Source organism: Megalobrama amblycephala, linkage group LG16 (assembly GCF_018812025.1).
Source record: "Megalobrama amblycephala isolate DHTTF-2021 linkage group LG16, ASM1881202v1, whole genome shotgun sequence".
Taxonomy (NCBI): Eukaryota; Metazoa; Chordata; class Actinopteri; order Cypriniformes; family Xenocyprididae; genus Megalobrama; species Megalobrama amblycephala.
The window spans coordinates 43,808,866-43,933,865 of record NC_063059.1 but is presented as its reverse complement, the minus strand read 5'-3'; the positions used below and the strand labels follow the sequence as shown (position 1 = coordinate 43,933,865).

At 37.0% G+C, this 125,000-nt stretch overlaps 7 protein-coding genes and 1 long non-coding RNA gene across 20 annotated transcripts in view; 3 read left to right on the top strand and 5 right to left on the bottom strand.

Moving 5' to 3' along the window:
• The window catches only part of paf1 (PAF1 homolog, Paf1/RNA polymerase II complex component), a 9,455-nt gene extending 8,762 nt beyond the window's left edge, over nt 1-693 (bottom strand). Inside the window, exons 1-3 of one of the 2 annotated variants that reach the window (XM_048161274.1) lie at nt 446-693; nt 307-333; nt 1-39 (exon numbers count right to left, since the gene is read on the bottom strand). The exon at nt 1-39 is cut by the window's left edge and continues 54 nt beyond it. In XM_048161274.1, the coding sequence (XP_048017231.1) occupies nt 1-39; nt 307-333; nt 446-492 (113 nt within the window). In that variant the 5' untranslated portion in view covers nt 493-693. Of the gene's footprint in view, nt 40-306; nt 337-445 lie in introns of both variants that reach the window. The other variant, XM_048161273.1, reaches the window with a different exon arrangement.
• A 1,602-nt stretch (nt 694-2,295) lies between these two features.
• On the bottom strand, nt 2,296-11,861 carry LOC125249092. Its single transcript, XR_007180495.1, has 4 exons — nt 11,633-11,861; nt 5,524-5,659; nt 2,869-2,913; nt 2,296-2,669 (listed from the first exon to the last, which is right to left on the bottom strand). It is a non-coding gene; the product is annotated as an uncharacterized LOC125249092 (long non-coding RNA).
• Nucleotides 11,862-12,502: 641 nt separating this feature from the next.
• socs9 (suppressor of cytokine signaling 9) lies at nt 12,503-20,416 on the top strand. 4 transcript variants are annotated; one of them, XR_007180490.1, is made up of 3 exons: nt 12,503-12,701; nt 15,060-16,848; nt 20,165-20,416. XR_007180490.1 is itself a non-coding variant. In XM_048161275.1 (2 exons), exon 2 carries the CDS (start codon nt 15,229-15,231, stop codon nt 16,711-16,713), a length of 1,485 nt encoding a protein of 494 aa, XP_048017232.1. In that variant the 5' UTR covers nt 12,503-12,701; nt 15,060-15,228; the 3' UTR covers nt 16,714-20,416. The 4 variants fall into 4 exon arrangements, 2 of the variants coding, with proteins under 2 accessions (XP_048017232.1, XP_048017233.1); XR_007180489.1 differs by having other exon boundaries at nt 19,137-20,416; XM_048161275.1 differs by having other exon boundaries at nt 15,060-20,416.
• A 267-nt stretch (nt 20,417-20,683) lies between these two features.
• Nucleotides 20,684-41,266, top strand: LOC125249070 (centrosomal protein of 164 kDa-like). The gene is given in 30 exon segments (XM_048161259.1): nt 20,684-20,876; nt 21,254-21,382; nt 24,425-24,536; nt 24,613-24,853; nt 25,730-25,840; nt 25,949-26,014; nt 26,110-26,187; nt 31,141-31,242; nt 31,407-32,462; nt 33,602-33,658; nt 33,767-33,829; nt 33,952-34,019; nt 34,619-35,014; nt 35,119-35,205; nt 35,304-35,487; nt 35,557-35,631; nt 36,079-36,201; nt 36,281-36,424; nt 36,524-36,607; nt 36,727-36,795; nt 36,882-37,078; nt 37,745-37,912; nt 38,181-38,355; nt 38,448-38,555; nt 38,935-39,031; nt 39,838-39,863; nt 39,865-40,075; nt 40,149-40,194; nt 40,283-40,387; nt 40,990-41,266. Coding segments are annotated over 29 exon segments (4,428 nt in total). The 5' UTR covers nt 20,684-20,876; nt 21,254-21,300; the 3' UTR covers nt 41,087-41,266.
• Nucleotides 41,267-48,327: 7,061 nt separating this feature from the next.
• Nucleotides 48,328-89,486, top strand: LOC125248296. Its single transcript, XM_048160015.1, has 23 exons — nt 48,328-48,368; nt 50,905-51,001; nt 51,268-51,381; nt 51,468-51,581; nt 62,876-62,971; nt 63,177-64,904; nt 65,974-66,063; nt 66,914-67,084; nt 68,413-68,586; nt 70,759-70,932; nt 75,789-75,982; nt 76,190-76,271; nt 76,755-77,040; nt 77,470-77,479; nt 77,778-77,874; nt 78,198-78,311; nt 79,081-79,200; nt 79,756-81,483; nt 82,345-82,434; nt 84,156-84,326; nt 86,748-86,921; nt 88,533-88,706; nt 89,054-89,486. Exons 3-23 carry the CDS (start codon nt 51,314-51,316, stop codon nt 89,064-89,066), a joined length of 5,868 nt encoding a protein of 1,955 aa, XP_048015972.1. The 5' UTR covers nt 48,328-48,368; nt 50,905-51,001; nt 51,268-51,313; the 3' UTR covers nt 89,067-89,486.
• A 1,049-nt stretch (nt 89,487-90,535) lies between these two features.
• Nucleotides 90,536-102,892, bottom strand: LOC125249083 (protein FAM133-like). 8 transcript variants are annotated; one of them, XM_048161279.1, is made up of 13 exons: nt 102,730-102,889; nt 100,996-101,060; nt 97,720-97,830; nt 97,531-97,647; nt 97,086-97,181; nt 94,978-95,046; nt 94,022-94,096; nt 93,767-93,868; nt 93,220-93,336; nt 92,797-92,826; nt 92,465-92,521; nt 92,279-92,389; nt 90,536-91,882 (listed from the first exon to the last, which is right to left on the bottom strand). In XM_048161279.1, exons 1-13 carry the CDS (start codon nt 102,773-102,775, stop codon nt 91,610-91,612), a joined length of 1,269 nt encoding a protein of 422 aa, XP_048017236.1. In that variant the 5' UTR covers nt 102,776-102,889; the 3' UTR covers nt 90,536-91,609. The 8 variants fall into 8 exon arrangements, with proteins under 8 accessions (XP_048017236.1, XP_048017237.1, XP_048017238.1 ...); XM_048161280.1 differs by having other exon boundaries at nt 94,978-95,043; XM_048161281.1 differs by having other exon boundaries at nt 97,720-97,821; nt 102,730-102,886.
• Nucleotides 102,893-103,508: 616 nt separating this feature from the next.
• Nucleotides 103,509-107,777, bottom strand: LOC125249082. 2 transcript variants are annotated; one of them, XM_048161278.1, is made up of 4 exons: nt 107,667-107,777; nt 107,328-107,554; nt 106,177-106,224; nt 103,509-106,086 (listed from the first exon to the last, which is right to left on the bottom strand). In XM_048161278.1, exon 4 carries the CDS (start codon nt 105,965-105,967, stop codon nt 104,534-104,536), a length of 1,434 nt encoding a protein of 477 aa, XP_048017235.1. In that variant the 5' UTR covers nt 105,968-106,086; nt 106,177-106,224; nt 107,328-107,554; nt 107,667-107,777; the 3' UTR covers nt 103,509-104,533. The 2 variants fall into 2 exon arrangements, with proteins under 2 accessions (XP_048017235.1, XP_048017234.1); XM_048161277.1 differs by having other exon boundaries at nt 107,662-107,769.
• Nucleotides 107,778-115,325: 7,548 nt separating this feature from the next.
• On the bottom strand, nt 115,326-116,791 carry LOC125249086 (NAD(P)(+)--arginine ADP-ribosyltransferase 2-like). Its single transcript, XM_048161288.1, has 2 exons — nt 116,372-116,791; nt 115,326-116,295 (listed from the first exon to the last, which is right to left on the bottom strand). Exons 1-2 carry the CDS (start codon nt 116,420-116,422, stop codon nt 115,426-115,428), a joined length of 921 nt encoding a protein of 306 aa, XP_048017245.1. The 5' UTR covers nt 116,423-116,791; the 3' UTR covers nt 115,326-115,425.
• Nucleotides 116,792-125,000: the final 8,209 nt, after the last annotated feature.

The window sequence follows — 125,000 nt, the reverse complement described above, 5'->3', positions numbered from 1 at the left end:
AGACTGTTTCCATATTTCACTCTGCACACAACTCCAGACCTGCAGCACACCACACACACATCATCACACGGAACGACTGTCATTGGTCAGTCAGACAGATGGTCCCGCCCCCAGTCTCACGTGATTGGCTGACATGTTGATTCAGTTCAGTTCAATAATAGTGTCATTATTCAGCGTCCAATAGTGTCAGCGCATCCTATCCACCCTAAATAGTGTTCAGAACCTTGAGTACTATTTAGGGTGGATAGCGTGAGAAATTATCAGTGACTTTTTCCATCAGAAACACAACATCTTCATCATCCTCACCTCTCTGGGACGCTTCTGTGTGCTGAACTTCTGCAGAAACACACATAATGACACATACATCATATAAGTATGGATTTCTACATCCAGTGTTTATGTTAGCATAGTGTTTAACAGGTTAGTGATCGCAGATCTCGCTCACCGGTGTCCGTCCTCGCGCTGCGCCTGCGTCTGTATAGTAGGAGCCATAGAGGAGAAAATAAACGCCTTTCCTCCACACAAACAAAAAACAAAGAGTTTAAAGCAGCTTATCGACAGAAACAACAGCAACGCGCGCGCCTGCGTGCGTGTGAGTGACTGACTTCCGCCCCGCAGTTACTGCAGCAGGACCCCGCGCGAGAGGAGCTGCTGCCCCGCTCACCGCCTGAATCAAACTGACCGCTTCACGGTCAAACTACTCAAATGCTGTATATGTTTCAATGCATTCATTGGCGTATATAGTGATATATATCACTATTTATTTATGTCGTGTAGATCAACAGAGGTGTTTGTTTTAATAGTGAGCATTCGTGTGAACTTAGATGACTGCTGCTTTTGGAATATTGCTTCTCAAGAATGGAGGCACAAACCTGCTAATTAATAATAATAATAATGATAATAATAATAATAATAATAATAATAATAATAATCCTGCAAAATAATAATAATAATAATAATTCTGCAAAATAATAATAATAACAATAATATTATCAATATAAAACAAAATTAAAATATTTTAAAAATAATTTATTATAATAATTATTTTATATTCAAACTGTTAAACAATAATAATACAAAATAATAATTAATTTTTATAGCATTTTTTATTTTATATTCAAATTGAAATATAAAGTATTAGTATTATTTTATATTAAAATGGTTAAATAAAATAATATCATAATTCAATTTTATATAGTATTCTTTAGTAATAATTTGTTAACATTATTATTCTATATTCAAATTGTTGAATAATAGTCATTATTATCATTATTATTAACAACTGAAATATAAAATATTAGCATTATTTTTATAATCAAATGGTTAAATAAAATAATAATAAATGCATTTTTATATAGTATTAATATTTTTATTCAAATATTTATATACATTATTTTATTATTAACAATTTAAATATAGAATATTACCACTTTATTTAAATTGAATAATACAAAATAATTAAAAAAATATTAATTATATGAAATACTACATAACATTTTTTATTTTATATTGAACTTGTAAAATATAATACAAAATATTTTTAATGTTATTATCGTTTATTCAAATTGTTAAATAAATTATCATTATTATTTAATAATTGAAATATAAAATATTAGTATTATTTGTATACTCATAGTTAAATAAAATAATAATAATAAATGCATTTTTATAGTATTCTTTAATATTTTATTATCATTATTTTATTCAAATAGCTAAATACATTAATATTGTATTATTAACAATTTAAATATAGATTATTTTATATTTAAATTGAATACAAAATAATTATTTTTTATATAGTATTTTATATTTTTAATAATTTATTATTTTATATTTAACTTGTAAAAAAATACAAAATTATTTTTATTATTAAAATTATTATATTTTTAATATGTTATCATTATTGTATATTCAAATTGTTAAATAATAAATTATTATTTAACAATTTAAATATAAAATGTTAGTTTTATTTTTATAATCAAATGGTTAAATAATAACAAAAACAAGTAAATAAACTAGAGAGAACAACATAATAATAGGAAAACTAATAATTTAATAAATGACTTGACAAAACAAATACAATATAATATAATGTGTAATTAAATTCATCAGTTCTTGCATATGATGTTTGTTTGTAATTCATTATTCATGAACACACATGATTTAACAACAAACAAGTTTAATAAATTCTGTGACAAACTGTTGTTACATTATTGTGATGAAAGAGAATATATAATAATAATGATCGGAGTGTGTGAAGCATCTTTCTACTTAGAAACAAACCTCAGAGAAAACTCAGTGTAAAACTGCTTTATTATCAGGCAAAAAAGGACAAATTGATACAAAAATAGAAAACGAATAATTAGAAGAGTTTTATCATCTTGAGACGTTAATATAAAGTGAAGTTCCTCTAGTGTAAAAGATTAAATCAGCTCCAGGAAAGCAGATCACGGTTGATCATGTGCAGAAATCTCTAAGCTTTCATTGGTTATTATTCTCACTCCAGACTCTGAGTTCAGCTCTCTCTCTCTCTTCAGCTGGATCCTCCGAGACATGACATCACCGGTGACCTCTGACCCTTCCCGTCCATCACCCACGTCCTCTAAACACGGCACTCCCACGCCATGACATCACTTCCTCACGTCTGCATATGCGCAGAAAGATCGATTCTGCCGTAGGAGAAAAACACAACTATAAAACTGATTTTGCAAAGAAAATGCAACAAGTTACATGTGTTACTATAGAAACAACAGTAAATTAGGCATTAATACAAATCACTAACCATATTTAGTATACATAATTACATGTGGTTCATTAATATTCCTCAGTCCTTACACTGAGAGAAGAGCGTATTAATATGAAACTGACCTGCTCAACACATAGAGGAACTGATCCGGATCATCTGCAAACTCCCTGAAAACACAACGACAGTCGTCATCATCATCAGTGTTCCCCACAGGATGCAGTCAGACACTGGTGTTGGATATTATATTACAGTATGTGTTGTATATACTAACAGTTAAAAGCATCAATCTGGAGCTCCAAGTTCAGTGTTCAAACTGGATTAAACCTTACATTACATTCACACTACTGTTTTTAGGAAGCCAAACTATTTGACTATAATAATAGTAATAATGATAATAATAATAATTCATTTTTATTTAGTATTCTTTAATGTTTTTAATGTTCATTATTATTATTATTATTATTATTATATATTCAAACTGTTAAATAACAATAATAATACAAAATAATATTTTTATAATATTTAATATTTTTAATAATTTGTTATCATTATTAATTTATTCAAATTGTTAAATCATTATTACTATTAGTATTATTAGTATTAGTATTATTTTATATCCAAATTGTTAAATAATAATAATAATAATAATAATAATAATAATAATACATTTTATATAGTACTCCTTAATAATTTTAAATAATAATGTATTAAATATTATTAATAATATTAAATAATATTATTACATATTTTAAAAAAAATATTATTATTTTATTTTATATTTAAACGCAAAAAAATTTAATCACATTCAAGTTTTTCCTTGTTTTCTTTTTTTTAATCATATACATTTATAACACTATGCATTGTGTAATATTAGTCTGGCAGTGAGTGACATCTTTCCCAGTAATCGATCTCTTCCGGACAGTCTCAGAAACGCTGTCAGGGATTTCTGTTGTTTGTTTTTGGAGCAAATGGGAACAGAAAAATGATTTCTGCGTCATCTCACGTTCATCACTATAGAGGTTTACACAACTATACAGGGAGTGCAGAATTATTAGGCAAGTTGATTTTCTGATCATATTTTTTTCCCAAGCACATTTTACCAATTCCAATCCACATCAATCTTAATAACTACTATTAATATTGTTTTTAATCATTTATAAGTGATATATAATTGTTCATGAAGGCTGGAAATGAAAAATGCCTTATATTCAGGTGTGCAGAATTATTAGGCAAGTTTTCTTTTACAGGCAAAATGAGCCAAAAAAGAGATTTAACTCAGACTGAAAAGTCAAAAATTATTAAATACTCATGAGAAGGACGCAATACTAATGCAATACTAGAAATTGCACAGTTAAAGCATGACCAAGGGACAGCAAAATGCTCATTGGGTCAGCGGGGTCAGACAAAAACAGGTGGAAAAGAAAAGACACGTTAACTGCAAAATAATTAAGAATTAAGGTGAAGAATTAAGTGTGAAACCATCAGGAACCCTTTAGTCTCCAGCGCCACCATTTTCCAGAGCTGCAACCCACCTGGAGTCTCCAGAAGTGCAAGGTGTTAGGATCTCAGAGACTTAGGTTAGCTAAAGAATCCTAAAAAATGACCCGCACTTGATAAGAATCACAAGCTGAAGTGTTATAAAATACATGAAGACTGGGTTTTAATAGGGCTTATAGACAGACAGCTTGAGAATGACTCCTGATGGACCAGCACCACATCCTCTTGTACCACTGTTTGAAGAATTTATCCAGAATCTGGCAGTAAGGTGTTTGAGTTCACTTTTAGTCCATCTCTTATCCTGAAATGTCTGTCTTGCAGAGATGGACTAAAAATGATCTTCCAAAACTTACTGCCAGATTCTGGAAGATAAATTCTTCAAACAGTGGTACAAGAGGATGTGGTGCTGGTCCTTCAGGAGTCACTCTCAAGCTGTCTGTTTATAAGGCCTATAAAAACCCAGTCTTCATGTATTTTATAACACTTCAGCTTGTGATTCTTATCAAGTGCGGGTCATTTTTTAGGATTCTTTAGCTAACCTAAGTCTCTGAGATCCTGAGACCTTGCACTTCTGGAGACTCCAGGTAGGTTGCAGTTCTGGAAAATGGTGGCGCTGGAGACTAAAGGGTTCCTGATGGTTTCACACATAATTCTTAATTATTTTGCAGTTAACGTGTCTTTTCTTTTCCACCTGTTTTTGTCTGACCCCGCTGACCCAATGAGCATTTTGCTGTCCCTTGGTCATGCTTTAACTTTGCAATTTCTAGTATTGCATTAGTATTGCGTCCTTCTCATGAGTATTTAATAATTTTTGACTTTTCAGTCTGAGTTAAATCTCTTTTTTGGCTCATTTTGCCTGTAAAAGAAAACTTGCCTAATAATTCTGCACACCTGAATATAAGGCATTTTTCATTTCCAGCCTTCATGAACAATTATATATCACTTATAAATGATTAAAAACAATATTAATAGTAGTTATTAAGATTGATGTGGATTGGAATTGGTAAAATGTGCTTGGGAAAAAAATATGATCAGAAAATCAACTTGCCTAATAATTCTGCACTCCCTGTAATGACGTCTGCTTCTGACAACCTGGAAATGTGTTGTTGTTGTTATTATTATTATTATTATTATTGTCTTTAAGACAGTAATATATGACTATTGTAACACAACTGCTCTAATATTATTATTTCATAATAAGCTGGAGCTTTTATTCCTGCAGTGTTTCAGTGCTCTGGGCCTGATCATGGTGAGTTGAAGCAGTGCTGGACTGAGCTCACCCTGAACCCCAGTGATAGAAGACTCTGTCCTGATAGTACAGGCACAGGAAGAGCCACACGCTGATGGTCTCCAGCCAGAAGATCACAAAGAGGAACCAGATAGAAGAGAGCAGCAGCTCACACACCATCCTGAGACCTGCAGAGGAGAACAGTCATCATCATCATCATCATCATCGATCATCATCATCATCATCATCATCGATCATCATCATCATCATCATCATCATCATCATCATCATCATCATCATCATCATCACTATCATCATCACCATCACCAAAGTCCACATTTATATGAAAAAGTCCAAAATATGAAAAAAGTCAAAATTATTACAGACATACAAAGTTACAATTTTAATATGAAAAAGTAAAACAGTCAAAATTGAGACAGACATACTAGGTTGAAAGTATATGAATCCCCCCCACAACAAAATGACAAAATGTCATTTTGATAACAGACACACTAAGTTGAATGTATAGTATACAAACAGTAAAAGAAATAAAACAAATAAAAAATAAAAAATGACAGATATACTCAGTTGAAATTGACATGAAAAAGTCCAAAAAACTTACGAAAAGTCAAAATTGAGACAAAGTCCGAACTTATTTAAAAAAAAAAAAAAGTCAAAAAGTCAAAATTGTGATAAAGTCCGAAATTTTATGAAAAAGTAAAAAAAAAAAAAAATGACGAAAAGTCAAAATTATGACAAAAAGTCAATATTATGACAGACATACTCAGTTGAAATTGATATGAAAAAGTCCCCAAAAAAGACGAAAAGTCAAAATTGAGACAGACATACTCAGTTGAAATTGATATGAAAAAGTCCCAAAAAAAGACGAAAAGTCAAAATTGAGACAGACATACTCAGTTGAAATTGATATGAAAAAGTCCCAAAAAAAGACGAAAAGTCAAAATTGAGACAGACATACTCAGTTGAAATTGATATGAAAAAGTCAAAAAAATTGTCGAAAAGACATACTCAAAATTGAAAAAGTGAAAAAGTCCAAAATTATATGAAAAAGTCCAAAAAATTGACGAAAAGTCAAAATTGAGACAGACATACTCAGTTGAAATTGATATGAAAAAGTCAAAAAAATTGTCGAAAAGTCAAAATTGTGAAAAAGTCCAAAATTATATGAAAAAGTCCAAAAAATTGACGAAAAGTCAAAATTGAGACAGACATACTCAGTTGAAATTGACATGAAAAAGTCCAAAAAATTGGCGAAAAGTCAAAATTGAGACAGACATACTCAGTTGAAATTGATATGAAAAAGTCAAAAAAATTGTCGAAAAGTCAAAATTGTGAAAAAGTCCAAAATTATATGAAAAAGTCCAAAAAATTGACGAAGTCAAAATTGAGACAGACATACTCAGTTGAAATTGACATGAAAAAGTCCAAAAAATTGGCGAAAAGTCAAAATTGAGACAGACATACTCAGTTGAAATTGATATGAAAAAGTCAAAAAAATTGTCGAAAAGTCAAAATTGTGAAAAAGTCCAAAATTATATGAAAAAGTCCAAAAAATTGACGAAGTCAAAATTGAGACAGACATACTCAGTTGAAATTGACATGAAAAAGTCCAAAAAATTGGCGAAAAGTCAAAATTGAGACAGACATACTCAGTTGAAATTGATATGAAAAAGTCAAAAAAATTGTCGAAAAGTCAAAATTGTGAAAAAGTCCAAAAAATTGACGAAGTCAAAATTGTGAAAAAGTCCAAAATTATATGAAAAAGTCCCAAAAAAAGACGAAAAGTCAAAATTGAGACAGACATACTCAGTTGAAATCAACATGAAAAAGTAAAAAAAATTGGCGAAAAGTAAAAATTGAGACGACATACTCAGTTGAAATTAACATGAAAAAGTAAAAAAATCTGACGAAAAGTCAAAATTGAGACGAGATACTCAGTTGAAATTGACATGAAAAAGTCCAAAAAATTTATGAAGTCAAAATTGAGACAAAGTCCGAACTTATTAAAAAAAAAAAAAAAAAAAAAATTCAAAATTGTGACAAAGTCCGAAATTTTATGAAAAAGTAAAAAAAAAAAAATGACGAAAAGTCAAAATTATGACAAAAAGTCAATATTATGACAGACATACTAAGTTGAAATCTTGACATGAAAAAGTCTTAAAAAAATGACAAATTCCAAATTGGAATGTAAAAAAAACAAAGTATTAAAGGGTTGATACCAAGAAAGAGTAGGAAACCTCTCTGATGCTCTTCGACAGATCGACTCTTGCTTCACCTAAACCCACTGGAGTTATGCCACCTCTTCCCACCACAGCAAACCTGCCAATTTGGTCTGCATCATGGCAGGTTCTTTCACCGCTGTTCGAGAAAGTTTCAAGTTTAACACTTTACTGTTCAACTGTCTACGACTATTATCAGCTCTGGTCAAGTGGGTTCAACGTCATGACTTTCATATCAGCTCTGTGCAAAACTGGTTTAGTTCTAATACACCTTGCTCGGGTGTCTGGAAGATTTTGACGCTGGACCCGAGCAGCAGCCGCTCCAGCATCCGTGGAGAAGAAGCCGGTCGGACACCATTTTAAAAACGAAAGAAGCCGCTATAACACATGCTGTGTTCATATCGATCAACTTACCTGGATCCCTACCTGTTCTACTCACCTGTTGAGAATCCTGTCGCCCTTCCTCCTCCATCGTCTATATTCTTCAGCTCTGATCCTACGACCATCCTTCAGCCTGTCTCCATCACGCGCCAGCAAAGACACAAAGACTGTTACTGAGACGCTGTTCATTCAAGTGTCCATTCAGTGAAGGCTTACCTGCTGATCCTGCTTGCTCTCTTCCTCCTGAAAGTAAACCATCGGTGTATCTGAGTTACCCGAGTTGTCTCCTTCTGTACACATGACACCATGTAATGCTTCACAAATCACTTTTCAAACCATACAATGCAAATGCAAAAATAAAAGATTGAAAAAAGACGTTCATTTTTCATTTTTTTCATATACTGCATCAATAGATAGTTTTGTTAAAATATGACTTTAGAAACAATCGTTTGCTAAATAAAATCTTTTTTTTTCCCATTTTTTTGGTCTTGTCATTTGAATATTTATATGAAAAAGTCCAAAAAAAGACGAAAAGTCAAAATTGAGACAGACATACTCAGTTGAAATTGATATGAAAAAGTCCCAAAAAAAGACGAAAAGTCAAAATTGAGACAGACATACTCAGTTGAAATTGATATGAAAAAGTCCAAAAAATTGACGAAGTCAAAATTGTGAAAAAGTCCAAAATTATATTGACGAAAAGTCAAAATTGACAAAAAGTCAAAAATATGAAAAAGTCCAAAAAAAGACGAAAAGTCAAAATTGAGACAGACATACTCAGTTGAAATTGATATGAAAAAGTCCAAAAAAAGACGAAAAGTCAAAATTGAGACAGACATACTCAGTTGAAATTAACATGAAAAAGTCCAAAAAATTGTAGAAAAGTCAAAATTGTGAAAAAGTCCAAAATTATATGAAAAAGTCCAAAAAAAGACAAAAAGTCAAAATTGAGACAGACATACTCAGTTGAAATTAACATGAAAAAGTCTAAAAAATCTGACGAAAAGTCAAAATTGAGACAGACATACTCAGTTGAAATTAAAGGTTCCCTAGATTATGTTTTTAAAAGATGTAATATAAGTCTAAGGTGTCCCCTGAATGTGTCTGTGAAGTTTCAGCTCAAAATACCCCATAGATTTTTTTTAATTAATTTTTTTAACTGCCTATTTTGGGGCATCATTATAAACGCGCCGATTTTATGCTGCGGCCCCTTTAAATCCTGTGCTCTCTGACCACAGAGCTCGCGCTTGCCTTAAACAGTGCCTTAACAAAGTTTACACAGCTAATATAACCCTCAAAATGGATCTTTACTTCTGATTCTGAATGAATTTGAGGCTGTGCTCCGTGGCTAACGGCTAATGCTACACTGTTGGAGAGATTTATAAAGAATGAAGTTGTGTTTATGAATTATACAGACTGCAAGTGTTTAAAAATGAAAATAGCGACGGCTCTTGTCTCCGTGAATACAGTAATAACCGATGGTAACTTTAACCACATTTAACAGTACATTAGCAACATGCTAATGAAACATTTAGAAAGACAATTCACAAATATCACTAAAAAATATCATGTTATCATGGATCATGTCAGTTATTATTGCTCCATCTGCCATTTTTCGCTGTTGTTCTTGCTTACTTACCTAGTCTGATGATTTGGTTGTGCACATCCAGACGTTAATACTGGCTGCCCTTGTCTAATGCCTTTTATAATGTTGGAAACGTGGGCTGGCATATGCAAATATTGGGGGCGTACACCCCGACTGTTACGTAACAGTTGGTGTTATGTTGAGATTCGCCTGTTCTTCGGAGGTCTTTTAAACAAATGAGATTTATATAAGAAGGAGGAAACAATGGAGTTTGAGACTCACTGTATGTCATTTCCATGTACTGAACTCTTGTTATTCAACTATGCCAAGATAAATTCAATTTTTCATTCGAGGGCACCTTTAAAGGTCCCGTTTTTCGTGTTTTTTTGAAGCTTTGATTGTGTTTATAGTGTGCAATAGGGGTGTGACGAGACCGGTATCTCAAGAGACGAGACGAGACGAGACTCGAGATTGAGTTCACGAGACGAGACAAGATGGCGAAATACATGACTAGAAAAATATTCTGCAGGTGTATTTGAAATGTTTTAACTAATCATCTTGTAATGAATGTCATTTCAGTTCTACTTTCTGAGACTGAATTATCATCTGCAGTAAAAGACAACAATACTCAAGTACTGTAAAAGGTTTTGCTACTAACTGAACTGACTGACTTCTCTTCTGTATGATTTCAGTCTCTTCAGATCTTACTGTACATGATTTGTACTGTATTCATCGGGGAGCCGCTGTCAAATGCGGGGAATTGAAATCACGTTTGAATGCACGCTCGCGTTTACTTTCACTTTCAACGGTCGCGCGTAACTCTGTAAATATGGAGCGGTGGCGACCGTTATCCGACTGAATTAAATGTTTTTTTTTTTAATTTAAATACAAAGCAAAACGACAGTGGAGGCATAATGTAAACGTAGCGGTGGCATATTCTTTCCTAATCATCCTAACACTCTGTCATGGCAACATCGCGAGACTACTTTTCGTCACAGTTTAGTCTCGCGAGATCTCGTGCCACGAGATCTCATCACACCCCTAGTAAACGTCTCCATTTTTTGACTTGTCGTCATTGTTTGGGACTAAGTCCGAAAAGATTACTAAGATTATGATATGAAAGAGCCCCCCCCCCCCCCCCAAAAAAAATAAGACAAAATGCCATTTTTATAACAGACATACAAAGTTGAAATTTTGATATGAAAAAGTCCAAAAAATGAGAACAAAAATCAACAATGTCCAACAGCGTTTTTGAAAAACTACTTACCCCACCTTTAATAAAGAGACAAAACCTGCTCTGAACCTTTTCACTGGCATTTGTTTTCATAGTTAGACAGAGATCCTGATGTATCATTATAGGATTGTCTAGCAATATATCGATTATAACAGAATCGCTGTATCATGATATTATCGGTATCGTGAGCCATGTATCGTATCGTATCGTATCGTGAGGTACCCTGTGATTCCCACCCCTATAATAGTTACTCGCATTCTCCTCCAAAAGTAGCATCATATTTAACCAATTAAATATAAATTATCATCATCACCGATCATTATTATCATCATCATGCTTTGGTGAATTGTAATTATGACATTTAAAAAAGAAAAAAACAAACAAATTCTGACATAATTATGACAGTCATAATTATGACGACATACTAAGTCATGAAAAGAAAATGACAAAATTACGACATTAAAAAGTCGAAATTATGACACAAGAAAATCAAATAGAAGATGTAAAATCATAATTATGACATACTAAGTCATTAATAGTTAGAAATTATGACTTTGAGTGTCATTGTTTCCACTTTTTCATGTCATAATTATGATTCGCAAAAGCACTTTTTTATGTTGCGGAAATGGGATTCAATAGATCAGACTTACAGTGTCACAAATACAAGCACTAATCATTTTAATAAATACTGATCAATTCATAAAGTTATTAAAAGACTGACCTGTTTGTGGACTGAATCCTGCTCGTGAATCAACAGACTGTCAGCCAGTAAATCTGAAATCAGCTGAAATCTCTGATGATCGAGACACACACACGAACTTTACATGTAATGTCGGGATCGATTAATTAATTAAACACATTTAACAGTGAAATGCTGGAACTGTTTACAGTTAATCTGATCTCGCTGAAGCGCAACTTCCGGTCATGTTCGGCTGCGCTCGTGTTTCAGACTAAAAGTCCTCATGAACCGCATAAAGCCAAAGCAGTTTGAGATGAAGAATTGTTTCGGATATTTGTTTTGTATTTCAAAATCAAATAAAGATGTTCATGAAGTAAAATAATTTAAATTATGACACTAATAAACACAACACTAAATGTTAATAATTTAACCCCGATCGGCTGAAGAGATGCTAAAACGTAAAAAGGTACAGAAAATCTATTTAACAAAAAACTATTTAATTCGGAGATGTTTATTATTTAATACCAGCCAAATACCAATAATTAAACCTGATCTTTAGACATAATCGTTCTAAAAATAAATAAATAAAATAAATAAATAAATAAATAAAAATCCCCTAGTCTTGTAAAACTGTGAAAAGCGTCCATTGCTATAATAATAATAATAATAATAATAATTAGTAATATTAATATTGTCACTAAGACAGTAGCTAACGTTACTAATAACCACACTATGAAATAAAAAAATAAGATTTCAAAAAAGTATTAAATATTTTATAATGATAATTAATTTTTATAGAAAAATAAACTTATTTTTTAATTTCATTTTCTATAAAATAAATTTAATAGTTTTAATAATTTTCTAACGATTTTTATAGAAAAGTCTGCCGGAAGTTTCTCTGCCGTGCACAGGAAGTGATGTCACCGATACAGCAGCTCAGGGGTTGTGTGAGTTAGCGCAAGTTAAAGCGACTTTATTGATTAAAGTTTATTTATTAAAGTGATTTTATCCATCACAGATCGTTTATTAAAGCGTTATTTACAGTTCAGAAGTGACGCGGTGTCATTGGAAGCACCGACGCGCGTTCACGACACCTTTCGTCAGGATTCAGGTTCGTCTTTCTGACTTAAATTGATTATTTTCTCTTGTAAAACAGTGCACATTTTTTAACATGTTACCATAGTAATACTACAGTATTCTTACAAGGTACTGTGACTAGCATGTAAATGATATGTAACATAAAAATAGTGTTATTCAGTAGTAGTTTACCGTAAAGTGTCTCTCATATTGTTCACTGTGAGTCTCACAGATGCTCGTTCTCAATCTGTCGAATTCATGTAATGTTGATGAACTTTCATATAGTTTTTTGCAAAGATGTTCTTAAAAAGTTATTTGATGTTAATGAATTAGTTGATTTTAGAGTGGTTGATGATATTAAATTATTAGGAGTGTTTAATCCAATGTTATTTTAGTATTATGTTTTTTTTATTGTTATTCTATATTAATATTTTAAATTAGCTTTTATATGTTCAGTTTTCTTTTTAATTTTGTTTAAGTAGTAGCTAGTTGAACTTTTTGAATATAGAATGTTGAACTTTTTTTCAATAGAATGATTATTTATATATATATATATATATATATATATATATATATATATATATATATTAGGGCCGTCAAGTAAGTATTTTATTTTTTTTTGTCTGATTAATTACACAATATGGCGATTAATTAATCGCAAATTCATCACACATCAAATATAAAAAAAAGTATTTTTTTTTATTCAACATAGAATTATTACACAAACAACGACCATGAGCAAATGATGACAGTATTTCCATTATTGGGTGAATTATACCTTTAATTTATCATAGACTGTAAAAAAAGATGGACGCCGTGACGGCGCTTCCTTCCATTGTAATGAACTGAATGTAAAACGTACGACGATGGGCGTTGACATGTTACGCAAAAACATCATTTTGGAGCCTGGGTATGCGCAGAAGGAATCGTCAGTAGAGCCGGAGGCGGAGTCGCGGTATCAAACTTCCGCCCAGACGACTGCGTCATCATTGATGTATTTTAAATTATACACAATTTAAAATTCTACCTATAACATAATAAGCTATTCTGTTTCTAGAGCAATAATATTTTTGAAACAGCAAATTCAGTAGATAAACTCAATTATAGAAACAACTCTAAAATGTCAGAAACGGTCCTGCCATTTTAAATAAAGTTAAACTAACGTTACAGGAAATCAATTGCTGTAGACAGTGCTCTGTAATTAATTAGAGTAGGCTATCATTAGTTTTGTCCTGCTAATTATTATCTTATACCCATAAAAATAATTAGTAACTGCCAGATAACGATCACCTGCTTTTTCCCGTCATGGCTAACGTTAGGCGTGTTATCTTAACTAATAACATTTATTAATTAGCTTATGAAGCCCACATTTAACGTTACCGAGAAAAGTTCAGTGATCCGTCAGATCCTGTAGGTTGGTTAGTACAGTTTACTGCTGAACAACTCATTTTGTTGGTATGAAATAACACAGAAATTGAAAATTAATAGTTAGTTGTATATCTTTGATCTCCCTTCGAACCTCCAACAGTCCTCAGAGAAGCTGTCAATCACAACTGTCAATCATGACGACGCCCCATTTCTATAGCATCAAATTGCTAGCTAAAATCAAACTTATCACAAAAAAGAACAAATATCAGCGTGATAACAACTACCTTAAATTGCCAAAACCATCTTTCGGAAAATCTTATTTGAAGCGTAATTTATTTATTTATTTTGACTCAAGTCCTGTTCGTTTGCATGGAAAGGGTGAGGTTTATGACCTGTACTGCATCCAGCCACCAGGGGGCGATCAAAGAGACTGCAGCTTCACTTTTTAGGACATATGAGGCACACCCGGTTTTTATCAATATGGAAATATGAAGTAATTTTTTTAAATTAAATGATACTGTAAATAAGAAACAAACTGCCAGTAGGTGGCGGTAAATTTCTTAATGATTATGTCATTGAGTCAATTCATTCGTTTGATTCGTTCAAACAGCTGATTTGTTCAGGAATGAAGTAAATGGCTCTCTTTATGAATGGGTCTTTCAATTACTGATTCGCCTGATTCGTTCAAAACGCAGTTTTAATTCAGAGACATCGCTCTGTGTTGCTCAGAGACTCACAATCGTTAATCACCAATCAACTTTATGAAATGTAAGACGAACTACACAGGTCTCGTCTGGGCCGGGTTGGGTGCGTTAAATGCTTTTATCGTTTTAAAGCATTATTTTTTCCCATAATTAATTAAGTTAATGCATTAAATCGACAGCTCTAATTTATATATAACGAATATTATCCAAAACAGGAGTGTGTTCAGGATGTGTCAGATTTATGAATGTTGTTTGTAAAAGTCATCTTGTTTTGTCTCAATAGGGGGAAACTGATTTATCTCACTCTGTTTTCTCCAAAGATCCAAAACATGGTCTGGATGTGATCGTTGTGTCACTAGTTACTGGATGGACTTAAAATCAGCCGAATGCTAATTTATCAAAAGGACATTCAGCAAATGTGAAATGACTCGCATCTGACGGCCGTTTGTCTCTCACTTGTCACTGAAAGACTAAAAATAGAAAGGCATCATGTCTCTGCCTGAGGAAGCAGGGGATCGTGGGAAAGAGCGAGAGCGCGGAGCCCGTCCGAAAGTGCGTCAGAGCCGTTCTGAAGAGAGAAGAGACGGAGGGAGGAGAAAGCCCGGGAGAGGGAAAAAGAAAAGCCACCCGTCGCATGACCTGACCTCCGCACGGCCTGTGAGCGACGGCTTCGAGTACGGCGATCTGCTGAACGAGTCCAGCGAGGGTGGTTCGTCCTCTCCGGTGAGGGAGCACAGGAGACGGCAGGTCCTGGGATCATCTGGATCCCTGCTATCTGAAAGAGTTTCCGCCAAACTATCTCTCGGTTCGCCCGACCTCAGCAGCGACTCAGACAGCAAGTCATCCGGAAGTAGCCGAACGCTTCGGCAGAAGATCCAGGACGCAGTGGGCCAGTGTTTCCCCATCAAGACCCACAGCCAAGGCCTGTCACACTCGCCCTCCTCCTCACGCCGCAAGATCCACATCAGCGAGCTCATGCTGGACAGTTGCCCGTTCCCCGCCGGCTCCGATCTGGCTCAGAAGTGGTACCTCATTAAGCAGCACACGGCTCCCATTTCTCAAGCGCCCGTCCTGGATTCCGTCGCTCCTGCTGCACTTGTGACGCCGGTGGAGGATGAGGAGGACCGCTTACGGGAAAGACGAAGGATAAGCATCGAGCAAGGAGTTGAGCCGCCTCCCAATGCCCAGATCCACACGTTCGAGGTGACGGCCCAAATCAACCCTCTCTACAAACTGGGACCCAAGCTAGCTCACGGGATGAATGAGTTAGCCGGAGACGAGCGTGCAACGCTGCACCAGCTTCTCCTGCAGAGTTGTTTGGACACCTTGGATGAGGTTGCGGCGTCAACCGCGGCGTCTGATTTCGACTTGGACGCCGGCGCTGCCGCGTCTCCATCCTCCCAAGTCCAAATGGACAGTCCCAAATCGCAAGACATACAGCATCGGATTCACACTCAAATCGACTACATCCACTGCCTGGTGCCCGACCTGCTGCAGATCATCAACCTGCCCTGCTACTGGGGTGTTATGGACCGCTACCAAGCGGAGACGCTTCTGGAAGGCAAACCCGAAGGCACGTTCCTGCTGCGCGACTCGGCGCAAGAAGACTACCTCTTCTCCGTCAGCTTCCGACGCTACGGCCGCTCGCTGCATGCACGCATCGAGCAGTGGAACCACAACTTCAGCTTCGACGTGCACGACCCCAGCGTTTTCCACGCACCTACCGTCACCGGCCTGCTGGAGCACTACAAGGATCCCAACTCCTGCATGTTCTTCGAGCCGCTGTTGTCCAACCCCATCCACCGGACGCAGCCCTTCAGCTTGCAGCACATCTGCCGCGCCGCCATCAGCAGCTGCACCACTTACGACGGGATCAACGCGCTGCCGCTGCCCAACGCGCTGAAGGAGCACCTGAAGGAGTACCACTACAAGCAGCGTGTGCGCATACGCAGACTGGACACGTGGTGGGAGTGACGGGGCGGGTGACGCTCGTCTGTCTCAGGTACGGAGGCGGGAAACAAGACCAGAAGTGCCACTACTCTGCGTTCCACGACAACTTCGCCGGTTCTTATCGCTGCACTCTCAACTACAGAGGACTGGTGTGAAGACGTGAGTGCCTTTCTGATGCTACTAATTTTTTGAGGTTTAAAATGCTGTTAGCTTATTGTCATGATGTTGGCATGCCGTCACAGGGTTCACTGCATCAGCACTGGAGTTATTAACTGATTAACACTGCACTGAAGCTGCAAGAGTTTGTTATTTTTTAATATTTCTCCTTTTTATCAAGACAAGTGTCCCTTTTGGGAGTTAAGGCACATTCACACCAAGAATGACAACTATAACGATGACTATAAACAATGACTATAAAGTTGACAACAACAGTATAAGGATGACTATAACATTAGCTGGGTTTCCATTCAAACTTGGAAGCGAATCTTATCAAAGTTCGCAAAAAAAGACAAATGCGAATTAAGTGCGTTTCCAACAAGTTGTTCGAGCGGATGACGGAGGTAATGGTAACCCAACAGTGAATAAAACACTGTGACCGAGCATTCGTGAAGGGTTCATCTAAACACTTATGAATAAGAATACAATAAACGAGAGCTGTCTGATCTCTTCTCGACTTTATTAAGCATCACACACATTTGAGAGTACAAGCCCGAAAAACCCGCGACACTCCAGTAGAAAAGCGCGCATGACCCTTGCCTATCCACGGCAAACCCCGAGAGGGAAAATGCATTGCTTACAACACCATCAGCGAAAACAGACGATTACGATTAGTCATGTGGGATTAATGTTCGCCACGTCAGAATTTATTCGGTTAATGCGTTTCCATCTCTCTTTATTTGCATTAACTCTTTTTCATCAAAAACCTCCTCAAACTTTATTTTTGTTTGAAATTTGCCATTTCCATCACTTGTTTCTGATGCGATACTTCAAAATGAGCATAAAACAATATAATGTTGACTATAACGATGACTATAATGATATAATGTTGACGAATGATGTAATGATGACTATAACATTGGCTAACGATATAACAGTGACTATAATTATATAACGTTGACTATAATGATATATAAAGTTGACTAACGATATAACAATGACTATAATGTTGACTGTAACAATGTCTAATGATATAACAATATAACGATGTAACGTTGACTATAATGATGACTATAACGACATGACAATGACTATAACAATGACTATAACGATATAATGTTGACTAATGATATAACAATGACTATAACGATATGATGTTGACTATAACCATATAACGTTGACTAACAATATAACAATGACTATAATGTTGACTGTAACGATGTCAAACGATAAAACAATGACTATAAAGATATCAACAATGATTATAACGATATAACATTGACTAATAATATAATGATGACTGTAAAGATGACTAACGATATAACGACTATAACGATGTAGCGTTGACCGTAACGATATAACGTTGATTAACGAGATATCGATGACCGTAACATTGACTGTAACGATATAATGTTGACTAACGATATATCGATGACTGTAATGATATAATCTTGACTAACGATACATCGATGACTGTAAGGTTGACTGAAATGATGACTAACGATATAACTATAACGGTATAGTGTTGACTAACGATACATCGATGACTGTAACATTGACTGTAACAATATAACGTTGACTAACGATACATCGATGACTGTAACGTTGACTGTAACGATGACTAGTGATATAATGACTATAACGATATAGTGTTGACTGTAACGATGACTATACTGACATAATGACTATAACGATATAACAATTATGATATAACGATGACTATAACAATGTAACTCAAAATAACATTGACTATAACAATAATAAAAACAATGACAATAACGTTGACAATAACAATATAATGGTAACTAAAACTTTGACTATTACGATGACTGTAACATTATTATAACGTTAACTACAAGCATTACTATAGTGATAACTATAATGACAACTAGCATCCACATCCACACCAATGGACGACAGTGTTCTGTTTATTATAATAACGCTGCAGTTTTGTCATCTGCCACTTTAAGTGCTGTAAATTCGGATGGATTCTGATTGGCTGTCAATGTTTTTATCGTTCATCAGCTGGAAATAAATCACTCTGAAAGTGATTCCTTCGATATCGTTCCTCCGTTATAGTTGGTGTGAACTTTGAAATTCTCTTAGATTTGGAGCGATTACTAAAACTTTATAGTTATTATCGGTATAGTTATCGTTCTTCAATGCACAAGGTTTGTTTGTTTCTGTGGTGAGTGAAACTATACTGCAGTGTGTGGTATTTGAAAAACATTTCAGTTTTACAGAGGCATATTGAACTGTTTCTTGCCTTCGTAACATCAGTACTTTTGTAGAGTCACTCATCCAGACAAGTTCAAGCGGGCCAGGAGAACCGGTCTCGCAGCACACAGGTAGTTCAAGCCACTGCATGCTAAAGCCAACAGTGCACTGGAGTAAAGTTACACTGGAAAACTGGTGCTAATATTCATCTGGATTGGCTTCTAATGCTGTACTAGATCAGATTGAATGGAGTATAATACAGGTAACGGACCATCTCAGTATAATCTCTGTGTACTCTCGCTTGCATGTTTGACTCAACAAATGCTCATTTATTCACAGCACACTTATCAAAGACAGATAGGCATTTGCCCTGTGATGTTTAATCCAAGAACGGATAACTGTACCAATTCTTGAGCTCGTAGGCTAGTAGAATAGACCAAATCCACAGTTCTGCTTCTCTTAGATTACAGGCTCAATGTTTTCACTCTCATTGGATCTCAGCATATTTCATTTAGTGTTGAGTATTCAGATATGAGTCTGCACACATGACGTTAAAGGAGAAGAGCATCTCTGTAGTGTTTTATTTGATTTGAGAAATGACATAATTCTTTTCAATTTTCCATCTGGATGCCATTCATTCATTCCACTCCATTGCTTCTTGTTATTAATGTTCATTCACGGCCAATACATATGAATGTAAATCACCCAAGGCATGTTTTAGTGGTTTATTTTATATTTTATATGATCATTGTCGACCATGTTTTGTAACCTCAAACATTCTTAACTGTGTGTCTATTAAAAACTCTTCTAAAACTCCATTAAAATGATGTTCAATGCTGTTAGAAGAAGAGAACATTGAGTTTCAAATCAAAGGGGCCAACTTCATTTATCTGGATACAATAAACGACAAAATCAGCATCTTTTTTTTGCATCCATGTGCTGCAGTGTTATTGAGATGATTGAATAACATTAAACAACCATTTAATTTATAATGTTAATGAGCTGTTTCTGTAGGGATTTTTTTTTTACATGTAGATGTGTCTTGCTGGTCAAGTCTGGATTGATGTAAAAACAGTCAGTGCGTTTTGCTTTGTGTCGACAGTTTACCGTGATTTCCAGAGGACCATCATGAATGTCACAAACTTTTGTTCTTAAAGCAGCTTGCCTCTCTTTCTCTCTCTCTCTTTTTTTTTTTTTTTACACTGATATTTATTTATTTTCTATTTAAGGCTTGCCTAATATGCTTAACATTTTTCACATGTATTTCTGATATATTAAAGCCATGTGTGAATAATTTTATTGGTGTGTATGGTGTAACAAAAGCACATATTAATAAACTATGTTGTATCTTTTATGGCTCTCTAGTGTTATTTTTGCCTTTTCTGTTTACCTGAAATCATATTTATATATTAATGCACACACACACACACACACACACACACACACACACACACACACACACACACACACACACACACACACACACACACACACACACACACACACACACACACACATACATATATATATACATATGAGAATAATGATCGCATACAAATGCTACATTTATACATTTGTTTGGTGCTTTAATAATATGTATCGTTGTTGAGGGCTTTTATTTTGAAGCGCGGCTGCCGCGGCCGCCATGTTCCTGTCTGGTTGCTGTGATGGAGACGAGGCGCTTCGGATTTTAAACTTTCTGTTTTGAATTTTAGAAATCATCTGAAATCCTCAATATCTCAATATTGTGATCTCTACAATCACAAGATGCTTTAAAAACACTGCAGAACTGAAGGTGAAGGTTTAGAGAACAGGTGAGGATTAAACTAATCGCGTTAAATGATCAATAATTATTAGATGTTTAGCATAGACGACACTCGCTTTCACAGAGTATTTACTGATAATCTAATCTTGGATTGTTTTATTTAGTCGTTTAATGTACTCTGTTAGCGTACTATGTATTTTTGTTGGATATAGAGTGTAACTAAAGCCCTGTTTGTATCTGCGTTTATATATTTATTTAGAAAGAGCAGCGATTCAACCGTTTTTCTGTGGTAAACACAAATACTTCCGTGTCGTGTTTATTTACTAAACAGTAATTTAAATTTTAAGTAGTCTTAAATGTTATTTGAGCAACTTGCTGTGTTTTCTAAAGTTTTAATTTGGAGTAATTTAGTGAGATTAATTAAAGGCCTGTGACCGCCCCAGTGCGCGCGCTCCTGTCACGCCGCCGTCACCATGGCGACCACGGGGCTGCGCATCGGAGATCAGCTGGTCCTGGAGGAAGACTATGATGAAAACTACATCCCATCTGAGCAAGGTTATTATAACACATCATCATTAATAACTGTCATTAGAATGAATATATCTATCTAAACACACAGAAGAATCAGATTAATACTAAACGCATTAATGCTTTTATGAGAAACTGTTATAAATTAGATGATTTTTCAGGCATTGATTGAATGTTTTGATTACTGTACAAAATACTGCATCTCTTCTGTCAGTCTTTGCATTGTGACATTATTATCATGACAATTAAACACAAATGTTCATCAGACAAATATTCTCATGATTCTGATATGAAAGAAAATATACTTGGCTAGTTTTTAAATTATACGATATTATATATTGTTAGTCAGCTTTTATCGTTATAGTCAATGTTATATCATTAAAGTCATCCTTATAGTCAGTTATATTGTTATAGTCATCATTATAGTCAATATTTTATCGTTATATTCATCATTATAATCATTGTTATATTGTAATACTCATCGTTATAGTCAACATTTTATCGTTATAATCACTGTAATATCGTAATACTTATTTTTATATCATTAGTCAGTGTTACATCGTAATGGTCATTGGTATACTTAAATCAACGTTATGTCGTTAGTCATCGTTACAGTCAGTGTTATAGTCATCGTTATACCGTTAGTCAACGTTATATCGTTATTGTCATTGTTATAGTCAGCATTATTTTGTCAAAGTCATCGTTATAGTCAACATTATATCATTAGTTATAGGTATAGTCAACGTTATATCATTATATTCATTGTTATATCTTTAGTCATCGTTATACCGTTAGTCAACGTCATATTGTTATAGTCATTGTTACAGTTAATGTTATACTCATCGTTATATCTTTAGTCAGCTTTTATTGCTATAAAGTCATCTTTATAGTCAGTTATATCATTATAGTCATCATTATAGTCAACATTATATCGTCATTGCTATATCATTAGTCAATGTTATATCGATATATACATATTGTTATAGTCAACATTTTATCGTTATATTCATCGTTATAACCATTTTTATATTGTTATCATTAGTCAACATTATATAGTAATAGTCATTGTTATATTATACTTAGATCACTAGTCAACGTTATATCATTAGTCATCGTTATTGTTATGTAGTTATTGTCATCGTTATATTGTTAGTCAACATTATATCGTTATAGTCATTGTTATATCATTAGTCATTGTTACAGTCAGCGTTATAGTCATCGTTATACTGCTAGTCAATGTCATATTGTTATAGTCAGTTATATTGTTATATTGTTATACTAATCGTTATAGTAATGTTATATTGTTATAGTCATTGTTATATTGTTATACTTATCATTAAATATTGTTAGCCATTGTTATAGTCAACGTTATATCGTTATAGTCATCGTTAACGTTATACTCATCATTATATTGTTAGTCAACGTTTTATCGTTATTGTCATTGTTATAGTAAGTGTTATTTTGTTAGTCATTGTATCAACGTTATTTGTTAGTCATTGTTTATTATCATTGTTACAGTCAGCGTTAACATTATATTGTTATATTGTTATAGTCATTGTTATATTGTTATACTTATCGTTAAATATTGTTAGTCATCGTTATAGTCAACGTTAACGTTATACTCATCATTATATTGTTAGTCAACATTTTATCGTTATTGTCATTGTTATAGTCAGCGTTATTTTGTTAGTCATTGTTATCAACGTTATATTGTTATAGTCATTGTTATATTTTTATACTAATGGTTATAGTAACGTTATATTGTTATACTTATCGTTAACTATTGTTAGTCATCATTATAGTCAACGTTATATCATTAGTCATAGATATGGTCAATGTTATATCATTATAGTCATTGTTATATCGTTATACTCATCAATATAGTCAACATTTTATCGTTATATTCATCGTTATAATGATTGTTATATTGTTATACTCATTTTTATATCATTAGTCAACATTATATCGTTAGTCATTGTTATAGTTATTGTTATATAGTTATTCTCATCGTTATATTGTTAGTCAACATTATATCATTATAGTCAACGTTATAGTCATTATAGTCATTGTTATATCGTTAGTCATTGTTACAGTCTGCGTTATAGTCATCGTTATACCGTTAGTCAACGTTATATTGTTATAGTCAATGTTATATTCAACGTTACAGACATGGTCAACATTTCTCATTGTTTAGTTTAACTTTATGTACTAAAATAACAAAACCTGAAATGAAAATTAATAAAAACTATATACACATTTAAAAAAAGAAATGACAAAATTGTAAAAGTACAAGTACAAAAAAAAAAGTACTAAAACTTTACCTTAAATTAAAATGCAATTCAAAATATTAATAAAAAATCTATAAATGTATATCAGTAATAATAAAATAACATCATCCTCTCTGAGCAAAATTAATTTAAATTAAAATCTGCCTAAAGAACATACAACAAATACTAGAGTAAAATACCTAACAATTCACAAAAATATATATTGTAATTTTTTCATATGTGCACTACTTGGAATGTTCTTAATCGTCATGAAAATAATGTCATCAATGTCCTAAAATTGCCTAAAAATTTTCTTTTTGTAAAATACAGTTTCTTATTTCTTTCTTTTAACTTTTAAATGTGACTCACGCATGTTCTTGATCTTGACAGGCGCACTCTTAACATTTAATATTGAATATTAATGTATTTATTCATTAGAATTAAAGTTTAAAGGCCCATTCACACCAAGAATGATAACTATAACGTTAACTAAATTAGCGTTTACGCCAGTGGACGATATTGTTCTGTTTATTATAAGAGCTGCAGTTTTGTCGTCTCTTTAAATGCTCACGCTCTTAAAGCAGGATGGATTCTGATTGGCTGTCAGCGTTTTTACCGTTTATCAGCTGAAAAAAAAATCCTTATGAAAGTGATTCCAACTATATTGTTTCTCTGTGTCGTTACTGTTATAGTTGTGTTGTGGACTCTGATATCATCTTACATTCAGTCAATAATGATGTGCACCGATAAATCATTTATATTAAATATGTATTAAGGTTTGTTTGGTTTGATTTCATGTCAGAAATCCATGAGTACGCCGTAGAGATCGGCATCGACCCGCAGCGGGAGCCGGAGCTGCTGTGGTTGGCCAGAGAGGGGATGGTGGCGCCGCTGCCGGCCGAGTGGAAGCCATGGTAAAACACGCTTCTATTACAACACACACTGGTTAACATGGGGACAGGAAGTGAGTGAGTCTGTGTGTGTGTTCAGTCAGGACGTCACCGGTGAAGTGTACTACTTCAACTTCTCCACGGGTCAGTCCACGTGGGATCATCCCTGTGACGATCACTACCGCCAACTAGTGGTGCTGGAGCGAGAGCGCACACAACACACCAGAACCGCTCCGGCCGTGGCCACCGCTGCTGTGGGGAAAGACAAAGAGAAGAAGAAGAAGAAAGACAAGAAGAAGAAGGAGAAGAAGAAAGACCCAGAGGGAGTCAGAGCTCCAGGGGTGAGTTTATTTCAGAACAACGTCCCATGACACTTTAAAGGAGCAGACAGAAGCTTAGGGTCTGTGAGATTCATCAGTGCTTATTTGATCAAAAATACAATAAAAACTGAAATATTATTACGATTTAAAATAACTGTTTTCTATGTGAATAAATAGTAAACTGTAATTTATTCCAGTGATCAAAGCTGAATTTTCAGCATCATTACTCCAGGCCTCAGTGTCACATGATCCTTCTGTTACGACCCTGTCTTTTCCTTCGTCACCTGGTGGTGGCAGTGTGGCGTTTGGATGTGACGTAAATGTCCAATTGGATAATTCATGGGCGGAGAGTATAAATAGCCGGCTGATCTACTCAACAGTACTTCCTCTGGTAGAACCGGTTTCTCCAGAGAAGTCGTTTGCTCCAACCTGCTTCCATTTTTGTTCTTCCCAACATTTCCTACCCACTGGATTCTTATTTTCTTTTGGTTTATTTATTCCCCTAGACATTGTGCTATTTTGTTTGGAACAGATAATTTTGTAATAAACAACATGGCAATTCAAGGAACTCATTTGTGTGTGATCCTCTTTATGTTACGGTCAAGAACGAGCTGGCCGTGACATAAATTGGGGGCTCGTCCGGGATCCTTTGGAGTGGGAAATGTTGGTGAGTATTTAACTATTTTTGTGAATGGTCACCTTTTTGAATGAGAACTCTGGTTAGGAAGAGTGTATCCAGTTGGGTTGTGTATACAATCCTTCCGACGGAACACTGGTTGTTGTTTTGTTTATTATTTTGTCTTTTTTATTTTTGAGGATTATCCTGGGTGGAGATATAAATCTCTGTTGGGGGTACGCTTTCGGAAATCATTCTAATATGCTCTGTGTGTGTGTCAGGTGTTGGCTCCTCTCGCTCCTCTCCGGGGTCTGTCTGAAGCTCCTGTCGCTCCTCTCAGAGGGTCTCTGGGCATCCCATCTGGACTCCAGCCACTCAAAACCTCTCTAGGGGTAAAACAACTTTAACCTCTCATTTGTGCTTCATTAAAGGGGCTTCTGAATATGTTTTAGTTCTGATTTATGAATATTAAATGTGTTTTTGTCACTGCTGTGGATCAGTCTGCCGTGTCGAGCTCCACTGCTGTCAGGAGTGCTGAGGAAGACGAGGAGATCTCAGAGGAAGAGGTGAATTTGAAACACATACTCTCCTGAAGGCTACTACATAATGATGATGTTCAGAAGGCTAGATGGAATCTGTGTGTGTGTGTGTGTGTGTTTAGAGGCCGCGAGATTCATCCGGACTGCTGAAGAACCTCCATCTGGATCTGGATGCTTTGGGAGCGGGACTTCAGTATGAGGTGAACACCATAAACGCATTACATCCTGCTGGAGAAGAGGATATGTAAACACACAAGGCCCCGATATACTCACAGCAAAGTTGTTCTTCGTTCTTCGTTTAGGGGTAAAACGAAGTACAAAATACGTGAGCAGCGATGTACTTTTATCGAACATCTGACGCCGCCCACACTGCTGAGAGCGACGTTTAGATGTAAATATGTGCTGTGTGCTTTCCTCTCACTCTCCAGGGCTTGACAATAAGGACTGCCCGATGGCCCGGTTCCAGTGTGAACGACGCTCGGGACAGCAGACGGAACGGTCATTTGCCCGATCGGGCCAGTGCTGTAGGGTGTGCGCTATATATCGTCTATATGATATCGTAATTGTTGATTTAACGATCTGATATTATTGAGTATGTCCCTCACTTTGCAAAAAACAAACAAAAACACTCATTGAGTGCACGCATGCTCTACGTAGTCATGACGTAGTCTAGTAGGTTAGACTAGTGTGCGTTCATATTTAGAGTGTGCGCTTTCACTGCGTGATTTAGCCTATTAAAATGCATTTAGAATGACCCAGAATTCAAGATAAGGGGCAAAAATGCCCCTGTATATATTTCATATATGTATAATTTAATATAGTTAACCAATATTACACAAAGAGCGCCGTTTTTCTCCAAATATTAGCATGATTACAAATGTGATATTGATTTTATTCAGCATACAGTTTAATGAACAAGAACTTATTATCAAGTGACTTACATTTTAGACACCAAATCGCTTGTTTCGCTGTATTTCGCCAACGAAAATAGTTCCAAAGTCCACAGAATTGTTTTGCATCTCTGAGAAACACTTTGTGAATGAATCAGCCGCTTGAATGAATCGGTTGAATCTCAATGATTCGCTAAATTAACAGTGATTCGCTGCCACCTAACTGGCGGGTTTAATTTCACATTTAAAGTGTCTTCATTTTTTTAAATAATTTCAAGTAACAGTATTTAACGTTTTATATTTTCAACATTAAAAACATTTTTATGCATCTGTAACTGCTCTTGACTGATTAACTTTAATAAAGTTTAATCTATTCTATAGTTATATAGTTATACATTAGATTACAATTTCTGTATCTGAAAATCTTGCTTAAATCTACATGAAAAACCTTGAAAAGCCCCATTTATTTAATTTATATGTTTGTTCTGTTGTATTTATTTATGCTATTACTCGTAATTTGATTATTTGTTACTATTTTATTACTTACTGTTTATTTGTCTAACAATTTTTAAAATATAAGTGAGTTAATCTAATAGCTTTTGGTGTCATATACCTATTTATTGAGGTTAAATGTAACAAAGACAATAACTATGCTTATTTTATAGGCCCATTTTCTTGTCTTTTACTTTTATTAATTTTTTGTTGCGGGGCAAGTAAAAATTTGAAGAAAAATATGGAGTCAAATTAATGCCTTAAAGTTTTGCACAAAAATAAAGTTTTGCAAAACAAAAAAAAGAATTGAGCAATAAAAAAATGTTTTGCAAACAAAAATAAAGAATTGCAAAGGAAAAATAAAGTATTGAGCAGAAAAAAATTAGTTTTGCAAGCAAAAATAATAAATTGCAAAATAAAATAACGTAGTGCAAAAATAAAAATATAATCAATTACAAAAATCAATGACAGCTGTAATCCTATTTTATCTTTGCCACATATTTTTCATGCTCAAACCTACTAAATCATTTGCAACGCTCATTTTATTCTGCGTTTCAGTCAAGCGTGCGCTCACGATACCGGCTTTCTTTTGCGCTGCACTTTTCTGTGCGGATCTCTTTATGGCACTGGTTTGACGTGGGGGTGGAGTCAAGAAACGGGGGCACGCCCCCGCGAAACACGTCATCGGCAGGAGATGCAGATCGGAACAGAACAGATCAAGCATAGAGACAGAGCGCATTTATTATAATCTGAAAACCACGCCCACCGGGGGAAAAACAATCCAACCGTCTCCATTGACTTTGTATTGCGTGAGGCTGCCTTCTTGTCTTTTCTGACTCATTACAAAAAACAGAACAATGCCTAAAAGCTGCTGTGTGACAAGGTGTACAGCTAACAAGCTAAAAAACCCAGAAATAAGTTTTTATAAGCTGTCGACCCCAAAAAACGAATGTTTAAGGACACAAAAGTGGATACAGGCAGTGAGACAGAGCGCAACGGGTCATATTACTATAAGAAATGCATTGGAGGGGGTCGTAATTGGCGACAACATATGCTAAACAAACCAACAAAAACAAACCATTCATTATTTTTAACCATGTCAAAGAATTATTTCACCTGTCGCTGATTACGTTCCCCTCCAATGCATTTCGCGGGGGCGTGCCCCCGTTTCTTGACTCCACCCCCACGTCAAACCAGTGCCATAAAGAGATCCGCACAGAAAAGTGCAGCGCAAAAGAAAGCCGGTATCGTGAGCGCACGCTTGACTGAAACGCAGAATAAAATGAGCGTTGCAAATGATTTAGTAGGTTTGAGCATGAAAAATATGTGGCAAAGATAAAATAGGATTACAGCTGTCATTGATTTTTGTAATTGATTATATTTTTATTTTTGCACTACTTTATTTTATTTTGCAATTTATTATTTTTGTTTGCAAAACTTATTTTTTTCTGCTCAATACTTTATTTTTCCTTTGCAATTCTTTATTTTTGTTTGCAAAACATTTTTTTATTGCTCAATTCTTTTTTGTGTTTTGCAAAACTTTATTTTTGTGCAAAACTTTAAGGCATTAATTTGACTCCATAGAAAAAATCCTTAGCGTTGAGCTCTGCAGTAGCAAAATAAATGCAACAAAAATGATAAAACAGAAAGCATTTTGTTACAGAAAGCATAAGAAAAGCATCTGATCATAAAAATATGGGTATGTTGGCACAAGCTCTGCAAATTGGCACTCCAGTAAAGTCACTTCACATTTATTTATATTGCATTTTATTCAATAGATTGCTTTTTGACAGTATCAAACATGAAAAACTATCAGTGCCTCATTTCATCAGAAGCACAACTTCATTTTCTACTATAAAGCAGCTATCCAGTGTGTTCATGTTTTCACCCGTGGAGATCTTACCTTGAAGGACTTGTAACGAATGTAGCGGTTCGTACAGTTATTAATCAATTTATGGATGAAATATGAATATAATAATTCATAAGGTTATGAATAAATTATGATTCATATATCGACCCAACGGGGAATTAAACATATATTGTGAATCAATTACAACGAATTATAATCAATTACGTATATGATTAGTTCTGGTTTAGTAATTATTTAGAGAAACTGTTCGTTTGTCCAGCAAACTAAGTCCCTCACAGAATATTATAAACAGAGTTATTTTCTGGCCATGAAAATAACTAAAGCATAAAGCGATCGAAAAACGTTAAAGTGACTTGGTTTTCAGCTGAAAGAACAAACAGAACAATCGAGCGTGAATAACGTTTTAATAAATGCAAACTACGAATACAGAGGTTATACATCTAAATATATATACAAGAATACACACCTATGTACAAGAGTGGAAGTAGAGAAGGAAAGAGAGAAGGCAAGTAGCAAACTCACAACCAGTCCTAGGCCAGTACGGAAATCAGTTTCATCATCTAAGATTGAGAAACGGCAGTATACTTGCATTGGTTGCGTGTGTCGAATTTCAGGTTAGCGCTGGTGCAGTTCGTTGGCTTCCTCCGTTCCGCGGGAAGGTTCGAACTGAGGACTTGAGAGTGAGTTTCGCTGGAAGATGGCGGTCCCGAAGCTGAGCGCGATGGCAGCGCGTGGTCACCGGAGATGTCCGGGAAAAACGTGCACGAGAGGCTCGTGAGACAATCGGGGAGAGCCGGGAGAGAGAGCCGGAATTGTGCGTCTTTGCTTTTATGACAGATAAGCCGACACACCTCCTTGAGGTGGGGTAGCCAATAACATGGGTGCAAAGTTGGCGGGAAAGCTTTTCCTTTGCTTGGCCTCACGACTTAATCTGCATGATTTATGACTATCAGTTCAGATCTCCAAATGGAGTGTGTTCTTCACAGTATCATTAAACACATAGAAAAATGCATTTGTCAGCGGTGTGACATATCTCAGTAAATAGCTCGTGTCCGGAGCTTTACGGAGAGACCAAACTCGACAGATCATAAAGGCATAGACAAGAAGTTATGGTTTACAGACAGAATTCCACTATTAAAATGCACACTAGCACAAATACACTCATTTAAACACTAGGAAACATGCATAGGCCCTAAAATATATGAAATATATATTTCAGCATAGTGGTAGTTTACAAATACAGTTCAAAATGTATGATTGTGTGTTTCTGTGTGTGTCTGTGTGTGTGTTTTTGTGTGTCCCTGTGCGTGTGGGGTGTTGGAATGTGGATCTGGTCAGTCTCTGGGGGGGGGTGCTCCTTTTGAAGTCACCAAAGAGAGGAAGTTGGACTTTACTGTTTACCATCGCTTGTCCACAAAAGTGTCAAGTGGGCTCATCTTATGGCAGACTATTCAGAGTCAAGATGGTTTTACAACCCAGTCCAGCATGCTAAAAGCGTTCTGAACATTCCCAAGTTTATTGATTATCCTGATACGTGTGCATATGCTACAGACTCAACAGACGAAATGAGTCAGAGAAGAGTTCTGAGTGAAAGAAGGTGGCGCCTCAGTGCACACCTCCTATTACGTTATCGTTACAGACCAAAAGTGTTTTGCAGCTTTAGTGAACTTTTCCTGAGAATTCGCTTTGGCAAGCCATTTCAAACTCCCAAAATGAACTTTGTTTTGCCCTGATTTTGTTCAAAATTACGTCACATCAATTCGTTCATCGATTTCATTTGAAGTATATCGGGGCCTTTAAGGTTAGGTTATAGTATTTATAGCTAGCTGTATATAAAAACAATAAAAGTTTATGCAAAGTCCCAATTTAGATAAGTAAATGTGTGTGTGTGTGTGTTTCAGGACAGTGAGGTCAGTGGGACGGTTCCTCCTGAAGAAAGAACAGAACCTGAACTACAGGATTTGGCCTTATCGAGGGATCACAGTCCAGAACCGCCTTCAGAGGTACCTGTCTGTCTCTCTGTGTGTCTGTCTCTGTCTGCTCCTCTTCTGCAGTGTTTATCTGTGTGTCTTTGTTAAAATACGTCTTTTTGTTTGAGGGGTTTGCATGTGACCTCACAGCCCGTCTGTCTGTCTGTCTGTCTCTAACTCCATCCCTCCACTGCAAGGACTCGTTGCGTGGACGTCACCTCCCCTCCACAGCCGCTTCATGCCCTCTGACCTCAAACGCTGCTGCAGAAGACGAGCTGATGACTGAAGGCAAGAGTGACGGTGTGCAGGAGGAGAAACAGTCTGATGAAGAGGAAAACAAACTGATCAGAGACGAAGAGAAGAGCGATGAGATCGATGAGCAGATCGAGCGATTCAGCAGTCCCGAAGAGGAGCAGAGGAACCATACGGAGGAGAGAACGGAAGAACGGAGAGATCAGACGGAGAGTGAAGATGATGGAGACAAGCAACGGGATGAAACACAGAGAGAGGAGAAAGACAATGAAGTAGAGAGAAGTGTTTCCTGTGAGGAGGAGGAGAGGCTTTCTGAACACAATGAAAGAGAGGAAGATGAACACGAGAAAGATCAGATGGAGAGTAAAGGTGATGGAAAGATGACTGGAAGAGAAGAACAGATGCAGGAGGAGGACGAGATCAACAATGAAGAGGCAGAGAGAAGCGTTTCCCATATGGAGGAGGAAGAGAGGCTTTCTGAACACAGTGAAAGAGAGAAAGATGAATGCGAGGAAGATCAGATGGAGAGTAAAGGTGATGGAAAGACGTCTGGAAGAGAAGAACAGAGGCAGGAGGAAGAGGAAGAGATAAACACTGAAGAAGAGGTAGAGAGAAGCGTTTCCCATATGGAAGAGGAAGAGAGGCTTTCCGTACACAATGAAAAAGAGGAAGATGAACACGAGAAAGAACAGATGGAGAGTAAAGGTGATGGAAAGACGTCTGGAAGAGAAGAACAGAGGCAGGAGGAAGAAGAGATCAACAGTGAAGAAGAGGCAGAGAGAAGCGTTTCCCATATGGAGAGGCTTTCAGAACGCAGGGAAACAGAGGAAGATGAACATGAGGAAGAGCAGAAAGAGAGTGAAGAGATCAGCAAAGAGCCGACGGACGCTCAGAGCGACAGAGACAGCGAGGAGATCGAACGCTTTCAGAACGACAGCCTTCAAATAACACACGTTAAAACAGGGAAGTTTATGCCTCAGTGGAATCGAGTGTGCAGTGAGGTAGGACTGAGTGCCCCGCCCCTGCACACAAACCCCGCCCATCTCATATGCCCCACCCCTGCACATAAGCCCCGCCTGTCTGATATACCTCACCCCCTGCCTGTGTTTATGCCCTTCACTAGTTATACTGCAATTACAATTTCATATATAATGCTGAGATTGTGGTTTTAAAAATAATATTTTGAATATTGAAATGTTTTTTTAAAAATGAAATGATACATTAAATATAATTTCTAAAACCGCCAGTCACAGTTTTATTGAGTGAGTCATTGAATTATTCACTCAACCAATTCGTTCAGACAGCTGATTCATTCATGAACAAAACAAGCAACTGTCTTTATGAATGGATCACTCATTCATTAATTCATTCAAAAACGCTGATTCATTCAGCAACAAAACACTACTATGTGTTTGGAGAAGCTCAACAAATCACAATATTAATTATCACATTTCATGCTGATATTGGAGAAAAATATCACTAATATAATTCATACAGGTGCATTTTTGCCCCTAAATATTGACTATTCGGTCTCATTCTTATGGCAGTTTACTAATATACATCACAGTGAAAGCGAGCGCTATCAAGATTTTGTGTTTTTGTTTTTGCAAAGCGAGTGACATACTCGATATCGCACATCCCCAATTTTTTTCAAAGCTTTAATTTATTCAGTGTTTTTTTTTGTTCAGTGATTCGTTCGTTCATTCTGTAGTGTTGTTCAGTGTTTGTTTTCATTCATTCAATTGATTCATTCATTCAGTGATTTGTTTGTTCATTCTGTAGTGTTATTCAGTGTTTGTGTTTGTGTCTTCATTTGTTCATTCATTGATTTGTTTGTTCAGTGATTTGTTCAGTCATTCTGTAGCGTGTCGCTGCAGAGAGGAGGCATGTCTCAACAGTCATGTGACATCACACTAAGGCTCATGGGAGGAGAAAAGCACCCATGAGGAGCAGATTTTGATGCGTGTCTGATCTCATTAGTCAGGAGCCAATCAGAGCTCCTCTCTGCAGTTGAGCTGAAACTCCCAGCATCCTCCTCTCCCACATACGCTCACTGCTGTGTGTGTGTGTGTGTGTGTGTGTTATCAGTGTGTTATTGCTGCTGTACAAGTGTGTGATGTCATATCCTGTGCCGTGACAGGAATCTGAGGCCGGTGAAGAAGCGGCGGCGTCGCTCTCATCCGCTGATAATGTGCAGGTATGACATCATCAACACATAAACAATCATTTATTTACATTTATGCATTTATTAAACATGTCTGGGCTGTATGCGTCTCATAATTTCACTCTTCATGTGTTTCCTCAGGCTGGTTTCCACTCCAAACTCTCAGAGAATGTGTTTGATCTGCTGGATCTGACGCCTGCAGTGGTACACACACACACACACACACACACACACACACACACACACACACACACACACACAAATACACACACACCTCTACAGGTTTAAAGGCTCATTCTGTCTCTCTGTCTGTCTGTGTGTCTCAGGACAGGAAGGAAGTGGAGGGAGAGGGAGATGTGGACAGCTGTGTGGATGTCTCTGTATCTGCAGACAGGTGATGATGATGATGATGATGATGCGACTCATGAGTGAAATATTCATTCAGTGTGTATTTCTCTTAGGTGCACATTGTTTCTGAGCCAAACGAACCCTCACGCGTTCAGAATTACTAAACACAGCAATATACACATGACAAATCCAAACATTATCCTGAATGTCTGTGGAAACAATGTACTGAAATGCATCTGTGCGTTTACATTGTGCGATCAGTGCGTCGAGAACACACATACATGGTTTGTTTGCACATCAATATAAGGGACTTGCGCATGCTTACTGTGCGACTCCTGAATCGTCTTTACCGTGATTACAATTCGCCTTCATTAAAACTTTACTAGTGAGACGCTGGTTTGCTTTATCCAGCCGAGAAACGTTTGCGCATCACCTGGCCATACAGTGGTGTTTCGTTCAGTCTGTATTTCACAATGCGTGCGGGCTCGCGCTCTTCAGAAACAAATATGACAGAGGTCGTGTTTTAAAGAGAAACACACTCTGAAATGAATGATTCACTGAAAACTGAATCTGTTTTCTCTGCCATCTCTGATCACCCTGGATTTCTTTACATTCATTTACTGGGTAATGTGTGTCTCGTCTCAGACGTCTGCTTGAAAACGTGACGTCAGCTCAGACGCCGCAGTCACGTTCCAACGCCTCCACGCCTGCAGATGACATCAGCAGGACATCACATGACCAGAGACCGCCCACCGCCCGTGGCCGAACCGACACCAGTTATCAGGAGAGAACACAGAGAGAGGAGGAGAAGAGACGAGAGGAGGAGAAGAGACGAGAAGCTCAGGAAGATGAAGAACGGCGTAAGCGTGATGAAGAGGAGAGGAAAAGACTGGAGGAAGATGCAGAGAGGCAGATGGAGGAGGAGAGGAGCAGACTGATGGAGCGGACACAGAGGAGACTGCAGCTGCTCAGAGAAGCTCTGATGAAGGATGAGGAAGACGAGGAGCGCCGGATGAAGGAGGAAAGTGCTGAGCAGTTGAGGTCAGCGCCAATGAATCACGAGCAGTTTTTGCATTAAAACTTTTCATGTTTACATACTCACGTTCAAATGACACAGATCGCGTCACATCATGTGTGTGTTTCAGGGTTTTGAAGGAGAAGATACTTAAAAACAGACGAGACGAGGAGGAGCGATTGAACAATGACACGCACACACGACTACAACAGCTCAGGTACACACGCACACAATATCAACATCAGCACACTCTCTCAGACACACACACACACACACACACTATATCAACCGTATGTATGTCTCGTGTGTGTACAGGGCTGAGAATGAGGTGAAACTCCAGGAGCTGCGCTCAGAGCTGGAGGAAGAGCGGGAGAGAGCGGAGACTCAGAGGAAGCGGGATCTCGAGCGCCTGAGGGAGGAGTCAGAGGAGGAGCTCCAGGCTGAGAGGAGGCGGCTACAAGAGAAGAAGGAGGAGCAGCTATCCTCCATCAGAATACAGGTGTGTGTGTGTGTGTTTGTGTGTGTTTGTGTGTGTCTGTGTGTTTAACGCTCTGTTGTGTTTTGTCAGGCTAAACTCAGTGACTCACAGCAGAATTTAAGGAGTCCACGACCAGAACAACCTTTAGCCGAGTACCAGAGAGAGGTACAACACACACACACACTCACACACACACACACTCTCTCTCTCTCTCTCTCTCTCTCTCTCTCTCTCTCTCACACACACACACTTTTTTTATGTGGTTACGGATGTATTTTGTCATAACTGGATCTTCCAGTGAAGCGTCAGTCTTCTCTCTGGTGACATATGTAGATTTCTCTAATCATTTAGTGTGCTTAAACTCCACCCCTCATTTGCATACACATCTGAGAGCCACGCCCACATCTAATCAACAACTGGTCCACAGAACGAAGTCCCGCCCTACATTTATTCTTTATTTGATAATCTGTTACACCCTGAGATGTCACGAGACAGAATCTGCTTCTACCTCGGTTTCATCCTGAATTTAATTGTGCAGCAGTAGCTGGAGTGTGTTAATGTGTGTGTGTGTGTGTGTGTGTGTGTGTGTGTGTGTGTGTGTTTGTGTGTCAGCTCACAGATGTGCTGCAGGAAGTCCGTGAAGAAGTTGAGAGGGATCACAGGAGGAAACTAGAACAACTGAAAGAGGAACATCGACATGAACTAGAGAACCTCAGAGAAACACACCTGGAGCAGGTACAACACACACACACACACACCACACTTGTGTTATTATTGAAGTGTGTCATCTCATCAGGTGTGTGTGTGTGTGTAGGAGAGCAGGGAGAGGGAGCGTCTGCTGAACTCTTTTCAGGAGGAAAGAGACACTCTGAGCTCTAAACACACAACACAACTACACAAACTACAGCACACACTGGACACACAGCTGCAGGAGATGCGCAGGACACACTCACTGAAGGTCAGCACAACACACACACACAAACGGCACAGAGAAACAATAAAAGCACTAGATATGTTTCCATACACTCATTTTTATCCACTGTGTGTGTGTGTGTAGGAGGCAGCGTTACAGGAGTGGATGGAGAAGCTGGAGATACAAACCAAAGAACTTCAAACTCAAGAGGCTGAACTTCAGTCAAAGGTACAGAACAGTGTTTTTATTCATTATATTAGTTTTTGTCTCATTTACTTCACATGAAATTAATTGTTCATCTCAGTTTTACAAGAATGCTAACAGTGCTGTTTATTGATGATCATCAGGCGTCAGAATTGAAGAAGAGGAGGCAGCAGCTGTATGAGGAAGAGGAGGATATTCAGAGAGGATTAGAGGTGTGTGTGTGTTTGTGAGTGTGTGTGACAGTCCTGTCTGATACAGTCAGGAGTGTGTATAAATGTGTGTATGTGTGTTTGTGCAGTCTCTCCCTCGGCTGCTAAAGGAGCGGGATGATCTCCATGAGGAGCTGCAACGGATGAGAGCAGATCTTCAGAGAGAGAGACAGGAGAGAGAGAGACAGAGAGAAGAGAACAGCAGGATGATGGAGGAGAGACAGCAGCTGGAGACGAGAGTCACACTCCTGCAGGACAGATGTGAGCAGCTCAGCTCCAGAGTCAGGTAACACACTCTCACACACACACACACACACACACGTAAACACAAACTTTTATATGCGATTAATCGCAAATTAATTGATTTGTCAGCACTTGTCTAAACATAAATATAAATGAAAAACTTGCCATTGAGTAATCCTCTGCTGCCATCTAGTGGCTGTTGTCGAAAATACATGTTATTTTAATTTTAAAAGTGTTTGTTTTCCAGTAGATGGCAGCAATCTTCCATTAAACGATGGCACATTTTTCATGTTATTCACTGTTAATGAAGTTGAGAAATGTTGCTATTTTATGTAAATGTATATATTTAAATTATTATAAATTGAGGCAAATAGAAAAGTACAATATTTACCCCAAAACTGCACAACCTTACTGTAAAAACATTCAAGTGAATGATATCACATTTTAAAATACATTATTATGTTGCAACACATTTTTCTGTCTGGTTACATAAGCTAGTTTGACAGGAATTTTGTTGCCCTATGTGTAATAGCAACCAACATAGCATCATATATGTAATATTAGTCTATTTTATTATATGCATAATATTATCGGTAAAACCCTGATCGTGCATTCCTGTTCTTTTTTTATGCTGGTGCCTAAAATTGCCTAAAAACACCAATCGGCGACAAAAATGTAGAAATAACCTGGTGATTATGTTTGTGTGCAGTGAACTGGAGCAGAGGAGCAGAACTGAGAGGGATCACCAGCAGGATGGAGCAGAAGACCAGCAGAAGAAGAGCAAGAGAAAGACTGAGAATGGCCTGCGTTTGGAGGATCTAGAACCATCGGTGCTGCGGTCAGGAGACGACAGCGATGCCAGTGTAGACGAGTATGTGTGAGTCCTATAGTGAGCTGCCTATCTAGTGCTCCTGATGCCTTTTGGACAAATTCTGAAGCAGGATGCACAACGTCAAAACATTTGAAGAAAATTGAAACGTGCATAGATGAATTATCCAAATAAGATGCATTTAGAAAATAGGGTGAATTTTCATTTATTGTCGAGTTTAAATGGTTGTAACTGACGCAGGTGACTATTACGAATGCTAAAAAGCATGACAGCTCACTGGAGTTTGAGTGTATGTTACTCTCTCTCTCTCTCTCAGTGTGAGGCGGTATATGTGGAATGAGAGCGTGTCTCTCCTCAGGGCTCGGCAGTTTCTGGAGCGGCAGAGCGTTCACGTGTCAGACAGACAGGCGGCGCTGCGGGCGGCTCACAGCAGTCTGAAGGACCCCGTGCCCGGGAGCTCGTCACAGCAGCTCTACCACAATCTGCAGCAGGTGAGTGTGTGTTCAGAGACAGAGGCCTGCGTCTGCATCATTATTACCTTCAGAGAAGCCCATAAAGTGTGTGTGTGTGTGTGTGTGTGTAGGAGGTGAGGGATCTAGCCGAGCTCAGGGAGACGCTTCACAAGGGTCAATCGCTACTGAAAGAAAAAGAGGAAAAACTCAACCAGCTCGAAACATCACTGACTGAAGAGGTACACACACACACACACACACACACACACACACACACACACACACACACACACACACACACACACACACACACACTCTGACTGCTCTTCAAATGTCCTCAGATGTCATGTTCCACGTGTTTTGTTACTTGTGAACACAAATGTAAAGACAAGCCTATACGCACGTCATTTTTTTCCCCCCAAATAGTTACTACAGTCAAACCTGAAAATGGAGAAAGACATTTTGTTACAAAAAACACCTAAAAATTCAATAAACCTCAGGTTGTGGTGAAGAATTGTGAGTTTGTGTGTATCTGCTGATAGTTTTCTCTGATGAAATGGTGAAATTGCTGCTGAAGTGACTCTGAGAGGCTCATATGGGTGTGTGTGTGTGCGCCAGGTGTCATGTGAGGACGCTGAGAGGTCAGCTGATCGGAAAGTGACGTTTGATGTGACCGAGTCAGAGATGAGCAGCATCTACAGCCCGGAGGGAACAGGTGACACACACACATATACACACGCAATTCACTCACACACACACACACACACACAAAAGTGCCCCTATTATGCTTTTTTCAGATATGACCTTTCACGTAGTGTGTAATAAAGCTGTTTGTGAATGTAAAAGTTCTGCAAAGTTTTAAAAGTCAAAGTTCAGATAAATGTAGTTTTTGTCTCCCAAAAGAAAGAATCGATTCTGAACTGCTGAAACGAGTCGTCAGTAATTCCAGTCTCACTTCCTGCTTGAACCTACGTAGGTTTGTAACTAATTTGCATAATGCCAGCCTTTGGTTTTCATGGGATGCCAGCAAACAGCGTCTCTTTGCCCCGCCCTCTATCACTGTAGTTGTATCTGAGACTGGAAGAGTTTGGTTTGTGTTGTTCATGTCGAGAAGACGCTGTTTTCTGCTGCCAAATCAAAACCACTTTGATGAGATTGATACGGTAAGAACGGACGCCATCATTACTGTTCGTATCACTGTGAATCAAGAGCTGAGATTCAGATATGATAATGAGCATTTGGTTTCCGACCAATCACAACAGACTGGGCCATCTGGGCAATCAGAGCAGAGCAACTCTCAGAAAGGCGGAGTTTATAGAGACTGAATCCTTGATTGAACCCGTTTCAGACACTGAGAGAAAAGATCTGAAAATTAAAGTGTTTTTGACCTTAATTCATGTAAACCTGTTGTAGGAGAAATCAAAACCAAATTAGCAACCTATAAAATAGCATTATGGGGCACTTTAAGACACGAGAGCTTGTGTTCATGCAGTGATTCACGAGTGTCTGATCGTCTGTCAGTTCCAGTGAAGGTGCAGCAGTTGGCCTGACTCTCTGCAGCTGATCTCGGGTCAGCTGAACTCTGTGTTAGGAGCTTTAGGTTCCCTGACCCACAAACAGGCTCCGCCCACTCTGACCACACCTCTACCACCCTGTCCCTCGTGGGCGTGGTCTGTAAATCCCTCCCCTTCGCTGTCCAACGGACTCGCACACAGACCCACAGACTCTCTGCAGAACCGCTGGTCGGGACTGAGCACAGGTGAGACTCACACACACACACACACACTCGTCATCACCTGCTTGGCATCTGAACATCATCTCTGTTTCCACAGAAACCAGCAGAGCTCACATGACCTACTCAGGATACACACCACCAAGGTGAGCACACACACTCACACACACACACACACCAGTCTTCGACAATCATATATTCAGTGGCTGTTACCTCGTGTGTGTGTCTGTGCAGTCTGTCAAGTCTGCGTCCATCAGCAGAGGTCGAAGGTCAGCGGCTGCAGGGGCTGATTGAAGGAAACAAACGCTGGCTGGAGGCTCAACGGAAAAACCGCAACATGTATCCTTACAGGGCCTGATGGTTGCTTTTTCTCAAGGAAAATGTGTTACTTGTTTCTGAAGAATAATAATAATAATAATAAGTTTATTTTATATAGCACCTTTCTACAAACAAAGGGTCACTGTACAGTGTTATAACACAAATTACAATAGACAGGTAAACAATACAAAGACATCAAAGGCATCATTTAATCAGAGGTCAGAGAAGCAAGAAACAAAAAGATAAGTTTTAAGGTGGGTTTTGAAATCATGTATTGATGAAAGGTCTCAAATGTGCTTCAGAATGGAGCTCCAGAGTGAGGGGGCAGAGATGCGAAATGCCCGACCACCGAATGATGCGAGTTTGTGACGTGGGATCAACAACATACCAGTATCAGAGGATCTTAATGTGCGCATAGGAGAGTAGGTTTGAATGAGAGCAGAAATATACTGGGGGGCAAGACCATGAAGTGCTTTGAATATGATGAGGAGTATTTTGTATTGAAGAAGTTCAGGTGGTTTGAGGGGTTGAAATCGCCAACTTTCTCCTCTGAACACACACATACTCGAGTGTATTTCTCATGCTCTGTGTCTCATGCTGTTTTCCTGAAGCGTCACACACAGTCCTCTGTTCCCGAACCTCAGAAGCGTGTCCAGCAGCGGTGGGTTAGTTCAGCTCAGCCTCGACGACAACAACCAGATTAAAGTCCATCATTACTGAAGCAGCTGAATAAACACCTGCAGGAGATTCTAGAGCAGCTCATGTGTTCCTCAGGACAGCTGAAGATCATGAGCAGTTATATGAACTGTGAGGACGTTTGTCTACATTTTTATTTGTATAGCTATGTGCAGATCTCATTTGTACAATATTTTTGTAAACAATTAAATGAATTTAATTCTTGATGCAGGTGTGAGTTTCTTCATTTTTATGTTTTGTGATTTGGGTGGTTGATATTGGCTAATTAACTGTTAATTTGTCCTGCCAGACTATTTGAGTTGGTAGTTGTTTCTTAATCTGTAAGCAACTAAACATACAATGCCTTTCACATGCTTCAAATGTAAGAAATCCACTTCTTGAATCTTAATGCCTTTTAACAGCTCATCAAAATGAATAAAAGTTAATTTCTTTACAAAAAAAAAAAATAAATAAATCTTACCAACCCCAAACTTTTGAACATTAATGTATATTCTGAAAGACTATAAAATTAATATTGACAAAATTTTCCAAATCTACTATTAGCACTGGGGTTAATATGAACAATGACACAAAGCTTCACGGGAAAGTCATTTGAAACTCTTAATACTGTTTTAGAATCAAAATAGTCTTTGATATAAACAGGATTATCTAACAAAACCAGTCTATGAACTACTAGTTAGGGAATGTGTCTCATATGGGTGGTCCTGCTTTACTACAAATGTTAAAATGCCTCACATGATGAGGCATTTTTGTCCAAAAGCAGCTGTGCAGGTGCATCTCTGATCATTCCTGTAGGTTGAGTGATTTATCTAGTTCACAGATGCAGCTTTAACACTATAAATGATCCTTTGCAGAATTCATGAGTACATGACACTGAAAAAGCTGTCATTATGTGATGAATATCCAGTGTATAAAACTAATTCAGCTGGATGAAAGTGCCTTCCAAATACTTACATGTTAAAAAGCCAACTGCAATCTGATGTGCATAGTGCATTTAAAAAATATATTGCTCAATGTTAGCTGATGCACACAGAAAATTTAGATAAACAAAAAATTGGTATGTACAGCATCTTTCTAGCATGAATTATAAAATTGTTAACATGTTACTAGCAGGTTTCTATCATGAATTAACACATTGGTAGCATGGTTTAACATGTTGCTGCCAATATATTGTAATATGTTTCTAATGTGATTTAACAAGTTGCTAGCATGAATTGGCATATTGTAATTGCATTTTAGCACTTCCGGTTTATCATCCTTAAGTCAGTGGAGTTTTTTATGTGTTAAATGCCTGAAATATGGTCTGTGGTGAACACAAGTTCATGATATTTTCATGTTTTATTCTACAACATAAAATACATAAGTAAAACCCCCTTGTGATTGCTTTTAAAGCTTTTATGACATGCTCTACAGTTTTGAGCTACAGGAATGACATTTAGAGCCTTAGATCTGGTGATTTTATATCTGGTGATTGTGTTTAGGCTTTAAAATTAATAAAACTTGTGAAGATTTATGATGAGCAAAATTTGTTGGACACAGAGCTTATTTTCAGCAACAAACCAAAAGCCAATGGAAAATTCCTATTGGGAGTTGTGAAGGGAACCAGAGTCCTGGTAGCAGGTTGGCCTACAAAAATACATCATCACCACAACACCCGCAATAAGTCCAATAAAACATGGTAAAACAAGCTGGTTTCCAATGTGTTTCTCTGAGGATGTCCCATCATGCTGAGAAACCCCCAGATTCACCTTCAGTCTTCGGTGAGGTGTTCTCTGCATCCTTTTCACTAGCTTATGGTGTTATTACTTTTTATTACTTTTTTTTCTTTTCTTTTTTTTTTTGGTGCTCTGATTCCAGAGGAAAAAAAACTTTCACAATCCATTTCAGATGCTTCTGTTTACCTTAATGTACCACAGATTTGATCTGTCTGCAAAACATTAATCTCTCATGTTTCCCCAAAGACAGTATACAGAACATTCATATGCAAACCTGAATCTTTAAACTGTATGGGCAGACAGATGATTTGCATAGAATTATGTCTCCTTTGTTTGAACACAGAGTAGCAGTGATTATTGACTGTTTTGAGATTTTCACAGAGAAACCATCCAATCTGAAAGCGCATGCTTGAATCTACAGTTCCCATCTACAGTTTAAGAATACATTTTGTGCTACATCAACCATTAGGTTACGGCTTATGTTTAATACTGTGGCCTGTTATATGTATGTACTTATATATTTACTTTTTTTTAGTTTTGACAGTGTATTTAACTTCATATTATAAATACAGTTAACATTCGATAACACACTTTTTTTTCTATTTGCATAATAGGAATGACAGTTTAGCTGTCATTTGGAATTACAAAAGAATATTGCCTCAATGAAAAAAGGGAATCTTTCTAATTAAAGTGGTACCAACCAGCAGGAGTAGGTCAAATGTGCCACCACAAATTAACACTATACCACTATACCAATACCAGTCAGGTATTTCATAAAATTTTTAATTAGAGAATCAATTAAGAGAAAATGCCACAAACCATTACAAAGTGACACTTACCATTGTGAAATGAATTATGAAAATGGGCACCAACCATTCAAGAAGTGTGCTGGGCCTTGACAATGGCTCTTATACTAGGTGTGTAGATACTGCAGAAACTGGATATTACAATGTGGCTACAAGCTACAGCAAGTCAAATCTTTTTACAATGCATTTGGGTATCTGCAGAAAGAATGCATGTTCACATTGTTAAAAATGCATTCATCTAATTACATAATTCCATAAAATTACTTGTGAAATTTTAAAACCATAGATGAGAACTACTTACCACATATTAAATTATATCTATATTTTAAATGAATTTGTGGTTATTGTAGAGTAATCCCCACAGTTAAATCAATGATAGCATATAAAATGTGTAAACCTTTTTCAGTAAGCAATGAAAGAAAGGAGGCTCAACAAAAAAAGTTTTTTTTCTTTTAATAGATAGATGCATTATCATACTTCAAGTCAGTAAAACTTCACAATTTAACATTTAAAAAAAAAATCAAGTGATTGATCGATCATGTCTAAATATTTATTCAAATGCAAAACTTAAAAATAAGTAATCGGTTAGGACCAGAAGCGATACATGGATCGTATCGGAGTGGGTAAACCATGGCATTACAAATGAATTTTTTTTTTCTGGACAAACTATTTGCCTCTTCGCATTAGAATCTATAAACCTTTTCTCCATTTAACCTTAAATGCAGCACTAATTGTAATATAAATAAAATATTTTCTGTAAAATACAGAACATTTAATTAAAAATAGTTACACCTAAGGTGTAAAGACACATTGACCACCAAGGAATATGAAATGTGACCCATAAGTAAGGAATACCTGAGGGTTAAATACAAGAAAAACATATTAATGTTGCCTCTCCATCACTCTAGAATAAAATGATAATGTAGCTAAATGTCGTCAACAGAATGATTAATGCACCATATGTTTACCAAAAAAAATTCTGCAATTATAGTGAAGCTGTCATCTATTTTGCTTAAGCCCATTCAGATATATTGACAGGACAGCGCTGGTTTGTGTGGAAGAACGTTTGTTTCGTATCAAAGCAGGGTTGGAAGTTTATTTAGGATTTTGAGCAATTACATTAGTCTAGCTATACTCAACTCACCTGTCAGTCAGGTGTCACAACATACAGCTACATGGTCCGCGAGATCACGACACAGTGTCAGTGTTTCGCGACAATATCAGTGGCACATACCACTATCCACTGGCAGGTGTCACACCTTTTAAGTGACACGTGCCAATGAAGACCGGAAGTGCCACCGGATGTGCCATTGCATCAGATGCCATGCCACTTGATGTTAATACCCCCTCTCCTCATATGGTATTGCTCTCATCAAAAGCCACGTTTATGACAGTGTTAAGGTCAGGTTTCATCTTGTCAATATCAGAATGATCTGTGATGATCGTATCGGATCTGTGTTGATATAAACTCACTGCATCTGTCCTGTTTACACACATTCCCTTATCCAGTCATAATAGTGTTTGCATTATTACATTATTTGCCTTGCAGAATTATTTTTCAACTTTGTAATATCTCAGAAATTCTATAAAACTCATCTGTGATCCTCCTCCTACAATGAAAAGTGATTCATAATAGCATATAAAAACAATAAAACAGAGCTAAACATGACTGAAAGAGTGTGATGTGAGACAACAGAACACATCACATTAAAACATCAGGATCGATTCATTATTTAATGTGTCCCAATAATTTCTGTCCTTTCCTCTCAATGACTTGTGACCATTCCAGTAATTCAATTAAAATTGGTCCAAAGTGCAATAAAGTTATCAGTGCAGGAAAAATAAAGCAACCATTCAACTGTTAAAAAGTTTGCAATGTTTTTTACAGTATGTTTTAAATTATTTATCAAACTTAAGAGAGAAAAACAAATTTGAAATCACAAAAGCATATAAAAAACATAATAAATTACACAGCTAAAAACAAACTGAAAAAGAGCAGAATAAATTCAAGAATGGTCAAATAAAAAAATTAAAAAATTCAAGACCAATAGAATGAACAAATGAGTGAGCAAATTGAAGAATAAACAAAAACAGAAAAAATAAGAACAAACAAAAACAAATAATGAATAAAAGACAAAAAACAAACAAAGCGACTTGAGTGCTTGTGAACAACAACAAAACTAATGTACTACTTCATTCACAAAATATTAACCTCCAACGCACATTTCACGAGCATAACCTGATATTGCTGAGTTCAACATGTTCCTGGTCAACATTTTTGTTGATCCTGGAACAACATTCAAATCAACCAATCAGATTTGAGGGACAAGTTTACAGAATATGTCAAGATTAGGCTTAAAATCATGAATTGGTGCTTCTACATCAGTGTTATTCATCTATCATTTCCCTCTGATTTTTGGGATAACTTATGGGTAGGATTAGGTTTAAGGGTAGGAATATAGTTAAGACTAAATTTTCAGACTAGAATGTTGTTCCAGGATCAACAAAATATGTTGACCCAGGAAAGCATCTAACTCAGCCATAGGCATAATTTATGGGTGGGATGGGTGGGACATGTCCCCACCACTTTTTGAAAGGGTCGATATTGTCCCCACCACTTTTTGAAACATCTCGCGGCATCTCGACGATCGGACCGTGTAATGTGAGCACATAAATCGTGAGCTTTCCGTCACATGCGATTTACTCATACAGTGTGAGTTGATACCTTGCTGAAATCGCACAGCAATCGTACAGTGTATGCCCGCCTTTAGAGAGCAGAGAGCTCCGTATGCTTTTGAATCGCTCTCGATGTGCTTTGATATAGCCTACACAGTCTGTGTAGCAACAGGTCTTTTATGAATGGTCCGCTGAATCATTCATTTCACTAATTTCTTTCAAAACACAGATTCAGAAATGGAACACTGCTGTGTGCTGCTGCAAGTGTATTGTGCGGAGACGAGCATTTCTGCTTTGTGCTTACATTTTCATTGGCAAAATTGAAAATAGACAATAAAATATTAACTTCTTATTTACTGAAGTGTTGTATAAAATCAGTATTGCATTTGCACTCGTTATATATAGGATATGGGACAAAAACAGTTATCGTGTGATAACTCATATATCTAAATATGAGACAACTCAAACATGCCATTTTTGCTCGCATATCTTTAATTTTATGGACTTTCTGATTGCATTCTATAGGCTTCATCGCTGTCACGATCACCGCCTGCTCCTGTCAGTTCCCGGACTACGCTTCCCACAATCCTCCCTGTCAGTCATATGTTCACTCCACACCAATCACCTGTTGCCACATACAGCTTAGCACACTACACTGATCACCACACCCAGCTGCAGCTCATTACCAGGACTATAAAGGACTTTCACACACTACCTCACAGCAAAGTCTTGTTAACTGTTGTTGCAATTCCGAGCGTTCCCCTGTGTTTACTGTCTGCCTGTTTGTTGTTACCGTTCTTGCCTGTTCCCTGGTTATTGACCCGTTGCTGCCTGTCCTGACCCTTGCTTTGTATACCGACCTGTGAGTGATATCTGCCAGCCCTGACCTCTGCCTGTACCTGGATTACGATTTTGTCTACCCTCTGCTGTACCTGTTTGCTCCTGTTTGACCCTGCTTGTACGACCACGCTTACCTTTAATAAAACGCTGCATTTGGATCCCCTGCCTGAGTCTCCCTTCATAACAATCGCGCAGTGAGTTGTTGCCCATATTTGTCATCAGTCAACTGTATGAAAAGTCAGATGAACATAGTTGTGGGGTGGGGCAAGCATGTTAATTGCGTTAAATATTTTAACGCGTTATTTTTTACAGTAACTAATTAATCTAATTAATGTGTTAAATCGACAGCCCTAGTAATCATATACGGGTCAGTAAGCACTTTGGTGTCACTGTAACAGCAGGGCAGCTGCTGAACTGCCTTACCGTTTTGTTGCAATCACACAAACACAGATACACTACAATCTATTTTACATGATACCAATTAGGATATGCAGGATTCTCCAGCACTTTCTGTTGTGAAGCATCTAAAATCAGGGTTTAGAGTAAGACATCAATCATGTTTGAGATCTAAAGCAATTTGCTACAAACACACACATTTTTTTTTAATAAACACACACAAAACCCACTCTGCATCCATACCACACACCCACACTATTATAATTGCATAATTTAGCCAATTGACTCTATAATACAGCAAAAGTAGAAAACTGGAAAAAAGTGAATATTTGATTCATAGGCCAAAAAATGCCACCATCTGGTAAAAAAAAAAAAGTAAATATTTTCATTTTGAAGCCTTACTAACAGAATGAAAGCCTAATAACAAAGCATTGTTATAGAGTTAAATGGCCCTGGGATTTAAAATTGCAGAGTAGGTATGCGGCGGAGCGACACGTGCAGCCCCGCCCAGTTCTGCAGGGTGCAGCCAGGTATACTTGGACCTGTTCCCTCTCTCTGTCTGTGCGCATACACAAGTGTGGTGGGGCACGTTGAGAGTGTGTGGGAGTGTTTTCAGACTATTCTATTTTACTTTTTTAATTTAATAAAATTAGATAATCTAATTTTAAGTAAGGGATTATTGTCTCATTTTGAGGAATTTGAGTCACTCATGTGGTGTCATGGTGTGAAACTGGTAAGAGTCTCAAAGTCCCTTTCAATATAATTTGTTTATCTGTAGTCTGTGGTATAGAAGAGTCAAAGTCCATTTCAATGTAATCTCTGTATCAAGGCCTATAGTCTTTGGAAGAGTGCTGTTTAGTGGCAGGTGAAGTGGTGAGTTTTGATTCTGTTTTGTTGGCTTCTAGAATGAATAATGCTATAGTAATATTTTTGATCACTGTGGAATTGGTAGAGTGTGGTTTAGAGAAATATGATGCTTTTTAAAGCTAAGAGAGAGACTTTGTCATAAGTGCCACCTTTCATAAAGGATGATTTCTTAGTAAATATGCTGTCTTGCTATGGAAAATCGGATTCATGTGTAGTTTCCTTTAGGATTCCTTTTTATGCATAAATGGTACTAAGGATAACGCTGAGCTTGATGTGTCATTTCACTTTCGAATGGATGATATTGATTACATGATTTATGCAACTACTGATAAAATTTAGATGCTTTGGATGTGATAGAGTACATGCTCAGATAAAGACGAAAATGCTGAGAGTGATGAAGTCAAGTCAAGTCACCTTTATGTATATAGCACTTTTTACAATGCAATTAGACCACAGACATCTTCAGAAGCAGTGGAGGAAACATGGCTCATCTGAATGTTTCAAAGGTTGTTGAAGGAGAGCCAGCGTTGGAGGTGGTTGTTGATAGGATTCAGTGGCGTGACTTTGTTTTGTGTCTTGTAACTTTGTTATGTGTCTGGTGGTGTGTGGTGGTATTGTAATTGTATTATTACAATAATAAAAGCACAAAATGTGTTGACATAGACGGTAGACCTCATGTTTAATATGATAGTTTCATCCTTACATCTACTATAATAGCCTACAATATATTGTTAATATCGAGAGTATTTACATTAGACAATAAATACATGGATTTGCTTTCAGTATTAGACTGTCCTAATGGACTAGTGGTAGAACTTTTGTTCAGCGTGCCAGAGGTTCTGAGTTCTAATCCGCCCTTGTATCATTTACTTTATTTTTTCCCATTAAAACCAAAGTGTTAGCGATAATTGAAACGTTTGTCCGTGTGAAGACGAGTGTGCACGAGCGCCAAGAGAACACTGTTGCGCCACTGGCAATGAGAATTCAACATGATTTTAAAAACAACATCCCAACGCCAGATCACGTATTATTTAACACAAACAAATGAATTGCTAGATATGTTTCTTTTGTATTAGATACATTCGTGCCACAAGATGTTTCAACAAGTGGTAGGGACAATATCGACCCTGGCAAAAAATGGTGGAGACATGCAAATTACACCTATGATAAGAGTGTATCTGATACTGTAGACTCTAGACCTTCTGGATGTGAAAAACCAGTGGAAGATTTGGTCATATTGGTAGAAAGTGAAATGCACAATAGTAGCACTAAAGGTGGTATAAAATCCTCTGAAGTGGTTTCTGATGTAATGTTCACAGAAACAGTGGATTCATTTATTTAAAGTACCTTTGAAAAGAAAGTCGAAAACCATGGAACCTCCAAGAAATTTTTAATGAGGTGGCCAGAAGAGGACCGTAAAAATCCTACAGTGACACACCAAAACATACACAGGAAAAAACTGCATTAATTTCAATATCTATTCTTCTTTGTCTAACCCACTAAATTATTTTGTTAAATTAAGCTATACTCTTTTATTTATTTTATGTAATTTGTCAGGTTGATATTCAGAATAAATTATTCAGTATGTACACGGCCAAAAACCGAAGCCAAAAATGAAAATAAAGTTTATTTAGTAATTAATTAATTCATCAAATTGATTTAATAATCAAGTTGTCTAAACATTTAAATTACAAGGCAATTTGTGTATCAACTTTTTAATAACAGAATTATGTTTCTACTATGTTTCAAAAATATAAAATAGGTGTGCACATCCCAAACACCCTAAGTGGGCTTAGGTGCAGGACAACAAAATAACAATAATGAAAAGAAGTGTGAAGTCTTCACACTGAAAATAACTGCTCCAACAGATTTATTATTCAATGCAATGTTTCACCCAACAGGTCTTCATCAGCAGTGTTGCAAACTTCTTTCAATTGAAAGTAGCTAAATCTGGTAGCTAAATGTCACTAGATCACATCATAATGGCAAAATCATTGATCTATATAAATATAAATATAGAATACCCATGTGGAATACAATCAACTGTTTATAGACGACAGGTGATCACCTTAATCAAACTGACTCAAGAAACAGGTGACAAATAATTTAAATCATGTGACAAAAAGCAAAACAAAACAAATGAAAAAGTTCTAATAATGATATACAAAACAAACAAACAAACAAACAAAATCATAAATAAACAATGAATGACAATAATAGTCAATATTGATACACATGAACCACATAAGGGTAAATAGACATAGTCGAGAGTAAGCATTTGCATCATAAAGTCATATCAAAAATATAACAGGATCCTAATTGTTAAAAACAGCAGATGAATAAATAAATCTGTATAAAAAAGGCTTAATATCAAAATTCTTATTCAACCCTGATGGTGACAAAGTATTTAATGAATAAATCCAAAAGCATTCTCTTTGTAACAACTTCTTGTAATCACCTCCTTTCAGTGTTTTTTTTTATTTTTTTATTTTTTTACCTTCTCTATATCGATAACACTGACTTGGAGTAATTATTGATTCAGAGTCAGTGGAGGAGATCAAACTCATCAGATTCTCCTGCAGCTTCATCATTACTGATTCACAAGGATCCAGAGATGGAGATTTTTCTCCAGGATGCAGGTACTTTCAACAAACATGTGAAATATTGGATTACATCACAGAAAAAAAATCACAGTTGTCAAATCACAGAAACAGTTTACAGAAAAAAAATGTGTAGCTTATTTTTTTTGTTCATTTTAGTACCAACATATTAAATATAAAGATCATAAAGTTGCCCCAAAGTGCTTTTTGTTGAAAGATGAATGTTTTTAAATCAGTATGGTTCCTATCATAAAGAATGAACACAATAATCTAAAGGATTAAACTGAATGTGTTCTCTGTTACAGTTCAGTCCAGCAGAAGAGCTCAAACCCAGAGTCCAGCTGTGTGTCTATGAAGAGTAACTACTCTATGGATCCACCACTAAAGTTTAAGAATGGAGACACATGGCCTGATGTCAGGTATAGAGGTGTGAGTGAATGCGGGGCTAGCTGTAACACAAACACAGTAATCTAAAGGATTAAACTGAATGTGTTCTCTGTTACAGTTCAGTCCAGCAAAAGAGCTCAAACCCAGAGTCCAGCTGTGTGTCTATGAAGAGTGACTGCTCTATGGATCCGCCACTAAAGTTAAAGAGTGAAGACACACAGCCTGATCTCAGGTATATTATTTCTATATAATATATGCTTATAGTATTTGATTTTATGAAATTGTTATTAATATTCAGCAGTGTAATGAGCTAAAACCCTACAAGTTAATACATTCACACACTCAGTGCTTGAAGTGTAAAAAAATAAAGTGCTGGTACTCACCAAAGGGGGTGGGGCTTTATTGGGGAGGCGGGGTTATGTGGGATTGGTATACTTAAAATTAGGCTTGTTTGAGATGAGCAAATTCTGCGCAGAACTGATCACCAGTGATCACCGCGAGATGCATGCTGGTTAGAAATGTGTCCGAGGGTGGGCCGCCTTGCTCTGATGTCATGCCGACGTGTGTCAAAAACCTCTCGCGAGTGCGAGGCGGACGTGTCGGATTCTGCAGTCGAGCGCAGTTGCTCTCCACCGACTGCGCTGACCAAAAGCACGATGGGAAACGACTTGCTGACGACACAGCTTTATGCTTATTGGTTTAAACAACCGTGATGTATTGATCTGATTTAAAATGTTTGATTTTAAAACTCTAATATCATGTTTTTATGTGTAAAAATAATGTGTGAATATTCCCAAACTCTCTGACACAGTGATCTCTCTATGGGTTATGCGAACGTTGTCATTTATAAAAAGTATAAAAAACATGTCTATAATTAAAGTAAAAATGATTGATACACACGTTTCGAATGGAAATAAATAACAAGTAGGCTACTTTGGGTGTATTGTTCATTATGTTTATTTTCATATAAAAGCAACAGAACTTAAATTACATCCAGTTTATCAGCAACACAGCGCACGAATGTGAATCCCGCGATATCCGCCTTTGATCTCGTAGGTTCTGATCCACTACGAGAACAGAGAACTGTTCGTCTTGCCTGCACTTTTTTCACTCCTCCTCTAACTGCAGCCGCCTACTCTCGGCTGAACTTCAGGCGAGGCTAGGCGCATCTCAAACAAGCCTATTTTCTTATACTGAGCTTGTTAATTGCCAGGTTTTTAACATCTGTCATGATTAGCAGAAAACAATTTACACATGGGGAAAAACAGTTGTTTAGACCAGAGGTCTTCAACCCTGTCCTGCAAAATTTATTTCCAACCTGCTTCAGCACATCTGCCTGTGATTTTCAAGCAATCCAGAAGAGCTTGATTAGCTGGTTCAGGTGTGTTTGATTAGGGTTGGAGCTAAACTCTGCAGGACAGTGGGTCCCCAGGAGCAGGGTTGAAGACCCCAGGTTTAGACAATAATTCAATTAGGTCCATATTTTAAAGCTCTTTCTTGTACTCCGCCTTAAAAGTAACATAGTTCTTGTAACTGTTTAACCATAGCATTTGTTACAATAAGGATATAATTACAGGTAAGACCATTGATGACTCATCATTACCATTTTTTCTTTCTTTTTTTATCTATAGTATTTGTTATGAAAAATAGCAACACAGTTAGAAACTTTAGCTACAACATGCCACAGTTGTAATATAAATGTTTAGTGAAAAATCTATTCCCTTAACTGATTATCTATTATAAATTATACAACTAGTCAAAATTTGCCACAATAAATACAATAGAATGTGATAAATTCCAGTAAATGTGGTCATCATGAGTTTAAAAAGCTTGCAGGATGACGTTTACCCCTCTTTTCATCAGTCATTTTAGTGGCTGTTTTAGATCATGTTTGACTTTCTCTGTGGTGTTTTACTACATTCTCAATAGAATTAAAATGGGTCGCAGATTTCATCATCAGCACTGCATAGGAACAGCTTGTGTAAATCTTAATACTTTTGGAGCATGCTTTTGAACGTGCCTATGGTGATTCGGTCTGGGTGCTCAGAGTACCGGCAACATGTGAGAAGTGCTGGTACGCAAGAAAAAGTGAGGGTACGTGTTACGCCTGAAAATAGACGGAGAAAGATCACGACACGTAATGAGTGATGTTTTCCCTGTGATGACGTTTACTCGTATTTTTCATATTAAACACACGACTCATATTAACAGACAAGTTGATCACAATCATATACACACACACATAATATATATATATATATATATATATATATATATATATATATATATATATATACATATACATACACATAGTCCTCAACACGTCTCATTCTTTACATGAATATGCGTATATAACTCATAAACCGTTACAACAATAAACAGTAGGAAACGTGATACATACTATATAAAAGCCTTTAAGCTTTTCCACATGGCGAATTTATGTTAACATTACGCAACCATGCGTCAGGCCCAACATGTGCTCCGGGCATAATCACACACTAACACACTCAACATGAAACTTTTACACTTTCAGATAAAACATACACGTCATCAACATTTAAACTCATTTTCTAACTGATTTATATTAACTTTAGTAATCCGTTACCTGAAAATAGACGGAGAAAGATCACGACACGTAATGAGTGATGTTTTCCCTGTGATGACGTTTACTCGTATGAGCCAGTTCCCGCGATACCACCCGATAGCGCGCCTGCACGGAGGAGCTCTCGCGATACCGCGAGAGAGAGCTCGACACGAGCAACCGATCTCAGATAGACGGATCTACTCCAAACCCCACCATAACAACTAATCGATTTCAGACCAACAGCTCTATTAGAAAATTACAAAATAAAACAATAAAAAAAATAATAATGCCTAACTAAAATTACTTGAAAACAATCAACAATGTCAAACCAAAACCACTCTATATTAGGGCTGGGCGATATATCGCATGCGATTCTCACGCGCATTTCGTCAGTAAAGCCGGTTCCCTGATTACCGCTAAATCGCCATCACCTGCTTTCAAATGGAGCGCCTTTTAATAGACAAAGCCGTAGTTCACGGACAAGCCATGCAAAATCGCGTTCAGTATCGAAGATGAATCGACTTCGATAATGAACCCGATTTTGCGTGGCTTATCAGTGAACTACGGCTTTGTCTATTAAAAGGCGCTCCATTTTAAAGCAGGTGATGGCGATTTAGAGGTAATCAGGGAACCGGCTTTACTGACGAAATGCGCGTGAGAATCGCATGCGATATATCGCCCAGCCCTACTCTATATATATATATATATATTGAACAGAACTATAACTGCACCAACTCTCAGTATTAATGTCTATGATGAATAATATATTGAACAGAACTATAACTGCACCAACTCTCAGTATTAATGTCTATGATGAATAATATGATATCTACCCATTACATACTCCCCTTCAAAATAGATGTTGTCCCCAACATTCCAATTTACTCTTAGTACCCAATTTATGCTCTTAGAAAATTCCAACCTTATAACATTTCATCCACTTACCAACATTTGCCTTATAGTTACAAGCTGAACTCTTTTCATACATTCCTTTTACATGGAAAAATACAATGACTTCAATGTCCATTTCAAATCTTTTTTTTCAACCTTATAACATTTCATCCACTTATCCAACATTTGCCTTATAGTTACAAGCTGGAACTCTTTTCATACATTCCTTTTCACATGGAAAGATACACATTGTACTTCAATGTCCATTTCAAATCCCTTTTTTTTTCAAACCTTCTCTTTTTTTCAGTCCCCTCTATAGGTGCATTTGAGTTGTAATCTCAGTCTATGTTCAACATGTTCAACATGTTCAACAGTCTATTGGAATGTGAATGCTGTGTTTAACAGTTTATTCTGCGCTACATGTATGTATAAGCTCATGTTCAACAGTCCATTTGGGATGTAAGCGCTGCGTTTAACAGTCCATTCTTTGCTAAGTGCATTTCTTCAGTTCCAAGAAGTCTATATTTTTGTAAACCTCTAAACTCTGTGTCTATCGGAATGGAAAAAGGGGTATGCGTACACTGTGGGTGTCCATAGCATTTCAAAGTTTGTATGATGTGGTTGTGCGCTCATACTGTAACATGTTGGTGAGCCCAGCCTATCATATGTAAAAACCTTTGGTCTCCTATGTGGTCGTTGAGGTCGCTGAAATTCTCCCTCACTGAAGTTACTTGGAGCAGGTGAGTTGACGATGTTTTCTACAGATTGGTCCTCAGTAAAACTGTCCTCCCTCTCTGGAAAGTACTCCACTTGGTCTCGATCTAGGGTTGTATCAGTACACACAGGATTTTCTGTTTCAGGTGGGCGGGGCTCAGGTGGCTGCTGAACTATCACTGGATAATACTCATCATCATCCTCTTCTTCTGGTTGTTCCGTTTCCTCATTTTTTCTTTCACTATCTTTCTTTGACTGTGTCTGCACTGGAATCTCTACAGGTAGGTGGTCACATGGCAGGAGGAGGTTGCGATGTAAGATTCTTGATCGTTTTTTTCCTTTTCAGGTCTGAGTTCGTAAACTGGGATATCTTTACTGACTTGGCGCACAACTGTGTGGATAATATCCTCCCAGTGGTTTCTCAGTTTTCCTGGGCCGCCACGAGGTGTCAAGTTTCTGATTAAAACACGATCACCTGGCTGTAGAACTGTACTTTTCACTTTACTGTCATAATGACGCTTGCTTTTCAATGCAGCCTCCTGAGCATTTTCTCTTGAGATCTTATGTGCTTCTTCCATGCCCTGCTTCCACTTTTCCATGTAGTTATGATAGTTACTGTCTCCCTGCTCTGAAGTCAAACTGAACAACATGTCGACTGGCAATCGTGGGGAGCGTCCATACAACAGGTAAAAGGGTGAGAAACCAGTTACTTCGCTTCGAGTGCAGTTATATGCATAAATCAGTTTGTTTAATGAGTCTTTCCAGCTGGCCTTTTGTCTCTCTGTTAGGGTCCTTAACATCTGGAGCAGTGTGCGGTTAAACCTCTCAACTTGTCCGTTCCCCTGAGGATGGTAGGGAGTTGTTCTCGACCCCGCCACTCCACAGTATGCTTTCAGTTGTTTGAACAGTTGATTTTCAAATTCACCACCCTGATCATGATGTATTCTGGTTGGGAATCCGAATCTCAGTGCATAGTCATTGAAAATCTTTTCTGCAACTGTTTTACCTGACTTGGAAGTTGTGGCATAAGCTTGTGCAAAGCGTGTGAAATGGTCGATAATTACCAAAATATACTCGTAGCCACCTCTACATTTATCAAGATGCAGGAAATCAACTGACACAAGTTCGAACGGTTGAGTGGTAACAATGTTCGTTAGTGGCGCTCTTGTTTCATGGTGGGGTCTTTTATGTTTAAGGCACACACATCTCCTCATGACATAATCCTCTATTTCTTTTTGCATATAAGGCCAGTAAAATCGGTCCCGTATCAGTGATGCAGTCCTGTCGACACCTTGGTGGCCCATTTCATCATGGAGTTCTTTTAACACGGTACTTATGTGCTGTCCTGGAAGAACCAGTTGTTTTCTGTTTGCCGTCTTCCTGTACAGGATTCCACTCTCATCAATCTCCAGCTTATCCCACTCTCGAAGGAGACATTTCACCTGTGGACTGAGTTGTTTAAGTTGCGAACCTGAGGGCTTTTTTTCTGTCAGCTTGCACTGAATAACTGGTCCCACAGTGGGGTCATTTCTTTGATCATGTTTAATTTGTTCCGTTGTTAATGGAATGACAGATGTTGTTGCAGGTATTTCTGCAGGTGTGGCTGACACACCCATGGACCATACCACACTGGATTCATCCTGATTTTCCACCGCTTGAGTAGCTGCCCCAATCACATCATATGCCATCTCCTCTGAACACTCTCTCATGAATGTTTCCATATTTATAGGCATTCTAGACAGGCTATCCGCATCAATATTTTCTCTTCCAGGGCGGTATTTGACCGTGAAGTGAAAGTCTGCCAGCTCTGCGACCCACCGGCACCCTGTTGCATTCAATTTGGCAGTGGACAGTATATAGGTAAGTGGGTTATTATCACTATATACTGTGAAGAACGGGGCATAATATAAGTTATCCCTGAATTTTTCTGTAATTGCCCATTTGAGGGCTAAAAACTCCAACTTGCCTGAATGTAAATTATAATTTTTTTTCCGCTGCAGTTAAGGTACGGGAGCCATAGGCAATCACCCGCAGCTTTCCATCCTGCTTTTGGTACAATACAGCACCAAGCCCTTGATTAGAAGCATCAGTATGGAGAATAAACGGTTGGGAGAACTCTGGGAAACTCAGTACAGGTGGTTGGACGAGGCAATCGATCAACTGTTCCAGTGTTGACTGGTGTACGTCAGTCCAGTCAATGGGAGTGCTGGAGGGAACTCCACCCTTTTGTTTTGTTTGCCACTTTCTCTTTTGCTTGGTCACTACTTCTGTTCCTCTGGGTGTTTTAAGCAAATCATATAGGGAGCTGGCTATACGTGAAAAATCCTTAACATACTGCCGATAATAGCTCAAAAGTCCCAAAATGGCTCTCAGCTGACCAACATTGCCTGGCTTTTTGTGTTTCAGTGCCCTTACTGCAGCTGTATCAGCAGGGTCCATCCTATTGCCTTCTGCTGACACTATTCGTCCCAGGTACCGAACTTCAGCTCTGAACAGGTCACATTTTGTTGGTTTTAATTTTATCCCATACTCCCTCAGCCGCTGCAACACCTTTCTGACATGGTTAACATGGTCCTCAAACGTCCTACTAAACACAAGAACATCATCCAGGTATGGCACACATATTTCATCCCTTAAGCCCTCTAAGCATTCTTCCATGCAGCGCTGGAATGCTGCAGGTCCATTCATAAGCCCGAATGGAATCCGCACCCATTCGTATAGCCCCCAGGGGGTCACAAAAGCTGTTAGATGTCTACTGTCTTTGGCCATAAACCCCTGGTGATATGCCTTACCCTGGTCGAGCAGTGAAAAGAGGGTGTTCCCCCCCAGGTTATCCAGTACATCCTGAACCCTGGGGATTGGATGACGATCAGGATGAGTTTTTCTATTGAGCTCTCTGTAGTCAATGCATAAACGCAGGGTACTGTCTTTTTTCCGCACGCAGACGATTGGAGAGGAATATGAAGACATAGATTTTTCAACCCACCCCTGTGCTATCAGGTCCTGCAAATAGTCTTTCATTTCTTTATACAAGGGTTTTGGTACAGAGAGATATGTTTTTGTGACTGGTTCATTATCTTTTAGTGAAATGTTCATTCTCAAACTTGGTACGCAACCAATGTCATCATCAGTCCTGGAGAATGATCCGGATTCCTCTCTTAACATCTGAGTGACTATTTGTCTCTGTTGCTCGTTTAGGTGTGTTAGATCAACAGGAGGGTCCCACTGTTCGTACGCAGGGGTGCTTTCACTAGATGCTCGAGCCTGGATGTGATGGATGGATGGAGCAGGTAGGTGATTTGTATTAAATATGTTAACTGGATACTCTGACTTGACTGACTGTACAGACCCAATAACCGTCCTTCCTGGAAGTATAATTTCATGGTTTGTGGGATTCTGCACACTGACAATGATTTTTGGGGCCATTTCTGCCTTCACTGACACCAAAGTATCACAGAATTCCAGTCCTTCAGGCCACTGCGGGTCCTCATGGGGCTCAAAGATCAGGGTCGTATTCTCTCTGAAGGGTGGGGCATGTACTCGACACTCAATTTGAATGGAGCTACGTTTAGGCACACTGATTCGCTCATTTACTGTTCTCACTTTATATTCACGCCTTTGTTCGTATTGTTCGTTTGTTCTAAGCTCACAGCGTTAATAAAGATCTTTGCTTTGTTCTTTCTAAGATGAGGGAATGCCATTTTTACTGCCTTGACCAACTCCTCTTTGTTTCTGTGCTCTACCTGATCTCCTTGGCTGTGCAGCACAATGTGTTCAATGACGTTAAATCCAATAATAGGGCATTGTTGTTGTTTGCCTTTTAGCACTAGCACAGGTATTAGCCACTCATTATCACTAGCAGTAAGTTGAAAGAGTACTTCCAGCCAACCAACATAAGGCATTTCAGTCCCATTGGCTGCTTCAAGTTGTAGGGGGTCATGAGGGTCAATTAGTTCTGTTATATCCCGTAGCGGCACGTCCGGTAAGTGGTTGTGTTTCCAGACCTCGTCTATAGCGCAAACTTGTGAACCTGTGTCCCAAAGTGCCTGTGTCTTTTGTCTGTGCAGGAAACATCGGATAAGACACTTCTTTCCTACTAATTCTCTTACAGTATTTGTACTTCTGGCAGTAAAAACATTCTTTTTCTCAGATTTCCCACGAGACTGTATAACGTGTTTCTTCGCACCTGAACATGCACGTGGCCCACAAACCCTTTTGTGTGCAGGCCAATTGGCTTTCTGGCATTCTTTTGAACAGTATAATGTATTTTTACACACTGAACAGCCTTTTAATTGCTGCCTTTCTTTCTTTTTCTTGCAGCTTGCACAAGACTGGGACTGATTTATACATTTGGTTACCCCGTGTCCCTTGGGAGCAACCATTCTTAGTTTAAATGGCCCCGGCTTTCTGGTTTTGTCCGACTCTCTGCTCTACAGCCCGCCCTGAAATGCTCAGTGCTCCCACACCTAAAGCAGTGCTGACAGTACTCTTCACCAGCTTGGAAACATGCGACACACCTAGGTTGAGGGCGGCGTGCTGGATAATATCGCTGTGGCGCAAATCTCTGCTGGAACTGCGTTGTCTCTCCCGTCCGTCCTGGGCCAAATGTTGGTCGGTACTCCCGTGTCGCTGTTGGCTGTTGCTGGTGGTAATAGGGCATGGCATCAGATTCAGTCCTATAAGGAGGGAACTGTGGAGTTGAAAACATTGGGCATGAGGCAGGCATTTTTTGGCATCCTGTGCTTGGTGAGGGATACTGTGGGGGGGTGGTTTTTTGTATAGTTTCCATGATTTGGGAAACTTCAGCTTTCAGGTCTTTCAACATTACCATGTCAGCACGCATTTCTTTGATTTCACATAACAAATCAGGGGGTAGAGGGGGTGTGCTCTGCTGGGTGGTGCGTTTTTTTTCCACCGCAACCTCACTGGACTGCACTGTACTCACATTAGTGACTCGTGATGGGCCACTGTGTTTCTTTTTGTCCTGTCTCTCTTTTTCATTGGCGCAGGCAATATTGACTCTCTCCAGCAGGAGCTCATCGGAGGTGTTAGTCTGCAAGAGGTAAGGCTGTAGGTCACTTTTAATACTGTCGTTCTGAAGGCCAGTCAGGACAGTATGCATAAATAGACTTTGCACTAAAGCTGGGTCGTACTTTAAACTTGACTCAGCTTCCTGAGAGGCAAACAGTATTTTCTGCCTCAGGTCCATTGCTCTCACCAGAAAGTTTTGAGGAGACTCTTTACTACTTTGAACCTCAGAAGTGAGCTGTTTGTACAAGTCCGTGGCACCTCTTTCTTGGTAGTGTGACCTGAGTATTCTACGAAGGGCAGGCAGTGTAAGATTTTCTTTCCCTTCAAGGTAACTCCGTAACTGTAGGCCTGGGGTGATTGCGCGAATTACAGCGTCAATAATATCAGGTTCTGGATAGCCTTTGCTAAGCCCACTTTCGATCTGCCTGGCCAGGCTAGAAAAGGTTAGCTTATCCTTCTGTCCTGGTTCACCTATTTGGCCTGCTATTTTGAAATCTTTGCGCCACATGGAACTATCTGGTGGTGTTAGACTCATATTCTTTGTGATGTATGAAGAAGGGTTCTTGTTTTTCTTTATTAAGTCCCGTATTGCATTCTCTTTCTCTTCTAATGACAGCCTGAGTGCCTCAACCTCTTTCTGCATTTTTTCTTGTTCATCAGTTTGAGTTGGAATTTCGTTTTGTATTGTATCAATTATGTCCTGGACATTAAGAAGTACTGACATGCCCTCATCCTCTAGGTCAGTTAGTTCTTCCTGTTCAAGGTGCTTTGTGATAAAGGAAATCAGCTGACTGCGACTTTTACCAGTCACATGTTTCTCTTCAGGCCCCGAGATCTGAAGTGCATTGCATATTTTAGTTAATTGTCCTACAGTCAATTGATATAATGCTCCTTTAATTTCCAGCTGAAGCTTCTATGATTCAGACTCCATTTTATCAGGAGCAGTGAAAGTAGCAGGAAGTGATGATTTATCTGACTTGACTGGCTTTTGCTGCCCCTAGTGGTCACTTAGCTAACTTCAGGATACAGATTACCAGCAACTGTCTGAAAACCACCGTGTCCACTGTGCTGCCTCTGGACTTCCACTGATGCCTGAGTAATTTTGGGGATGATCGACACAAGGGTTCCACCTACGAGCTGGGGGCAGTCCTCAAGTCAAACATCCCAGCGGTGCCTCCAAATGTTACGCCTGAAAATAGACGGAGAAAGATCACGACACGTAATGAGTGATGTTTTCCCTGTGATGACGTTTACTCGTATTTTTCATATTAAACACACGACTCATATTAACAGACAAGTTGATCACAATCATATACACACACACATAATTATATATATATATATATATATATATATATATATATATATATATACATATACATACACATAGTCCTCAACACGTCTCATTCTTTACATGAATATGCGTATATAACTCATAAACCGTTACAACAATAAACAGTAGGAAACGTGATACATACTATATAAAAGCCTTTAAGCTTTTCCACATGGCGAATTTATGTTAACATTACGCGACCATGCGTCAGGCCCAACATGTGCTCCGGGCATAATCACACACTAACACACTCAACATGAAACTTTTACACTTTCAGATAAAACATACACGTCATCAACATTTAAACTCATTTTCTAACTGATTTATATTAACTTTAGTAATCCGTTACCTGAAAATAGACGGAGAAAGATCACGACACGTAATGAGTGATGTTTTCCCTGTGATGACGTTTACTCGTATGAGCCAGTTCCCGCGATACCACCCGATAGCGCGCCTGCACGGAGGAGCTCTTCGCGATACCGCGAGAGAGAGCTCGACACGAGCAACCGATCTCAGATAGATGGATCTACTCCAAACCCCACCATAACAACTAATCGATTTCAGACCAACAGCTCTATTAGAAAATTACAAAATAAAACAATAAAAAAATAATAATGCCTAACTAAAATTACTTGAAAACAATCAACAATCAACAATGTCAAACCAAAACCACTCTATATATATATATATTGAACAGAACTATAACTGCACCAACTCTCAGTATTAATGTCTATGATGAATAATATATTGAACAGAACTATAACTGCACCAACTCTCAGTATTAATGTCTATGATGAATAATATGATATCTACCCATTACATACGCTACAGATTAAAATAGAGAAGTACTGTGTACTGGCCCACTTCGAGCACTGCACATACTGTAAAAGCTATTGGTTTGTTACTCAATTAATGACACAATTACATCAATATCAGTGTGTCTGATTCTTTACCCTCTTTATTCTGATTTAAGGTCAAACCTTCTATCCAGACCAGTTAAAAACAAAACTGTGTTCACACCTGTGATTCAACCGCAAGACTTAAATGAAAGCATGAATCCTGGTTTCAGGTAAAATGTAGGACTTTTGTTGTTGTTTAATTTTAGGCACAGCAATGCACATCACACATCACTCAAACATGATTAATAATTGAAACATTTCAGAAACCTAATGATGTTCTGTGTGCCATAATACAGCAAACAAATAGTCAATTTTGTAGTTTATGGATATTTACTTCTCTAAATTGTGTAATAATCTGGTATTATAATTTTACAGCCATGACTCTAAACCTGCTGAAGTCCTCAACACATTGAGATCAAATCTGATAAAGAAGTTTGAGTGTTTGTATGAGGGAATATCAAAGCAGGGAAACCCAACACTCCTGAATGAGATCTACACAGAGCTCTACATGACAGAGAGTGAAAGTGGAGAGATCAGTAATGAGCATGAGGTGAGACAGATTGAGACACAGTCCAGGAGAGCAGAGACAGAGGACACACCGATCAAATGCAGTGACATCTTTAGACCTTTACCTGGACAAGACAAACCCATCAGAACTGTGCTGACAAAGGGAGTCGCTGGCATTGGAAAAACAGTCTCTGTGCAGAAGTTCATCCTGGACTGGGCTGAAGGGAAAGAGAATCAGGACGTCCAGCTCATATTTCCACTTCCTTTCAGAGAGCTCAACTTGATGAAGGACAAAACACTCAGTCTTTCAGATCTTCTTCATGTCTTTTTCCCTGAAACTAAAGAAATGGAAATATCTAGTGACAGATATAAAGTGTTGTTCATCTTTGATGGTCTGGATGAGTATCGTCTGCCTCTGGATTTTCAGAGCGATGTGAGGTTGTGTGATGTGACTGAATCAGCCTCAGTGGACGTGCTGCTGATGAACCTCATTGTGGGGAATCTGCTTCCCTCTGCTCTCATCTGGATCATCTCCAGACCAGCAGCAGCTGATCTCGTCCCCTCTGAGTGTGTCCATCGAGTGACAGAGGTACGAGGATTCAGTGACCCACAGAAGGAGGATTACTTCAGGAAGAGAATCAGGGATCAGAGTCTGGCCTACAGGATCATCTCACACCTGAAGTCATCAAGGAGCCTCTTTATTATGTGTCACATCCCAGTGTTCTGCTGGATCTCAGCCACTGTTCTAGAGAAGATGTTGAGGAAATCATGGAAAGGAGAGATTCCCAAGACTCTCACTCAAATGTACACGCACTTCATGATCATTCAGATCAACATCAAACATGAGAAGGACTATGAGACAAAAGTGAAAGATGAAGACATGATTGTCAAACTGGGGAAACTGGCTTATCAGCAGCTTGTGAAAGGAAACCTGATCTTCTATGAGGAAGACCTGAGAGAGTGTGGCATTGATGTGACAGAAGCATCAGTGTACTCAGGATTGTGCTCTCAGATCTTCAGAGAGGAGTTGGGCTTGTATCAGGGGAAAGTCTTCTGCTTTGTTCATCTGAGCATTCAGGAACATCTAGCAGCTCTATATGTGCATCTCTCCTTCATAAACAAGAAAATCAATGTTTTTGACCAGATTACCAAACCAACTAATGGAGACAAAGTTTCACTATCTGATCTCCATCAGAGAGCTGTGGATGAGGCTTTAGACAGTAAAAATGGGCATCTGGACCTTTTCCTTCGTTTCCTTCTGGGTCTGTCAGTGGAGTCTAATCAGAGTCTCTTACAAGAACTAAAGACACAGACAGGAAACAGATCTCACAACAATGAGAAAACAGTTGACTATATTAAAGAGAAGATCAGTGAGAATCCCTCTCCAGATAAATACATCAATCTGTTTCACTGTCTGAATGAACTAGGTGATCTTTCACTGGTGAACGAAGCTCAACCTTATATGAGCTCTAGAGGATTACGTAATGTGAAACTCTCCTCATCTCAGTGGTCAGCTTTAGTGTTTGTGTTGTTGACCTCAGAAGAGACAATGAATGAATTTAAGCTGAAGAGCTTAATTGGAGCTGAAAATGATCAGTAAGTAACATTGAGTATAAGGGGGGTGGGCATTGATCATTGTAGCCAATCACAGACATATCTTTTGAGCGCTTGAAATCAATTGCCAATCAGAGGTGTTTAAGTCATGAGTCAAAGATCGATTTCTGGGATATTGTACGTAAATTTGCTTGTGCTTATCAAATGGAGGCTGTGTCTTAATAAGGCTGCATATCTCAGCTTTCAATCTGAAGGATATTTTGAAGAAAGCCTTCGTTTTACATCCTTCATTCAGCTTATTTTAAAGGATGCATCAAGTGTATCCTTCGTGTCCTTCAATCACCCACAATCCTTTGCACACATTACAATTCACAAAAAAGAACTGAAGTCAAACATGTTATCTTTTGTTTTAGTGTAAATTAGTCACTTAACACTAATGTCACAGACACGCCAGGCTCCACCTCACCACAGTACCCACGCACTCAATCACCAGCATACTAATCACCGCCACCTGCATCTCATTCACTCTGCAATCACCAGCACTATAAAGCCACCACACTCACACACACTCACTGTCCGGTCTCGTTTGCACTACAGCACTTGTATGCTTACCTCAAGGACTCCCTATCGACTTACTTACCTGCTCCAGCGATCTCCTTCATCTCCTTCGTCTCCTGGTCCCTTTGTGTGCTTACCTACCTGTGTGTGTGAGTGTCTCCAACGTCTCCCTCCATTTCATCTCAGCTCACGGACCTGCAAGTCAAACAAGGACAGTATCACTTTCTATTCATCTCTCAAGAACCTGATATCCACTGCTTTCACTCTGTGCTCTTCATATTGTTCAATAAAACTCACCTGGATTGCTTTTACCTCTGCCTCCGTGTCTATATCATAACAACTAAACTGAAAATAATAAAAACCACTGGGAGACACAGATGCTTGTCATTCACTGTATTGCATTAATAGAACCATGGGGCAGGAACATGTTTGACATAGCAATGCGCACTTAGTAGCCCATCTCATTCTAGACACAACCACACTAGGCAGCAGTTAATTAATAATTAGCTGTATTATTATTATCATAATTTACTATTTTTTTATTTTACAATAGTGTCGCATCTGTCACCTTGAAAGCACAAAATACAGCAGATGAAGTTCTTCAGAAGCTACTGCCTGTGGTTACAGCAACTAGATCAGCTCTGTAAGTATTACTGAGAACAATCATCACTTTTAACATTATAGGTATGTGTTCCCTATACTAAAGTGTTACCAAATTATAAATTAATGGTTTAACAAAAAATATGAGTTTCAGCTTTTAAACCCTCCAGCTATCAGACTTGATTTGTGATCTACGTAACCGTTTTTTATATATTTGTGAGAAATTTATTTTCAAACGCATTTACAATATATATATAAACATTTATATTTAGGCTTTTTTATATTTTAATTTAATTTAAATGTTAAAAATTTTATATTTAGGAGAAAAACAGATGTATTTAATGTATTACTGTAATATACTGCACTGGGACACAAATGGTTGAGGACCCAAAAGCAGTTTTAATAGGCAAAAATCATAATCCATAAATCAGACAGAGGTCAAAACCAATGGGCAAATAATCCAGATTCACACAGAAATAAAGATACAAACAAATCAAGAGATCCAGGGACACAGGCAAAGATCAGGGCAGAGAAACACAGGAATACATACATGAATTCAATGACTGACAAAGAGACACAAGCACTACTTATACACAGGAACAAACCATCTTAACTAACCATCTTATTAAGGTAATGAGGTAACAAGGGGGTGTGGTCCAATAAGTGTCCATGGTAACTAACAAGGGGAACAGCAGCAGGGAAACGAGGTGAACACACAATGGAGACACAGGAGACACAGGCAGAGAATCATGAAAATTACGTTATATTAGTTTTTATATAATCTTTCTCTCTAGAGACATAGAGACAGATTTAAATTTAAATATATGAATATAAACAATCTTTAAACATATATGGGATACAGAGACTTAAGAGTGTGTCATTGTTTTCTACAGGTTGAGTTGTTCTGGTCTCACAGATGAAGGTTGTGCTTCTCTGGCTTCAGCTCTGAGATCAAACCCTTCACACCTGAGAAAACTGGATCTTTCTGGGAATAATCTAGGAGACTCCGGAGTGAAGCTGCTCTCTGTACTGGAGAATCCTCACTGTAAACTGGAGGAACTGCGGTAAGATCAGACGTGACTCTCATATGAAACTGAGTCACTGTGAATTTTGCAATTTCAATTTATCATATGATGTAAGAGATTTACTATTTTTCAGTTTGAAGCGTTTACTCTTTTTCTCCTGCTGCTGTGAGGAGTTCATGTGATTGAAATGAAATGATTGAACACATGAGCTGCTCCTCATTAAGGTGATACTGCAGTACTGATAGTCACACTGAAAAACACGCTTTAACATCAACATGACGTGGTGAAACACTATAGTACATCGTATGACATGACATGTCATAATTATTCATAAGACTGTGTGTTCTTATCCTACGAGAAGACATTTTTCAGAATTATTCGTGACAGCACGTGGTTCTTTCCTATGACAGATGCTTCAAACTGTGAGATCACATAGTATTTTAGAGAGGTGTTCATGGGTCGGAAGTGTTTGAATCCATGGTGTAATAGTTTGAGGGTGCTGCGATGCTGTCAGGGCGAGACTGGCTGTAGGCGGTTGGCCATCAACTACCAACACAATCAAATTCTTTGTGTGTAGCAAGCATTTTTCTGAGCAGAGCTATGAGAATCTCTATCTTCTGTGTCACTATCCATCTTTATTGTCAGTGTTCTGAAGGGATATAGATTTGTGATATATGTAACCGTTTTTTATGACATTTGTATGAGAAATTTATTTTCAAATATATGCATTTATAGTGTATGTATATAAAGAATTATTCTTAGACTTTTAAAGGGAAAAACAGATGGTATTGAATGTATTTCATAAGAATTTAACTTTGTCAGCTATGCAAAATTCTACAATTTACCCCTGATATTTAGTGAGATCAAGCATGGTCCATCTCCCCTGTCTTGCCCTTCCCCGCCAACTTCCTCCCCTCTTCTTACAGCCATCCACACAAATTTAAGTTGATTTTTCAGAATGATTGTGAGGTAGACTTGAGCTGAAATAGGGGGGATTTGTGACTCTTTAATGTTCATTACATTAACCTTTACATTTTAAATTTTCTGTTTTTTTTTTATGTGACATACATTGTTATATCAGTTTTACATAATCTTTCTCACATAGATACATAATCTCATAGAATAACAGTAAAACTCACTGACATATTGAATTAATTGTTTTTAAAAAAAGTGATACTGCACAAATGATAAACATACAATATTTTTTTTCATGCTTGAATTTGACTGCAGTGTAATGAGAATGTTTTGTGCTCTGTGACACAAACCAAGATCCATCTAACATGGTGATTTGTGCTTATGTTATTTTCTTTTTAAAAATGAAGTCTCTGTTGATCTGAGAGAGTGAAGAGTGTTATTGTTATTTATAGGTTGAATGATTGTGGCATCACCGATCAAGGTTGTGCTGCTCTGGCTTTAGCTCTGAGATCAAACCCCTCACACATCAGAGAACTGAATCTGTCTGAGAATAAACTACAAGACTCAGGAGTGAAGCTGCTCTTTGCTGTACTGGAGAATCCTCACTGTAAACTGGAGACACTGTGGTAAGATCATCTCTAACATAAAGACTTCATAGTGCATACAAAATATCCTTTGGCATAAGCCCCATACAGTGGTTTAGCGACAGATTCCTGCTTGAACCGTCAGATCCTTCTGGCGGTAGAAGGCAGGGGTAAGAGAGTCTACCTGAAAAGGAAAATCAAAAATGTCCCCCAAAAGAAAGTAAAACTACTTCAATTCAAATCACATTTATTTGTATAGCGCTTTTCAATTTACAAAGTGATCTGTTATCAGAAGTGACTGTTAAAGTTATGTATTTCAGAAAAGTACATATACAAATCACACAGTTAGCTAATAATGTATTCATTTAAACAATGTATTAATTTTAAGGGACAATTCACCCAAAAATATTTTTTTTACATGATTTACTCAACCTCAAGCCAACCTAGGTGTATACAACTATCTTCTTTCAGATAAACACAGTTGGAGATATGTTTAATGTACACAATGACATGACTTACTATGTGTTATAGTATAGGACGTAGTACATCATGGCGTAGTGTAGAACGTCATGGCATTGTGTACATTAAACATATCTCCGATTGTGTTCGTCCCCTTTTGGGGTCTTCTCAATATTATGAAAATACCATTGTTTTTTAAGGAAAGATTTTTCAATTCAATTCATTTCAATTTTATTTATAAAGCAAATTTAAAATCAGCCTGAGCTGGCCAAAGTGCTTTACATAGAGTTAAAAGAAAAGGGAAAAAAAAGAACATAAATACAAAAGAACATGTACAAATAACCAAGAATTAAAAGCACAGGGAAAAAAAAGTGTTTTTAAAATAGATTTAAATTCGGCAAATGTAGAAGCAGTTCTGACTGGTAGTGGCAAGCATAGGGCCCACTACTGCGAAAGCTCGGTCTCCCCTGCGTCGTTTAATAGGTATGTAAAGTTGTGTCCATTTTGAAGGAAATGGTAAGATATGCACATTTTATTTTTAAAATGTTTAGTCAATAATTTACAATGCAGAAATAAGGCCTATCTAGTTCCATTAAAGCTGTAGTCCATAAGTTTTGCCTCTTTGTCACCATCTCTGTTTGCAATTGCAATTGCAGTTATTTGTGGTATTATCATCTTTACGTGGGTTGTGTATCTGCACAGCTCCTCAGCGTGGATGAATCTAATGTTTGCTGTCAACACATCGGTGGATACTGTACTTCAGATTCACAGATTCTATGACTTGGAAGTTTGACCAAAATAAGAATTTTTATTGGAAAATGTCATCTGAACAATTAAGTAACATGTCTGCCACTTTTGTTCTGACCAACTGAGAAAAAAAAAAACATTACAATAAATCATGCTGCCAAAGGTGATTAAACCTAACGATCGTTTAGCTCGGATCAAGTCAAAACGTGCAAATTATTATTACTGTTATACTTTGTTCTCAAATTGTTAATGTTAAAAACATCAGAATTGCATGACTTTGTATTTAGTGTTTATTAGCGTTACCTGTAGATTTCAATTTCTGTAGCCACTCCGCAGTTCGAAGTCTTTTGCTTTTGACTATGGGTGAATCTCCTGTTGTCACTGATGATTGTCATTTGGACCTTTCTGGATTACAATCTGCCATCAAAATATGTTTAATTATTGCAGCTGTTGTGAGAAAATTCTATAAATGATTATAGTCACAATTTAAAATACTATTTGGTCAGTGAAAAAGAATGAGAATAACTCTTCACTGAAAACTTCCTCTGAACAGTATTTTATGCAATTTAGATTATTTTTTAAAAAAAACAAGGAATGTGAAAATTTTAGCAATGTAATGTTTCAGCATTTATAGTCATATTTTTATAATGACTTCTACCATTAAACTGGGTGTCACATGGATGGAAATATGCATGGAAATTATATGCAGATGACGCAATGAATAGTACTAGGTGTTGTAAGCACCATATATGTTTTTTTTCCGGGAGGAGACGGGGTGGAGATGCATTTACGCACAATCTTCCGCTGAATGGGTTTTATAAGGGAAATTTTGCACAGGTTCTGGTTTACACATGGTTTTATAAATCTGAAAATTTTTGTGCGTATGCAAAATCTGGCTTTTATGTGTATGCACACTTTTAGGATGAAATCTATGGAAAGTTTTATACACACGGCCCCTGATTTGTGAGTCTGATATGAGAGTGAAGAGTGTGTCATTGTTCTCTACAGGTTAAATTATTGTGGTGTCACAGATGAAGGTTGTGCTGCTCTGGCTTCAGCTCTGAGATCAAACCCCTCACACCTGAAAGTACTGCATCTGTCTGGTAATAATTTAGGACAGTCAGGAGTGAAGCTGCTCTCTGGTCTGAAGGCTGATCCACATTATAAACTGGAGACACTAATGTAAGAATAGTTAACAATTTTTATCAAGTTCAAATTGCTGTTCTATCGAAAATAAAAGGAAATAGTACCAGGTTCAGTAACACCACATGTGTGGGAATATTTTGTCTGAGATCATCAGATAATCACTCTTAAATCCAGCTTCAGTTTATGTAGGTCTCTGAACTTTAAATTATGCCGGTTCTGTTTAATTCAGCTGTCCACTGTGTGAAAGTGACCTTTCATGTCCTTTTGATTTTGTAAAGTGACTTTGAGCATCAGATAGAAGCAATATTATGTTTGAGAATGAATTAATATAGCTTATTTAGTCAGTGCCAAGTTTTCGTATGAAAAGATGTGACAGATGTAATGTCTCATACTGCATATGTGACTGTTTGTGTGTTTTATTTTAGGATTGGCCGGAATCAGATGACAGTCTGATCTTCTGATGATCATCCAATGGTGAATAAGTATCCACTACAGAGACTCACCATCAACAGAATCAACAGAGACTGAAGATACAGTGACTTCACTGTTATAAATTAAGACTTTATTTAGATTTCAACTATCCTCTGACAGCCGATCAGAATGAGCATCAGAATCAGAATGAGCTTTATTTGCCAAGTTTACGCAAACACACAAAGAATTTGGAATTTCTTGGTACGTAAATTTACACACATATAAAACATGGGAACAGAAAGAACATTTACATAAGTAAAACAAAGAAAAATAAATAAATAAAACTAGAGATTTGTGCATTATGTATTGTGTATATACAGCTGGATGAATAAAATATGTAAATGTATTTACACAATTAATTATTTTCTCTCTCTCAAGTACTAAGAGTGAATACTAACATCAGGGGTAATTGCATAGCAGTTTTAGCTAGAGATAGCATGGGGGAAAATGTTTTTATGTCTAGATGTTCTAGTGCACAGAGATCTGTAACATCTGCCTGACGGCCGAAGTGGAAACACGTTGTGTCCAGGGTGAGAGGGGTCTGTGATGATTTCATCTGCCTGTTTCTTCACTCTTCACTTTTACAAGTCCTGAAGATTGAGCAGGTGCACACCAATATGTCCTAACAGTCCAATACAGTCTTCTTATATCTGATTTGCTGGCTGACCCAAACAGTTATAGAAGTGCACAGAACTCAGTCAATAACAGCTGAGCAAAACTCATCAGAGCCTGTGGCAGGTTGAACTTCCTCAGTTGGTGAAGGAAGTACAGTCTCTGCTGGGGCTTTTTCACAGTGGAGTTAATGTGATTGTCCCACTTTAGGTCCTGAGAGATGGTGGTGCCCAGGAACCTGAATAACTCCACTGCTTCCATAGTGGGGGCTCCGTAGAAAAAGTTGCTTGTTTTGGGCTTGTTTTCACAGGCCTGGTTGCTTATTTGTCTCGCGAGATCTGGCAACACTGGTGACGATTCAAGTCGGTTGAGATGCTAAATGAATCGTGATACATTTGGGGGCGGGGTTTATATGAATGTATATCTGAGGGGAACTGACTGTTCAGAAACGTTTAGATGGTATTTTCTTTTCATCTTAGTTCTGTACAATGCATTTTAGAGTAGTTTTAGCGCACAACGCTGCTTTGTTTACAGTGGTAACCATGGAAGCGCTGTATCGCTGCTGTTCCTTAGGCACCACCTGCTGTCAATACAGTGAATTTGTGTTTTCATGCAGCCCGTCTGCTTTTATAAAAGCCCTGTCCAAATACCCACACTTGCGGTCTTTGCACTTGATCACTTGTCTACTTGCATGACGTATTTCCTCTATTTGGCTTAAGTGTTCAAGTGGGCGTGATAACTGCTAGTGTGTGTAGAACTTTTGATTGCCCGATGGGACATACTTATAGTCTTGCAAAAAATGCAAGTGTTTACAGAGCTTTTTTTAAAAATTACTATTTTCAGTACTTTGCATTTTAAAATACACTTCTAAATGTCTGTTCAGTGGTCGCTATGTAAAATTGTGGTGCTTCTTTAAGTGATATAAAGCAGTTGCAAATGACGTACAAAATACACACAGCTCATCTTTACATCAATAAAATGTGCAACGCTTTATATTTTACTACCGAATTATATGTAATTTATAATTCATTTAGCTTACAGTCGAAAGTTTTCCTTAACATCTCGCGATTTCTGAGCATAGAGTTCTCGAACATATAATGCATGATGGGATGCGCTTAAGGGAGTCGCACACCGGACGCGAAGCTCAGCGCCGCGCAGCGCCGCAACACGTCTTAAAAATTCGAAAGCCGCCTTTCCACTGCACACGACAAACCACAGCCGTTGGACCGGAAGTCATTAATTTTCAATGGAGAGTTGTACGGGGTCTGCGTGGAGTTCCGATCATATGCGGATACGGAAATTTCGGATCCGATTTGAGCTTCGGATGCTTTGAAATATTTGAACTTCTGTGGCTAGACCGTATGTGTGGGGCTCATAATAACATTCCCTGTGATGTTAATGTTAGTTGTTATAGAGAGCGTTCATGCTGCATGTATGTAGCATCTTTGATGGAATCGTGATTAAAATGCAGTGGTTCTAATTTTAAATGGCTACAGATAGTTCAGCCTGTAATAGAACAAATAAACATCTTGTTCATGTACTCATATTAAGATATTTCTTTTCTTTGTATTATTTATTTATTTATTTGATTTAGGATCTGTTTTACTTTTGTTATAAAGATATTTAAATTTCACAAAGAAATATGAAACTTTTTGTCCGAGAAATAATAAAAGGACACTTTCTCATTTAAATCTCATTTTGTTAAAAAATCTTGAGAAAATCGAATCGTGAAAGCAGTATTGTAAATCGTATTGAATCGTGAGTTGAGCGAATCGTTAGATCCCTACTTGTTGAATACTAAGGCTGGGTTCACACCGCAAGCGGCAGCAGAGCAGAAGCAGCGCATATTTTTTCGGTGCCCATGTTAACAGATTAGAGCATTCACACCGCACGCAGAGGCTGCGTGGCAGCGCGGAGCAGGAGCAGAGCAGAAGCAGCAGTGCCGCGATCGTTTCGGCGCTGGGTCTATTTTTGCTGCGCTGCTAACGCTCAATTAAAGTTAAAGTACACCTTTGATGGACAAAATAAATATGATTTCACACAAAAAGTGCTCTAAATGCACAAAATAAGCACATCTAGTGTGTTTTTACAAGAACTGGATTATGTTAGGAAAGAATATTAATATAAAAAAAATATGTATAAAAGATAAAGTGACAATGCTAAATGATCATGGCCAAAATACACATGTATTGACACGATATAAGTAATTTTCCCCAAAATTTGCATTAACGATATCTACCGTGTTTTGAGCAAATGACATTAAAAATGCATGATATTTAAATTCACAATTTTTTCCATTTTTTTTAAATTATTTTTTTTTTTTTACAAAATCTGTCAAAGTACTTACAGTTCTATCCAAAAACAAACTTTTTGGCCGAAATACAAAAACAACTTTAAATAAACTGCTAGTTTAGCCTTAGAGATTTATTTATTATTATTAGTAGTAGTTGTATTCTTATAACTAGCCCTATATATTGGCAGAAGAACGGATGTCATGCTGACATCATGCTGACAATCATAAACAACAGCACGGGGTGTCACAGGCAGTGGTCTTCAGAGTGCACCTGGAAAGACAACAATGGACGAAACACGTCTCATCGTGGAAGTTGAGAAACATCAAGTTCTTTATGATCCACACAATGTACTTTACAAAGACTTGCAGGCGCAGGAAAAAGCATGGGATGAAGTTGCAGCGGCTCTTGGTGCAGATGGTAAGTAATTTTATAGTGTTTTTGACGCTTTTGCTGGCACACGAGCAAACAACTCAATAGAGATAGGCAAACTGCATAGACAGATTAATATAGGCCTAGCACACATAGCTACAGTATAAACATCTATGATCTGCATCTATTTTTTCTATTTTCGAGAGTTTGCTTATTTACATTGTCTCTAATAAGAAGTTTGCTGTATAAATTTATGAATTATCTATAAGCTGTTTATGATGGGTAATGTATGCATTTGATGTGTCAGATATTCTGTGTATCAACATATAAAAGACTTTTTCATTGAGGTAAGAACTAATGTTAAAAATATCAAAAGGTAATATATAATAAATATAATTCAGATAATAAATTAAATACAAAACATGTCTAAGTACTTACATTTATAGGTTCACCACAACCTCAAAAGTCTGCCACTTTCCTCTAATACATTGGAATGTTCAGCAGTAAACATGTGTTGGCTTTGGCTACATAAAACCAATGTGTAAAATTGTAGCATCATTGTACTTTTCAAGAAAAAACAAATTGATTCAATTGGAACCATTTATTTACAATTTTTAAATTACACATAGCAAGCACACAAATAACAAAAGCAGGTGATACATACGTATATAATAAGTAAATGCTGATTTCAAGATAAGCAGGAAGTCAGGCTATGAACCATTTGCAATACACAGAATTTAAAACAGTGTATTAAATTGTTTTTCAGGATGTCCTTTAGTAAATTTGCTTGCAAATAAACCCTACACCATATTGTCCTGCCAGGACACTCTACCTTCAGGGGAGCTGAAAAATGTGCAATGTTTTTCCCGCACATCGTAAGCCTCTCTGCATCCCCTATTTCCACCCATGTTTGTAGCAGGTGCTAGCACTTCCCCTCTCTCTTCTGCCTCATCCAGCCACCTTTGATTGTCCGATGGGTTTGTAAGGAAGTTGTGAAGAATGCAGGCTGCAGTTACAATAGAGTCAGCATTGTCTGGCTTCACGTTGATCCGTGTATGGAGTACCAAAGGCACATTCTACAACCATTCTTGCTCGTGACAATCGGTAATTGAATATTTGTCTCCATCGTGGGATTCTGTTCCCTAGAAAAGGTCTCATCAAATATGTTTTCAGTGGGAATGCAGCATCACCCACCATGGTGTATGGCATTGGGCCTTGTACACCAGACCCAGGCAAAGAGCAGTCAGCAGGGACAGACAAAGTTTTGGCCTCCATGCCTCTCCCGAGAGCAGAACCACTGAACACTCCACCATCACTTATTCTGCCGAAGTCTCCGACATGTACAAATGTAAATCTGTACTCTGCATCTGCTAGTGCAAGAAGAACTATTGAGAAAGTTCTCTTGTAATTAAAAAACAAGCTACCAGAATGTACAGGTGACATAATGGTAACATGTTTCCCGTCAATAGCACCTAGGCAGTTTGGGAAGTTCCATTTTTCCCAAAATTTGGACGCTATGGCTCTCCACATGTGCTCTGTTGGTTTAGGGAACTGTGATGCCATCATTTGCTCCTCAATTGCTCTACAAGTCATATGGACAGATTCAGCAATGGTGCTTTTCCCTAGACGGTACTGGAAGGCCAGGCTGGTGAAGCTCTCTCCAGTTCCCAGAAATCTGTTAAAGACAAATAAATATAACATAAGTTTTTTTCCCCTGTATAACATATGCAGTATATATACATGTATAAATTCTCTTGTTAATACACGTTTATGTGTTTTACAGTGAACGACTGTAAGCGAAGATGGAAGTTGTTGAGAGATGCTTTTAACAGAAACAAGAAGCAAAAAAAAATGCCCAGTGGTTCTGCAGGTGGCATAATCAGGGAATGGAAGTACGACAGAGTAATGTCATTTCTGTTGCCATACTTGCAGCCTAGAAGGTTAGTATGTCACTTGTTGACCTCATATCTTACTCTATTTATTTTTTTATTTTATGGACTGTTATTACAAAATATTGTTTCAGTGAGAATGAGTACATTACTATTTGTGTGTAAAAAAAATACATACGAGTTGGTGGCAATATATTAATATAATATATTTTTTAATTTGTAGTTCCAGACACACTTTGCAGAGTGAGCCGGAACCTCTGGACATGACTGTGGCTGAGGAGGATGTGGAGCCAGAGTTGTCGGAACTCACTACACCTTTCAATCCCCTTCCTGCCATACAGAGGCCTGCAACCCCATTACTGGCAGGTGAAAGATCAGCTACCCCCACACCACTGCCAAGCACCTGCACACCACAAATAACAGCTCACAGAGCTGACACCCCTATCCCCACTATACATCCCAGGGTTCAAGCTCTGGTGACTGACAGTCTTTTGAAGAAGAATATTTTGGTCAGTTTAGTCAGTTTTTCCATTGAACCAAAGAGAAACATTGAGCATAATGGCACAGTCTCCATGCTACACTAATAATAGTAGTAAGGTTTTCTTCTGTGTAACGTTACATATATACATATATATATATATAAGTAAAATTTGGCTGTATTATTTGTGTTCCCCTTCATTAGTAACATTCAGTATTATTTAGGGCGGAAAGGGTGGATATAATGTACATTGGGATGCAGAGTCTGTTTACGCCTCTCTCTCTCGTCACAAATAGAAAGTGAAAGTAAGCTAGAGTTCACCTGTTGCCATTTTAAGTAGGCATAATAGGAATACGCTACAGGAAAACTGCATCAAAGTGTTTAACAGAAACAGACGGTTATCGGTGTTTATGCAGGAATTTCCGTGTATTTTTATTTAAGAACCTGCATCTTGTAATAGTTTGATCAAGGTGAGTGTTCATGTGTGGTGACTTCCTCATATTAATATGAATCTCTGAAGGTCATTTTAAGTGATTGTTTGATATAATATATTTAATAAAGGGTTTCTTTCACTTCAAGGTGTCTTTTGTGTTTGGTGATGTCTGTGATTCTTCAGAAGTTTAACAGCATATGTGTGAACATGAGCTTGAGTTAACACAGTCACATGATCCTTTTTCTCCCACTCTCAAGATATGTTCAGCTAAATTATGAAGGTTGTTTAATAAATGTAATCGTTTAATTTAGTGTCTGAATGTTTTATTCATTCAGAGTCAGTTGAAGAGATCAAACTTATCAGATTCTCCTGCAGCTTCATCATGACTGATTCACAAGGATCCAGAGATGGAGATTTTTCTCCAGAATGCAGGTACTTTCAACGAACACTGGTAATGGATCACAAAAACTGATCACAGTTGACAGATACACATAGACACAGCTCACAGAACCAGTTTACAGACAAATATTATTTGAAATATTATTAAATATTATTTAAAATATTATTAAATATTTTGACCTATTTTTGCCTGTTTTGTTTTAAAACTAACATGAAATATTAAATAAAAAGATCATAAAAACTTTCCTCAGAGTGTTTTTGATGAAAAAAATTAAAGTTTATATTAATATGGTTCCTATCATAAAGAATGAACACAGTAATCTAAAGGATTAAACTGAATGTGTTCTCTGTTACAGTTCAGTCCAGCAGAAGAACTCAAACCCAGAGTCCAGCTGTGTGTCTGTGAAGAGTGACCGTTCTATGGATCCTCCACCAAAGTTTAAGAGTGGAGACAAACGGCCTGATCTCAGGTATATCATATCTATAAAAGATGTGCTTATAGTATTACATTTTGGAATTAGATGCAAAATTGATCAAACAGTCAGTCAGTCACTAGCAATGACATCAAGTAAATGTAAGCTGAGATTTTTCCCCCTTTATATAATAGAGTAGTATTTTTTATAATAGAGCATATTTTTCTAACCGCTGGTTCAGATTTGTTGAAAGTATGGTCAGAACAGTGATGTTTTAAACCAATAGTACATTACATTACGAAAAGGTGCTTTATGGCACAAATTTCAACTCTATTGATGTACATCTCATGGAAGCACAAAGATTTACGACAGTATCTGTTAAATAAAGAAGTGCAATTATTGAGTCACCAGAGAGAACAAATTAAATGCATAAAGTCAAACAAATGCTACTTGTGGTTTTGATTTAAAGTGGGAGTGGGGTAGGGAAGGGGAGTGAAATAAAATTATATATATAAAATGTTTAAAACTACAATAAATGAATGCTCACAATTTACACAGTCTTCTATACTATCACAACTTGCCCTTCCTACTGTTACAACTTATCCAGATAGCGGGGGAAAGAATTCTTTGCACTTGACACTAATTTATTCAGTTTGAGAACACATAGTAGTTTCAATCCATGTATAATTTGTAGCAGATAAATATGGGAATAATATTGTAATTATTGTAATCAAAGTTTGAAACACTCTCTGGTCTTTCCTAAGACAGACGTTTCCAGTAAAATTGCACAACATATATAAGTGTGTATGCTTTTCATTTTACTTAGTTTTAAGACAGTCCAGCAGAAGAGATCAAAACCAGAGTCCAGCTGTGTGTCTATGAAGAGTGACTGCTCTATGGATCCACCACTAAATTTTAAGAGTGGAGACACACAGCCTGATCTCAGGTATATAATTTCTTTAAAAGTTATGCTTATAGTATTTGATTTTTATGAAATTGTTATTAATATACTACAGTGTAAAGAGTTAAAATCCTGCAAGTTTCAGTCTATTAATGATTACCATTGTGCCCTTGTGCAGCGCTCTATGTATTGTATTGTTAATAAATTCACACGCTGTAAAAGCTGTTGCTCTGTTACTCAGTTAATGACACAATTACATCAAAATCAGTGTGTCTAATTCTTTACCCTCTTCATTCCAATTTAAGGTCAAATCTTTTATCCACACCAGTTAAAAACAAAACGGTGTTCACGCCTGTGATTCGACCACAGGACTTTAATGAAAGCCTGAATTCTTGTTTCAAGTAAAATGTAGGACTTTTGTTGTTGTTGTTTAAATTTAGGTGCTGCACATTACACATCACAAATCATTCAAACACGTGATTAATAATTTAAACCAGATGATGATATGTGTCCCATAATACAGGAAACAAAGTCCATTTTGTAATTTTTGGCTATTTACTTCTCTAACTTGTGTAATAATCTAGCATTTTAATCTTACAGCCATGAGTCTAAACCTGCTGAAGTCCTCAACACATTTCGATCAAATCTGAGGAAGAAGTTTGAGTGTTTGTATGAGGGAATATCAAAGCAGGGAAACCCAACACTCCTGAATGAGATCTACACAGAGCTCTACATCACAGAGAGTGAAAGTGGAGAGATCAGTAATGAGCATGAGGTGAGACAGATTGAGACACAGTCCAGGAGAGCAGAAACAGAGGACACACCGATCAAATGCAGTGACATCTTTAGACCTTTACCTGGACAAGACAAACTCATCAGAACTGTGCTGACAAAGGGAGTCGCTGGCATTGGAAAAACAGTCTCTGTGCAGAAGTTCATCCTGGACTGGGCTGAAGGGAAAGAGAATCAGGACGTCCAGCTCATATTTCCACTTCCTTTCAGAGAGCTCAACTTGATGAAGGACAAAACACTCAGTCTTTCAGATCTTCTTCATGTCTTTTTCCCTGATACAAAAGAAATGGAAATATCCAGTGACAAATATAAAGTGTTGTTCATCTTTGATGGTCTGGATGAGTGTCGTCTGTCTCTGGATTTTCAGAGCGATGTGAAGTTGTGTGATGTGACTGAATCAGCCTCAGTGGACGTGCTGCTGATGAACCTCATTGTGGGGAATCTGCTTCCCTCTGCTCTCATCTGGATCACCTCCAGACCAGCAGCAGCTGATCTCGTCCCCTCTGAGTGTGTCCATCGAGTGACAGAGGTACGAGGCTTCAGTGACCCACAGAAGGAGGAATACTTCAGGAAGAGAATCAGGGATCAGAGTCTGGCCTACAGGATCATCTCACACCTGAAGTCATCAAGGAGCCTCTTTATTATGTGTCAAATCCCAGTGTTCTGCTGGATCTCAGCCACTGTTCTAGAGAAGATGTTGAGTGAAGCAGAGAGAGGAGAGATTCCCAAGACTCTCACTCAAATGTACACACACTTCCTGATCATTCAGACCAACATCAAACATGAGAAGGACTATGAGAGGAAAGAGAAAAATGAAGATATGATTGTCAGACTGGGAAAACTGGCTTATCAGCAGCTTGTGAAAGGAAACCTGATCTTCTATGAGGAAGACCTGACAGAGTGTGGCATTGATGTGACAGAAGCATCAGTGTACTCAGGATTGTGCTCTCAGATCTTCAGAGAGGAGTTGGGCTTGTATCAGGGGAAAGTTTTCTGCTTTGTTCATCTGAGCATTCAGGAACATCTAGCAGCTCTATATGTGCATCTCTCCTTCATAAACAAGAACATCAATGTGTTTGACCAGATTACCAAACCAACTAATGGAGACAAAGTTTCACTATCTGATCTCCATCAGAGAGCTGTGGATGAGGCTTTAGACAGTAAAAATGGGCATCTGGACCTTTTCCTTCGTTTCCTTCTGGGTCTGTCAATGGATTCTAATCAAAGTCTCTTACAAGAACTAAAGACACAGACAGGAAACAGATCTCACAACAATAAGAAAACAGTTGACTATATTAAAGAGAAGATCAGTGAGAATCCCTCTCCAGATAAATACATCAATCTGTTTCACTGTCTGAATGAACTGGGTGATCTTTCATTAGTGAATGAAGCTCAACCTCACATGAGCCGTGGAAGATTACGTGGTGTGAAACTCTCCTCATCTCAGTGGTCAGCTTTAGTTTTTGTGTTGTTGACCTCAGAGCAGGCAATGCGTCATTTTAACCTGAACAGCTTATTTGGAGCCACTGATGATCAGTAAGTAACACTGAGAACAATCATTACAAACTAAAACATTATGAGCAAAGATAAACAGAGGTGTTTAAATCATGGTGCAAAAACTGCTTTCTGGGATATTGCACGTAATTTGCGGGTGCGTCTCAAATGGAAGTAAGTCTTAGTAAGGCTGCATGTCTCAGCTGCCACGTCATCAAGTGCTGCCAAATGTTGTCTCAATTTGAAGGATCCTTCTCATCCTTAATTCAGCTCAATTTGAAGGATGCCTCAATTGTATCCTTTGTGTCTTTTAATTACCCACAATCCTTTGTAAACATTCTAGTTGACAAAAAAAGAACTGATGGAAAACGAGTCCGCATTGAGCTTATTTGAGTTTATTATTAAAAATAAGGCAAAATTAATGTTTTTGGATATAAAGGCATACATGTTATCTTTTGTTTTGGTGTAAATTAATCATTGCACACTACACTGCTAATAGTGTTTAATGCTAAGGAGAACTCGAGCCTACAAGCCTAGTCCAAGGACTGGACTAGGAAAGACACAACCTTACTAAGATGCAGCCTTCCATTTGAGAAGCACCCAATATCAATATGTGAAAGAATCCCGGAACGTCCGGGTGAGGTGGGATGTCTGATTATGGGAGTAAATCCACTAAATTATTGTTCAGTGAGTCTTGAATACGTGTTGGCTGAATACGTTTAGTAGTTTCTACAGTTAAATACTAAAAAAAACTTTTTAAAATGACCTTTTTTAAAGCAGTTTTTAATTAAATTGAAAAATATTTAAGGGGAATGTAAGGAAGGTGTTTAATGTATTATTTACTCACCATATTAATTATTATTATTATTAGCATTATTTTATTTCTTTTTTATTTTCAAATAGTGATGCATCTGTTACCCTGAAAGCACAAAATACAGCAGATGAAGTTCTTCAGAAGCTGCTGCCTGTGGTTACAGCAACTAGATCAGCTACGTAAGTAACACTGAGAACAATCATAACTGTTAAAACATTGACATATTTACTAATAATAATTATTAATATTAATTAATAATTTAGCAAAAATATGAGTGTCACACTTCAGTTTTCAAACCTCCACCTATCTGACAAAATGTTTTGTTTTGTTTTTTATCACATTTGTATGTGAATTTATTTTTCAGATATATGCATTTATAATGCATGTATATAGACATTTATATTTAGACTTTTTTATATATTAATTTTAATTTAATGTAAATGTTAAAAATATTTATTTATATTTAGGGGAAAAAAAGATATGTTCAGTGTATTCCATTATATCAGTTTTTATAATATTTCTCACATAGAGACATACCCTCTAAGAATAACAGTAACATTATCTGACATATGGAAATAATTAGGGGTGTGACGAGATCTTGTGTCACAAGATCTCGCAAGACTAAAATGTGACGATATTTCTCGTCGAGGCAAAAAGTAGTCTCGTGATATTGCCATGACAGAGTGGTTAGGATGATTAGGAAAGAATATGCCACCACTTCGTTTACATTGCGCCTCCAATGTCGTTTTGCTTTGTATTTAAATAAAAAAACATTTAATTCAGTTGGATAATGGTCGCCGCCGCTCCATATTTACAGAGTTATGCGCGATCGCTGAAAGTGAAAGTAAACGCAATGTCAATACCCCGCATTTTGAAAGCGGCTCCCTGATGAATGCAAATATCTCTCAATATGAAAGTTATTTTAGGCTGGGCAGTGTAGTTGTAACCATCTCTTAGCTCTGTATCAAAGAAAAATGTTGGTCTTATTTGCACTTTGAATATTGAGAGAGTGTGATTATGGTTGCACTTATTGTAAAGTGTTACCATAAAAATGAATAAGAGTTTTCTCTTAATCTTATTAAGCACAAACAATAAGGTTTCATTTGTTAACATTAGTTAATGCACTGTGAACTATCATGAACTAACAATGAATGACTATTTTTATTAACTAACATAAACAAAGATTAATAAATACTGTAGCACATATATTGCTCATTGTTAGTTGATGTTGGTTAATTAATGTTAATAAATGAGACCTTATTGTAAAGTGTTACCATTTTTATTTATACTGTTTTTATGATCAGTTTGTGGAAAGGAGTTCAGTTAGGAGGTCAAAAGTCATAGAAGCTCATAAATCATGTACAGTAAGGTCTGAAGAGACTGAAATCATACAGAAGAGAAGTCAATCAGTTGAGTTAGTGGCAAAACCTTTTACAGTACTTGAGTATTGTTGTCTTCTACTGCATATGATAATTCATACTCAGAAAGTAGAACTGAAATGACATTCGTTACAAGATGATTAGTTAAAACATTTCAAATACACCTGCTGAATATTTTTCTAGTCATGTATATGTCATTGAGGATTTCTTAAATATAGTGTGTAAAAATCTTGTCTCATCTCGTCTCGTGAACTCAATCTCGAGTCTCGTCTCGTCTCATGAGATACTTGTCCCGTCACACCCCTAGAAATAATTGTTTAAAAAAGATTGCATAAAATATGAACACAATTAAGAATACAATCTTTCTTGAATTTGACTGCCGGTGTGTTATGATAATGTTCTGTGACACCGAATTAAAATCCATCTAACATATTGATTTGATCTTATGTTATTGGTTTCTCTTTGATAATGAAGTCTCTGTTGATCTGAGAGAGTGAAGAGAGTGTCATTGTTCTCTACAGGTTGAGTAAGTGTGGTGTCACAGATGAAGGTTGTGCTGCTCTGGCTTCAGCTCTGAGATCAAACCCCTCACACCTGAGAGAACTGTTTCTGAATGTGAATAAATCAGGAGACTCAGGAGTGAAGCTGCTCTCTGTTGTACTGGATCCTCACTGTAAATTGGATAAACTGGGGTAAGATCATCTCTCTGATAGTCACATGATCTGGTGCTCAGATAGAAATTTTTAAAAATCAGAGTATTTAGGATTGAAATTTACATATAATGATTTATATGAATCACATTCAACATAATCCCAGTTAATGTGTTTGATATCTGAAGCTAAAGCTGATTTAATTAATCTTCACTCTCATCACATCACATCAATGACAAGGCTACATAACGCCAGGGTGGCACTGGACCACTGAAAAATAATTTATTTGTGGGAAACAAAATAATATATATGTGGAAGAGGAGAAAAATCACACATAAATGACAATAATAATTGCTCACCATACATGAATTTAGTGGATGTCACTCCCTAAACTTTGCAGTGTGTACGTGGCCACTGGTCAAGTATGAAAAAGATTTATTCAAAATCTGAATGGATTATATATCGCCTAGAAAGCGCAGAAAAAGTGTTCCTTTTATGATCACTAAAAAGCTGTCACTCATCTTAGTTCATCACACTGATGATCCCATGAGGTTCCATTATAATCAATGAAGCTGTCCACACTGCACAGTGAATCTCTTATTTACATAATGTCTACACTAGGGTTGTAGCAGTATACCGGTATGATGGTATATTACGATATGAACACGTATGATTATTATATTGTGCACATTTACTTATCGATGGATGGATGAATAAAGTAGATCTGTACAATACATCAAATTGTGACATGATCTAGAGTCTGTGAATATTAAAGCACAAAAGACTGCTATATAAATATATAATTTGCTTGTTCTGCATGTCTCTGTGTGAGTGAGCTGCAGCGTTTTGTGTATTACATACTCAAATACGCATGACGCTCATGGTGCTTTCAACATCTGCCATCTCACAATATGAGGACATGAATACATGAACATCTCCAGAGCTGCTATGAGAGAATGCTTAAAGAGCATTTCATCATTTTATTTGAGAAAAACCATTGCCAAATAAATACACTCTGAAACTCAAAGGTCTTCACTACAACCTGTCAAAATAAAAGTTTTTGACAGGTTCAAATTGAAAGAAATCATGACAGAAATATATTACTGTTGTAAAATAGAATGCACTTATTTAATTAATATTAATATTAATAATAATAATAATAATAATAATACAATTTATTTAAACATTATTTAAGGAATATAATTTTTGTACGTTTTAATTTAGTAAATCTCTGTTGTGCAGCACTTTAAAGTTTTTTTGCATTCATTTTGCAACAGTTTTGATAATATATTTGTATTAAATAATGAGATACAGAATCCAGCAATTCTGAATTGTCAACAATTCTGAATAAAATACATTTTATATGACTCTATTATTCTTAAAAATGTTAATAATTATAAAATTATAAATTATAAAAATAAGTAGTTAATATAATCCATAACCAGTTATTTAATGTAGTATATTAGACATGTTTTTGATTATTGAAATTTTAATAAAACAAACAAATGGGTGTAAGTTTATGATAAATCATTTGTTCAACCAAAAAACCTCTTTTCATTAATTTAACAGTCATTTTACCTGATAATAATAATTGATTGTTTTTATACTGTATACCGTGATATTTTCTAAGATGTTTATCATACCATGAAAATCTCATACCTTTACAACCCTAGTCTACACTTTGTTATAATTAGAGTATTTGGAAGTGTGCAGAGCTCGGCTTTGGCCAAACACTCAGACTTTGAGTGGTGAGTGGATTCTAACTTAAACACCTCTGGTTGGCCATTGTGTTCAAGACATCAACAGACATGTCTGTGATTGGTTACACTGCTCAATGTTTCAAAACATGCTGCAAATAGAAACCATTGACGCTTCACCTGTGATTATTTATCTTTGTTTATTTTTCTTATTTTGTTTGTTTATTTTATTTATAAATGTATTTTTGTTGTTTTCATGAAACCGTAGGTTGACAATCACAGTGAACTATTTTTAATTTTCATTATTTTTGTTCCTTGTATTGTAAAATGATGTAATTTAAAAGTAGGCATTGAAGTCAGCTCTATTTCACCAAGGTTCACTCACTTTAGAATTTCTGGCCTCACCACTGCATCACACGACACCTTTGTTCGAGACTGATTTACACACAACAAAACTAAACTGAAATAAAAAATAGTACACAACAAATACTAATGATAAACAATAAACATGATGAAAATAGGTGCAGAAAGAAAAGCAAATGGAAGAATATTAATTTCTGATAACTTGAGGAATCTTGTTGAATTCACATTTATATTGATCAAATTAATCTTTTCTCAGTGTCTGTCTCCATCTATAACACTGATAGTGTGAACATGATTAAATGAATATTTGCTACATTATATTCTACAGAGGTTCCTTATTTGTAATCTTTAAAACATTTATGTGCTACTGAGAGAATTAAGAGTGTTTCATTGTTCTCTACAGGTTGAGTAACTGTGATGTCACAGATGAAGGTTGTGCTGCTCTGGCTTCAGCTCTGAAATCAAACCCTTCACAACTGAGAGAACTGAATCTGTCATATAATAATCTAGGAGACTCCGGTGTGAAGCTGCTCTCTGCTGTACTGGAGAATCCTCAATGTAAACTGGAGAAACTGGTGTAAGATCATATGTGACTCTCACATGAAACGGTGTCACTATGAATTATTGAAATTGCAAAATTCACAAAGTAACATCAAAATGGAATAGAAATACAGGGAAAATGAACTATTATTGCATTAATTATAATCAAAATTATTGAAACAACATGATCAAATTACTATTCATCAAATAAATATCACGCCTGTTTATATAGTTTAAGATAATTAATATTTTTCTGTTTGAAGTGTTTACTCTTTCTCTGCTGCTGCTGTGAGTTCATGTGATTGATCTGTAAATGATTGAACACATGAGCTGGTGATACTATAGTACTGATAGTCACACTGAAAAACACTTTTAATCACGATCAACATTTAACACTCTTTATTTTAAACACACTTAATCTCAGCACAGTCAGCATTAACATAGTCCAGTCATTTTAATTGTAGGAGAAGTAATGTAGAGTTTTTTTCCAGGTTTAAAATCTACATCATGTCATTATCACTGATTATGTCATGGTGAAATACTATAGTTAGTTACTATACTATAGATGACACATCAGCATCATAATTATTCATGAGACTGAGTTCTTATCCCATTAGAAGACATTTCTCTTAATTATTCATGACAGCACGTGGTTTCTATGACAGACTCTTTAAACTATAAGATCACATAATAGTTTAGAGAGGCGTTCATAGGTTGCATGTTTGAAGGTGTTGCATGGCTTTCCTCGTGATGCTGTCAGGTCGAGACTCTTGCTGCGGGTGATTGTTTGGCCTTTAACTACCGTGACAATCAAATTGTTTGTGTGTAACAAGCATTTTTCTGAACAGGACTATGATAATTCCTGTCTTTTATGTCACTATCCATCTTTATTGTCAGTGTTCTGATGGTATATAGGTTTGTGATCTACGCAAGTGGTTATTTATGACATTTGCATGAGAAATTTATTTTCAAATATATGCATTATAGTGTATGTATATAAAATTTAGACTTGTAAAGGGAAAAAAAACCCTGATGATATTCAATGTATTTCGTTGGAATTTAACTTTGTCAGCTATCCAAATCCTACAGTTTGATATTTAGTGACAGCTGGCATGGGCCACTGACAGATGACAGTTGCTCTTTCCCCTCTTTCTACCCTGTCTTGCCTTGCCCACCCACTCCCTACCTTCTTCTCACAGCAGTCCACACACATTTAAGTTGATTTTTCAGAATTATTGTGAGGTAGACTTGAGCTGAAAAAGGAGGATTTGTGACTCTTTAATGTTCATTACATTAACCTCTTCTGTTTTTCAAATTGTCAATTTTTTCATTTTTTTTATGCGATATACAGTTTTAATTTGTCAGTTTTTATATAACATTTCTCACATAGACACACAATCTCTTAGAATAACAGTAAAACTCAATGGCATATTTAATTAATTGTTTAAAAATATTGCACAAATTGTGAACATACATTTAAAAAAAAAAAATCTTGAATTTGACTGCAGGTGTGTTATGATAATGTTTTGTGCTCTGACACAGACCAAGATCCATAAAACATGGTGATTTGAGTTTATGTTATTGGCTTCTTTTTGATAATGAAGCTGTTGATCTGAGAGACTGAAGAGTGTGTCATTGTTCTCTACAGGTTGAGTAAGTGTGGTGTCACAGATGAAGGTTGTGTTGCTCTGGCTTCAGCTCTGAGATCAAACCCCTCACACCTGAGAGAATTGAATCTGAATAGGAATAATCTAGGAGATTTAGGAGTGAAGCTACTCTCCGATCTGAAGGATGATCCACAGTTTAAACTGGATACACTATGGTAACAACAGTTTTTAACAATTTTAATCAACATATTTTCATTCAAAGTTCAAATTAGTTTAGTTTCGTTAAGTTTAGTTTAAAGCTTTATTAATTCACATATGACACAACATATATGCATTCAAATACTCAAAATACATGAAAAAGAAAAGAAGAATTGTGAAAAAGATATTGCTATTTTCTGCTGATTTTGTAAAGTGTCTTTGAGCATCAGATAGAAGCTCTATTATCATGTTTGAGAATTACTTCATATAGCTTGTCTAGATAGTGCTCAGTTTTCTTATGAAAAGATGTGTCAGATGTAATGTCTCATAGTGCGTATGTGACTGTTTGTGTGTTTTATTTTAGGACTTTCAGATGACAGTCTGATCTTCTGATGATCATCTGATGGTGAATAAGGTTCCACTACAGAGACTCGCAGTCAACACAATCAAGAGACTGAAGATACAGTGACTTCAGTGGTATAAATGAAGACTTCATTTAGATTTCAATGATTTCAGAGCAGCAAATTTTCATTCATAGATTAACCATTTTATTTGTATAAAAACACAGTATAAACTCAAAGTTTTACAAAGAAAATACAGATATACATCATGTTTTTAATAATAGTTGTATTACATTTTTATTAATGTATTAAAGGAGTCATATGATGCATTTTCATGTTTTCCTTATCTTTAGTCTATGTATCTGTTTGTGCATGTATAAGATCTGCAAATTTACCAAGCTCAAAGTCTCCTACAAAAAGATCTAATGCCTGGTGTGTTACACTGTACGATTTTGGGCTGTCCCAGATGAAAGATGAGCACTGTGAAACAATCGTGCCGATTTCTGTGGTTGTGGCTCTTAAACGTTGTACAGTGAGAGAGGTTCAAAGGTGGTCTTGTGATCAAAGATAGTCTGTGATCATTTTCTGACAGTGTCATGATCATGTCACAGTGTGTTTGCTGTTATGACCTACGTCTACTGACTAGCCAATAAAAATAAAGCATGAAATATATAAAAATAAAGCTATTGGCACTAAAACTTAAAACTACTTTCCTCAAGCTCCATTTGCAAATTGGCATGCCAAGTTCACCTCTTTTCCCAAGTCCATATTCACCACTTTCACTTCTTTTCTCTTTTTTTCAGCATACATAAAATCCACAATTACCAAGTGTGATAAATCTTGCTGTTTACCATAAGCGCATGCTGATTATGTTTTATTCTTCTATAGTATCTTGCAGTGTAGCCTATGGTTCAATAAGTGTCATCATTGTACAGTCTACATACATGTTGTACCCAAGTTTATTAGATCCATGTCGTACAGTGTCATTTGTAATGATCTTATAGGATTACCGAAACTGCACAGTCTGTAGCAGGTGTAAAAGAGAAGGCAGATCCAGACCCAGCTAAAACACCTCAATCGACTCCTCCCTCTTCGAGCTAAGTCACACAAAACCAGTTTATGAACTACTTCCTCCACTAGACATCAGTTAGAGTGTGTTGGGTGTTTCTAATGGGTGGTTTACTACAATGCTTTTGTTAAAATGCTCCAAATTATGGGCTGTGTTTGCACAAAAGCAGTTTTGAAGGTGCAACTCTGTCTCTGATAATTATTGTTGGTTCAGTGATTTTATCTAGTTTACAGATGCAGCTTTAACTCTATAAATGTCCCTTCAGTGTCATGTACTCATGAGTTCTGCTCACTGTCATTAATGTGACAAATATCCAGACTATAAAACTATTGCATGTGGATAAATGTGCCTGCCAAATGCTCAAATCTTAAATAAACCAACTGCAACCTGCTGAAAAAAATAAAATAATGCTTTAAAAAATACAGATTGCTCATTATTTAGCTGATATATTTATTAATGTTAACAAATGAGACCTTTTTGTAAAGTTACACCAGTTAACTTACTAGCAGCCCGAGATGTAAAGTATCCAGGTGTGGTTTTCATTTAATTTTCTGCTCCACAAACTCTCTCAGGTAGATTATTATTGTACAGAATGACACAAAACACCATTTTTAGATGAACTGTATATTTTTGTTTACAAGCTTTTAATATATTTAAATAGTACCATTCACAATCAAATCGTTCTTTGACTCTTAATTCAGAATTAATGTTGGCATGTTATTATTTTTTTTTGGTAACTTTAAATTGCAAGCAAGCAAGATACAGCTGTTGGGTTAAAATATCAGATGTATTTAAGTGCTGCATCTATCTCATAAAAACCACATAATTAATGACTTCTAAACATAGAATTTCACATATTTTCAAAGCCCAAATTTTAACTGATCATATGCATTAATGTCTTAACATCTTCCTAACACCATGACAAAAAAGTACTGTGGTAGTACCATGGCACAGTGATGGTATCAATTGGTAATTTTTTTTTTTCTTATTCAAGTAAATAATCAGTGCTTTTAAGAAATATCTAATTTAGGTAATAGCGAAAATTGCAGATATAAATGCTAATTTATACCTGCAATTTTATATTATCTTATATTATATTATATTTTGTGAATATTCATCAAAGAAGCTCATCAAATTATGAAAAAAGTTCATGAAGACAAACTTTAACATTGGCTTGAGAAAGCATGACCAGGAAGTTTAAAAAAGTTTTAAAAGCTTGAAGTTTGAAGGTTTTCAATTATTTGAAGTAGTTAGAAGTTTAAAATAGTTTTAAAGCTTAAAGTTTTAAGGGTTTGAAGGCAATACAGTCTATCAGAAAACAGATTTTTGTTGGTCACAGAGCTTATTTTCTGCTATAATCCAAAAGCCAATGGAAAATTCCTATTGGGCATTGTCAAAGGAACCAGAGTGATGCTAACATACGGGTTGGCCTTCAAAAATACATAATCAGAATAAGTCCAATAAAACATGGTACTGTCATGGTACTTTTTTGTAAGCGTTTCTAGGGCCCTTAAGGTGTGTTGTATCTGCTGGTCTCCAGTGTGTTTCTCTGAGGATGTCCCATCAGGCTCTCCATGGCGGTCAGAGGCCTGCGGGTGGCGCTGCTGCTCTTCTGTGAGGCTTCGCTCAGATGATCAGAAGGCAAGCTGGAGGCAACCGGAGATGGAGAAACCTGAGAATCACGACTGTAATCTGTCGTGCTGAGAGACTCCAAACCCCCAGATTCTCCTTCAGTCTTCGGCGAGGTGTTCTCTCCATCCTTATCATCCGCTTTTGCTTTCATCTACAGAGGAATAATGAGAGAGGTTCAGTTTAAATATAAAAGCACTTCACATTTATGAACAAACTCATGCATTAGTGTGAGAAGCCATGGTAGACGTCAGGAAGGATAACTGAACTTCCTCAATATTTCAAGAAAATAATACCAACATTATTGGAAACAATAAGGCCCTATTAGTGAATGTTCGTTAATGCAATAACTAATGTGACTTATTGTGAAGTGTTACCAGAGTTTGTAAGTAGATGGAGATTTCATTGTTAGTAAATCATTTAAAGATTTCTGAATTACTTATGAAAACATTAAGAGCAGCTCCTGAGGTCATTCAGACACTTTTAGGTTCATATGTTTCTCATGTACTCTGTGTGAATATTTCATAAAGTGAGATTTTACTTCACATACCTTATTTTTCCCTTTCTTATGTTTCTTCTTTTTCTTCTTCTTCTTCTTCTTCTTCTCATCATGACTGTCAGAAGATGAGGATGAGGAGCTACTTGATGACGAAGATGATTCCTTTATGAAGCAAGAAAGATATTTAGTGAGTGTTTTCATATACATCTGCAGTAAATCTATAGAAATAAATCTGACCTTCACTTTCTTCTTCTTTTTCTTCTTCTTCTTCTTCTTTTTCTTCTTTTTGTCATCCTCACTGTCAGATGACGATGAAGAGCTACTCGAAGATGAAGATGAATCCTTAAACAAACAGGAAAAAATAGCATGTATATCATGGCCACAATATAATAATTCATTTCCTATTTACTAAATCATGCGCATGATATAATTTGTTCCCTTGACTAAATAAATGGTACTTTTACTTTCTTTCACATGCATCTGTGTAGCAAAACTACATCAATAAATCTGACCTTCACTTTCTTTTTCTTTTTCTTCTTCTTCTTCTTCTTTTTCTTCTTTTTGTCATCCTCACTGTCAGATGATGATGAAGATGAATCCTTAAACAATAAAATAAAAGGTTTGTATTTTACTTCAGAGTACTTCTATGAAACAGCAGTAGAAAAGAATCAAGGAAAACCCAAAAAAATGTAATTAATAAACTGATATTGACTTAATAATTTGTACTCTTACTTTTTACGGAGCCCCATACATGACATGTAGTAAAAATATGTACATCGTGGCCAAGATATAATAATTAGTTCCTTCATTTACTAAATCGTGTGCACAATATAATATTTTTTCCCCTAGTTTTACAAAAAATTTTGTACACAATATAATAATTAGTTCCCTCTTTTTACTAAATCTTACGCACGATATAATTTGTTCATTCGACAAAATTGATTTTATTTTCATTTGCATCTTTGCAACAAAACTACATTAATGAATCTGACCTTTACTTTCTTTTTCTTCTTCTTCTTCTTCTTTTTCTTCTTCTTTTTCTTTTTCTTCTTTTTGTCATCCTCACTGTCAGATGATGATGAAGAGCTACTCGAAGATGAAGATGAATCCTTATAGAATTAAAGAAAAGGCTTGTATTTTACTTCAGAGTACTTCTATGAAACGGTAGAAAACATTTAAGAAAAAACAAAAAACGAAATAAATAAACTCATATTGAATAAATAATTGGATTTGGTACTTTTACTTTCTACGGAGCCCCGCACATGACATGCTTAAAAAAACCTGTATATCATGGCCAAGATATAATATGTTTCCTCATTTTACTAAATCGTAGCCATGATATAATAATTAATTTCCTTTTTTATTTAAAATCAAAAAGAGGGAACAAATTATTATATCATATGCATGATTTAGTTAAAACAGGGAACAAATTAGTAAATCATGACCATATACATATGCATGTGTCATGTGCGGCTCCATAACTCTTTTCACATGCATGAGTGAAACTGCAGTAAACTGCATATCGAAAATGAATTCTACCTTCACTTTCTTTTTCTTTTTCTTTTTCTTCTTCTTCTTCTTTTTGTCATCTTCACTGTCAGAGGATGAAGAAGAGCTGTCTGATGATGACGATGATGAAACCTGAGGATTGAGAGGTTAATCTGCATTTACATTCATTTTCTAAGCAAATGGCGTCTGAATTGTGGCAGATTGATCTAGACCTTAGAATCGAGAATGAATCCAATAAACACATTCATTTAAGTTCAAAGTCACATAGCTCATTTCTGTCCTTACTTTCTTCTTCTTCTTCTTTTTCTTCTTCTTCTTCATGTCATCATCACTGTCGGATGATGAAGAGGAGCTGGAATCCTGTTGGGAATAACAGCATGCCAACATGGTTTATTAAAGCAATAATACCCTCAGAGTCACGAATCATCGTAATCTTTCACCAAAATGTAATAACTCCAACTCTATTCTTGTCTTTCTGTTTTTCACATTACTTTTCATGACCTAATCAATTCACACTGGATAAAGTCTGTTCCACTCAAATACATCAGATTATCAGAATTAAAAAATGGGTATCAACTTCACAAAAATAATACACCAATAATCAAACACAAAATCAATAATAATACACCATAAATACATTTATTTAGTAATATTTCATTAGTTTAACTGTAGGATGTTTTCAGTAGGATTTAATTATCAGCTATTTTACTTCAGTCAGCCTTTACTGTTTGAATTATTAATTTTACTATGTAACTTATAATAATATGTGATTTAGTAGCTTATGATGAAGCTTAAAGGGTTAGTTTAACCAAAAATGAAATTTCTGTCATTATTTACTTCCCCTCATGTTGTTCCACACCCGTAAGACCTTCGTTCATCTTCAGAACACAAATTAAGATATTTTTGATCAAATCCGATGGCTCAGTGAGGCCTGCATTGACAGCAAGATAATTAACAATTTTTAATGCCCAGAAAGCTACTAAAGACATATTTAAAACAGTTCATGTGACTACAGTGGTTCAATATCCACTAGATATTGTTGAATAAAGTCGTTATTTGGGGGGGAGGGGGGTTGGCACACAAAAATAATTATTTTCACTTTATAATATTAAAGTTGAACCACTATATCTTAATATCAAAATATCTTAATTTGTGATCTGAAGATTAACGAAGGTCTTACGGCTGTAGAATGACATGAGGGTGAGTGATTAATGACATTATTTCAACCCTTTAAATCTTACTTTATCCTTCTTTTCCTTGTGTTTTTTCTTCTTCTTCTCCTCATCCTCACTGTCCGAACTACATTCCTTCTGAGAGACAGAGATGTCATTTGTAATGAGTTTAGTGCATTAAAATTATGATTAGCAAATTTCTGACTAATTAGGCTGATACATAATGAGCAGGAGATCTGTTACCTATTACACCTGTTACACTGGCAGTGACTGAGAAACTGTTTTTTTTTTTAAACACTAATGAAGCAAAACTTTCATTCATTCACATTTCATATTGAGGAGTGTATCTGGGTTCATGACACACAAACCTTCTTCTTTTTCTTTACTTTCTTCTTTTTGTCTTTCTGTTTGTCATCCACTCCCTCATCATCAGACATATGACCATCATCCCTGGCAGAGGTCAAGTCCGCAGACTCAGCAGGAAGTGCTGCAGAGGACAGGAAGTTGCTTTTGCATTAGTCATGTGACCACTGTGGGAGTTTTGAAACAATCCTCACACGCAGTGTTATTTTAGTATCATTGAAATACTATATTTTTAATTCAATTTTATTCTTGTATTTTCCATTTTCATTTTAGTTAATCTTTTTAGTAATTCTGATGTGTTTCTGTCATTTTTATTATATATATATAATTTTAAGTAACGAAAATATTTTTTATTGATTTTAGTATTAATATTATATATACAGTTTTAGTCATTTTGGGTATTTTTGCCATTTTATTATATATACAGTATTTATTATATTAATAACTAATGTGAGTGTGTGTGTATATATATATATATATATATATATATATATATATATATATATATATATATATATATATATATGTGTGTGTGTGTGTGTTTTTTTTAACTAAAGTTGAACTAAATGAAAATAAGAAAAGCTTTTTGGTAACTACCTGAACAAAAAAAAAAGTTTTATTTCAAGTAATGAATTTATTTATTTATTTGATTTTAATTTTAATTTAGTCATACATTTCCATTTCCATTTTCACATTTCCATGTTTTTGTCATTTTTATTGTTTAGCAGTTTTTAATGTGTATTTTTTTTAAATTATTTTTTATGTTTATTACTTTTTTATTTTGGCAAAAGTAATTATTATATATTATATTTTATTTCAAGTAAAAAAAAAAAGTTTTTTTATGGGTTTTGGTTTTAGTCAGCTAAACCTTTACTCACATGTTTAGATCAACATAGATATATATTCTATTATTAATAATTTTTAATAATATAATAATTTGATTATATTATGCATTTTTATGGCTTTTCTCGCCCATAAAAAAACCTAAATTTCTATAAATCCTTGACTTAGGGAAAAAGGTTTTGAATCCCGCTTTCTCCTCCAATATTCAAAGGGACACACTGGACACATCTCGAGAGTTAAAACGTCTGAACAGGATTAAACTACACTAATATCTAAATAAATAAATAAAAGCAGTTCACCAGATGAAGATGAAGAGACAGTCACACAGTCGTCTGTCAGCTTTCCACCTTCCTGTTTCAGCTCAAGCACCTGCGACAGACAGAGAATTAAACCCACATTGACTCGATGTCATCCTAGATGGCAAGGAGATTAAATGGAAACTGAATTCTCCAGTTTCTCAGGTGTTTGTGTGACTAATGTTCTCACCTTCTTGTCCTTCTCTCCATCTGAGCCGCCCCAGAGTCCTGCATAAACAACATTATATTATAATGAGCTCGATTCTGTTCAATTTGATTTTAACACTTTGAACTTACTTTGAAACTACTTTTTAAAGCTCTCTAAAGAGTCACAGAGAAGTGAGTCAGACGTATTGTGTCGATTATTGACAGATCCACCGTACGGCAATTAAAGCAGCGGCCGTTAGTGTTGGACAATATCACACTTTGATTCATGTATAATGACTGCTGTGACTCATGACTAATTTTTTTGAGCCGTTATCTTTTCATAATCATTCTTATGTTTTGTTGGAGTATTTGAGACACACTCACAGATGAACATCTTGAACATGAAATTCAAATGAGTCCAATTTCATTTCCTAAATGAATGTTTTGGATCATGTTGACTTTTCTGTCTGCATTTAAATAAAATTTGATGATTTTTAGAACTTTTTGAGTCTTCTTGCTGCATTGTACCTTCTTCTTTTTCTTCTTTTTGTCCTTCTTCTTCTTCTTCTTTTTCGTCTTCTCTTCATCTTCACTGGAGCTGTCAGAGGAAGAACTGCTTGAATCCTAACAGACAGCGGCACAGGAAGAAGAGGATGTTTAACTTGCATTAAACAACTAAAGTGGGTCGCGCACCGGACGAGAAGCGCAGTGCTGTGTCTAGGACAACTCACATGTAGAGTGAAGTTTACTCTTACTAGCTGGCCTCTGTTACATATATATTACCTATGAAGGCAATAAATGAATCAATGACTGTTATAACGCAGGCAAAAGTTATATATGATTTAGAGCAACAAACACTCATAGAAAACAAACTGCTTCGAATAGTAAAGACGTGGCGCAGTGTGATGCAGCGCTGTGCTTCTCGTCCAGTGATGACCCCCTTAACAAAACACAAAAATGCTTCTTGCTGTACCTTCATCTTCTTTTTAGTCTTCTTTTTCTTCTTCTTCTTCTTCTTCTTTTTCTTGTGATCATCCTCACTGTCTGATGAGGAAGATGAGCTTTCAGAGGAGGAAGATGAGCTGGAATGCTGAGAAACAGAGACAGATTTCAGATTCCAGACAGATGCTGTTGAAATAATAAATCCCCCTGAACTTCATACCTTTCTCTTCTTCTTCCTCTTCTTCTTCTTCATTTTTTTCTTCTTCTTGTTCTTCTTTTTCTTTTTCTTCTTCTTTTTATCATTCTCACTGTCAGTTGAATCCTGGGGAAACTAAGTGAAATTAATCATGCACTAAAAAGATAGGCAATCAACAAAATGTGTGATATTATCTTTCAAATTAGAAAGTAAAACCATTAAAAATGAAAAGCAGGGTAATTATTGTTAACTAAACTATTAAACATTTCTGTTCATTGAAATGAAGCTGAAATAAAATAAAATATAAATATTAGTTGAACAACTTAAACTAAGCAAAAATTATAAATGCTAAATAAGTTTAAGTTGAAGCAATATACAGTGGGTACGGAAAGTATTCAGACCCCCTTAAATTTTTCACTCTTTGTTATATTGCAGCCATTTGCTAAAATCATTTAAGTTAATTTTTTTTCCTCATTAATGTACACACAGCACCCCATATTGACAGAAAAACACAGAATTGTTGACATTTTTGCAGATTTATTAAAAAAGAAAAACTGAAATATCACATGGTCCTAAGTATTCAGACCGTTTGCTGTGACACTCATATATTTAACTCAGGTGCTGTCCATTTCTTCTGATCATCCTTGAGATGGTTCTACACCTTCATTTGAGTCCAGCTGTGTTTGATTATACTGATTGGACTTGATTAGGAAAGCCACGCACCTGTCTATATATAACCTTACAGCTCACAGTGCATGTCAGAGCAAATGAGAATCATGAGGTCAAAGGAACTGCCTGAAGAGCTCAGAGACAGAATTGTGGCAAGGCACAGATCTGGCCAAGGTTACAAAAAAAATTCTGCTGCACTTAAGGTTCCTAAGAGCACAGTGGCCTCCATAATCCTTAAATGGAAGAGGTTTGGGTCGACCAGAACCCTTCCTAGAGCTGGCCGTCCGGCCAAACTGAGCTATCGGGGGAGAAGAGCCTTGGTGAGAGAGGTAAAGAAGAACCCAAAGATCACTGTGGCTGAGCTCCAGAGATGCAGTCGGGAGATGGGAGAAAGTTGTAGAAAGTCAACCATCACTGCAGCCCTCCACCAGTCGGGGCTTTATGGCAGAGTGGCCCGACGGAAGCTTCTCCTCAGTGCAAGACACATGAAAGCCCGCATGGAGTTTGCCAAGATGGTGAGAAATAAGATTCTCTGGTCTGATGAGACCAAGTAGAACTTTTTGGCCTTAATTCTAAGCGGTATGTGTGGAGAAAACCAGGCACTGCTCATCACCTGTCCAATACAGTCCCAACAGTGAAGCATGGTGGTGGCAGCATCATGCTGTGGGGTGTTTTTCAGCTGCAGGGACAGGACGACTGGTTGCAATCGAGGGAAAGATGAATGCGGCCAAGTACAGGGATATCCTGGACGAAAACCTTCTCCAGAGTGCTCAGGACCTCAGACTGGGCCGAAGGTTTACCTTCCAACAAGACAATGACCCTAAGCTCACAGCTAAAATAATGAAGGAGTGGCTTCACAACAACTCTGTGACTGTTCTTGAATGGCCCAGCCAGAGCCCTGACTTAAACCCAATTGAGCATCTCTGGAGAGACCTAAAAATGGCTGTCCACCAACGTTTACCATCCAACCTGACAGAACTGGAGAGGATCTGCAAGGAGGAATGGCAGAGGATCCCCAAATCCAGGTGTGAAAAACTTGTTGCATCTTTCCCAAAAAGACTCATGGCTGTATTAGATCAAAAGGGTGCTTCTACTAAATACTGAGCAAAGGGTCTGAATACTTAGGACCATGTGATATTTCAGTTTTTCTTTTTTAATAAATCTGCAAAAATGTCAACAATTCTGTGTTTTTCTGTCAATATGGGGTGCTGTGTGTCAGGGACGTGCACAGGAATTTTGAGGGGCAGTTGCTCTGACCTAAAAAAAGGGCACTCCCCTACCAACACCCCCCCTCACGGGCTATATGAAGGACTGAGAATAACCGTGGTATAAGCGGAATAATTGACTCCGCTTCGAGTCGTGACCGAATCACCACCTCAGGTGTGCATTATTTTTCTAATAATTCAACGGCCCGTCGTCAATTATTCCTTACTTGAATCACAGCTTAAATAGTGTTTTGACATCGACAACCCAAGTGCATTTTACCTCAAACTTGCGTCTAGTTAACTTTCTAAAGTAGCAATCGCTTCTCAGGTCGACATTAACACACTGACAAAATTATATTCAGAATTAAAAATATTTTTATACCACTTTTTAATGTGTGATTGAGTAAAGGTTTTCACGAGATACCAACCTTTCGCGAACTTGCTTCCAATACTCGTTCTCATGGAGGGGCTGTGCGCGCGCGAGACGCGAGTATGTGAGAGACGCGTGAGTGAGAGACGCAGGGAAATGAAATGCAGCTGAACGTTTGCTCTATGAAAGACATTGACAAAGACGAAAACTAAGGACATTTAAGCTATAATTTTATTTTAGTTAGTTTTGCCAAACACACATTACAGTTTTGGTTAGTTATCGTTTTTTTGTAATGCCTCGTTTTTATTTTTATTTCAGTTAACGACGATGTTTTTTCCCACCTACTTTTCGTTTTTTTCGTTCGTTTTCGTTAACGATTATAACCTTACTCACCTTTCCGACAACGTTAAGTCGTCTCACCCGACAACCGCGACAATCTCCTTCTAGTGCCGCTCATGCAGGCTCAGCTCAGGTGCCGGTCGCGTGCAGCGCTGCAGCCACGTAAACAGAGTTTGCCCTTCCCCTACTGACTTTCACTTTCGGACGAGTGCCCGAATATGGAAGTGAATGAGGCTGTGCGATTTTTTTTATTTATCTAGGCCTACGTGAAATTCTGTATCCATTGTACGATTTTTTATTTCTTTTTTTCCCACCTTGGAAGAGCAACTTGAGTCGAGAAGGGCATATGGGCAGTTGCCCGGGCAACCTGAGCAACCCCCCTGTGCACGTCCCTGCTGTGTGTACATTAATGAGGAAAAAAATTTAACTTAAATGATTTTAGCAAATGGCTGCAATATAACAAAGAGTGAAAAATGTAAGGGGGTCTGAATACTTTCCGTACCCACTGTAATTACTAACTGTAAATAAATAAAAACTAAAACTGAAATAAAAATAAATTAAACCTAAATAGCAATATTAAAAAAAAAAACGGAAAAAATAGCACAGTGAAATTACTAAAAATTAAACTAAAATTAACATAAAAACTAAAAATATATTCAAAATTATAATTCAAAATAGTAATAAAACTAAAATAACAATGCAAACAGGAGTAATTACTTTGTCTTTCGTCTTTTTCTTCTCCTCGTCTCCAGCAAGAGTTAATTCAGCGTGTCCCTCCAGACCTGATAGAGACCAAACATCACAGACTAACTTAAGTTTTCATGTTTTATGAGGACTTTCCATAGAAATAATGATTTTTATACTGTACAAACTGCATATTCAATCCCCTAACCCAGTGGTTCACAAACTTTTACAGTAGAGTATTCCCTGAGGCACTTAACATTATTAATTGCATTAATTTACTTATTAATATAATAAACAAAGCAATAAATTAAACTATACAATCATTTATCTCAAATGAAATCAGTAAAACAAAAGCCATCTTTGCACTGTAGTTTAGGTGGCATGAATGCAGTTACAATGGCAAAAATAATGTTATGAGATAATGTTTTAAATAAAAAATGTTCATTTGAGAAATATGAAATGATGGTAGAAATGAAGTGGTACCTTTAAATATTAAACTAAATCCACCAGTAGATGGCGGCAAGTCACTATCTTAAAAAACGAGTCATTCATTTATTCAGTAAGGAAGCAAGCGGCTGTATTTATGAATGGATCATTGAATCATTGACTCTCACGATTCATTCAAAGCCATAGATTAATTTCACTAACAAAACAATGCACTTTTTAGTTAAAAGTGTTGCTTGGAGACGCACAACAGTTTTGCGTTGCAATACTGACAATATTGTGTTTGTTGAACTGTTGTAAATCAATGTCACATTTGCAAACATGTGGATATTCTGGAAAAATTGCATTCTTGCTCATACAATATATGACTAACATTAAAAACAAGAACTCACACAGGGTGTGTTTCTGTTCAATACAGAAGTCTTGAATCAATCTCTATGCACAGTCTATATCTATATTTGTTCTTCGGGCTAGTAAGTGATAAATCCCCACTTTTAAGAAGGGATATTGTTGAGAATGGCAGTAATGTAGTGTGATTTGCTAAGGCAGAAGGGCTTGACATTACCACCCGACAACCCGCTAAATGCGGATGGATTTCAGCAGTGGACACTAGGCACTTTGGTGGGTTGAGTTTTATATATAATAAATACATTTTCAAATGTCAAAAATATAGATTTTTCAATACATATCAATACTGAAATATCTGAAATGCTGCCAAATCGAGGAAGCAAATTGAGTTGTTTTTTGCTGCTTATTGCACTTAAACAATCAAATACACACAAAATAATGTCAAAATGCCGGTCTTGGTGAGTATTCACATAAACACAGTCAATTATGTTTTAAGTGAACATAAACAGTTGAGAAAGAAAACGCATGTGTAACAGTATAATGGATCAGTGCATCAGGTCTTAAAGTGACAGCAGCCTAATAAACCTGCTGCCAAATAATGAGATAATATTAAAAATATCTGTATGGTAGTTTCCCCCCATGGTATCGAATTGTGGCCAGTGAAAATAAAACACTAAATACAGTGACTGCTAAGCAAAAAAAATGATGTCTAGCCCTGTAAGGCAGCAAACTCTGCACAAAACCTGTCATATGCAAGTTTCAACCACAAAAGTTGAGGCAATTTGGATATAATGTAGCTATTTGACTTTTTACTGCACTATAATTTTTCATATTTTACACCAGATGTGACATTTTGCTTGTTAGGATATTTGCCATCTTTGTGGTGACATTTTGTCCACATAACATAGGGTTTACGAGGACTACACACTCACACACACACACACACACACACACCTGCCCTGTAATCCGTCTTACCTGCTTCTTCTAGAATCACCGGCTCTGCCGTCTCGCTGATTTTCATTTTCTTCTTTTTCTTCTTTTCATCCTGTTGAGGAGAGCGTGTGAGTGAGTCAATTTGGGAGCGTGACCCAGATAAGTCATGAAGAAGATGTAAATGTTTTTGTTTTGTGGTAAACACATATATTTCATAATTAGGACAGCAGCCATGAGACACACTCAACAAATCCTGTTTTACACAACCGAGCCGTGACTGTGGTTTATCACACCGTGACTCAGTCAACTTCCCTTCCTCTGCAGGAAAACGGTGGTAAATAAACCCCGAAAAGTACAAAAAACGTGTGTATGCTAAAGTATACAATGACTATTGGCTGTCCAGCTCCAAAAATAAATAAATAAATAATAAATAAATAAAACAATTAAATAAAAATATAATAAATATACTGCAAAACTATAAATGTAAAATAAAATTAATTGCTATCCACAAAAATAAAAATCAATTTGTCTTACATGGAGGAACAAAATGGGTTTGGAAGAACAAAGAAAAAAACATCATAAAGAGAAAAGACAATATTTTCCCCCTTTTATTGGTTCAACTAATTTTTTTTATTATTTAAATAATCATCAAAAGAATGCAAATCACTGTAGAAACTGGTTAATCACTCTGTTCCTCTTTTTGCTTTAATGCTTCATGTTAAAAACAGCTGAACTTCCCCATATAACCGCAGGTGATGGAGTGTTTATGAATGCTAAAAGCTGATTTGGTGAACTCTGTCGGCCTGATTGGTGGCTATGTGTTCACACAAATAACTTTTTATTTTAATGTTTCAATATGCGTTGACACAAATGACTTTATTTAAATATTTCATCAATAAACATGGCGTCGAGTTGTTAGAAATGAATGAACCTATGAATCGGCTTTTTGAACCGGTTCACTGAGCGGAACTGTCCGAAAAGAGCCAGTTCGCGGAAATTAATCAGACTTTGCATCACTAAAATACAATATATAAAACCCAAAATAAACAAACTTACATTGTTTATGAATACACACACGTTACAAGCATCAAGCAGCTCCAAAGTCTCACAGTCCATCATGCGTCACTGCAGGCATTTATAAATCAGGACACATTAGTACATGGCTTCAGTGATTGGCTAATTAACAAAGGGTGCATACTAGTCAATAAGCATTTAATTAGGGAGGAGCCAGGATTGAACAAGAAAAGTTGGGGCATAGTAAGAAAATAAACAAAATAACAGTGACCAAAAATACACTTCCAAATAAAGACAAAAATTATTATTGTTTTTCCACATTTTAGAATAATAGAACAGTCATCAGAACTATGAAACACAAAGTTGAAAAATGGGAATTATATATATATATATATATATATATATATATATATATATATATATATATATATATATATATATATATATATATATATATATATATTATATACTTTATTACTTTATTCATTTCCTCAAAAAGACTTCATAGGACTACCACACTGGATTCTTTTACAAAGCATTGGGGGTTTGTGCTATTACATCCATGTTTATATATAAAAATTATACAAAATAGTTTAATAAAGAAAGCCAGAAATACATAAAGATATGTTTGTTTACAAAATTAATTTCAAGCATTTAAGTATAAGCCCTCAGATCAAAAGGTTATAGAAAGCATTTCTGAATGGTGTGCATATATATTTATATACTGTATAGAGTCATAAATACATTACATATATCTATTTTCAATAAAGTGGAAAAACCTTTACTAAAAACACTGTACACACATCAAACACAGGCACCACCAGTATCATCATTAAACATGTGGTGGGCTTATTCTGACTTCAAATCCAACACTATGTAACTCTCCATTTCCATCTTCTCCCGCCCATTTCACTTTCCTTTTCATTTGCTTGTTAAATTTTGTATCACGTTCTATGATGTTCAGCCAAGGCTGTTTCTCAAAATCCCCAATTTTCAACTTGAAGTGCTTTAGCAATTCTCTGTTGCCTATTGTTGCCTCTTCTTTCAATACTTCATTTTCTTCCAATTGTCCTTCGAATTTTGGTGTTTCATTGGGCATCAGATAGAATTCCGGCTCTCTTACTGTCCAGTCCTCGTTCTCCACAATCACTACCTTAAAGAAGTGAGTTGGCACTGCTTTCCCTCCCAAATAACAATCATTCTCAATATTGTTGCTTCTCTTTCTGCGTTTTGCATTTCTTTCTTTTCCACAGTAAAGTGGTCCAGTGTACACATGGACATTATGAACATTGACATCCATAGCTGTGTCTCGACAATGTTGCTCCAACATACTCCATATGCCCTTGTTTAAGCTCTTATCCTGTGGTACCATGTTGCTCATCAAATAAGTGTCATGATAGGCTTCCTGACACCACCTGTGATTGGCCGCCGCAGCAAGATGACCTTGATTAAACTCTTTTGTCTCAAATTCCTTCCTTCCAAAGCTCATTTGCTCCTTACATTTGTCCTTTAAAGTTTCCTTGTTTAATATCTCATACACCCAATCAGCATTATTGGTTTCATCGTTGAATGACATGATGTAAGATTTTCTTTTCCTTATTTCATTGTGTGAAGGAGGTCGGTCTATTAGTTTATAGAGAGATCTGTCGTTTAGATCTACATTTGTGTAAGGGGTTTCACCAAACATTTCTGAGAATGGGATCCGAATGTAGACAGGCCTAGTTGCAGGATTAGATGTTGACTTACATGGCCCTGGAGGTCTCATCTTCTCCGGTTCAGCAGTTGAGACAGTTGATGGGACTTCTGAGTCTTCTGTCATGCTTTGTTCTGTTCCACAAGCTTGCTCATTACTGTCTGTTCTTAACGGAAGATCGCTCGGACTCGACTCTGCGCAACTCTGGGATAAATTGCCCTCCATCGGATTAGACTGTGCTGAATTCCTGTTGCACTCATCCTCATACAACTTCATTTTTATCACCTGCAACAATATCACAATGGCCCAGTGTCTTCTTCTGCTTGATTTTATATCCATTCGTTGTGTTTTTCCCCAAGCTCGTTTGATATCATCAGCTGGCCAGCAATTACTATGATCTATATTAATGTCATATTTTTCTTCAATCACTTTTTTAGCCTCATGTAAGCACTCGAACCCGTTAACATACAATAACAAATCCTTAACTATGTCATCTAAACTGTCATCAGGTGGGTTTTTCCCCCCTTTCTCAAGAGTGGTTTGACTGTTTCCAGATGATTCAGAATTCATCATGATGCAACAGTGTGAAACAAAGTTAAGGAAGAAATCAGCCACAACTCAATCAGGTATGATTACTTCTTCAAGAGCTTCAACAAATAATCTTCTCTTCTTCCTGGCTAAAATAATGTGTTCTAAAACAAACAAACAAAAATCCTTTGTGTCAAAATTCTCCTTAATTTATGACTTAAATTCACTGAGTAAAACCAGATTAATGAACTCACATCAAGAGACGGTCATCTTCTGCTGCTCTGATGTATGTCAGTTCTGCTCTGCACACAACAAACACCAAAACATATTTTTAAATGTACTATATTATGCATGAAAACAGGAAAAAATAAGGTTTTTTATTAAAGGTCCCGTTTTTCGTGGTTTTTTGAAGCTTTGATTGTGTTTATAGTGTGCAATATAACATGTGTTCATGTTTCGCGTGTAAAAAAACACAGTATTTTTCACATAATTTACTTATCTGTATACCGCTGTTTCCACTGTCATAAAAACGGGCTGATGACTTCCTTGTTCTATGAAGTCCCTCCTTCAGAAATACGTAACGAGTTCTGATTGTGCCAGCGGCTCCTGTGTTGTGATTCGACAGCAGTTTAGCGCACCGTGCCCGGAAAGGTCACGCCTCTTACCATAACGTGGAGATGCATGCGCTCAGTGTTATTGTAAACATGTCTTTAATTTTACCCTATCAATTTGAGCCGGAATCAGACCCGGTGATTGGACTGCGGGATGAAAATAACAGCGTTTCGACGACATGGAGACAAACACACTCTACAAACGCAACTCTTGTGTATTCCTGTGGGCGGAGGTTAGTCAAAAAACTGTTTTAGTGACGTCATTAAAGAAGGAAGTAGAGGGATGTAGTCCAAACTGGCCGTTCGATGTAGGCGACTTCTGTTAAATAAAATATCTCGCTTGGCATTGAACTTTGAGCTTTAAAATTTTACAGATTTTATTTATACTCTAACAACAACATTACACACTAACTAAAGTTTGAAACATGGGATCACGAAGAACGGGACCTTTAAGAACACTGGGTTAGTAAAAAAAAAAAACGGTTGCTAGTTGACTCATACTCTCAAAAGGGGAAATACTTCTGTAAATTTCATGAACTATATGAATTTCATAACATCCTGCTGAAATGCCCTATTGAAGACACTTTCTCAGCCTGTGGTATGAAATGTAATGGTAGGGGGAGTGTGGGAGAGGCTTTAGACTATCTACTAGCATTCAATTTAAATGTGAACTGTTTGTTGCATTGCATAATTAACATTTTAAACATTATGTTGATCAATAGCCTAACTGTTAAGCCAAGTATTAATGTTACAGTATTTTTATAGTATTAACAGAATTGAATAGAGTCCCTTACCTCATCTGTCCTCTAGAAACAGAAAATCATCAAACTTAAGTGTTCAGTGAGAGTCCAGTAACTCTTCCAATGAAATCCGCTTAACTTTCATACGGTTGAATACGGTGAATTCTCTGTTCACATTTCAACAATGACAGTTATTCAGCTCTGTTCTTAAGTAAATGACAGACATTGAGGAGTGTTTCAGTTGCACTCTTTTTTCATTCCACTGCACTGTGATGGCGTTTCTGAAAAAGAAGAAGAAGAAGAAGAAGAAGAAAAAAAACGTTCTGTTACCAATTTGTTCATTCAGCAAAATAACATATCACTTTATGCCACTGTGTCTTTCTCTTACTGCACCTTGAATTCTTCGAAGGTTTCCGTCTGCTTGCTTGAAGCTTGAGCTCGATGATGCATCAGTAGTGCTCTGCAAGCACAGTAAAGTTGGTGTCAGGTTCCTTCTCAAGGCTGTCTCCTTAAGGGACCGTCTACAAATTTGTTTCTCAGCGTAAGATCATAAATGAAGACAAATCATTCCTTCAAAACAATGATTTTTACAGGGTTATAGCAAATAGATAGTGGTACTTGCTGTATGTGATTTTGCCAATATATAATTTTATATGTGTGCAGTACTCAGTAATTGTAGATGTAAATGATTAGTAAATCACCTGGATGTTTTCACATTCCAGTTGCTGTTGAATATTCCTAACAGACGGACTTACTACAGGTGAAATTTTGCCAAAACCTCCTTTTATATAAACAGGGACGTGCACAGACATTTTGGGGGCAGGGGCTCAAGTGGAAAAAAGGCACTTTTCATAATTATTTATTTAAAAAATAATAATAAACAAAACGTTACACAACTTCGACTTCCTTACCAATTTATGTTTTAATTCCCCCACACTCACGCAATTGTTTCATAGCCCACGGATTTCTACAAAAGTTCACATATAGAGACCATGGTATTTAGTATTCACTTATCACAAGAGCAGGCAACAGCAAAGGAAACTATGCCTAAATGTGCATGTTTTCTACACTACTATTTTCAAGTAGCTATATATTTAGAATAAATGACTGCACCAAGGAGAGGGACATAGTTTCACTAATAATTTGTTTATTTTGCACAAATCAATAAATCGTTTTAATTCTTTTGGTGTTATTGTAGTGGACAATTTTAAGATTTTGGTCTGTTTTTGCTTCCATGTCTTCTAAAATACACATTTAGTTGTTTTAAGCCCTCCATCTGTGTGCATTGGTAGATTTCTTCTAAATTAATCAAAACAACCTAATCTGCATATTTAAACACATCAAGATTTTTTTTTCCTCTGAAATGTTATAAATTCCTGCAGAGGCATTTAGCCTCTGACTAAATACTGATACCTAGTGGTCAAAAGCAATAGCAAAATTCATTATTATTAAATTGCAGACAAAGATTTTGGATAGCTAGGTTGGTTTGTATGTTTGGTGCGGAATGGGTGCGGTAGGGGGCCCAACCCATAGACTGTAAAAAAAAAAAGGATGGACAACCGCTTCCTTCCATTGTAATGAACTGAATGTAAAACGTACAACAATGGGCACTGACACGTTACACAAAAACATCATTTTGGAGCCTGGGCATGCTCAGAAGGAATCGTCAATGGAGCCCGGAGGCGGAGTCGCGGTGTCAAACTTCCGCCCAGACGACTGCGTCATCATTGATGTATTTTAAAAGAGTAGCTTCCTGTTGACGTTCAAAGTGTTGTCAAACAAAACGGCTAGCTAGACCCTCCCTCCTCCACCCCTCCATGCTTCCTGAAACAGTCATGAACGCACATTTAAAGGGGTGGTTACGTGTTTTTTTTCTAGGCTTGATTGTGTTTTTGGGGCACAGTTTAACATGTCTTAATGCTTCGTTTTTTTTAAAACACTGTATTTTTCATATATTTTATGTTTATTCTACACCTCTGTTTCCACTGTCATATGAACGGCTTGTTTGACTTCCTGCTTCTATGAAGCCACTCCCTCCGAAATACGCAATGTGCTCAGATTGGTTAGCAGGTTGGTAGCTGGCCCAGTGCGTCATGATTCGCTGAAGCGTCCGGAAACGCCACGCCCCTTACCATTCGTTATTACGCGCTTAGGTGGAAAGTAAATAATTGCGTCTATATTGCTGTATCAAATTGAGCCGAATCAGACCCAGATGAAGAGGATAAAGCAGAACCTCTGCAATCGCGTCTTTTAAAGGACGTTTATGAATGGTATTTCATTTAGTATTTGTGTCAAAGTGTTTAGATGCTGTCACTGCTGTTTGATAGCTTTCAATATACAGTTTTATCCTGATTAAAGCTTTACTGTAGCCAAATACATGACTGAGTGGTCGCATTTTTGTAAAGGTAGCGTTTAATTTATAGCATGAACAACTGTTTGTCTATGAACATAGATGTTTGTTGGTGTTTGTTGCAGTAGAACTTCGCTAACTGGCTAGCAGAAACTAGTTGCTCTTTGTATATGTCTTTGATGCATTAAAAATAGCAACAGAACTATAACATTACGTTTAAAAGACATATACAAACAATAAAACGTACTTACAGTTTGAAGCCAATAAACAGCAGCTTCTGTTTTTAAAGTGTGAACTGCTTCATCTTTCAGTAAAAGCCTTTGTGTAAATCCAGCATTGAACTCGTGTAGATTCTGGAAGCTGTCTTCAGCACCGCATCCAGTGTAGAAAATATCACAGATTATAATGGGTTCTATATCTATAAAGGGGTGTAACCACCCCTTTAAAATCATTCTTGTCGGTTATTGGCTGGAGCATGTTTATTATGTTTTGTGGTCCAGGCTGCACCAGGTAGTTTTTATTGTGTTTTTAGGCCAAAACATTTTTTGTCACATACAGCAAACATCTCCTCACTATCTGCTAGCTGCCTGTCCCCTGAACACACTTTAAAAAAAAAAAAAAAAAAAACGCGGTCTCTGTAGTCGCCACAAGCTCCGAAAACGGCAATAAAAACAAACTGGTGCAGCTGCTGCTTCATCTTTCAGTAAAAGCCTTTGTGCAAATCCAGCTGACAACTGCTGACAACAACTCATTTTTTCAGTATGCAAAATAACACAGAAATCGAAAATTAATAGTTATTTATTTATCTTCAATCTCCCCTCGAAGCCCCGACAGTCCTCAGAGAAGCTGGCAATCACGACTGTCAATCATGATGACATGCCCCGTTTCTATAGCACCAAATTGCTAGCTAAAAGAAATAAGTGACACTTGCATTTCAGACCACCTCCCTGTTATATTTGAATTTAAAGTCCCTCTCCCTGCAGCCAAATCTCTCATTCCAGCTGGTCGCCGCCGCGCCATCACATCCACCACAGCTGGAGAATTTGCTGCTGCCTTCATGAACACCACTCTTTATTCCCAGGACATCATTGGCTCTCCTCTGTTCCCAGAGGACTTCATCTCCTCCTTCCATTACACCTGCTCAGAGATTCTTAACAACATTGCTCCTTTCAGGTGCGTATCTGTCAGGACTAAACCAGACGCCTGGCTTAATGACACCACCCGCGCCCTCAGGCGGCAGTCCAGACAGACTGAGCGCAAGTGGAAGAAGGACAAGTTACATGTATCACTGGGTATATTGAGGGACAGTCTCACTGAGTATCAAAATGCTGTTAAAGCAACTAAATGTCAGTATTTGTCAAATGTTATTTCCACAAGCTGTAATCGCCCTAGAGTGCTATTTAGTACAATTCAGACTCTTACTAATCCATCTAGTAATGTTCTGCAGCATGTGACAAAGTAAACCTGTGATGATTTTCTTCATTATTTTGTTGACAATGTAGCCTCCGTTAAACAGAGCATTAACAATATGCCTAACAGTTTTGACTTGTGCTCTTCTTCTGCACTCTCGGTGTTTAATGTGTTTGAGCCAGTGTTGTTGTCTCTCCTCGCTGAGGTGGTCCAGGGGTTGAGACCGACTAGTGTCCTATGGACACTATTCCTTCCAAGGTGCTTAAACAGGTTTTTAACACAGTGGGGCCATGTCTCCTCTCATTCATAAACAGCTGCCTCAGCTTAGGTTCTGTACCAACTGCATTCAAGCACGCTGTGGTCAGGCCTTTTCTAAAAAAAAACCCAATCTTGATCCTGCTGTCCTGTCAAATTTTAGACTGGTGTCTCATTTGCCTTTCCTGTTCAAGGTTTTTAAATAGATAGTCTTCATTCAGTTACACTCTTTTCTAGAAAACAATCAAATCTTTGAAAAATTCCAGTCTGGTTTTAGAACACGACACCGCACCGAATCCGCTCTGCTGAAAGTACAGAAGGACATTCTCTTGTCCCTTGATGCGAAAAAGCCGGTGTTGCTGGTAATGTTGGACCTTACTGCAGTGTTTGACACCGTGGACCATTCAGTCCTTCTGAGATGTCTGGCCCAACAGGATGGCCTTCAGGGAACTGTGCTGCAGTGGTTTAGGTCATATTTAACAGATAGGACATTCTCTGTTATGATTGATGACATCTCCTCGTCTTCAGCCCCTATGACCTCTGGTGTGCCACAGGGATCCATCTTGGGCCCTGTTCTATTCTCTCTGTACATGCTACCTTTGGGTTCAATTATTTCAAATCACAATGTGTCCTTCCACCTGTATGCAGATGATTTACAAATCTATCTGCCGGTTGTCCCCAATTCTTCTGAGAGTCTTGAGTCCATAAACAGATGTTTGGGCGACATCAAAGTATGGCTGTCTCAGAACTTTCTCTGTTTGAATGAGGACAAAACAGAATGTATTGTTTTTGGCACATCCAACCTACCCAGTGTTTTAGCTCCAGGTCCTGTTGCATTGACCCCCCATTTTAACCACGTTGTGAAAAATTTGGGGGTGAAATTAGACAGCAGTCTAAAATTTGATAAGCAAATTGATTCGGTGGTCAGGGCAAGCTTCTTTCAGCTCCGCTTCCTAGCAAAGGTTAAACCCTTCTTGAGCCGTTGTGACCTGGAGAAAGCTATCCATGCTTTTGTTAGTTCCCGCATAGACTACTGTAATGTGCTCTATGTGGGAGTTAATCAGGCTGGTCTTCACCGTTTGCAGCTAGTGCAAAATACTGCGGCCCGCCTGCTCACTAACAGCCGGAAACACGAGCACATCACACCTGTCTTATACTCTCTGCACTGGCTCCCTGTCCAGTTCAGAATTCATTTTAAAATTTTGACATGCAGTCAATGGCCTTGCACCTTCCTATTTGTGTGAGATTTTGAGTCCTCACAGACCCAGCAGAGCTCTACGATCTGCTGGGCAACATCTGCTGAAGGTCCCCCGGTCATGGTGCAAACAGTGGGGCGACCGTTCTTTTGCAGTGGCCGGTCCAAAACTCTGGAACGCTCTGCCCATTGACTTACGTTCCATCACTGACCTGCCTTTGTTCAAAGCCAAACTTAAAACCCACTTATTTAGAATGGCTTTTAACACTTAGTGGCCCTGTGATGCTTCTCTTTATTTTAATGTTGTAATGTGCTCTGTTGACCTATTTGTATTATTACTTGTTATTTTTCTTATTACTTTATTTATCTTGTTTTATTATCTTGTTATTATTTATTTTGTTTTAATGTTGTACAGCACTTTGGTCAGCTTTGGCTGTTAGAAGGTGCTATAGAAATAAAGTTTGATTGATTGATTGATTGAGCTAAAATCAAACTTATAACAAAAACGAACTATTGAATATATATCAGCATGATAACAACTACCTTAAATGACCAAAACCATCTTTCGGAAAATTTTATTTGAAGCATAATTTATTTTTATGTTTTGACTCAAGTCTCGTTCGTTTGCATTGAGAGGACGAGGTTTATGACCTCCTGCATCCAGCCACCAGGGGGCGATCAAAGAGCCCGCGGCTTCACTTTTCAGGACCTTTGGTGTTCTTCATTGCTAGGAAAAAGGTTCTGTATAGAACTATCATTCTATCATTAGATCATTTTATGGATTTAGTTTTTGATTTATTTTAATTTTATTTTAATTTTCATTTTTATGAATTAAACTGCTATAGGTACTTTATCACTAGAAAAACCTTAAATAGCCATAGGCATAACACATCAAATATGTTATCACTTAAGGCATTTGGTAACACTTTCTATGAAGACCATGCTTATAATGATTTATAGCCATATTTATACTTATTTATAGTATTAATGAGTATTAATTATAGTATTAATTAAAATATATTTATAGAATAGTAAGATATATTGTTGCAGTGTTTTGCTAACATGTAAAAAAGATACTTTTTTTCTTCAACTGTTTGTATTAATGATTTATTTTTTTATTACAGGAATTGTTGTTCATTAGTTACATTCACAATTAAGCAACTTAAAATGTAAAATGAGTACATATTCGTGACTTAACATTTTATTTATGTTTTCACTTTACTTAAAGCCAACAATGATGCATTTATAGAGATTAGTAACTATTATTACTCACACAAAGTATTTATAAGAACATAACATGGCTATCAATAACAATACAGTCACTAATTTGACAGAAATAAATCTGAATAAAAAGTCATTGTAACTATAATATAACATTATATCAATGCATGCTGCATCCACAACTATGGGATTAAATTCCTGCCCCCAAAAACACACAACGTGGCATCTGAGGCAACATTGTTGCCAAGTCTGCGGGTTGAAGCGACCCCAAATAACATGATCTTTAGCCCTGGAATGTGACTTGTGAAATTTGAATATATATATATATATATATATATATATATATATATATATATATATATATAATTTGTGCATGTATGCATGTATCATGGTATGATGAGCTCAATACAGGACGGAAGTCCTTATAAGAGTAACTTAAACACAAAGAAAACATTAAAGGAGAAAATCAAGGGTCGGGTACAATTGGGGATTCAGCCTTTGTTGTTTCTTGTCAGAGGAGATAGGCAGTTTACACAGCGAGAAACTCAAAGTTCTTCAACAGATACATTTAGTGAATCCATTTTTACTTTTTGAGTTCCAGCAATCTAAACTTTACTTTATGAATGGCAGACAGAAAGGAGAAATAAGTCAAGCTGACCAAATAAGCCAGGCTTATTTCAGTTAGTCTGACTCATTGTCAAATGATTTGCTTTCATAAAGCAAATTTAACATAAATCAAGCTCAGTCCAGCAACTTATGCTGGGAAACTATCCTGATCCAGGGCAGGCTAACGGTCAAGATAAGCTGATTCTTCTAACACTGACCAATAGGAATGCATTACCACTGACTCTCTCACATATAAATAACTCAGATTTAATTAAACACTGTCAGTACAAAAAATAAAAGGATACAGAAAATGCAACTTAATTAATAAATGAAATAAATTACATCCAACTGTATTTAATGTATTGTGCACAAGATTGAATTAGGCCTATTTTCTGTTAAAATGCACAATTTAAACAGCTCATTCATTCCTGAAATCCGATTTAATTAAATTATTTTAATTAATCCACACATTAAAAATATCAACTTATTTTTGTGTTAAATCATAATTCCATTAAGTAGTATTTGTTATATATGTTTGTCCAATGAAACCAATATATTTTAAAAATGTAGAACGTAAAAAAAAATTAATATTGTACTTATTTTGAATAGATAGACAGATAGATTCTGCTTGTTAACATCAAGTGTTCATCATTAATGCTCAATCATCACTTACATATTCACTTAGTTATCTCACTGCAGCATGTCAATGTTACTTTTACTCTTTGTAGTGTGGACACTGCATGACTTACCTGTGAGGTTGAAAGGGTTAAAGGTGCAAGATAAAAAAAAAAAAAAAAACACACTCACGAAATGTATTTTAATAGTAATAAACTGTGAGTAAAAAAAAAAAAAAAAAAAACCCAATGATATACTGGAAACATTTGCTGGTAGTTTCATGTAAAATTGAGTTTTTTGGGTCACCCTTGTGCTTCAGTTCAGGAGAAGAGATGACCCAAAAACATTGATGATATGCTGCATGTTGCTTTATTTAACGGGTGGTGACTGCAGTTGCTGATGCAGTGAAAATCTCTTTATTTAAAATATTTTTGTGGAATCAGTCTGACAATTTATGGCAGTCTATCTGTGTGGGACCTTTACAGCACTGCAGATTACAGTTAATAATTAAAAGCCTGGTAAGGTCTAACAGTGTCCATACCATAGCACTTCTTAATTAAAATATACATTACATAACAAATAATAATAGTAGTTATAATAACAGAAAACCAAATAATAAAATTAATTGAAGGAGCATTGGTACTGATATCCATGGATGCCACTGCACAGTTCAGGTCACTTCTTGTTCCAGAGCTGTGCAATATGAACACAGTGTCACACCAGAGATCCTTCTGACCTTTTCTCGTGTTGACAGCAATGACTTTGAACCTCTCATATGGAGGAATCAGCACCTCTTTCTCAGAAAGAAATATAGAGTAATGTGACACATCAGCACCTTCACAAGTGAAGATTTTAAAACAAGATTTAGTTCCAAAACGTTGTGCTACACTTTGATATAAAGAGGAGGATGTAAATGATCCAAAACGAACCTCTTTGTTCAAAACATTCTTATCAAATTCCTCTGTAGTACCACGATACGTGAAATAGCATCTATTTTGTGTTTTCTTCAGAATCTGTATCGCATTTGTTAACAGAAAGTGAAGCGAATACCATTTAAATGTCTTGTCTTTGTATTTTTGTTTCTGACTACGAACATCATTATTGAAAAATTCATACAGTGGACTTGAATGTGTGTAAACATAAACAGCAACTGAATGATTTTTTGACAAGTTATCTTCTGGTGTTTTGGCTTCATGGACACCCTCTTCCCAAAGTTTTGCAAATTCATGTTCAGACTGAGATTTTTCTTTCTCTAGAAGTTTTGTCTCCACCAGGTGTTTCATGTTCTCTATACAACCCTTATACTGATCATCAACAGAATTTGGTGCCATATCCAATGAAAATATCTGTCCTGCAGATCCTCTGTGATCCTACAGCAACAGAAATCATAATGATCACATCATCAGTATTCATGTCTGTACTAATTATACTAGAACACAAGCTTACCTGTCCTAAAGCAGCAAAAATGAGAAGAAGAGCTTCAGTAATCAGCAGCATCTTGATTTAGCCAAATTCCCAAATGAAATAGTTGATATAGAAGAACAGATGCTGAAAGAAAACCAGAAGTACAACAGCATTTCATAAAGACTAAATCTATTACTCCAATATGTTGCACAATTAAACTGTTTCCAACATAAAACAGTTTTAAAATTATAGAAGTGGCAGAATGTTTTGAATAATAATCATATTAGCGTGACATTTACTGATATGTTGACCTTTGACTTTAACCTCTAACCTTTTACTTTAAGATTATTATTCATGTCGGCACCAATGATGTCCAACTTCACCAGTCAGAGATCACTAAAATTAACATTAACGACATGTGGGAACTCGCAAGTACGATGTCAGACCCTGTAATTTGCTCTGGCCCTCTTCCTTTTGCTGGAGTGATGAAATACTTAGCAGACTGTCATCACTCAATGGCTGGATGTCTAAATGGTGTCCACAAAATAATATAGGGTTCATAGACTTTTCAAATGGAAAAGTTTTTGGGGCAGACCTGACCTGTTGAAAAGAAATGGCATCCATAGTGCCGCTCTTCTCTCTACACTCTAAAAAATGCTGGGTTAAAAACAACACAATTTTGTTTATTTGACAACCCAGCTCTGATGTAAATATTGGACAGAACATACTGTATGCTGGGTTTTATACACTAAACAATTTGCCATTTTTTTATTTTTATTTTTTTTTTAAGTCAGTGCTGAGTCAGTCAATTTGATAGTTTTTTAATTTTAAATAATAAAAATTTGTTTGATGGAAACTTCCATGATGGTGCCGGCATGTCTTTCACTCTGAGTGTAGTGGGTGTGTCTATTTTCCCCCCACAAAATGTTTAAAAATGAAATCTCAAAACATCATTCTTCTTGATGGTGTAAACCATATCACCCAATTGCTCTTGTTTGTGGTCTCTTTTATAACAAATGATGTGCTTCTGTAAACATTGTTACAAAGACCACAAACTTAACATAAAAACCAAGTTACAGTGCCCAACTAAATGAAACACTGATCACCATAATGGTCAGTTTCAATAAAACATTAACATCTAAACCTGTTAATTCTCAAAAAGAACTGTAGACAAATGACAGAAATAAAGTCAGTCTGCTTTTTCTTTTCAGTTGGTTTCATCTAAGGCTGTGGTTAGATGTCAGATGTAGTTATTGTTTTTTCTCTTTTCTTCAGCGATTGTGATCGTTATCATCAGGGGCCCATTTCAATAAGGAGGTTCAACCAACTCTGAGTTAAAACTTGAACTCTGAGTTGACTTACACTGAGATGGGAAACTCTGACCTTTCTGTTTCAGAACAGCTGAATTGAGTTAGTTCAATCAACTCTGAGTAGGTTGACTCTGTGTTAAGCTTGTGCACCACGACTATGAAAAGCTATGATCAATGGAGCTCCAATATTACGATTCAGCATGACAGCAGCACCCAACAAAAACTGGCAGAATGTCAAGTTCTATTCATGTTAAGTACTATTCATTTTCATTCACTGATTATATTTATTCAAATTATAAATACTTTTATTTTTATTAAACCCTCGTTAGGCACTTTACTTCCTGAAAAATAAATGCCTTTCTGATGTGATATGTGATGGGAAGAGGGAGAAGAGTGAGCTCGGCAAAAGGCGGATTTCCACCCAGTCAATCGCGGCACAAGTTAGTTTTCCACACCCAACACGCTACTGCTTACTCCACTGAAGTCATTAATCACATGTGTTGTTTTTAACCTTGTGTGACATTGGTGGGCGGAGCTACTGTAAATTTGCATTTAGTAATAGACACTCAAAATAATCTTGTTTTCCGTTTACATTAAGGTTGTTTTTATTACCACACTGACAGATAATTTTACTTAAGTAAAATACACTTAATTTAGACCACCAGGGAATTTACTGTGTAGTATCCCAGACAGCAACATAGTGTGGCCCAGATCCGGCGAACATCTGGTACATGTGGATTACACGCAGACCAGATATGGGCTGACACAATGTTGCTCTCAGGGATATATTTTAAAAATCTTAAACAATATTCCATGAGAAACTGTTAACCCATTTTTAATAAATTACATGTGGATTAAGGTTACCATAATTTTTTAAAATGTCAACAGAACTGAACAGTGTCCTTACCTTGTCTATACTCTAGAAACAGAAAATCATGCAAACGTCAGTACAAAGTCCAATGAAATCTGCTGAATTTTCATACTGTTAAAAAAAATATCACTGGATTCTCTGTTGTCACTATTCAATAAAGAGAATTTCTCAGGTCTGCTGTCCAGTCAATGATGATGATTGAGGAGTGTTTCAGTTGTGAAACTTTAAAACATAGTAAAGTTTAGGGCGTCAGCATCAGATTCAGCTCCTCCTCCAGCTATTTAAACAAAACTGAGATGTCAGTTAAATTTAGATATATGTCGTTTTTGTGGGAATGTGTTCATAGGTTTCGCAGATTATTTATTTAAAAAAAAAATGTGTTTCATGTTCACAACCATGACTTGCACCATAACCAAGTTTTAGGCATAATCATTGCACAGTAAGTCTTTTACAATTCATTCTGGAAAGTTGAATGACGTTCATTATAACCTATTTATAATTCAGTCTTGCTCTTTATTCTTACAGTTTTGTGTAGGAAAAAGAAGCATTTGAGAAGCTGCAGGGTTGCAAATGCTGATCTGAATTTGAAACATTTAGGAAACTGTGGTCAGAAATTTCACTTGTACATTTTATGGTGACTTCCGCTACCATTTAACTCGTCCTGTTTTGAAGATGTGTTAATATTTAATGGGTCGTTTAAAACTGACATTAAAGACTATAATTGTTGGAGTGTTTATATCTTCTGCACATTGAGTTTTATCTATCTATCTATCTATCTATCTATCTATCTATCTATCTATATATATATATATATATATATACATATACATATACAGTACAGTCCAAAAGTTTGGAACCACTAAGATTTTTAATGTTTTTAAAAGAAGTTTTGTCTGCTCACCAAGGCTACATTTATTTAATTAAAAATACAGTAAAAAAACCAACCTGGTCTCATAGGAAATACGTACCTCTGCGCACTTTTTTGCAGCGCCACAAATATGTACCACCAGGTACGTATTGCTATAGTTCTGAAACAAAAACGTCCACTGGGGTCGCTAAAGAGAAGGACATGTTACATTTCGATTAACAGTCAGAGGTATGTACACTACAGCATATCCAATTATCCTAAAACTGTGTTATTTTAGTGATAAATGTAACGTGATTCGTGTTATATTACTGAAACATGTTTAATCTGATGGTAAATGTAACGTTAGAATCATGAGAGTGCTCACGACGCCAGTAGAACAGATAAGCTAATTTAGCTAGCTTCCTTCAATTAACATTACGTACTCTGCAGTACAAAAATTACAGCCGCAGCATACATCGACAGAACCCTGGCAAAGTAGGTACGTTTGTAGCCAGGTGGCTATAGTGAACTAAAATTAGCGCTTGCTAAGTTCTTTTTTTAGTGATAAATGTTTGCTGTAATGGTAAATGTGATGTTAGAATCGTGTGTGAGCACTCCTGATAAAAGCAATGCCCTTCAATTATGTTTCTGTAGTACATTTTGTAGCTAGCTAGGTGGCTAACGTTGGTGAGCTAACGGTGAACTGTCTGAACATAAAACTTATATGTTTGCACATACACACATTCAGCAAATCACCAGTTCACCAGTTATGAGCACATCCATATGTGCAAACAAATGCGATATACATTGCATTACTTTCGATGTATTATTAGATGAGGTTAATCTGCGTTTATACCTTAAGAACTACAAATCCCATGAAACTGTCGACCAATTATGTGTTGCCATAAAACGCCGTGTGCAAACATGCGCACTATCAATGTGTGTGTGTGTGTGTGTGTGTGTGTGTGTGCGCGCGCGCGCCCACACAGTAAGAAACTACGTTTACATCACCAAACAATTTTATATGTGCTTGCAGGTTCCCGACATATGAAAGTGATAGAAAAGCAGCAGGTTAGTCTTTCCATGTAGCACCAACTTGTGCCATAGCCATTGCTTATGAGTGCGCATTACTACATTTATGTATGTATTCTACATGCATTTTAATGTAGCTGTTGAATCTGCCCATACGTCTAGGCCAGCCCAAATAGGCCAGTAGCCCCTCACTTCAGAACACTCAAGATCCAAGGGGCGGAGTCGGGTAGGTTAAGATATATGGAAAGTGGGAGGAGTTGGATCTAGAACCAGGAGGTGGAGATGGGTAGGGTTAGAGCCAGGGGGCGGAGTCGGGTAGGTTTAGGGCTATGGAAAGTGGGAGGAGATACACTCCGCCCCTTGGATCTTGTGTTCTGCAGTGAGGACTATCTCAAGTAGGCTGCAGCCTGCGGTGGACATCCAACTCCGCCCACAGCCAAGTGTGACATCAGAAGCCGCGTCCGTGCCCAATATGTCACCTCGTGACTCCCCATTAGATGTATATACATATCCTTCAGATGCAAAAGCCTCCAAGTGTCATCTGAAATGTTCTTCTAAAATGAGCATTTTTATCAAGCTTGTATGTTTAGGTTCAGTTATTTCACTTTAATGGCAATTAATAGGTCCTTTTCAGTGACATTAAAGTGAAATAACTGAACATAAACATATGAGCTTGATAAAAATGCTCATTTTAGAAGAAAATTTCAGATGACACTTAGAGGCTTTGCATCTGAAGTCTTCATATATACACATATCCATGGTGATTCCCCATCCCTGTGTCACCCCTGGAACCCAATTTGTTGTATGTTGGTTTCCAATAGAGGGTATGCACGTGACGTCACCGTCAACCATTATGACTGCGGTCACGCCCACTAAGTGGCAAAAGACTGACAGGATTGGTTTTCAGCGTGAATGCCGCAAAAAACACACAAAACACATCCAAAACAGCAAAGAGCTTTGCGACTGACTGTACAAATAGCTTTGACACAAAACCTGAGGTATAATTTTACAGACTGCCGAAAGCTACAGAAAAAAGAAGCAAATGGATCACTGCAATTCACAGAAACAGCTGGACTCCAGCAGAGAAACATGGATTTGTAGTTAGCATTTTGTGTCAAATTATACCGTGGCGTATATATTGTATTGTTATATACAGTGTTGACAAGCCTACCGATATTGTAGTTGTATAAAATATTCACAGTCAGATTTGCTTTGTGTATTTCCCTGGTGTTGAAATCAGGCACATATAACTGTCAGGAAACACGACTCCAGGCTGCATGTCAATATCCATGGATTAGGTTTATTTGACAAGTTGTAAGGACCACTTTCGAGTCCAAACTTTAGTGTAATCATTTGTTTTTACTTGCGTTTTCGCAGTTTCTCTTATTAAATCCAGTCATGCAGCAGGTTCTTTTGCCACTCAGTCCAGCTGAGGGGGCGTGTTCTGGCGGGAAAGGGACGTCTATGCATACCCTCCATTAAAAGGATTTTTAGGCATAAGGTAAATGATGAAAGCGCATTAACCCCACCCCCAAAAAATTACTTCACCAGAAATCCCGCCCTGCTGCTAATTTCATTGGTTACAGGTTTAGAGATAAGTGTTTGGTGTAGGCAATCTGTACTGTGATTGACATGACCACATTTGGATGTCCACCACAGGCTGCAGCGAGACTCTTCTCGGCTAGCCATTAGTACCCGCCTTTATAGTAACAACCTAGTTTCAAAAAGTTGTTACTGGATATTACGTTACAAAAACATGTTGTATTAAGGTTTTAATGTCATTTTTTACTTCATTTTAGAGATGCCAGGAAGCACACAAAAAATATGCACAGGGTGCAACAACCTAATAAGTGTTGCTTATAAGACCTGCCCGCATTGCAAACAAGTGCAGCCATATAAAGCAAAAGTTGCATCTCTTCGCTGCAACTTTCAAAATAAAAAATCGGAATGGAAGGCATCGCTGAAGAAAAACAACAACAGGACGGTCGTCCTTAATAGCAGCCATGTGTTGGTAAGGTTAGGTCAGGGCTAAGGGATTTATGAAGTGAAGTCAGTTATCACAGTAAAGTTTAACAGTCAATAGCCATGTTTCCATGTGATTGTAAAGCAAACTTTTGAAATGTTGCAAAAAAAAGAGAAAAATGTAATCAAATGTGAATCAGGTGTGTTTCCATCAACTGGTTTGGAGTAAATAAATTAAGATCCCGCGAGGTGATCCTCCCGCACTGAGGACGCCCCTAACCTGCCCTGTTTACCACCTGCTTTTGGGCTGCATTCATAAACATCCCGCCCTTTAGGAGACGGGACCTCGGCGCTACAGGGGCCATTACCGGTGTGGTGCCAAATTTAAAAAACCTGCCAGATTAAGATCACCCTAGTAATGGAAGTTTTGGAGTAGGTTTGGGTTAGGATTAGGGGTGGGGTTAAGATTCAGATAGACTTGAGGGTGAGGGTGGTCATAATTTGGCAGGGAGTCGAAATTCAGCACGACACTGGCATCACACCATCCACAGGCTGAGCCTTGATCAGAAGGACTCAGGCCCCTGAGTGACACCAGGCAAGCGGTCTCCAATACACCACATTTCCTACACTGCCTGTCAGACAGGGTTTCAGTGCTGGGCTCTTCCCTCTTAGCTTGCCGCTACTGAGTGAATCCTGGTTAGTTACTTTTCCTCCGCTTAGCATTGTGCCTGACTGCGTAAACAGCTGATCAGTCATGTGAGTTTAATGTTCGCTACGTCAGAACTTGGGCAAAGCTGTTTCAATGTGCCGTTCAGCGCATTAACTCTTTTTTGAAAAAGGCAAAAACCACCTCAAGCGAGCATGACCTTTTTTTTTTTTGACTAAATTAATTATGTTTTTTTTCCAATGCGATACTTCAAAAAGCATATAAAAATACATTGATGGAAATATGGCTGCTGAAGCAGAAAAAATTATCACAATGATAGGATTTTTTAAATATGTAGTTATAAACCAATAGTAATTAATTTCTTGATATAAGTTGTTTATCAGATATGACCATTAAACAGCTGTCATGAAATTAATGTTAAAAATTAAATCATTGTATTCTGTGCATGTTTTTTTTTTTTTATGTTTTTATTTCAGCTTGACAAACTTGCTGCACTTGATTTCTTCCCCGTACTACTGTTGGGGAAGAAATCCCGGGGAACCTTGGTGGCCGATGTCATCCTAGGCGGGGATTATATTTTGGAACATGATTTGCTTCAGAAAGTTAAGCTAATGTATGAAGCTGTGCTCAAGAGTAAGTCTTTTTGTACGGATATGAAGCTCTGTAATCTGGAAACACTGGTAACTCAAAAGAATGTGAACCCACAAGTATCATTCTCTTTATTTTTCATATCGATGCAAAAAATGAGCATTACTTTCAGCCGTAATAGGATAAAGCAGCATGTGATGGCTCTATTGCTAAAGGAAACTATTTGGTGAAGTCAACAAGCTAGATAAAAAGTATTTAGGCAGACAGTTTTGTGGCATTAATTTCAGTTGATGGGAGAAGTATGTGTTAGGTCTTTGATTTGCCCCTGTTTTAAGTTAAAGTATATATTACCTACCCATTTCTGATAGGGGCCATATACATGCAGTTTGTGCCCAAATCAGTCTACTAATGACATGCGCTCAGCTTTTTGATTCGGAGCACTGCTGAACTCTTAGTCTGGATTGAACAGGAACTTTTTTATTCATAATAATATAAAACTGAAGGACAGTCGCCTGTTTTCTCAGCCAATCAGATTTTTGCTATGAATTGAATTGAAGCTAGCATTCTCTGGCCATTGGACATATCACACCTGTAATGTAAAAATCAATCTTAATTTAAATACTAGCCTGTTATCATCACTCACTGTCATGATCACCAGTGAGAGTGCCCTATCAGCCACTAGAGGGCACTCCATCCCGGACTCTTATTTCCACCCGTTACATGGACTACAATTCCCATACACACTCACAGGACTCATTATCCCATGTCATTGCACCCACCTGTTTTGTGTTCCTCATTAGTGTTTGTCTATTTATACTCAGTTGTTTCTGTCCTTGGTTGTGGTTTGTTAATTTATGTTACGTGCACTTTTGGTTCCTGGTTTTGATGTTTTATGTGGACTGTCCTGGAGTTTGACCCTTGCCTGTGTCTGGATTACGCTTTGGATTACCCTACAAAAGCAGCATTTATTGTAGGGTAATCCAAAGCGTAATCCAGACACAGGCAAGGGTCAATGAGCTGTCAAAGTCAAACAGCTGGGTGCAATGACATGGGATAATGAGTCCGGTGAGTGTGTATGGGAATTGTAGTCCATGTAACGGGTGGAAATAAGAGTCCGGGATGGAGTGCCCTCTAGTGGCTGATAGGGCACTCTCACTGGTGATCATGACACTCACCCGCAGGTCCTCTTTCTTGTGGTTTCAATAATTAGTCATAGGCTATATGGAATAAAGTGCCACTGAGAAAAACTTTTAATTTTTAACTGTTTAATTTTTCTTGTGTTTGATGTTTTTCTTCTCTGCAAGTTCATTTTCAAAGACAGAAGAAGGCCACAAGTAGCACAGAAACCACCAGCCCTCCAGAAGCTACTGGCACCGATACCATCAGACCTCCAG

Coding starts and splice junctions, on each gene's coding strand:
- socs9 (XM_048161275.1), top strand. CDS start 15,229: ATGTCTCTGCCTGAGGAAGCAGGGGATCGTGGGAAAGAGCGAGAGCGC.
- LOC125248296 (XM_048160015.1), top strand. CDS start 51,314: ATGAAGAGTAACTACTCTATGGATCCACCACTAAAGTTTAAGAATGGA. Junction 64,905..65,973: donor ATTGGAGCTGAAAATGATCA/GTAAGTAACATT, acceptor ATTTTACAATAG/TGTCGCATCTGTCACCTTGA. Junction 67,085..68,412: donor TGTAAACTGGAGGAACTGCG/GTAAGATCAGAC, acceptor TGTTATTTATAG/GTTGAATGATTGTGGCATCA.
- LOC125249083 (XM_048161279.1), bottom strand. CDS start 102,775: ATGAAAATCAGCGAGACGGCAGAGCCGGTGATTCTAGAAGAAGCAG. Junction 101,061..102,729: donor GGTGATTCTAGAAGAAGCAG/GTAAGACGGATT, acceptor GGTCTCTATCAG/GTCTGGAGGGACACGCTGAA. Junction 97,831..100,995: donor AGAAAAAGACGAAAGACAAA/GTAATTACTCCT, acceptor AATTTCACTTAG/TTTCCCCAGGATTCAACTGA.
- LOC125249082 (XM_048161278.1), bottom strand. CDS start 105,967: ATGATGAATTCTGAATCATCTGGAAACAGTCAAACCACTCTTGAGAAA.
- LOC125249086 (XM_048161288.1), bottom strand. CDS start 116,422: ATGCTGCTGATTACTGAAGCTCTTCTTCTCATTTTTGCTGCTTTAGGA. Junction 116,296..116,371: donor TTTTTGCTGCTTTAGGACAG/GTAAGCTTGTGT, acceptor CTGTTGCTGTAG/GATCACAGAGGATCTGCAGG.